The sequence below is a fragment of the Ruditapes philippinarum genome, unplaced genomic scaffold (assembly GCF_026571515.1).
Source record: "Ruditapes philippinarum isolate M1 unplaced genomic scaffold, ASM2657151v2 ctg2291_1_1_1_1, whole genome shotgun sequence".
NCBI classification, from domain to species: Eukaryota; Metazoa; Mollusca; class Bivalvia; order Venerida; family Veneridae; genus Ruditapes; species Ruditapes philippinarum.
Window position 1 is genome coordinate 104,988 of NW_026859584.1, and position 132,389 is coordinate 237,376.

At 32.3% G+C, this 132,389-nt stretch overlaps 7 protein-coding genes across 16 annotated transcripts; 4 read left to right on the forward strand and 3 right to left on the reverse strand.

Annotated features, from left to right (window-relative positions):
- Positions 1-9,044: 9,044 nt before the first annotated feature.
- LOC132757158 (steryl-sulfatase-like) lies at positions 9,045-20,048 on the forward strand. 2 transcript variants are annotated; one of them, XM_060748351.1, is made up of 7 exons: positions 9,045-9,196; positions 9,697-9,961; positions 11,640-11,762; positions 16,844-17,545; positions 17,978-18,177; positions 18,409-18,493; positions 18,751-20,048. In XM_060748351.1, the coding sequence occupies exons 1-7, from the start codon at positions 9,173-9,175 to the stop codon at positions 19,116-19,118; spliced, it is 1,767 nt and encodes a 588-aa protein (XP_060604334.1). In that variant the 5' UTR covers positions 9,045-9,172; the 3' UTR covers positions 19,119-20,048. The 2 variants fall into 2 exon arrangements, with proteins under 2 accessions (XP_060604334.1, XP_060604335.1); XM_060748352.1 differs by having other exon boundaries at positions 9,058-9,196; positions 9,708-9,961.
- A 6,330-nt stretch (positions 20,049-26,378) lies between these two features.
- On the reverse strand, positions 26,379-27,644 carry LOC132757171 (acetylcholine receptor subunit alpha-like). The gene has a single exon (XM_060748377.1). It carries the CDS (start codon positions 27,642-27,644, stop codon positions 26,379-26,381), a length of 1,266 nt encoding a protein of 421 aa, XP_060604360.1.
- A 3,632-nt stretch (positions 27,645-31,276) lies between these two features.
- LOC132757159 (kelch-like protein 41) lies at positions 31,277-35,718 on the forward strand. 2 transcript variants are annotated; one of them, XM_060748353.1, is made up of 3 exons: positions 31,277-31,493; positions 32,720-32,886; positions 33,195-35,718. In XM_060748353.1, the coding sequence occupies exons 1-3, from the start codon at positions 31,485-31,487 to the stop codon at positions 34,852-34,854; spliced, it is 1,836 nt and encodes a 611-aa protein (XP_060604336.1). In that variant the 5' UTR covers positions 31,277-31,484; the 3' UTR covers positions 34,855-35,718. The 2 variants fall into 2 exon arrangements, with proteins under 2 accessions (XP_060604336.1, XP_060604337.1); XM_060748354.1 differs by lacking the exon at positions 31,277-31,493 and adding an exon at positions 31,712-32,111.
- A 1,280-nt stretch (positions 35,719-36,998) lies between these two features.
- On the reverse strand, positions 36,999-54,815 carry LOC132757160 (sodium-dependent glucose transporter 1A-like). Of its 3 annotated transcripts, none has more exons than XM_060748356.1 (7): positions 54,729-54,815; positions 47,047-47,127; positions 46,488-46,630; positions 46,010-46,139; positions 44,449-44,604; positions 41,053-41,211; positions 36,999-40,375 (listed from the first exon to the last, which is right to left on the reverse strand). In XM_060748356.1, the coding sequence occupies exons 2-7, from the start codon at positions 47,114-47,116 to the stop codon at positions 39,453-39,455; spliced, it is 1,581 nt and encodes a 526-aa protein (XP_060604339.1). In that variant the 5' UTR covers positions 47,117-47,127; positions 54,729-54,815; the 3' UTR covers positions 36,999-39,452. The 3 variants fall into 3 exon arrangements, with proteins under 3 accessions (XP_060604339.1, XP_060604341.1, XP_060604340.1); XM_060748358.1 differs by lacking the exon at positions 54,729-54,815 and adding an exon at positions 48,711-49,151; XM_060748357.1 differs by lacking the exon at positions 54,729-54,815 and adding an exon at positions 47,340-47,452.
- Positions 54,816-56,349: 1,534 nt separating this feature from the next.
- Positions 56,350-69,119, reverse strand: LOC132757162 (esterase OVCA2-like). 5 transcript variants are annotated; one of them, XM_060748364.1, is made up of 9 exons: positions 69,057-69,119; positions 65,802-65,844; positions 65,542-65,564; positions 65,114-65,190; positions 64,837-64,905; positions 63,216-63,334; positions 61,082-61,163; positions 59,290-59,427; positions 56,350-56,644 (listed from the first exon to the last, which is right to left on the reverse strand). In XM_060748364.1, exons 2-9 carry the CDS (start codon positions 65,832-65,834, stop codon positions 56,496-56,498), a joined length of 690 nt encoding a protein of 229 aa, XP_060604347.1. In that variant the 5' UTR covers positions 65,835-65,844; positions 69,057-69,119; the 3' UTR covers positions 56,350-56,495. The 5 variants fall into 5 exon arrangements, with proteins under 5 accessions (XP_060604347.1, XP_060604349.1, XP_060604346.1 ...); XM_060748366.1 differs by lacking the exon at positions 69,057-69,119 and adding an exon at positions 68,806-68,862; XM_060748363.1 differs by lacking the exon at positions 69,057-69,119 and adding an exon at positions 67,789-68,073.
- Positions 69,120-70,646: 1,527 nt separating this feature from the next.
- On the forward strand, positions 70,647-89,319 carry LOC132757161 (actin-related protein 3). Of its 2 annotated transcripts, none has more exons than XM_060748360.1 (11): positions 70,647-70,804; positions 78,060-78,240; positions 78,714-78,824; positions 79,193-79,288; positions 79,823-79,930; positions 80,460-80,603; positions 81,724-81,897; positions 82,673-82,765; positions 84,642-84,767; positions 86,489-86,572; positions 86,917-89,319. In XM_060748360.1, exons 1-11 carry the CDS (start codon positions 70,761-70,763, stop codon positions 87,010-87,012), a joined length of 1,257 nt encoding a protein of 418 aa, XP_060604343.1. In that variant the 5' UTR covers positions 70,647-70,760; the 3' UTR covers positions 87,013-89,319. The 2 variants fall into 2 exon arrangements, with proteins under 2 accessions (XP_060604343.1, XP_060604342.1); XM_060748359.1 differs by lacking the exon at positions 70,647-70,804 and adding an exon at positions 71,605-71,776.
- A 7,951-nt stretch (positions 89,320-97,270) lies between these two features.
- LOC132757167 (uncharacterized) lies at positions 97,271-102,512 on the forward strand. The gene is made up of 9 exons (XM_060748372.1): positions 97,271-97,384; positions 97,673-97,709; positions 97,964-98,067; positions 99,461-99,580; positions 99,974-100,051; positions 100,324-100,395; positions 100,722-100,831; positions 101,185-101,370; positions 102,251-102,512. The coding sequence occupies exons 2-9, from the start codon at positions 97,673-97,675 to the stop codon at positions 102,408-102,410; spliced, it is 867 nt and encodes a 288-aa protein (XP_060604355.1). The 5' UTR covers positions 97,271-97,384; the 3' UTR covers positions 102,411-102,512.
- The last annotated feature ends 29,877 nt before the right edge of the window (positions 102,513-132,389 follow it).

Consider the following 132,389-nt stretch of genomic DNA (forward strand, 5'->3'; position numbering starts at 1 on the left):
CTGCAAAACGTTAGTCCTTTATGTTTAGGAAACGTTTATAAAAGTAAATGACCAATGAACCTATTTTCCTGTTGGTAAAATGCGTTTGAAAAAATAAACAATGTTACAGTATAGAGCGAGGTAATTTGTGCAGGGTTACAGCATAGACCTAGCGATTTGTATCCGATTTCGTTACAGTTTATACCCAGATTTCGGTTACAGTTTAGACTTCTATATTTTCTATATAATACTAGGTAAAATGTGTGAACGTACATAGACTTTTAAATCTCTGTGAGCTTATTGGCACGATGGCTATTCGTCCGTCTGTCGTACACATGTGTGTGCAATCTCATCCGCTCAGTATAAGTACTTGACTAAATGTGATGAAATTTACATGACTTTCTACCAATTAAGTTGTTCAAATTAATGGTTTCGGTTGCAATCGGGGATACGAAAACCCAAAACATAGATTTTGAAAAAAGGCAGTGTTTAAAGACCCGGCCTTCTCATCTCGAACCAAAAGCATTCAAATCAAATCTTGATCATGGCGTCATTTCGAATATGCTTCTTTGTTGAGGTTACGATATTTTGTCATTATTAAATTAAAAGTCGTTTTTTTATTTCAGACATCCTTAAAGCAGTTTTCATGTTTCTGAAAAGGAAATAATATTGAAAGTTATAGAGTATAAATTTAGGTCAGACAATAACAATATCTTCTCTAGTGAGCCTGATGAGGTACATAATAGTGGCAGAGTCGGGGATAAGGCCATCGACTTCAAATCATCTTTCATTTACTGCTGTAGTTGAAATCCAATCATGACTTTTGGATTCTTTGTATGTGAGGAATCTATCAAGCTAATTTACGGAAGGTCGGTGGTTCCTAGTCAGGCGCTCGTGTCTAAAATGTTTCACAAAGGTATCTGGGTCTTTCTTTACACTAAAGCAGGAATGTTTTCACATGACCTCAGTGTCGTTGAAACTTAAAATCCATAAGAAAGCCAAACGTAACAAAATAGAGTTAAACAGAATCCCTAAAGAAATTCCAACACAACAAAATTGAAAATGTTCATAAACCCTTTTAAAATACTTACAAAAATACCATTATGGTAGATGAAATTCCAACTTAAAATATAATTTAAGGTTGCAGTACTCACTTAAATACTGTTTAATCATTCTTAGGGTATCGCCTGATTGTTAATTGTGTCTTTTGACAGCTTATCTATAGTATGCAGGCTTCATAACCTCCGATCCACTCTCCAAAATTTCATTTTTGTTTAGTTTCACTCATTGTATTCTCGTTTATGGCAACACGCAATTTTTTAACTGGGGGTAATATGCCGCTTTTCATAAAATGGCAATATTGTGTCACATTGAAGGTCCATGATAACCGCCATATGTACACATCCTAAAGATGTTAAAAATCTAAAGTGTAACCAGTTCATGTTTAATGTGAATTCTGCTGAAGCCGGGGCTAGGAGGCGTGAACGGGTAGCTTGCAGTTACCACTACCGTCCATGAACACGGTTAAGTCAAAACTGAGGCCTGCAACATTTTCATGTTTTCCGTGTTGGACTTCTGTTAAGGATTTTTTTCTCTATTTTATTACTAATAGGCATTATTATAAGTGTAATGAAATCAAGCAGATAATCTTTTCTTCTCTCACTTACAATTTCGATAAAAGTTACTGTTGTTGTCGTGAAAACAGTCCTTACTTAGGACATGAACTTATTTGCAAAAAATTCTCAATCTGAAACTTAAAGTAAGAAATATAGCAAACTAAAACTTTTCTGCTGAAGAAAAAAGTAATACAACCTTTCAAGAAATGTATTAAATAGAAAGGTATGAGTTATTTCGTAAAAATAATGGATACACGAAACTTGGTTTGAAATTGCAGGTATCTAAACTGTAACCGAAAATCTGGGTATAAACTGGTAGCAAAATTGGATCAAGGTCGCGTAGGTCCTATGCTGTAACCATTCAAAAATTAACCTCGCTCTATACTGTAACAATGGTTTTATTTTTTCAAACGCATTTTACCAACAGGAAAATAGGTTTAACTGTGGTCATTTACTTTATATAACGTTTCTAAAACATAAAGGACTAACGTTTTGTAGATTTACTTTATCTAGGCATGCTTAAATAATGTTCGGAATGGGAGAAAAAATACGTTGGTCTCTCGATTCAAAATTTTTAAACCGTAAAATCTGCAAATTTATGAGACAATATAGAGAATAAATCTGCGGTGCAGGGTCTGAAGAATATATGACTAGAATACGGATTCTGTTCCTTACAAGCAAAGCACAAAAATAACATCTTTTTAGAAACTACACTTCTAGTAGTATGGACCTGAATAAAAATCACCTACCTCTCTTCCCATAAATAATCGTCCATCTTGAAAATTCTATACTGTAACCGAAAAACGCGATACTGTAACACGTTCCCTACGGTGATAGAGGGGATTGTGGGGTAGCCATCTCCCCCCCCCCCCCGATGGTTAAAAATAACGTTGTAAAGGCCCATTATGCTTTTACTTGTTTTTCTTAAAAGCTTTTTTATTTTGATGTTCTTCTATATTTTCCAAAACATACACATTGGCCAATTACCTGAACCATCTTTTTCATCTGTTGCTTTTTGGCAATGATAAGTATAGTGTAAACGTATGTCAGGATGGATAAAATAAATACAATTCTTATACAGTTTTCTAAGTTTATAACAAGTATTTCGGCAACAACAGTGTCTAGTGAGTTACTAATATTGGATTTAATACCTACAAACTTACAAGTTTGGATAACAATGTCGTATGTAAGATGTTTACTGTTATTGAACTTTGGCGGTTTTTAAAACTTTATTTGCATTACTTGGAGTCAAGACCGAAGTGACAACATTTTGGATTCCGACTTTATAAGGTTCGATGTTTGAAATCCACCAATGAAACAACAGAAATCCGGAAATCCACCAATGGACAGACAGCCCGATTTTCTGAAATCTGAAATCTTGGATTTCACTGGCGGCCATATTGAAATCTCATATAAAATCTACATACGAAAATCATTAATATACAAAAACATGTAGTGAATACTTATGGATTTCTGACCTTAATCAATTATAAACTTTACATAAATTATGTTCTTGAATTGAATTTGACTGCAATTGACATTAACAATAAGAAATCTTCAATATAAAGTATGAAGTGACAGATTTCAAAGATGTCTGTCATTGGACGTCTGCCTACACACAGAAAATCGTAAAGAGAAATCTGTTTTCTGCTATACAATAAGGTAAGTTTAACATTTCTATCAGCTAAATTGCAAAGTCAATAAGTGTCAATACAGTGTTCCTTCAGATCAATCAGGTAAGTGAATCTTGTTATTGTAGAAGTCAACAATATATGAAGCTATAGGATATCACAATGTCACTTGGATTTCATTATAAGTTCTGTTGTAAGTACATTTCAGAATTATGCTAGAATGTCATATCCTTACAATAGTTATAGTGAATTAGTATTTATATGGAAGTCAAATACTACATTGTTTTGACTACTTATATGACAAATAATTTCACATTTATCGCTACTTTATTCAGGTAACAAGCATCTTACATTTCTCTGATACCATTATTTTAACATTATAAAATTCATGTTTGCTCTTTCTTACGAAGTATGTAAGATTTCCCATTAAAAAAAGCCTCTTGCGAACGGTTGTTACGGAGCTTACAAAAACCCTTAAGTTTGTTGATAAGCTTAATAATGTATTTGTAAAAATCACTTTTTATAGTCCGATCGAAAAACTTGATGTTTCACCAGGACATTGCAATAGAGTATATTTATAGGAAAAAAAAATTAACTGCATTTTATTTCATTCCCAACATATTTAAAATGGGGCTCAATATGGCACCAAAGTTATCAAGTAAATGATTGACAGAACGGGACATTTTTCGCAGCATCTTTTTATTTTAGGACTACACAATTTCTGTACTAGAGTATTTTGAACGGTGGCATAAAAGTGACATTATTTTGCATGTTTTTTTACTTTCTTTTTTTTTCGTACATATTTTTTGTTTGTTTTTCGTACATTTTTTTCAGTTTTGCATATATTTTTTTTTTAATTTTGCATACATATTTTATTTTAGTTTTTTGTACATATTTTATTTTTTTACCTTTTCGTTCATATTTTTACATGACACAATTTGCAAAGTAGAGGCCATTTGTAAAACACCATTTTTAAACACTTTGCCATCTGTAAATTATACTATACCCCATTTGCAAATGCCATTTGCAAATACCAACATTTTCATTTTTGAGGTATCAAAGAAATAACAACACTTTTAGTATATATATAGTCCGCAGTAACCCAAAGGAAGATTCTGCATTTTGTCTCGATTAGGTTAACATTTTACACAAAGTGCCTGAAAATCCTTCAAGGGGTTTCGGAGATAAGGAGCGGACATGAAACCCAACTCACAATTCTTTTGACCTGTAGGTGTGACCCGACCTTGAGCCGGCACACCTGGTATATAAGTTATGCACATTATCTGGATGTGCTAAAGAATTGACCCAATTTTCATAAAAATCCTTCAAAGCTTGGCTTTAAGCATTTTTTCTAAATCATTGGAATATAAGGACCTTTTTAGATCTTTTGTTGTGCATTATTGTAATACACCAGTCATTTCTAATCAGCTCTCTTGCCCCCGGGGGAGTGCGGGTTAAAAAAGAATCGTTTTTTGATGTTGGCGCTGTTCCGGAGTATAAGGAATGTTGTTATCCGAGTATCCCCCCGTTTACCAGTGGTCGGCTTGGTTAAAGTCAATGCCCCCCGCTATTCTCAGGGGATGGGGTTGAGTGGTGCATATTCATAATAATAACTGATCACCAATCTTCAGCCCTTTCCAAATATACACTAATATATTGGTTTTATAATAATAAAAAAATGTGCCGAAAAGGGTCGGCCGAAACCAGACTTGCCCGGCTGAAATGACTGGGCCGATTCCAAATAATGGGCCGAAATGTGACCAAACAACTGTGCTAGTTTTATACTCAACTATGGGCTGTTATGAGGTGTGAAGGCCGTTTTGATTGGCTAAAATATGTACGAAAAAAAAAACAACAAAGATTAAATATGTACGAAAAACTAAAATAAGATATGAATGCAAAACTAAAAATAATGCAAATGTCACTTTTATGCCACCGTAATTTTGTTATATGAACACAATTTTTAGATATTTTAAGTGGTAAAATTAATGAAATTTTTAATCACTTAAGCATCATCAAAGTAATTACCGCCATCTTGAACCCCACCTCAAATATTTCAATGTCGCAGATCGAAAATAAGTCAGTACTCTGTATTATGCAGAACTCAGCCCTTAAGATCTCTGGAACCCAAAGTGCGTTGATATGTAGCATATTAACGCACTTTGGGGTCAATTTCTCGTTTTTGACCCAAAAGTGCGTTTGACCCCAAAGTGCGGTGCGAAGTTTAACGCACTTTGGGGTTGAACCCCAAAGTGCGTTTGACCCCAAAGTGCGGTGTTACAAGGTGTTACATAGCATCATGAACATGGTTCTTAAAGCATTATTTGTTGATGTTCGTAAAAGTTTTATGCATTTTGCAATGGTTTCACAGAGAGGACGTGATATAAACCCAGGGGTTGATGAAGGCGACTTTATAACCGGACAAAGCATGGGTCCTCCTACGTCCCTGCTGGTTTGTTGTATTTTTATACAATATGTAATTCTTCCAGATTGCGCAGCCCGCTCGCGGTTAACCTGGTTTGTTTGCATAGTGTGATTGTCTGGCATATGTTTTTCATGATGGTAATTGTGGAAATGGTAATTTTTGTCAAAAAAAATGTATGAGTTTGATAAAACTCAACCATTGTTAAATATAATGGAGCGCTTATACTATACAAGTATTTGTTAATACATAATTATATTATGTATACATGTTTATGTTTGTATCATGCATATAATTTGCTTATGTCAGCCTTCTCCATGCTGTTTCTCTCAATAATCAATTCTCGGAATGCACAACTCTGTTGTTGTTTTATGATAAGGTAGAGATGAGACCTATAAATGTTACAAGTTTTCGTTAAAAATTGTAATGTCCAGATTATTTTTTCACGCATTATTAAGGATTAATTTATCAGTTTTTAATTTAAGATAAACATTGACCTTTCCGTGATGCGTATTAATATGTGATTTGTAAATACACATAGAATTAACCGTTGCGAATGTTTTTATAGCACATATTCAAACATCATATTACTTCACTAAAATACTTAATAGTTACACTGCAATAATCATATAAACTTAAATATTTTTTTTTCTAATAAAAAAAAAAGCATCAACATCAAATGTGTGCGTTAAGTAAATAAGTTATATATTTCACTACAAAGTGAGAAAGAAAATCCAATTTTCTCTTGCAGAAAACAGTTCTGAGACGTGCAAAACAAACAAATTATATCCTTAATACATTTTCAACATCAAACAGCTATATGATGGACCACAAGGGATTCTCTCGATTTTTTTTAAACACATTACAACTATTGAGAGAAACCCATGTGCATGTGATGGATGGCTGATGGTAAAAAATTCGAATTGCTCATGTCCTAATTGTCCGTAGATAACCATACGAAGTTCCAGTTCTTGAATGTTTTGCGGTCATCGATTTCATTGTCTGATGAAAGACAGTTCATTTTGATAAATATTCCCGAAACGCCTTCTAATTGAAGAATTCTTAAACGTAAGTTTAAGAAATAAAAACAACAACTTACAAACGTTTTGTCAAACAAAAACGGAAACGTAAAGTTACGATACTCACAAAAATTTACGACATGTAAGTAAAACAGGCAAACGTTTTAGTAAGCTAGTTGATCATTTAATGTTAAAATAATCAACCAAGTTACTTGAATTTAATATACCGGCTTCAATGTTGCTGTTTTTTTCCATTAGATTCTACTTGATTTTAAAGTATCAGTTTCAGTCTCATAAATAGCTAGATCTCTAAAGAGCCACATGGTTCCTTTATGATTTTAATGAATAAATCACGTGAAAAAAATACTAACAGGATTTTTTTTTCGTTTGCGTGAAATATGGAATATATTTTCACGAAACATGATAAAATTACATTGTGACGTCATGTAAACAACTCTTTAAACGTCTGTACAGCGTTAATTACTGAATTAAAAATATTGTTGTTCGGATTAATTTTCTTAGTCAGACCATTTTCTATCATAATAGTTTTCAAAACAAAACGGCGAAAGAAGTCCCTTAAAATAAATATGAGTTTTGACTCCGCCCACTTTCGTATTTATATTTCATATTTATTTTTAAAAAATATGAAATATATTTGACTGATATAGCACCATATTTCATGGGTAAAATTAACTAAAAAACTGTAATAAATAGCAAAATGTTATTCTTTATATAACAAGGCAGTCTGAAAGAGAGCTAAATCCCCTTCCGCAGTGAACATGAATGTGTATTTCTTGATCTTCTGCCAACCATGACCTTGACGTTGAGCAATGAATATCATAAGAACATACTCTCACGATGGTGATTATTTGTGCCAAGTTATTTCAAAACCTCCTCAAAGTCAAAAAAGTTATGAAGAACATATAGCCTTGACCTTGGGGGAAGCAACCTGGATGGTGAGCTCTGCAGATTGTGTCATGGTGGGGATCATTTGTGCTAAGTAATTTTAAAACCTTTGAACTGTCAATAAATTATAGAGCGGACATGAAAAAAAGATATTTTTACATTGGACCTTTGAGTGTGACTCTGACTTTCAGGGTTGTGACTTGAATATTGTGCTCTGCCAATGGTGTCATAATGGTGATCATTTCTGCCGAGTTATCTGAAAAACATTACAGCGGTTTAAATGTTATGGACAGACACGTAGACTTTCTAACATTTGACCTGTAAGTGTGACCTTGACCTTGTGGGTAGCATTCAATTATTGCGCTTTGCATGTTATTTAAGAAAAAAATCCAGTGGTTTAAAAGTTATGGAACGGGCACGAAGTGTAGACTTTTTATTATAAAATGAAGACTTTTTTACATTTTACCTTTAAGTGCGACCTTGACCTTTGGGGTAGCAACACAATTAATGCGCTCTGCACATCGTCTCATTATAATGATCACTTGTGCCAAGTTATTTCCAAAAAAATCAGAGGTTTAAAAGTTATGGAGCGGACGGACAGACGGACTGACAAAGGGATAAACAAAATGAAATCAAAATCGTCTGCTATTTTACATGCATCGACTTAATACATTTTACCTACTTCATTCCTTTATTTACCATTCGTATGTAATTACTTGACATTACCTCAAATAATCATTAATGTCATTTTAATGAAATAATATTAATGACCCCAAAGTGCGGACGTTTCTCTGATTTTGAAAATTGCATATGTAACTGTGTAACGCACTATATATGGGGTTGGACCCTAAAGTGCGTCGTTATGTCTCGTTGGTCTATGGTGGAAAAGCCATAGACAAAAAACACATTTAAAGAATATCTTAACTGATTCTGATGACGCTTTGATTTTGAATATTTTTTTTCAATCAAGAGACGTAACTAGTGATGCAATACCATATGCAATAATCACTTTGACAAAGAAATGAACTATTTTAGAAAATAGTTTCTATGTTTTGTTATATAAATTTGCGGGACGTCCGTGACCGAGTGATTGAAGTCGTTGACTTCAGAACACTTGCGCCTCACCTCTATGAGTTCGGATCCCGACAGGAACTTTGGGTTACTTCATGTGATGAAGCTATCCAGCTAGCTAATTTCTGCACAGGGGTCCTGAGGTCTTCCTCCACCAGTAACAGCATATATGACATATACTGTATTGGTGCTACGTACAAGCCCCCCCCCCCCTCCCTTACAAAAACACAAAACAGAAAACCCATAGATTTACAAATCGTCGAGAAAAATCCAACTTTGTATTCCAAGTTTTAACCTTAAATTAAAGGGGGAACGTTCTCAATAATGAACTTCTGCGTTTATTTACATCCGATTAACGTTAAAAGCTAGGTCTTTTCTTATCTATAAGTGATGTTGATTTTGTTATAGACAGCAAACAATTTATGATTGTCATCTGTATATTTCATGTAAACAGTGACGTTTAATAATCTTTCCGGAGTTTTTAATATATGAAAGTTTTGTGAACGATACGTAAAGATTAATGCAGCTATGATGAGAGAGTGGCATTATATAGTAAGTAAATTATTTCATAATAAATATGTCAGATGTCATTTATCATTATAGCAACTATCTTGTATTTTTATTGTACAAACTTACTTCACTAGTTTCTGTCAAAATCTCTTGAAATATTAAATGAAACATATAGAATCTAGTGACTTTACCTTAGATGTGCCTAAATAATTTTATATTCTATGAGCGTATATCCATTGAAAGATTTTAAGTTAAAAATTCATTTATTTATTTATTTATACTCATTTATTAAGAATGAAAGAAAGAAAGAAAACGTGTACTGATTTATTACATTCCTGTTCTTGTTTTGAAGATACAACATATCTCACCCATTTGGTTTCCTCAGTGTCTGGAGAATCTGAACATTACATACGTTTATATAATTATTATAGTTACCTCCACACCTTCATTTACTGTATCTATTAAACAAATTATAAAACACACCGTGTACGTTTTGTAGGAATCATATAAAATGTTACATGTATTTATGAATTGACTGTTAGATCTTTTTCAGGGCAACTATCGTCGGCTTGATTCTCGTATCGTCTCGCCAAACATCGCCCAATTCTCGTCCAAATATTGTTCTATTTGTTGCCGATGACCTAGGCATTGGTGATGTCGGTTGCTATGGAAACACAACTATTCGAACCCCTAATATTGATAATATGGCGAATGAGGGTGTCCGTCTGACGCAGCATATAGCTACAGCTAGTATGTGTACCCCCAGCAGAGCAGCGTTCCTGACTGGGAGATACCAGGCCAGATCAGGTCATGCTACTTCATTTCATGTATTAATATTTCTTTATATTCATGTACAATTAATGTTTGGCTATCTCTGGCCGTTTGATAGTACAAGTCCTTTGTAAAAAGAATGTGTGTGCCATTTCCTATATGTTCTTCTTTGTTCTTGCCTAAAATTACGTATAGGGGCCTACGTACAATAACAACAACAAACATATTCAATGTCTTAATGATATAAGTATATTTTTTGATAGTATATTGTAACCTGTATTAAACTTTTGCATATATAAACTATTTCAAAGTAAAACCGATGTGAATTGTGCCCTTCATTGCAAAGAATATGCTATCATGTCTTACCATGCAGGCAAAAAAAACAATTTTAATTAAGATGTACAACCGTATTGCCGACCTAAAGGAATGACAGATTGACAGAAATCTTAAATTTAAAGTTTTAAATTTGGTTGGTACATTTATATTACGCAACTAAGGTCAAATTCATTGCTGTATACTTTCTGTCCATTGACTAGTCTTCCAATTTCATAAAATATTATGAGCGGATTAAAATGATACTTAGTAGCCTCGGGAAATTCCGTTAACATGGTCGTTTTTTTCCAAAATATCTCAAACTTGAAATAACTAAATGGATTTTAGGCTTTACACACTTACAATCATCACACATGAACACGCATGCAAAATATCAAACCAGCGTGAGAAAGTTACAGTCGTCCAAACAGCTGGTCGAAGTGAAAATGCTGCCGTGCCTGAATGATATAAAGATCTATGTTTTTGAGGGTCCATCCGCCCATTAAAGCACAAAATGCAGTTTTTGCTGTTGAGTCCGAACCCTGCACCAGTCTTATAGGGTTAATTTTGAAGCTCAAAGTTTACCTCCATGCAATTTCAACGGAGTATTAGCCAAAATATTAATTTTGAGTCTAAAGAAGGCCATTTTACAGTGGTCAATGAGAATCTTAAGCCCTGAAAAGGGCTGTTATGCCAGCTCAGGACCCACCTTTCAAGCCGTTACTCTCTGTGATCGCGGCTCGCGCTTCAAGCACACTTTCCTTGTAGCCCATGTCTACTTTGCAGAGCCTGTCACATTGGCTTAAGTCAGGACATCGGCAGCTGAGTCGTAGCTTTACTCCTTCGCGGCCGCGGGGTGACAGTCACAAAAAACCTATATGCACAACAACAACGCTATAACGTGTCCTCGGTGAGGAATCAGCCCAGGTGCAAATTTTCTGCCGATGAAATAAGTGTGCATTTTCTATGACATGTACGCACCTAGGGGAAGAGAGAAATGCTGCGGTTGTAGGCTAAAGCTGTCGATAATGACAGAAACGCTCTGAGAGTAGCTAACATTCTGACCACTCTTTTTATTAATTTCTTCCCGTTATTCGTATCGTACCTTTACTTTAAAATATCATTTGTAATGTTTTATCAATGACAGAACAGATATGTGATAGGTGTATTGGAAAGGGTTTTTTTTATGTACATGCAGTTACAGGACATCTATAAATAGATCAATTACCATGAAAACATTAAATATTATAATACACAATGTATAATCACGCCTGTTATCTGATGTTATCGTCAATGGACAGCAAATGATAATAAATAACCAGTTATCTTAGATGTATGTCACCAATGGCGCCGGCAAATGGTTTTGCGAAAGTAATTTAATTTCTGCTATTTGTTTCTTTAGGTATGTCGACAACAGGTTCATTTAGGGTGACATTTTGGCAGGCTAGTACCTCCGGACTTCCTGAAGAAGAAGTAACATTTGCCGAATTAGCAAAACAAGCTGGTTACAAAACAGCATTGCTCGGTAATGAAACTTATCTTTATATGTTCTTTATTTTATCTTAAAATTTTAAATGCCAAGAAATGCTTTATTTTTATTTCTCAAGATCTATTTATTTTTGGTGTTCGGTATTAATTTCTGTGCGTTTCTAATTGCAATAATCTGAACATGTTTTTGCTTCCGATGTATTTTAGGAGGTAATTAGTTCAGTTATTTGTCATGTTGTTACTTTAATGACAAACAATACTTATTCAGCGCTTCTTTGCACTGACACAGTTACATGTTAACTGTCAAATTGCTCGTAAAATAGTCCCTATCACGCAATTTATCTTTTATGGATTTGTGAACTTTCAATCTGGACAAAACTAGCTATGTTAATAAATTATTTTTAGGAAAAAAATGTATCAATATATGATATGTGACTGAATAGCAAACTGAGATATATATTAGGCAAAATCACCTGTTTACTTGTAACGAATCTTGCATAATCCGGGATCCTCTTAGTCAAAACACACGAAACAAGTAGACTATTTTGATGACAACAATGTTTACTATGGAACAGAATTAATGCATTTATTCTATCTTGCTTGATGATATTTGAACTTGCATTATGCTTAATTCCATCTTGCTTGATGACATTGGAACTTGCATTATGCTTGATTCCATCCTGCTTGATGACATTGGAACTTGCTTTATGTTTAATTATATCTTGCTACATGACATTAGAACTTGCATTATGCTTGATTACATCTTGCTTTATGATATTTAAACTTTGCATTATGCTGAATTTCATTTTTCATTATTTCATTCAAACATTTTGCAGTGACCAAGTCTTTCATTGAGTGATAACTATTAAACTGGAACAAGCCATTTGGAATACTAAAATGTTAACGTCATATACCTTTATGTATAAGCTACCTTTCTTCATGCTCTCTACAAACCATTTACGGTTTAGTTTTATTTTGTATTACTTTTATGTAGAAGTCATTTAAAATTGACAATTTTTTGTTCCCTGATAGATTTTGTTAAAATGTGACTTATTTGATTTATAGCTCGCATGGCGTGATTACTATTAGCTTTCGCTTATAACCATTATTCAGTGTTTATGCTTAATAAAGCTCGGTGTCTGAGGCTTTGTGGATTATGTTTGATCATCTTACATTATGATAAACAATTTAAACTATGTCTAGCGATTTGTGAACTGTTAAGGGGCGAGAACTCTGTTATCGATATTCAACGGAATTTTTCCACGATTCGCCTATCATCGGAATTTTCCGTATAGATACTGCGTACATGCATATATAAATACGTACTAAGCGCTTAAAATACATAAATTGCAGTTGAAAGAATATAAATACAAGTATTAAAGGATTATGCAATATAATTTTATATATGTATACAGTCTAATAGACAAAATATGCTCGTAAACAGTTATTCAATGGGGCAGTTACACGTTACACAGTGGCGGATTCAGGTCCTGGCTTAAGGGCTGCACTTACCTCCAAATATACGTTCATGAGCTGGGATGGAATATATACGTGTCAGTTTCATGCAATAGTCTTCTTAGTGTACTCCCTTACCAAAACATATAATGCTGTAATCCAGTTGTTAAGCACCTGCCTATAGGTACTGCGAAGGTCATTATCTAATGACTTGGACATTAAAAAGCAAACATTATTGGCCTTTTAACTTAATAAATGTCTCAGAGTCACTAATAGTGGCGAATAGGTATGTAACATATTAAGATATACATGTATAATAAGGAAAGAAGGAAGTTGTTTATTTTTGTAACATGTGCATAGTCAATTACAAATGAGCCGCGTCACGACAAAACCAACATAATGGGTTTGCGACCAGCATGGATCTAGACCAGCGCAGTCTGATCAGGATCCATGCTGTTCGCTATCGGTTTCTCTACTGGTAAAAGCGTTGGAAAGCGAACAGCATGGATCCTGGTCAAACTGTGCGGACGCGCAGGCTGGTCTGGATCCAAGCTGGTCGCAAACCCATTATGTTGGTTTTGTCGTGACGCGGCTCAAATGTTGGGCATATGTGTGTCTGATTATAGATCAGACATCCCGCACACACCACCACATTCACATACATTTGTGCTTAATGATATACTATGCACATCTTTCAGTAACATATTTTTATCACAGAAATTTATCGAAATCTATAAAATTCTTACTAAATATGTTTTATTTAAATAAAAACACATACACATAATGTATAGGAATCTGCTTTCCTTATTACGGGTCAAGTAAAGTTGTGTCTGTCTTTAAAAGAAACTTCCATATATTTTTTGTAATAACACTATACATGTATATTCATACTGCCCACTTACAATGAAAAGGATTTAAAGCACAACATTTGTGTGAAGCCCAATTATTTTTATTTTATCATACAGAAAAAAAATCAAGTTTGTACTGTACTAAGTCGTGGCCACGAGTTACTAAGTCGTTTAAGTCGTGGGAACGAGATAACTATGTCGTGCAGACGAGATAATTGAATCAGATTACACCATGATTTTCTAAACTTAGAAAATTTCTGTTTAAAGATTTGTAAACGTGCAACATTAATCTTTGAAAATACTGAAGTGTTCACTTTGAACTTGATACATGATACATAAGGCCCATTAATCAGACATTAATTTTGACTAAGTTAAAGTCCTTTATTGGGACAATTCTGTGATAGAATTGGTCATTTTGTACGTACAACGGCCTGTTAACAATGTTTATACCATAACTTGTGAGGGACTTAGTCCTGGTTTATTTTATTGGGTAGGGACATTGCCCATGGACAGTATATATCCTATAAGTATGTTTGAGGTCACGGGTCAGATAAACATGACACTTCATGTAAAATCCTCGTCTTATGAATGATTTAGAAGAATAAGCCGTAGTTTATATAACCTAAAAAGATCAGTAGATGACACCTTATAATTTTTAGGCAATTTGGTCAGAAATCAGGGTCACAATGACGCTTAATCTTTGACCAATCAATAACTTGTATAAATGGCACTTTTACGGACAGAAGAAGTAGGGGCATCCTTGTTGAAAATTCATATAAAAATTCATCACAACCAATAAATGTGTTGATTGGTTATTAATTCGTTCGCACGACTTAACTTTCTCGTGGCCACGACTAAATTTTCTCGTGGCCACGACATAGTGACTTGTTCCAACGACTTATTAATCTCGTGGCCACGACTTAGTAACTCGTGGCAACGACTTAGTCATCTCGTTCCCACGACTTAATTATCTCGTGGCCACGACTTAGTAACTCGTGGCCACAACATAGTATCTCGTTCCCACGACTTAAGTATCTCATGGCCACGACTTAGTAACCCTTGGCCACGACACAGTATCTCGTGCGCACGAGATAAATAAAAACACACGCATGTCACCTTTGTGCCACCGTAAGTTTGAGCAGAGTATATCTTAAAATTCAATTTCACTATTGCTTATACGACTATCACGAAGTGTAAACAATTGTATAAGAGGTGAGTTGCCACTTGTAGGATGAGTTTTTAGAGAAATCTATAACATTTTTTTCCACATGCTGGCGGAATCTTCAAAAACACGCACTTTTCGTCTGTCGCATCGTGTTCTCTTATTTTCAGTTAATTTTCCCTTTACATGCCAGTCTCCAACTAACACTGTTCTGTATACGCCCCTGTATAAAAAGGACGTAACTTTGTTTACTCCACGTGGCAAAGTACGGGATCATCCGGAAAATAACCGGATGTACCGAAAAAGCGACACCTGCTGTCATAATATGAACACACATTTTTGCAACTCCCATTATGCTTACTGCCAACTGCTTAGTGCGTACTGTCACATGCGACTATAATATCGCTATCGTTGTCATCTTCGTTCGATGCGCAGTGATCATGTATTGCATTATATTTGTAATCAGTGAATATATTGAAGCATATGAATGCTAAGACACATCAAATTCGCCAATTATTGATCAAAATTAATAATTTATTGTGACATAATGTCGACAATATAAGTGGCAGATTTATAGCAAATTAAAGGTACTGACAGAAACTTACCATGTTACATATAATTATATCAAGAACAAGCAAATAATGTTATCTTAAACACCAAACATAATACGTTGTCCATAATAGAAAATGCAATTAAACATATAGCATATTAAAATATGTGAGTTTGATGGTTTAGTAGGGAACACATAAGGTTGCAATTACATGAAAGTGCATTCAGTAATCATAAGGCATGATTGAATTCAGCAAAACGCAGGTTTTCATTGTCATAAAGAAGTATAGAAGCAAGCATAATGTAAGTCCCGATATCATAAAGCAAGATGGAATAAATGCATTAATTCTGTTCCATAGTTTTCGATAAACATTTTTATGAACCGCCACGCGAGGAATAACAAACTATCAAATTGTGTTTAATGGCCATACCATATTATAAGGTATGGCCTCTGTTTATTGTTTTAACCAACAATACTTAAACATGTGCAAAGAATAGTACATACATCACTATTATGCAAATTAATACAATATAGAAAATACACATGTAGGAATAATAATTAATCGAGTTCTACTATAATAGTAAGAAATGTGAGGGTTTCGTAAGAAAAACGCCATAAAAGCTAGAATTAGACTAGCTTTTCCCCTATATAATCATGCGATAATTTCCCCCAAGGACCTACAATAAACCTGACATGTGGCTAAATGTATGAATGATTAACATAAAACAGACTTTTTAGCGTGTTCTTTCCACGTCTTATATAAGTGAATGTACGGAACTCCTATGAGAATAACTTAGTCTGAAAGCTAAACTATACTTAAAGAGTAGGGCGGGTATAGAACAGTAATTACTCGATACAGTGCTTACAAGGACATACTTATAAGTCATTCATCAAAAGAATAAATTACATGCGCATGTATACTACTCGATAAGCCAACATGTAAATATATATAGAATGTATATACATGTGTAATCGAACTTGCATTGTTAACGGCCAAGTGGTTCAAAGACTGAAACCCTTTCAACCCGGCTACGGACTCCCGATAGAAGTCGTGTCGAAAAAATAATTGAAATCCTACTGTAACATGTATATTTTTTCTTCAGGAAAATGGCACCTGGGCGAACATTCTTCCTTTTGGTCACGTGATTACAAAAAACATCCCTTGAATCAAGGTTATGACCAATTTTACGGTCCACCACTTGGAAACTACAAAGATTTTGGTGAGGAGGGTGACAGTACATTTGGTAGTGCAGCACCTCATCTCTTTACAGCTCTCCGTGTCGCGATCATCATTGTTCTTTTAACGTTAATCATTGCAAAAAAGAAAGGACTAATTAAAATGAAAATGTGCGCGCTTTTATGTTTCATTACCTTCATTCCATTACTATACATATACTTCATAACGGCTCATTTCAAAATAGTGAATAGTTTCATACTTCGTGATAAAGAAGTAGTAGAACAGCCAGTCCGATTAAACGGTCTGACAGGACGAATTGTAAACGAGGCTGTTGAATTTCTGCGCAATAGGTCAGTTGACGAAGAGCCATTCTTGCTTCATGTAGCTTGGTTACATGTTCACACTTTTCTTGACCCTTCTCAAAAGTTCAAAGGTCGTTCACGACATGGTCGTTATGGAGATTGTGTTGAAGAAATGGACTGGGGGACAGGAAAGATTTTAGAGGCTCTAGATAAATATGGTTTCAGCAACAACACTGTTGTGTATTTTACCTCTGACCACGGTGCTCATTTAGAGGAATTTGGAATGAAAGGACAAGTTGATGGTGGAAGTAATGGTATTTATAAAGGTAACTGATGATGAAAATAATGGTTGGAGAGACGTTTATTGATTACGTTTATTTAAGTATTTTTTCTCAGATGACATGCTTGTTATTAGTTTAAACGTCGGCAGTAGTCTTGAAAAATTAATATTTGTATAGTGTCTTTTTAAGGGCTGACATCAACATAACACACATGTCCTACTTTAAAAACCGTTAATTTTTTTTGTTGTTACCATGGTTTCACTATAATTCAAGCTAACATGTGTAACAACTTGTTCGAGGCGACTGAACGTATTTTCTAATTTATCAAAAACCAAATTTGTGAGATACAGTTCAAAACATTCTGGAGTTATTTATACAATGCTTCAAAAACATTTGATATAGCAATTGGTTTTTATCATTGGTCTATTGTTTACAACTACACGTATAAATTAAAAAATAAGATATTATTTTCTACAGGTGGTAAAACACACGGAACTTTTGACGGTGGTATTAGAGTCCCTGGAATCATTAAATGGCCAAAGAACATTAAAGCTGGGACCACTGTTGATGAAATGACATCACATATGGATATTTATTATTTAATTGCCATGGTAACTGGGACACAAGTTTCTGCAGACAGACAGATCGATGGGAAAAATATTTTAAAACTTATCAAAGTATACAGTTACATATTTGCATTTTATTTGGTTTCATATAGGTGTTTGAGATAGCTATATTAATAACATAATTTCTGTTTCGTATACAATTACATGCTGTTGTTTTTTTTTACTTTATAAAATTGTTTTGGTTTTTTTTTTTCGTTTCTTTTCTTGAACATAGCAAGACGCTATTTTGATGATTAACGCATATAATTTTACGTATTATATAGGTATAATTATTAATTTTAGGGTGAGGAATCAATATCACCCCATGAATTCCTATTTCACTATTGTACGGATGAGATCCATGCTGTCAGATACCGTCCACGAACAGGTACATGTATCATATATTATATATATTACATAATATTATGAAATTGTATATATTTTTCAAATACAAACTCTTTTAAAAGTTATATTTATTATTCTTAAAAGTTTTATCATCTCTAATAAATACATTATCTGCCAGTATCAGTTGTGCTCCATTTTGTGGATTGGATAATTTACGCTCTTCTGTTATTCACAAACATTCAGTTTGAATAAACTATTGTTCAATGCATAAGATTTGTTTATTATATTCATTTATTGTAGGATCAATAACGTGGAAATTAGCATTTAGAGAGCCAGACTATCTCGAAAACAAGACACGATGTCGCTTTAGTTGCTCGTGTGACCATGCACGTCTATTAGACCCACCCGTCCTGTATAATCTGATAATGGACCCACAAGAGAATCAACCGATAAGATCAGATCTTAATGAAGAAACGAAACAGATAACTGATAAAATAATTACATCAGTAGCTAATCATTTAAAATCAATAGAACCAGTTGAAAATCAATTTTCTGTAAAGAACGCAATGTGGTTACCTCAGTTACAAGAATGCTGCAATTTCCCATACTGCACTTGTATTGACAGGAAGTATGCAGATCCTGAAAGTCACATGGACATGGATGTATAGTTTAATTTAGAATTATTTTAGAATTATTGCAATTACAAGTGAGCAAAGTTTATACTTTTCAAGCGAAACGGCAAAAGGGAATGAACGATAAATTGTTGAATTGAGATATTAAAGTATCCTTACCACAGAATAACACATTTCTTACCTTTGGAATTATATATAAGCTATGCCGAATTATAGAATCCTATAACCTGATAATACTGTATAAAACGCCTTGTTAAAGTTTGACATCAGATTGAATGTTTGTATATGTGAAACAAGAAAAGAGAATTTGTTTCGTCTTATGCATTTGTATTTTGGGCTACGCCACACTTGAAAACGTTCTACTGATTCTCACTTAATATCTACCACTGATTCTCACTCAATATCTACCACTGATTATCACTCAATATCTACCAACTCTTCATCTCGTACTGATACAAATAAATGTCCCCTTTGTATAAAGTTTGTACGTATTAGGCTCTTCTTGTTCTTTGGCTGTCAAAAACGGATGAACATCGACATTCATGCATCCACGAAAAACTATATTTGACCCATGAAAAAAGCTTCAGATGTAATCAAAATATTTCAATGTACAAAGTTGTTCTGGGTCGGCGTCTTAGAGGGTAGATATTGCCCATACATAAAAATACATAAAATAGCATAATATACTCATCAGCCCTTAGTACAAGAACAGTTTGTTAGACAACCCTGCATAACTTTTCACAACAAGAAATAACAGTTCTGTCATTATAACACCATTAAACAGCCACGGCAAAAGTCATTTTTTTTCACGAATACAAAAATCAGAAATAATTTTTACAGATAAATGCAGATTAATCTCGGCCAAGTATCTTTTATAAAGATACTTCTTGTTGAAAGTTATTCTGTATTAATGACAAACTATTGATTAAAGCTTTACATGCAAGTTGTGAGATTTTTTTGTGATTTTTTTCCCTTACAGAACAAAAAATAGAAAAAGAAATAAAGGCAGGCAGAGTTGCCGGTCCTTTTAATTACCTCCCTTTAATTAACCTTAAAGTTTCGCCGATCGGAATTGTTCCCAAGAAAACAATAGGGGACTTTCGATTGATTCATCATTTATCCTATCCGGAAGGTTCGTCTGTTAATGACTTCATCGATCCAAAATTAAATACACGGAATTTGATGAGGCAATACACATGGTTCAAGATCTAGGTCAAAATTGTTACTTATTTAAAATGGATATTAAAAATGCGTTCAGACTGCTTCCTGTTCATCCAGACGATTTTGAACTACTGGGCTTTATGTTTAACGGCAGTTATTATTTTGACAAATGCTTACCCTTCGGCTGATTACCCTTTCTTAATTATATTTCCAGAACTAATTTTATTTTTTATTGATAATATATCTGAAAGCCGGTCTGCTTTCAGTTTGACTTAGGAAAGAACTTAATATAAGATAAGTTTTATAGGTCATTTTAAAATTACAAAATGAAATCTGGTATTCTTATTGGCCAAAATGTAAAAGATATTGCTCTTGTCTTTTTAAGATAGTTCTAAACTAAAATGTATAGGATAGTTCTTGCCATTATGAAATAAAATGTAAAGGATTTGTGTACAGCATATTTCTTTAATTTTCTAGCTTATTTGATCAGATATTTTAGTTCTGTTTAACAATACTTCTTTCATTCAAATTTAATTACATTTTCTAGCGAACAATTTTTTTACGTAAGAACTGACCGAGTTTATTTTACATAAGTTCTGAGTTTTAAATTTTGTCCAAAATAACGAGAGTAATACCAGAATTTATCAGGTACCCTTAGTTTATGACGTTAAATAAGTGTCTAATATAGTATGATTATTGACGTGTTCAATTGAAATTATGTTTATGTATTTTTGCATATTATTAAATCAAGTATTTACAAGTTAGCGACTGCGTAGATGTTGGTATAGAAATTGAGTTCACTTATCGAAACACGACAGGTTTGTTTAGAAACATACATCTTAATTAAAGTGTTGCATTTATCAAGATTAATAACCCTGCAATAAATTATTATGTCTTTGTTAAACATTTTTATCTGACTTTGCACAAACATATGCAAGCTTACCAGTTTTACTTCGGCCGAGTATCTTTTTTTGTAAAGATACTTCTTGTTTATACCTCTTGTATACTTAAGGAGTCTTAAGTCACTGACTTCATGTTGACAAAGGTCATATTTCTAGCACCTTTTTGCATTAGGCAAAACTTGTTTGAAAAATTTTGTTACTTTTTTTCTTACAATCTTTCTGACCAAAATGCCGGATCATTGTTATTGATTGTAATTCTTGAATATTGATTGTTCAGCTTTATCGATTGTTTTATAAGTAAAGAATCTTAGTGGACCTGACTTGACTTCTTTACTCGCCCTGTTACTACATTCGAGTGTATCATGTTTTCTTTTGTGTATTTCATTGCCCTTTAACATATTTCTTTTTAAAAAAGGAAAATGTATTAATAAAACATAACACGAAGGAATGAAATTCTATTTTAAGTTTATTTCATAAAACACACTTTGCATTTCAAACAAATACACTCCCTTGTGTTGTATGTTCATAAAGTTGATGAAACTTAATAGTATAAAAACATGCATTCTGTATGATTATGTAAACAAAACTTAATATGAATGAGCAATGCGGGGCACATTTTCACCATTACAAATATCTATTTGAAAAAGAAAGTAAGACACAATTACAAAGACCTAAACATGCATATAGCGGGAAAACATTATCAACGACACGCTCGTATAACTTTCATAACATATTTCGAACATGTTATCATTTGTAAAGCACCGGTGGTGACATTTCAACTTTTTGAATTCTCAGGTTCATCTAAAGGAATTTTACAATTTCAACATACAGATTTCAGGAATTTACGAGTTCAACTTCACGAATTCACGAGTTCAACTTCGTGAAGACAAAATCTTTATTTCGTGAAGATGAAATCGTATTGTTCTTAACACGGATTCATGAAGTTGAATTCATGAATTTGAAATGGTGAATTCATGAAGTTGAAATCGTGAAATCATAAGGTTGAAGACGTGAATTCATAAAGTTTAAATTGTAAATTCACGAAGATGAAATCAGGAATTCAAGAAGTTAAAATGTCCCCACCGGTCTTTACTATTCTTCAAATTTCAGAATATGTTATATCTTTAAAAAAAAACGTTGCTTTTGGGTCTGTTTTAAACCACAAATGGCCACTGCTGTTTGATTATCAAAGTTATTATGAAAAAAAAAGAAAAGAATTTGTTATAATCCATTTTGTGTCGCCCTTGACACTGGTATAATTATGATTCTGGTATGACTAATTATAATAACATAATATCATGTGAGAAGTTTTATACTGTCTATGTCCATATCAACTTATTGTATAGAGGATATTTGTTTAGTTCAGTGTAAGATCGGAATATATTTCACCGAGTGAGCACCAAAAGATAGATTTCACGAGTGTCGCAGCCACGAGTGAAATATGAACTTTTGGTGTTCACAAGGTGAAATATATTTCCATCTTACACTAAACTAAACAAATTTTCTTTTTATTATATGTAAAGTAACGTTTTAAAAAGACATTTAACCTAATACTTAATGAAAAGTTTTAAACAGTGAAATTATCAGTTTTATATCACTGATATATTTCTATAAACCACCGAAAAGCATGTAATTAATAATTATATTTGAATCAATCAATCAATCAATCAATCAATCAATCAATCAATCAATCAATCAATCAATCAATCAATTCCCTACAATTTTCTAACAATCTAGTTTGGAAAAGTATGAAATATACAATATAATGAAAAAATCAACAGGTGACACAAAACTATGTAACAAATTCTAAGTGAAATAAAAAACAAACAAATAAAAAAAATCAAGGTCACTTCAACAACAATAACAATTAGCACAAATAACAAAAGGACATGTAAAATAGGGAAAACTACAATTCTTACAAAGTGAAAAAGTGCACACATTTTATCCATAAAAAATAGAATAAAAGAATATTGTGCCGAAATGAAAATAGGTAATAAAAAGGAAAAAAATATCGTATATAAGATGTTCGTGAAGTTGGCAGCCTAGCAGCCTAGCAGCCTAGCAGCCCAGCAGCCTGAAGTTGGCAGCTTAGCAGCCTAGCAGCCTAAAGAAAACTAAGATAGTACAAACAAGAAATCGTCGGATATAAATCGGAAGCACATACTAAGAACATTGCACGTCTTATTTCAGTATCGCGATCTTTATTTTTTTAAATATTGAACTTTGTTTTTTTTTTATTTTGACGCTTCGAAATTTGTGAAGTTAGCAGCCTAGCAGCGTGGCAACCTTAAGAAAACTAAGGAAAATACAAACATGTAAACCGTCGGAAATGAGTCGATAGCACATACTTAGACTATTCCACGTCTTTTTTCAGTACCGCGAACTTAATTTTTTTAAATATTGAACTTTGTTTGTTTTTTTGTGTGTTTTTTTGACACTTCGAAATTTGTGAAGTTAGCAGCCTAGCAGCCTGGCAGCCTAGCAGCCTAGCAGCCTAAAGAAAACTAAGGACAATACAAACATGTAAACCGTCGGAAATGAGTCTGTAGCACATACTTAGACTATTTCACGTCTTTTTTCAGTATCGCGAACTTTTTTTTTTTCAATATTGAACTTTTTTTCTTTTTTTTTGACACTTCGAAATTTGTGAAGTTAGCAGCCTAGCAGCCTAGCAGCCTGGCAGCCTAACAGCCTGGCAGCCTAGCAGCCTAAAGAAAACTAAGGACAATACAAACATGTAAACCGTCGGAAATGAGTCGGTAGCACATACTTAGACTATTCCACGTCTTTTTTTCAGTATCGCGAACTTTAATTTCTTTAATATTGAACTTTGTTTTTTTTTACTCTTCGAAATTTGTGAAGTGAGCATCCTGGCAGCCTGGAGCCTAGCAGCCTAGCAGCCTAAAGAAAACTAAGGATAATACAAACGAAATGAGTCGGTAGCACATAATTATACCATTCCACGTTTTATTTCAGTATCGCGATCTTTATTTTTTGAAATATTGAATTTTGTTTTATTTTTCATTCTGACGCTTCAAAATTTGCGGGATTAAACATGTTTTCGAATAACGTAGGATGTAGTCTTAATCTTAACATTTTCGCGGCTAATAATGTCGCTGTCTATGGACAATAAGCGACGTCATGTGACTTATTTATGATATGCTATTTTGTATGTATATGTTTATAATGAAGTTGACGATGTTCAACGCATATTTATTTTAGGTCTGTAAAGATAAATCGGTTGATTTGTAAAGAGATATACAATGCATATGTTTAAACGAACACATTAATGAACATAAAGATTATCTGAACTTAAGAACAATACCCATTTGATCAATAGCCGCGATACTGAAAAAAGACGTGGAATAGTCTAAGTATGTGCTACCGACTAATTTCCGACGGTTTTCATGTTTGTATTATCCTTTGTTTTCTTTAGGCTGTTTAGGCTACTAGGCTGCCAGGCTGCTAGGCTGCTAACTTCACAAATTTCGAAGAGTAAAAAAAAAACAAAGTTCAATATTAAAAAAAAAATAAAGTTCGCGATACTGAAAAAAGACGTAGAATAGTCTAAAGAATGTGCTACCGATTCATTTCCGACGGTAATCATAATTGTACTATCCTAAGTTTTCTTTAGGCTGTTAGGCTGTCAGGCTGCTAGGCTGCTAGGCTGCCAGGCTGCTAGGCTGCCAGGCTGCTAGACTGCTAACTTCACAAATTTCGAAGAGTAAAAAAAACAAAGTTCAATATTAAAAAAAAATAAAGTTCGCAATACTAAAAAAAGACGTAGAATAGTCTAAGAATGTGCTACCGACTCATTTCCGACTTTTACATGTTTGTATTGTCCTAAGTTTTCTTTAGGCTGCTAGGCTGCCAGGCTACTAGGCTGCTAGGCTGCTAGGCTGCCAGGCTGCTAGGCTGCTAAGTGTAAAAAACAACAACAAAAAACAAACAAAGTTCAATATTGAAAAAAAATAAAGTTCGCGATACTGAAAAAAGACGTGGAATAGTCTAAGTATGTGCTACCGACTCATTTCCGACGGTTTACATGTTTGTATTTTCCTTAGTTTTCTTTAGGCTGCTAGGCTGCCAGGCTGCTAGGCTGCTAACTTCACAAATTTCGAAGCGTCAAAATAAAAAAAAAACAAAGTTCAATATTTAAAAAAATAAAGATCGCGATACTGAAATAAGACGTGCAATGTTCTTAGTATGTGCTTCCGATTCATATCCGACGATTTCATGTTTGTACTATTCTTAGTTTTCTTTAGGCTTCTAGGCTGCTAGGCTGCTAGGCTGCCAGGCTGCTAGGCTGCCAACTTCAGGCTGCTGGGCTGCTAGGCTGCTAGGCTGCCAACTTCACGAACATGTATATAAGCTGATTTGAATAACCTGACCTGACACTACGATCGTGGTTTCATATAAAAAGCTCGAGAGCATCTATATATTTATGTTGTTTTTTGTTTTTTTCTTAAATTAATGATTAGCCAATTTTTGTATGTAAAAACAAACAAAAAAAAAAACAAAAAAAAACGTGCAAGCGTTTCAAAATAGAAAAAAATGATGACTGATAAATACAAATATAATTCCAATAAGCTGATATACTGTGTGTTATCCTTTCCAAAGTTTTAAAGCTTTCTTTCCGCAAGAAACCTCTTAAAGGAATCAGCTAGGGTACTCAAAACAAAAAAGATATGTAAAAGGTTATAAAGAAATAATTAAAAATTAACTGAAAAACATATTTTGTGCTGTTCTAAGCTCAGTTTTGGTTAATTTTCACAATTTAGAATAATCATTCTAGAAAAAACTGAGTAAGAAAATGATCTGAAATATTGCACAAACATATTGGTCTAGACCTACATCAAATAGATCATTCGAGTGTAAATGAAGAGTGCATAGGTAAAACTCGAATCACAAACTTTATATTTTGTTATAATTGTGTTTAATTTTATATAAATAATCAATATTCCACGTGCCCCTCAGACATTTTATATGTAACGGAAGCGTTATGGTTGGGACAGTCTTATTTTTATATAGATTTAGGTTGTCTTTATATTTTACCCAAAACTTTTTAATTATCAGTTGTGGGTCAGTCACCATTATAAAAGTAAATCTTGTGAAATATATAACTTTTTCTGCTGAGCTTGACAGCGAAAAAAAAAGAGAGAAAAAAGCAAGACGTCACTGAAATATCGCAAAAATATTTCCAGTCCCGTCATGTCATAAATCTTCGGTGGATTTAACCTTTAATGTAACCGGAAGCTGCTGCTGTGTAAATAAGAATAATGATAGATGGAATGTAAGTGACAACTACGAAGAGGACAAACATTATTTTGTCCACCGCTTCACTTACATCTTTCCATCCAATATCTTCGTCTGCTATCTCATCGCCGAAATCTGGGAATTTTTTCTTGCTTTTGACATTTATTCTAACCACAGAAGTTTTACGCGGTGGGTCATCTCTAATTTTACGTTTACACCATTTCCTCCGTGTGAATCTTACCGTCGATTTGTAAATTTCTGCCATATCATCTTTTTCAGTCCTGTTAAAGAGTATCCAATTTAAAATGACGAAAAGAAGCCCTATGATACAGATTGCTAGGTTAAAGAGAATATACACAGTTATGATTGGTAGAGGCTCGGAGTTTTTCGGCAATTCCTCGGCAGTTACCGTCAGAAACACGGCAAGGGATAACATAATTGTTATAGAGTAGCCCACCCGTTCACCTGACTCAGTAGGCAGAAGAAATACCAAACATGTCAACATTCCGATACCGTTGATAGGTAAAATGACAGTAAGCAAATAAAATGCCGACAATCGTGCAATTTTAAAACTGTACGCTATTTCATTCATGCCGAAGACAGTGCCTAGTTCGTAGTTAAACGAGTCCTTATCCAGAAACCATTCACCGTTTTCTGAATAGATACTAGTGTCAACCACAGTTCCCGGTACAGAAAAGCTCACTTCGTTCACCATGTAACCATAGGGAAATAAATTTAAGGTACAAATATGCTTATCAAAAGGCCAAAACTTCATATTAAACGAACAAGAAAACTGTATAATTCCGCCAACAGTGTACATTACTTTACCACTAGACATTATTTTCGTCTGCATCCATGACGAATCCAAGAGCGTAAACGTGATTGGATTGGACACTGTTAGTGGCGGAGTCCAAATATTCCCAGATTTCATTGAAATGATCATGGTGCCGCTATGGTCAGATGGTGTCCAGGTTAATCTTTCGTCGTACCATTCCTGGGTCACCATTACACCCATTGTAATGGCGCCCTGTACTGGATTAACTTCCGGCATCGTAAATACCATCATTGATAAATTAATGTTTAACGAACCAGACTGGTCATCTAATGGAAGAATGTCAGCATCATATGACGTCAGTAAAGTTGTTCGAAGGTTATATACATCTTCATAAGTCCCGCCTTGGATGGTACCCATCATCATTCCTAATATTAGGACTACATATCCAACAACGTTTATATTTGTCATCATGTCTTTTACTTTAAACACTTTCCCCTAAAATAACTCCTGTTTTTAATGTACTTGAAATTAAATTCAATTTTAAAGAGTTTTGAATATCTGGAAGATATTACACGAATTAAATTGATTTTGATTATCAGCAATATTTATTTTGCTAAACGTGTATGTAATAAATAAATATTCAAAGACGAAATCATATATAAAATCCAATTAAAATGTATAACCCTTAACGTAAATTAACTACATTGTATTTGAATGTAGACGCAATTAGTCTTTTAAAACATATCGATATTTCGTAACATAATAAAGAACGTAACAATCTTTTTATCTCAACATATATGGTGGATATAAAATGCCAAAAATCCAGTCTTAGCCAGACGTTTGGTAATTCATATCCCGGTTTTACTTAACAGATACAAGTTAGTAACCATGAAGAGGAAGATCTCATTCAAATGGATCCATGTTCTTCAATAGAGAACTTTGGTTATGACCCTGAATACATGTTTGGAGTTTCAAGTGAATATATTCAATATTTTACATGTTAATGATCTTCCTTCAGATGAAAATACAATCGCATGTTTCAATGGCGAGCATTATATTTGTTTTATTCAGAGAGCATTTTTTTATTCAACGAGTTCAATAAATTCAGTAATGTTCCTACACGAATGTGATATTCTATTTATCACATACCCAAAATAAAGACTGTTTACTGTCAGAAAACTAACTTTTCAACTCAGATCGAAAATAAAAAGTGACAACGATTGGCCTCCATACTAAATACTAAGCTGTAAACGTATATTTTACTTTTGATTTCATGAATATGATACTATAAATTGGAGAACTTACATTAAGTTAACATTGAAATATGTACTGATTTGATCATTCATGTGAAATTAACCGAGAATTATTGTTTTCAATTATTTTCATTGTTCAAATTGTCATCGTTCTTGGTGTGATATAATACAAAGGATCGGTATTGTTTCTAGTTTAAACTTAAAGAACTCCACTCGGGCACAAAAAGCAAAAAATACATAAAATTCGAATATCTTGTATAAAATAACGTCGGCATTTGAAACGGAAAGGTATACAAAATATCGTAGAGATGTCCATTGAATATCGTATTTTTGTGCTATTTTAGCCTGATTTTAGTTAAAAGCGTTTAAACCCTTTTCATTTTGGGGTCATTTTCCACAATTACAATAATAAGTATAGGGAAAAACAGAGTAAACGAATGATCTGGAATTTTGTACAAAAGTTTTTGAATCCAGACCAAAATCAAATGGTATATAAATCTCGAAAAATATTTCAAGTCCCATCATGTCAAATAAAAAAATAACATAAAAACAATATATCAAATTCTGGAAAAAAAAGGTGATCCCTCGGAAGCATTAATCACAACAAAATAACTTAAGAATTGCAGACTCGGTTTGATTGAGTCTGTACATGAAGGATAATGAATAAGTGCAACATCCCTCAGACCCCCTAGCACCGGCTTGAGCGGTACTCAATTCTCAACATTTTATAGTGTTGGCATCAATGATCCCGAAGGACCAGAAAATATAACAACACTGAAGTGAAGTAAGGGGCAACTTTTTACGGCTGCCACACGGCACTTGACACCTGCTGTTGTGAATTACAAAATTCTGGAAACAAAGTGATCCCTCGGAAGCTTAATCACAACAAAATAACATAAGAATTGCAGACTCGGTTTGATTGAGTCTGTACATGAGGGATAATGAATAAGTGCAACATCCCCACGCCCCCTAGCACCGGCTTCAGCGGTACTCATTTCTCAACACTTTATAGTGTTGGCATCAATAAACCAGGGTTTATTCAAATAAGACACTTAAAGAGTTGTTTTTCTTTAAAAAAAATATCATAAACAATGTATTTGTTTGTTGAAATAAGACAAAATAGACGTAGAGTGGCCAAATTGTAGCCAAATTTCGGCATAAATGCAACTTTTCTAAATACATTTTTACTTTCGCTTCTGATAGTTATCTATATAAAAACTTCATATACCAATTCGACAAATTGATATAAACTTGAGATAAAATAAGTTATATATTCTTTGGAAAGTATTCAATATACCCAGAAGATTTGTTTCTCTTTGGAAAATTATAAAATAATTTAACAGTATCATAAGAGTTATCTACCTTGAATCGATTATTGCTCGAGCAAATTTGATAACCATGTAATCAAAATTGAAATCTTACTGCATTCCGTATACTGACGATGTATAATGTCAGGCGTTTGTTATTTTATTAATTATATAACCCGTGTAAAGCGACCCTCTGTAGAGCAATTACCTCTTTACAACAACAGTAATATATATTCTTCCCACTAGATCACATCTATGAAGCGACCAAATTTTTGTCTTTAAAGGGCCCGTCTACACCTATCCAAGTCTTGAATGCAAGTATCATATTCTTTTGTATTGGATAGTGTAGACACCCTACTTGAATGTTTTTTAAAGAGAAATTATGTAACATCCATGAAGATAATTTCTTGCAAGAAAATTAGAACAGGTTCTATTTTTCTACAAGTTTTTGGCTGTCAAGACACTGATAACACCAGTTTGACACAAAACATGTGCCCGCAGGTTTGATAGTGCTGTTATTTTTTTTTTTTCTGACTTTTTGTTGTAAATTCAGTGTACATGCCCCTTGAATTTCAGTAAATGTTTACAATGTCTTGGTCAAAGGAACAAATCAACACGCTGATACAAAGAAGAGCAAAAAAAAAATAAATAAAAAAAAAATAAATACATTGTAAAATAAATAACAAGAGCTCTTTTTCAAGTAGAGTCAAAATGGATTTAAAATGATCTTGTTCAGTTAGTGAATAACTTTCATCAAATGAAGAATTTGCATCAAAAAAAAATTTGTCACATTTTTTTCAATTTTCAAAGGAATGTACGCATTTCATTTACTCCATTCTTTTAGTTAATTGCATCATTGTCCCGCTTTTTTTCACATGTTTTACAGAAACATGATAGTCTTACAAAGACATAGGTATAAACCCTGGGATATCTTAATGAGACATTTCAGTAAAAATTGTACCTGAAAAAATCTTGAAAGGGCCATTTATTTAGCTTATCTAAATGTGACATGTAAGAAACTTGAATAGGTGTAGACACGGCCTTAACTTAACACAGTCTGTACTGATAGTTTCAGTCACAAGGCAAGTTTGAAAATTATAGTACATATATATGTATTATCAGTTAAAAGTTAGATATAATAAATTTCATATCATGTTTACAAGAGAAGCTTGAATTGCTTTTATTTCGACAATGTACAAGTAAAAGTTAATTCTGCACAAATTTTGTGTGTAATTATTTATTAATTAATAATCACTCTGCAATTTAATACAGTCCAGAAAAAGTTATAAAATGTAGTTACAAAGGAATTATGAAAAGTAAATTTTACAACAAATCTTAATCCACCTATAAAATAGCAGGTTAACTAGAGTCAAGTAAAGGATTTTTTACAATAAACGTACATAATAAGGTCACATTATTAACCAAAAAGATTAACAAGCTTGTCAAAGAATTATGAAACACATATTTCAATGTTGACCTATTAAAATGACCGGCCATCTGCTACATGTTAAAACACGTCTTAGGCAGAATATACACAAGATATGACAAGCGAAAACTTTTATTGTAAATTAAACACTCTTAAATATGCATTACGTACACGGATACAATGTGACCACTTGGGTAAATAATAGTTATTGTACTACAGGGAATGAAGGTAAACAAATTGGATTTCCACCTATATAATTGTTACTATCTCTCTGACTGAGTATACATTAAATAGACGTGAAATAAAAGATCGCTGAATAAGTATGACTGTGGTAAGTTTTCTTAGTTTATTTTGAACTTTTATTCAGTATTTATAAAGTTATTTTAGTTAATAACATTGTTCTAATTAATTAACATATCATCAATATCAAGAACAGGCACTGCGACACAAAATGTTCTCTATATGTAGCTTTTTGTATCATTCAGTTTGACTAAGCCTCGACAATTTTGCACGATTACCTTTTCTTCATATTTTAAATCAATATCGATCTTTAAATATTGAAGAATTGTAATTGTGCAAGAAATGTAATGCTTAAACATTGTTTTGTAAACATACACATGTATAATATAGCAACACACATGTATAATGTTAATCAAATGGCATCCAAGCTATAATTACAGAAAATGTGTCTGATAATAAATTATATCACTGAAACACAGTACGTAATCATCTACCACATAAACATGCTATATAATAATGGTAGACCGTCAGTTATAGTACCTGTACATCTTTACATATATACGTTACATATGTCTATGGTAACCAAGGCAACGAGAGGTTAGCATAGTAAACACCTATACATTTATATATTAATACCTCGAAACAAATACTAATATACAGGGAAAGTAGTATGGAAGTTAATCAAGATTGAGAACTTACAAGTTACAAGGTAAGCTGAAATATTATATTTTCGATGCATTCATTCATTTAACTAGGACTAAAATAAACATTTAATAATTTAATATAAGTAATTTCACTCCAAGATGAAAAAAAATCTAAAACAGAGCTGTAGATAAACAATGTAGCACAAAAGGTGAAACAAAACTTAACATGCTATATAGATATAGAGGGTATTGTTCAATAACGAGTTGAATATGAAATTATATTACTCAAGCGAGCATAATACAATTTTATAAAACGAGTTCAATAAATTTAGTAATGAAGCTACACGAATACAATATTCTATTTATCACATATCCAAATTAAGAAAATGAAACACTTTTTTCATGGACGCGCCTATAGTGTAACGCTTACATTTAGCGCAACTTTACACTATGTTTAACGCAAATGACGTCACTTAAAAATATATGCTCGGCCGTGCAATACCATTTTTACGACGTCGCAAAAGCAGCACAGGTATGTGATAATATGAATCATTAAACGACAGAAACACTTAACTTATAACCTGTGTAAACACTCGAAAAGTGTATACTAATTTGTCAAAAATCATATATCAAAATTAAATAAATTTATACCGGCAAACGTTTATATTTTCAGGGAATAAGAAGACAAGAGGAAACAATGGATGACTACCGCGATTATCTGCTAGAGAACTTAAAGAAGATGTTTGAGGGTCAAGTCCTTACTGACGTCACACTTCAGGTCGGTGAGGTCAGAATTGACTGCCATAGAAACGTTCTAGCAGCTGCAAGCCCATACTTTAGGTATTATACAATACTTCTCGAAGTGTAGTTTTGATTTTCACAGAAATCTATTGAATAAATCCGCTTAAATATTTAGGGAAAGAAAGTTGCTAAGTATTTTTCTTTCTTATAAGTAAAACAGCTTTTATCTTATTCAAAACCTATTGTTCCTGTACTACAAGATACGTTCATTTTGACATCACATATTATAAAAAAGAACAAAGGGCAATAACTCAAAAATTGTATAGGGAAGAGTTATCATTCTTGTGCACAGCATTCCTCCTCAATATTGTTGCTGTAAATACATGTTGTTACTTGTTTGTTTTCAGAGCGATGTTTATAAATCCAGTAATAGAGAGAGAAGCAGACATCATAGAGATACACAACATACCATCACACATCCTTAACCCTGTGGTTACATATATATACAGTGGTAATATAACATTAAACAATGAAAACGTTCAAGATTTTTTAATGACAGCCACCATGTTAGAGCTGACATATTTAATTGAATGTTGTGCGAATTACATGATGCGGGAGGTCTGCAAAGAAAACTGTGTTGAAATGTTTACATTTGCATCTCATTTTGCCTGCTCGAAATTAAAACAACATACTAAGAAATTTATCCTTGATAAATTTTCGGATATTTTCCCAGATGAAAATCTTTTTGAGTTGGAAATTGACGATTTTGAGGAACTTATTGCAAGTGACGACATCTCAGTGGAACATGAAGAAATAATTTTCGATGCAATAAAGAAATGGAGAGATCGGAAAGACTCTCGCTTTTGCCTTTTCCCACGTTTGTTTAAACATGTAAGATTACCGCTAGTAAGTGACGAGTATTTCAAAACAAACATTGAACAAGAAAATTTTATTGTGAATGACCCAGTGTGTGCGGACATTTTATCGAAGTTCAGAAAATTCAACCTAACTGATTCAAGTGTGTCATCTCAAACCAAACAAGATTACTTTGGGATCAACGCAAAACCTCGCCATGGAATGTTTAATAGAAATATGATAATTTTCTCCGGTGGTACTGTCGATAAAAATGGACGTTCATTAACTGCATTTGATCCCATTACTCTTAAGAATTATATTGGTATCAAACCCCATCCAACTTTTGACTTTAAGTACAAGATTGACTTTTACCAACTGGTTACAACAGCCGATAATAGCCTGTATTTTATTGGTGGAATATTTTATGACGATCACCATTTTGAAGATGCAGGACAAGCACTCAGTGAGGTATATAAATATGATTCTAAAGTCGTATGTTGGGAACGTAAAACTGACATGAGTAAACCTCGGTGTTGTCTCTCGGCAGCCGTGCTAGATAATACGGTGTTTGTAATTGGTGGAAAGTCTAAGTATCCAAGAGGTCCACCATTAGATTCAGTAGAATTCTATGACGTCGAGAATGATATCTGGAATAGTCTTTCATCGGTACCTATAGGCATTTACAACCATGCTTCTGCTGTCGTTGATGGTGCTATTTTAGTTTTTGGTGGCAGAGACGAGGATGAAGATTATTTAGATACAGTTTTAAGGTATGATATTCAAAAGGACTTTTGGACGCTTGTGTCAACGCAAATGAATAAGCCGCGCGCACAATTATGTGCTTTTCCTTATAAATCACGCATTTACCTTGTTGGCGGCATTACTATGCATGAAAATATTCTTACTACAGCAATTTATGATCCAAGTATGAACAAATGGACATATGGGGAAAACTTCCCTGAAGAAAGGAAAATAACTTCAGCAGGGTCACACGACGGAATTATTTACGTGTGCGGGGGTGTACGCCATCTTGGATTGAGTGGACGTCGCAGTCGTCTGGTAGAATCACGTGATTTGTACAAATATGATATAGAGAAGAATAAATGGTCGAAAGTTGTGAAACTTGTACAATACTCAAATACACAATCTATCGCATGTTGTGTGTTAAACACGAAATATCTCGACGAAAGCGAATATGTAAGTTCACCATAGAACTACATGTAGCTTGTTATAAGAACAATTATTGGCCATAAAATTTACTAAAATTGTAATGAAATGAAATTAATAAAAATAGAATAAATCATCAAATGCAAAAACAAGTGTAGTGCAAAAATTTAACTTTAAATGAAGTTTTTGCCGTGATATTTTACTGATATCTATTTGACAGCTGTGTGAACTCATAGTTTCCGCCATGTTAGAATTAGTTTAAACATAATTTTATTGAAAAATGTAAGCCTACAAAGTAAACAACGATATAGTTGTAATAGCCTTTGTCTAAAAACAAAAACTTATAAAAGGCATCATCTATGTTAGAATTTACAAATGTGATCGAATTTGTGATTTATTTAAAACATAACTGTGTAAAAAAAATCTGCATAATAATGACAACTTACAGGGTCATAAATTGATACATCTACTCATAATTCTCCCGACAATTACCTGTAAATATTGCAAATAAATTCATTCTTAGTCTGTGAGTGATTTGTCAATATAGTGTTATTTAATTGGTGTCAATAAATTCATTCTTAGTCTGTGAGTGATTTGTCAATATAGTGTTATTTAATTGGTGTCATTTCAGCAGCATGTGAAGTTCAGATCAATACTTGTTGTCAATTAATATTTGAATTTCCATCATATTTTAAGATCGGTATCTGAAAGGTATCAATATTATCTTCACCTTTTCTTCTTTTTCTTTAAAAAAACAATCTAGTTTAAAGGTAAAAAAACATAAAAAATTGTATTTTTTACAAAGATCAGTTTAGAAACTTTAAAAAACAGAAAGATATGCAAAAATAGTTAATAAATATATTCAGAAATAAATTGAAAATCGTATTTGTTAGAAAGATATGTAAAAATAGTTAAGGAATATATTCAGAAATAAATTGAAAATCGTATTTGTTCTATTATAATCCCGATGTTAGTGAAAAAGCACTGCAACGCTTTTCAATTTGAGTTCTTTTGTTGCAGTTAGAATAATAATTATGGAAAAAGTGAAGTGAGTTAATGACCTGATATATTACACACAAGTTATTATAAGTCTAGATCTACATCAAATTGAACATTGATCTCGAGAAATTATTCCAAGTCTTGTCATGTCAAAAACCCTCAGAGTAGTCCCTTTAAAATCGGAATTATTCTCGGAGTTTAAATATACAGAATGTAATAAGTGTTATAATATGGTAATCATCAGAAGTATAACATAAATTAGTAAGTTATAACCAGTGCCTGAAGCTCACTTTTCAAGTCACTTGGTTTTTACACGTCATATTGTCTGACACATATTAAATGTTTACAATATATTTTCAGCACAAGTACTGAATTACATTTCCGATCAATGTGGTCAATGCCATTTTATAACACTCAGAAAAAATTGGATATTTAAATTGATATCATGTTTGTCATACTCTATCGGCAAAGTAATGGCAAGGTGAGTTTTATAATTACATAAAGTAACGTACGTTACAGAAACGTGTGTTACTTTTAGACTTAGAAGTAGGTAGAAAATAAAGTAAAAGTGTATATACAACATTAAGTCCTGAAAATAAATTAGAAATATGTCAATATAACTTTCTCATACTGATTACATTGGCGACATTTGAAAAGCCATTATAGCAATTTGTATAAATCCAGTACATAACCTTTTACAGAGCACCGTGCAATCACTAATTGTAAAAGTTTCCTGTATTTGTATCTACAACACATCTTAAACGTTGAAAATTCTAGGTGCTAACAGTAATGTACGTTACATTAATACAATAAAAAGATATAAGCTAAATGCGACAAGGGCTGACTATTAGACAATTTCAAAATAAAAAAAAACAGTTTCGTCTATGAGCTATTATGAGGTTTTCTCCGAAACATCACAATGGCATCATTTATTGATAATTATTGCAACTTTATCAATAAAGTCATTTTGGGTGTTCTTTAGGGCTTTTGTTTGTGTGTGCAAAAATTGCTTAATGTTTAAAAAAAGATATCAATTTTAATTATAGAAATCCGGGATATATAGTGTACAATGTAATTGGGACATCACATAATTAGCATACATAATTCAAAACTTGGAAAACAACAATTTTCTAACAGTAAACAACTGAATTAGTTGTTTGAAACAAGCTGGCACCAAACAAACAAACATAAACAATCATCAATATTTTTATTAAATTATTCACCAATTAACAAAAATCATAGACAAACTACATGTAGCTAGCTACTATTACATAAATATAAAGTAACTACATCTTCATTGTTTGGAATTTAATATTTTGTCAAATTTTCCAAACTCCAAAAGAAAAAAACAAGAGAGCCATGATGGCCCTGAATCGCTCACCTGTATATAGGCCCCAGGGGCAGGCCAATTTTAACCCAAGGGCTTTAATTTGAACAAACTTGGTAGACACCCATTAGAAGATGTTTCATGATAAATATCTAAGCTCTAGCTCTTTGGTGTTTTTAAAAGAAGATTTTTTAAGTTTATACTAAACACATATAGGGAAAAAGTATGACTCCCCCAGACGGGGCCAATTTTGACCCCAGGGCCCTTATTTGGATAAACTTGGTAGACACCCATTAGAAGATGTGTCATGCTAAATATCTTAGCTCTAGCTCTTTGGGTTTTTCAAAAGAAGACTTTTTAAGTTTTTACTATATACATGAAGGGAAAAACAATGACCCCCTGGCACGTGGCCAATTTTGACCCCAGGGCTTTTATTTGAACAAACTTGGTAGACACCCACTAGAAGATGTATCATGATTTATATCTAAGCTCTAGCTTTTTGGGGTTTTTCTAAAGAAGATTTTTAAAAAGAAGATGTTTTTACTATATACAAATAAGAAAAATCAATGACCCCCCCACCCCGGGCCAGGCCAATTTTGACCGCAGGGCTTTTATTTGAACACACTTGGTAGACACTGACTAGACGATGTTTCATGTCAAAGGTTTAAGCTCTAGCTCTTTCGGTTTTGTAAAAGAAGATTTTTTAAGTTTTTTCTTCTTTCAGTTAACATGGCAACCAGAGTTCTGCATGGAATTAAATTCTTTGAACAATCTTTAAAGTTGACTACCAAAGGAACATTCCTGTGAAGTTTGGATGAAATTGGCTCAGCAGTTTATGAGGAGATGTCGTTTAAACTTAAAGTTTAAGGACCGACGAAAAGCCACCACAAAAGCTCACCTTGTCACTTTGTGACAGGTGAGCTAAAAACAAAGAAAAATATTGAAAAATACATGGACTTTTAAGTCAAAGGAAATTTAAAAGTGACAACAATATACATGTGATATGCAATGATTGATTTTGCTGTATGTATCACCATAAGTCAACTGCATTACGAACACAGTAATTTTTTTAGATTCTAAGTGCCGCATGCTGCTTTAATTCCGCTACACTAAGCAATGTGCCTAACATCAGGACACACCCATTACAATGTGAAGGAAGATTAGTGAAATTTTTCTTCTGAAATCTACAATTAGCTCCTGTGAGGAAGATTATGCAACAGGACAAAACTATTGTTGTTTTTTTTCAAACAGCTTGAATAATGAAATGTATGAGGTAAGGTTTATGAAGAAATCCCATTTAAAGATCTTTTGAACAATCAGGGACAGGGGAGAGCCTTTGATCATACTGTGTGATCATATGAACTAGAAGTTAACATAAAATATATAAATTAATTATGATATGATGATAAACACTTCAAAATGTCATGTTTTCTTTACTGTCAAAGTAAATAATATATGAACAATCTTTAAAAAAATCAACACCAAAAAACAATAATAAACAAAGTAAAATATGACATGGCACATAAACAAATACAACATATTTGACTTTAAAAGAGGACATAATCCTCAAGAAAATATAACTGATACCTCCCAATATCTCATTCTAATTAATTTCAATTTACTGTATGTACATGTACTTCATATAATATATACAAAATACCAATGTCATTGACTTTGTCATGTAATATAAAACAAAAAATTTAAAATGTTTTATCTTCACTACTAGAAACCATCACATAAAGAGACCATCTATATCGGAACAACAATTATAAAGCATGGGTGTCATTAATGTAGAATTTTGTAACTAGTACAAGTATATAACTATAAAAAACCAAATATCAATAATAATATTGAATAAAATAGCTAGCCCCTTAGAAACTATTCAAAAATTGTTATAACTTGTCATCATGATTTATGCACATCACAAATATGTAACATACAGGTACTAAAAGAGAATAAGTTTCCATGTTATTATTTCACTGACCTCTTAAAATTAATATAGGAGTTCAAACTATCCAAGGATAAAAGTAACATCTCCCTTCAGCCAAATCAGAGATATTATCACAAGACATGGAGAATGGGTTTTATATTGAATCAATATTCAAAATTTTTAATCGATATTTCATCACATGTTGAATACTAGTGATATATGTATGAATAGTGCAATGTTTCAGGACAGTCCCAACTAATCCCTTGTTTTCAACAAACTGTCAATGGATAAAATCAAGATCAGTATATATACATGTTGAGATAAAAATATTTGAAAAATTGTAAAAATAGTAAACATACTCTACAGTTATAAACTTTAAGTCCACTTTCACTCTTCTTTCTTCTCACTTAATGGTACCATCTCCTGCTCAGAAATGACTATTTCTATGTCTAATGGTTTAGGAAGACTAGTAAAATTAATATACTTCCTGACTAGAATAAACACTGTTAGAAACAGTGAAAAGCATACAACACTTTGAATCAGTAGAAGGTAAACAAACCATATGGGAGAAAAGTTGTCCATCAGATAGCCTAGTAATAATGGATTTAGCATTAACCCACCAGATGCAGCTATAAGAAACATGGAAGAAATCTTTCCAGTCACTTTAAGTATACTTTCCTCAGTCCATGTAAAAATACAAGGAAATATGATAGACATGGAAAATCCAGCCAATGCTATAAACATCCATACTAGTTCTGTAGTAAATGTTAAAGCAACAATCAACAAACCAACAAAAGCTGACATTAAAGCTAAACAATACACCCATAAAAGCTGTACAGGTTTAAACACTTTTATAAGAAATATTCCAGAAAACCGCCCAAAAGAAAATGATGCCCAGTAAGTACTTGTTGCAAAGCTACTAGTTCCTTTAGACCAGCCTAAATAATTGATACAAAATGTGGCTAAAAACCCAGCAAATGTGTCCTCAACAGCACAGTAAGTCATCATGAACCCAAACAAAAGAATTAAGAAAACAACTTTCAGTTTGAATGGAAGTTTATCAGGACGAGGAATTTCACTTTTATCAGCTGCCATATGACGTGTCTTATTTCTGCATACCATTTTCAGGTACATGATAAAAAATGGCATTGAACTTGAGAGCAGAATGAAAAATGAAATAAGGTAAGAATAATGAATGTAAGTTTCCCCATATACTTCCTCACATGTGCTGGTGGATATCTTCGTTGCATCGGTTGTCATGGCAACACTTTCATTTATAATCCCAGGGAGTGTATGATCTGATAAAATACCTGAAGATAATGTATTCTATGTAATGACATAATCACTTAAAGGTACTCCACAGAGGTCCAAAAGTCAAAGATATAATATTTTAATTTCTTTCATGAATCCGGTTGAAAATCCTATTTTTGTGCTATTCATAGTCTGATTTGTGTGAAAAGTTTTCAATGTTCAGTCATGTTTCACAATTTGAATAATTATTCTGGAAAAACGAAGTGAACAAACAATATGATATTTTTTTGTTATTGGTCTAGATCTACATTCAATGGAATGTTAATCTTGAAAAATTATTTCCAGTCCCGTTATGCCAATAAAACCTCAGAGGTATCCCTTTAAATTCTACTTTGACTATTCTTTACCTTCAGAAAATTTCATTCAAAATAAATCTGTGAAATGTCTCTTTTATATAAATTTGTTGTCAAGGTTTTTCAAACAAATACAATATTTTCCTGTTGACAGTACAATATTAATATACCAAAATATGAGAGTATGGAATGTTACATTTTCTTTACAATGTAGAATTTATCTTCTTCTTAAGTTGTACTAATGTTTTATTTTTAATGTAACAACTTTGTATGGAACAATTTTTAAACTTCTACAGTCCATGTATGCACAAAATAAATCTCAATATTTTGAAATGTTGAGGTTTTACTGAATAATGAAAAGCTTTATTAATGTTGACAAATACCTGTTCTGTTTCTATCAACATCCAAACATTCTTTTTGTGCCAGAAAAGGCTCTGTCACTAATGGTGATATAATCCCACCAAAACCAAAGCAAAAATGTAATGCCTGCATATAAGGTCTTCCTTCTTCATCCCACAGTGACACAAGATCAGCATTTCCTCCTGTTTGTAGAAAAAGCATGATTTTTTGTGATAAAACGTTCTAATTTAAAACAAATATGTTTAAGCACCTCCGCTCTATTTAAACATGATTACTATTATCTGGATATGTACCGGTATTAAACCACTGAAACCATATATAATAATACTCTTTATTATTTTAAACAACACAATATCTACCATATATAATAATACTCTACACACTATCTACTCATCATAAAAGAGGCAACTAAACAAGATATCACTTTAACTTTATTTTTATTCAACAAGTAATTTCTTTATACATGTACTTTTAAAACAAAATTGCTTTTTTTGAAACTATAAATGATATAAGATACATTGTTTTTGTGTCCAAAGAAGCAAGGTTATGATACCAAACCCTTTATGTTTGAACAATTTCACTCTTACAAATATTATCAAAGTTTTAACTAAATTTATAAGTGTAAAAAGATGTGTAGAGTTTATTCGTAAAAATAAAATAGATAAACAAATCAAATGACATGGTAAACTAGTATTTGTGTGAAGTTTTAAGCAACATGATGGATATGCACTGGCCTACATGTTAACAATGTCACCGTAGGGAACGTGTTACAGTATCGCGTTTTTCGGTTACAGTATAGAATTTTCAAGATGGAGGATTATTTATGGGAAGAGAGGTAGGTGATTTTTATTCAGGTCCATACTACTAGTAGTTTAGTTTCTAAAAGATGTTTTTGTGCTTTGCTTGTAAGGAACAGAATCCGGTATCTAGTCATATATTTCTTCAGACCCTGCACGCAGATTTATCGCTATATTGTCTCATAAATAGGCAGATTTGACAGATTGAAAATTTGAATCGAGAGACCAACGCATTTTCCTGCAATTTCGACATTATTTATGCATGCCTAGAAAAAGTAAATCTGCAAAACGTTAGTCCTTTATGTTAGGAAACGTTTATAAAAGTTAAATGACCAGTTGAACCTATTTTCCTGTTCGTTAAATGCGTTTGAAAAAAAAAACAATGTTACAGTATAGAGCCAGGTATTTGTGCAGGGTTAACAGCATAGACCTAGAGATTTGTATCCGATTTTGTTACAGTTTTTTATACCCAGATTTCGGTTACAGTTTAGACTTCGATATTTTCTATATATAACTAGGTAAAATGTATGAATGTTTACATAGACTTTTAAATCTCTGTGAGTTTATTGCCCGATGGCTATTCGTCCTTCTGACGTACACAAGTGTGTGCAATCCCATCCGCTCAGTAACTACTTGACTAAATGTGATGAAATTTACATGACTTTCTACCAATTAAGTTGTTCAAATGGTTTTGGTTTGCAATCGGGATACGAAAACCCAAAACATATATTTTGAAAAAAGGCAATGTTTAAAGACCCTTCTCATCTCGAACCAAAAGCATTCAAATCAAATCATGGTCATGGCGTCATTTTCAAATGCTTCTTTGTTGAGTTACGATTATTTTGTCATTATTAAAAGTAAAGTTGTTTTTCCATTTCAGACATCCTGTATAGCAGTTTTCATGTTTCTGAAAAAGAAAATAATATTGAAAGTTATAGAGTATAAATTAAGGTCAGACAATTACAAATATCTTTGATCTCTAGTGAGCCTGATGGAGGTTCATAATAGTGGGCAGAGTCGGATAAGGCCGCCGACTTCAAATCATCTTTCATTTACTGCTGTAGTTGAAATCCAATCATACTTTGGTTTTTTTTTAATGTGAGGAATCTATCAAGCAATTTAGGAAATCGGGGGGTTCTTCAGGTCCCGCTGGTCTGAAAAGTTTACAAGGTTTTGGGTCTTTTTAAAACTAAACAGGGAAAATTTTTACATACTAGTGCGTTAAACTTAAATCCAAAAAGCCAAAAAGTAACAAATAGACTTAAAAAGAATTTTTAAAAATTCCCCAACCCCAAAAAAATTAAAAATTTTAAACCCCTTTTAAATACTTAAAAATAATTATGGTAAAAGGGAAAATTCCCCAAATTAAAAAAAAATTTAAGGGGTTTCAAATATTTCCACTTAAAAAACGTTTATCATTCGGGATTTCCCGCTTTTTAATTGGTCTTTTTTACAGCTTATCTAGGTATGAGGTTAACCCCTTAAAAATTTTTTTTTTTAGTTTCCTCATTGTATTTCGTTTAGGAAAGCAAATTTTTTACCTGGGGGGAAATGCGTTTTCATAGATTTAAAACGTGTCAATGAAGTTAAAACCTTAAAACATAAATGTTTAAAAAATTTGTAATTCTGTTTTGTGAAATTTGCTGAACCGGGGGTGGAGGCTGGGCGGTACTTGCATTCAAATACCCCAGAAAAGGGGTTTAATCAAAATGAGCCTGCAAATTTTTTAGTTTTTTTTGGGTTCTGTTAAAAATTCTTTTTTTTTTATTTTTTTTACTATTAGGCATTATTATAATGTGTAATGAAATCAAGCAATAATCTTTCTTCTCTCAATACAATTCGATAAAAGTTACTGTTGTTGTCGTGAAAACAGTCCTTACTTAGGACATTACTTATACTGCAAAAAGTCTCAATCTGAAACTTAAAGTAAGAAAAATAGGAAACTATAACTTTTCTGATGAAGAAAAAAAGTAATAACCTTTCAAGAATGTATTAAATAGAAAGGTATGAGTTATTTCATAAAAATAATGGATACACAAACTTTGTTTGAAATTTGGCAAGTATCTAAACTGTAACAGAAATCTGGGTATAAACTGTAACAAAATTGGATCAAAGTCGCTAGGTCTATGCTGTAACCCTACAAAATTAACCTCGCTCTATACTGTAACATTGTTTATTTTTTCAAACGCATTTTACCAACAGGAAAATAGGTTCAACTGGTCATTTACTTTTATAAACGTTTCTTAACATAAAGGACTAACGTTTTGTAGATTACTTTATCTAGGCATGCTTAAATAATGTCGGAATGGGAGAAAAATGCGTTGGTCTCTCGATTCAAATTTTTAAACCGTCAAATCTGCACATTTATGAGACAATATAGAGATAAATCTGCGGTGCAGGGTCTGAAGAAATATATGACTAGATACCGGATTCTGTTCCTTACAAGCAAAGCACAAAAACATTTTTTAGAAACTAAACTACTAGTAGCATGGACCTGAATAAAAATCACCTACCTCTCTTCCCATAAATAATCCTCCATCTTGAAAATTCTATACTGTAACCGAAAAACGCGATACTGTAACACATTCCCTACGGTGAATGTTGTAAGATTGTTTTAAGTACCTGTATCAAGACCTCCGGCACCTATACCAGATATAAACCTCACCACCATCATAAGAGGAAACCATTTACACCATGGTAAAACTCCTGTTGTTACAGCCATGATCAACGTGGAAAATGCTATCAATAGCAACTTGTTAAATCTATCATACAGTATACCTACAAGAAATATTTGAAACCTGTTTAAACATATATGTAAGTTTACAACAGTCATTTATAAATTTAAAGATGTTATATTTCCTAGCTTACTAATTGGTACTTTACAAACCTTTAGCAAACTTAAATTCTCATGTCTCAGCCTCTTAGGATGCATAATATATTTGAAATATGTTATGATTTATATACCATGATCTACATGTTTATGTCTGTTAATAGCTCACAATGAATTACATTTTTCACTGACTCTTATATACATGTATGCAAATATATATATAAACATCTTCTATTCAGACAGCTTACAGAACATCATTGGTTCTACTCAGGTGCCGTTTGTGTCTGCAATAATACATGTATGAGGGGTTATCCAAAAGTTTGTGGACTTTCTTTGTTGCGTAAAATATATTTGAGATATTGATTTGAAATTCTTACACTACTTAGAAGAATAAATAACAAATAAACACAGAAAAATTCATGCTAGTAGCTTCTTATATTACAGCAATATTTTATTTGACAGAAACACATGTCGGCGACAGCGGCGCACTCTAAAATGTTATTGACGTCAACGTCATAATATTTAACGTACTACTTATGCTTCAACGTTACGCAGTCAATAACCATTACTGCTTCTCAAAGTTATGTCCATCACTAAATATTTTTAAACCACTTAAACACTTATGATAGTAAAATTTTATTTTCTCTGTTTTTGTTGGTGTCATTCCCAAAATTTCAACAAAATCTTATGATCACGCTATTTTCTAATATCTGCGTGTCCGTCACTTTCCCGTTGTAAACAATAACGTCGTCTGGCGTTTCTGGCGATTTCAACAAAAATTTACGGAAATGACGTTCATAATTTTAATGAATTACTTAAATGACATCATAGAAGAAATATGCAATGTTTAGCAGGTTTTCCTATGTCAATTAGTAGTTTTTTAGCAAAAAAATATATGATGACTAACTGCGTTTTTCTACCGTGTGACGGGTGGTATGTATGTGCTTATTTAAAAGCAATATAAAACCATTATTTTTGGATAACCCCTTGTACATAAAGAAACACCAGACGTCTTCCTCCACCACTAAAGCTGAAAGTTGCCATATGATCTTTAGTTTGGTGTTATATAAAACCCAACCGAAAAGAAATATATAAACATTTTAGAATGTAATTGTATTATACAAATAAGCTTTTATATATTTGTTAATTTAAACATGGAGTGATATTAACAGAATCTATTCAGAACAAATAATTTGGTTATATATAATTCATCATTTTGTTAAAAGAATAGATCAAACAATTTGTGTTACTTATTTTTAACTTCTGTACAAAAAGATTAGTTTAATCTGTACAATATTGACTTAAAACAGATGAAGATGTCAAATGTGAGTTATAATTTATACTGATGTTTACCTCCAAAAAAAGAACCAATCAAATATCCAATTGAAAAGATAGTAAAAAGCCAAGATGCTGTATCAAGTTCTTGATTCACAATTAGCCTTAGGTCTGGAAATGATGGGCCCATTAGTCCAACCATCCAACCCTTTGTGAAGACAACAAAATAATATTACCAATTAAAACTGAACTTCTATTACATTTCATTTACTTAATGGCTTTGTTAAGGATTACTGTCAGCAGCAATGAGACAAATTGTCGTATGAGTGCATTTTCAGTAAGCACATGTAAAAGGTATGAATTTATTTTAAATGACAATACTAAAACTATTTTATTTTTAAAGTAACTACTTGACACAGAGTCCCTTTATCTTATTATAATGATAACTGGCTTCACTAACGGACTGACAGTTATTGTAAACTGCATTAACATTGTGATACCTCTAGTAAAGAAGTCCAAAGATAATCATTGCTTATTGGACATGCACATCACTTACCAAGCCAACAAATGCCCAAAATAACCACACTGTATGGATGAATCTTCTTCTAAATGGATGATCTACCTTTAGTCTTTTACACAAACTGTAGTTTTTATAATTGACAGATTCCATCTTTTCATCAGGCCCTTTCATTTCCCCATCTAGGTAATAAGTAAGCAAATCTTGAAAGTCAGAAGAATAAAATAATGATATAAAAGTCAATGATGATAACATCATTCTTGACCTAACATATATCTTCTTTTAATTTAATTTCACACATTTATGCATTTAACAAATCTGATGAGTTTGGTGGTACCTGAAAAGTCAACATTGCAAAAAAATAATGTCAGTGATACTACCACATATGCCGACACTGGCTGTTTATCACAGATGTGACATGAATTGTACGTAATTTTGTGGTATATTTGCTCATTCTTGAACAATATAGTAATGCTAGTAACTGGGCAATGGTTTAAGGATGCAAGTGTTTAAAGATAAGCCACTTTAATAGATGTTCATGCATGATGGCCTGACATTAATTAGTCTAGAGCTATGGAAACACTATTAAAAAACAAACCATCATTGCGCAGAACTAAATCCTTAGTGTCCTCGTCATTTTGATTCGCTTGATCATCTGGTTTTGTCATGGTTTAGCAAACTGAAAATACAAATCAAATTAAGGTTAATTATATGACAAAGCCTAATATTGTTTTATCAAAAGGGAATAAACATTTGTATCCTATATGTGTACATTTTTTTTATTAAATACTGGGCTGTTTTCCTTCTACTGCCAGAGCCTTCAAGGGCTGATTTCCCTCAGAAAATTCTCCAAAATCATGCAGTTTTCCACACACAAAAAAATCAATTTACCTCAACATTTTTTCTCTATCTTTTGCAAAAACTCCACAATCATATTCCCCATTTTTTAGTAAATGGCCCCTTCCCCTACCTGGTAAAAAGAAAACAACACCTTGAATAAGAGATAATGATAACAGAATTAACAGTTGAAAATTTTATAACCCTCCCCCTCCCCCTGAACAATTTATTTGTTTAACCACCATAATAAATGTATTACATATCATGTCTGAAATAACATTTATCTTTAATATTGATACTTTCTATAGTTTGATTTCAGCATGTGAACCATATGCCCATGACTAGCTCTGGATTTGAAGTTAGTTAAGGGTCAATGAAATTACTGAAATAGATCTGTTTCAGTATCTGAATATGGGGTTGTTTTGAAAATTCGTGAGAAATACTTGATTTTGATATAATTTGACACTGTTTATTCTAAAATCATAATGAGAAAAGGTAACCTACTGGTATCCTGGAATTATAATTAGCTTTCATAACACCTTTAAATGTTCAATTATTTCATTTCATTGAAGACCTTTTGTTTGATTGAGTTACGTTGCACTGGCACAGTATAGGTCACATGGTGACTTTCCAGCTTTACTGGTGGAGGAAAACCTCAGGTAACCTTCCGTCTTGACCATCATCACAGATAATATATATATTTAGCTCAGTGCTATCATATTCCAAGCCAGTAACATCTGATATATTGGACTACCGTGCATTATTTCATGCATGTTTTGAACGGGCACCTGAGTAGAACCACCAACTACATTTAGCTTCCTCACATTATAGAATCCAAAGTCCCTATTGTGATTCGAACCCATAATTAACAGTGAGGGGCATGTGGTTTTAAGTCAACAACTGTACTTCACTTCAGTGTTGTTATAGTTTTCTGGTCCTTCGTGATCATTGATTCCAGCACTTTTAAGTGTTGAAAATTAAGTACAGTTCTTGCATGAAAGCCGGTGCTTGGGGTGTGAGGGATGCTTTTGTACAGACTCAATCACAGCGCGTCTGCAATTTTCATGTAATTTTGTTGGGTTTAATGCCTCCGAGAGATCACACTTTTTTCAGATTTTTAACCACTAGGTTACGGCCGCCCCTCGAGTAACACATCAATAAGGGATACAAGTAAAAAATTGCTGGGAAATGCAGCAATATGATTGTCACGGCGAAAAACAAAAAAAAAACCAACCCCCACACAAAAAAAAAAACAACAAAAAACCTGTTAAATATATTGATAAGGTATCTCCAAATAGCATTGTTTTGAATTGACATGTTAACTTGTTTAGAAGGTTTTAAAATATCATAATCATGTAACTTGTTACAAGAGCCATGTTAATATGTAGTAGAGCAGAATAATTATCATTCTTGTGTACTACATACCTCTCGAGTGAGATTTATCCACCTATGAAGGTTCATGTTGATATCTCAAAGGCCTTTGTAGTTATGCTCTGGACAAAATTAAGTATGAAAAATAACAAAGGGCAATAACTGAAAAATAATGCACGGTAGGTTAAATGTCTTGTGTGCTGCACTCCTCCTCAATGAGATCTATCCACCTAATAAGTTTCAAGTTGATACCTCTAACACCTTTTTGAGATTATTATTATTATTATTATTATTATTATTATTATTATTATTATTATATACCACATTTCTATAGCACTCTTTTCATAAATAATAAATGTTTAAGAGTGCTTTACATAAATCCGATAAAACATAATCATATATATATAAGACATAATGAACAACATTAATTAAGTAAACCTATTAAACAATAATGATAATCTAAAACCAGTAAAGGATGGTAAGAAATACAGACACATTTAGTTTAAAATCAAGGCTCAATTAATAATAATTTACAACAAGAGCTGTCGGTAGGACAGCAACGCTCGACTATTCTTAGTGCTTGATAGTAAAAAAAATGCTTGATACAGTTACCTCCTCCTGTTTACAGGTTGGGGTCATGATGGTGAACAAGTGTGCAAAGTTTCAAAGCCATATGTCTATGGACTTTGAAAATATTTGAACTATTACAAAAACTTTAACGTAAATTCTAAGTCGAAAAAGGGGCATAATTCTGTCAAAATGCTTGATAGAGTTACCTTCTCCTGTCTACAGGTTGGGGTCATGATGGTGAACAAGTGTGCAAAGTTTCAAAGCCATATGTCTATGGACTTTGAAAATATTTGAACTATTACAAAAACTTTAACGTAAATTCTAAGTCGAAAAAGGGCATAATTCTGTCAAAATGCTTGATAGAGTTACCTCCTCCTGTCTACAGGTTGGGGTCATGATGGTGAACAAGTGTGCAAAGTTTCAAAGCCATATGTTTATCGACTTTGAAAATATTTGAACTATTACAAAAACTTTAACGTAAATTCTAACTCAAAAAAGGGGCATAATTCTGTCAAAATGCTTGATACAGTTACCTCCTCCTGCCTACAGGTTGGGGTCATGATGGTGAACAAGTGTGCAAAGTTTCAAAAGCCATATGTCAATGGACTTTGAAAATATTTGAACTATTACAAAAACTTTAACGTAAATTCTAAGTCGAAAAAGGGGCATAATTCTGTCAAAATGCTTGATACAGTTACCTTCTCCTGTCTACAGGTTGGGGTCATGATGGTGAACAAGTGTGCAAAGTTTCAAAGCCATATGTCAATGGACTTTGAAAATATTTGAACTATTACAAAAACTTTAACATAAGTGGTTACGCCGACGCGGACGCGGACGCTCGGGTGACTGCAATAGCTCTACTTATTCTTATCGAATAGTCGAGCTAAAAAGTATGAAAAATAACAAATGGCAATAACTAACAAAATATAAAGGGTATTATTCTTGGGCACAACATTCCTCCCCAATAAGATCTATCCACCTATAACGTTTCATGTTGACATTTCAAATACTTTTTCAGAGATATGCTCCACTCAGGTGAAAAATTTAGTATGGAAAATAACAAAGGGCAATAACTCAAAAATTATGAAGGGTAGAGTTATCACTATTTTGCACTGCATACCTCCTGAGTAAGATCTATCCATCTATGAAGTTTCATGTTGAAATCTCAAATGCTTTTGTAGTTATACCCTGGACAAAAATAAAGTATGAAAAATAACAAAGTGCAATAACTGAAAAAACAATGCACGGTATGTTATCATTCTAGTGTGCTGCAATGCTCCCCAATAAGATCTATCCACCTATGAAGTTTCAAGTTGTTACCTCTAACATTTTTTTAGATAAGCTCCGGACAAAAAGTTTGAAAAATAACAAATGGCAATAACTCAAACATTATAAAGGATAGAGTTATCATTCTTGCGCACAACATTCCTCCTAAAAAAGATCTATCCACCTATGAAGTTTCATGTTGACATTTCAAAGACTTTTTCAGAGATATGCTCCACTGAGGTGAAAAAATTAGTATGAAAAATAACAAAGGGCTATAACTAAAAATTATGAAGGGTAGAGTTATCACTCTTTTGCACTGCATATCTCCTGAGTGAGATCTGTCCACCTTTGAAGGTTCATGTAGATATCTTAAAGGCTTTTGTAGTTATACCCTGGACAAAATTAAGTATGAAAAATAACAAAGGGCAATAACTGAAAAATAATGCACGGTTAGTTATCATTCTAGTGTGCTGCACTTCTCATCAAAAAGAGCTATCCACCTATGAAGTTTCAAGTTGTTACCTCTACCACTTTTTTAGATATTCTCCGGACAAAAAGTAAGAAAATAACAAATGTCAATAACTCAAAAATTATAAAGGTTAGAGTTATCATTCTTTCGAACAACATTCATCCTCAAAAAGATCTATCTACCTATGAAGATTACATTGACATCTCAAAGTTTGTTTTTTTAGTTAATTTATGCTCCACTCAGGTGAAAAATTAAGTATGAAACATAACAAAGAGCAATAACTCAAAATTAAGAAATGGTACAGTTATCACTCTTGCATTGCACACCTCCTGAGTGAGATCTATCCACATGAAGTTTCATGTTGATATCTCAAAGGCTTTTTGCTGTAGACAAAAATTGAGTTTGAAGAAAAACAAAGGGCAACAATGAAAAAAATATGCAGCGTAGAGTTATCATTCTTGTGCACTGCACTTTTCCTAAATATGATTTATCCACAAATGAAGTTTCAAGTTGATACCTCCACCTATGAAGTTTCAAATTGATACTTTTTGAGATATGCTCCGGACAAAAATGTAGAGTGACGGACGGAAGGACAGACGGACGGATGGAGACTAATTCTGTATCCGTCTTTTCGGCGGGGGTAATAAACATTTTCTTGCTCATATCTAAAGGAAACTCAGAATTTTGCTCACAATAACGTGACATGAATTCTGAATGAAGTTTGATGTTGTGGTAAAAACTGATTTAAGGACCAAATTAAGTTATTTTACAACCTGGTATGGTGAATGTTAATTGTGAAACGCATATAGAAAAACCAAGTCTCATTTTAGAGAATTGCGCAAGAAAAATGAAATTATTAAACAAGAGGGCCATGATGGCCCTGAGTCGCTCACCAGAAACAACTGTTTTTCAGTGTTGGAAATTATTTTTCAAAAGAACTTGCTGAAAGGCAAGTCCAGCTCTTTCGGCAGTTCAGCTCGATCAACTTTAACTTGCCCCTTTAGTAATATACTTTCACAACACTGATTGTTTTAGCTTTTTTTCTTCATAATAAACAATAGGACCACTAAGATGGCCCTAGATGACTCATCTAACCCATCATTTCATTATTCACTATAAAAATTGTAATATTTTGCCCTAATATTTTGGAAAGGATTTGTTAAAATATGTATGTTGCAAGTGTGTTCCTATGAGACTATGTAGAATAAATGCAGAACAACTGACCACTAGAGCAGGATTAATTTTGATTGGACAATTTTTTTTAAAACTTTTTTTGAATGAAAACACAAAATGTCACATGCAAAACATGTAAGGTGTAGATGTTTGAAGTTCACAGTTTGGGACAAAATTTTTTTTATACATTCTGTATGGTAACATAACTGTACCTCAAAAAAAGACAATAGGTCAAACATTGTAAAAAATATGAAAAGTAGGCCAGTTAATATCAAAATTCAATTCAGCATCAGAAATTACACCCCTAGTCCAAATTTCAAGTCTGTATGTCAAGAACACAAGAATGAAAGTCAAATTATATCAAAAATATCAAAAGTAGGTCAGTTGATATCAAAATTCATTTCGGCATCAGAATTTACAAACCTGGTCAACATTTAAAATCTGAATGTCAAAATACAAGACAGTAGGTCAAATGATGTCAGTAATACCTAAAGTAGGTCAGCTGGTATCAAAATTGAATTCAACATCAAAAATTACACAAATTACACCCATAGTCCAAATTTCAAGTCTGTACATAAAAGACAAAAAAGTAGGTAAAGCGATATCAAATATATCAAAAGTAAGCCAGTTCATATCAAAATTCAATTCAGAAACAGAAATTAAACCCCTTGTCCCTTGTTAATTCAACAACAAAAAATGAAAAAATTACAATTTTTTACAAAATTCAATAAGAGAATTGAGCAGATAAACTCATCTTTGATAGTAAAGTACAGGAGAAACAAATTTTATGTTTCTTTAGGCCTATTTTTTTCCTGGTTAATGACCTACAACTGACCTTTCAATGATGCAATAGTCCGAATTCCAGAGCTGAAATATATTTACACATCATAAACATGTCATGACCCAAGCCAATGAAATTTATGAAATTCTTGCTGAAAATGTCTTATTTGGATAAAAGAATGAATATACTATGTACAGGAAACTGCATATGCTATTACAGGCAATGTAAAGATGGTCTTTTCTATAAAAAAAAAAAGAAAAAGAAGTTTTTGTAATGACACTATCATTATATTTATACTGTGACCACGAATAGTGTTAAGAGTTTAAAACATAACATATCTACTTTGTGTGAAGTCAAAGGAGACTGTGTATCCATTGTCAATATTTTTTTTATATTAAAATTAGAGCTTAGAATATCTTTAAACTTTAATTTAAAGAAATGCTAGGGCATTTAAGCTTTAGCTTTAACAGGACCAATCAAACTAATATGAGCAAACTTGATTAAAGACTACCCAAGAATGCTACAGACAAAGTTTGGTGATCATCCGTCAATTGGTTCTGTAGAAGAAAATGTCTAAAGGTTTTCTATTTTAAGCCCTAGTGACCCCTAAAAGGAGCCAATCAAATTAATATGAGCAAACTTGATAAAAGACTACCTAAGGATGCTATAGACAAAGTTAGGTGATCATCCATCAATTAGCTCTGTAGAAGAAGACGTTTAAAGGTATTTCTATTTTTAGCTATAGCAGCCCCTACAAGGGGCCAATCAAATTAATATGAGCAAACTTGATAAAAGACTACCCAAGAATGCTACAGACAAAGTTTGGTGATCATCCATCAATTGGTTCTGTAGAAGAAGATGTCTAAAGGTTTTTCTATTTTTAGCCCTAGTGCCAATCAAATTAATATGAGCAAACTTGATAAAAGACTACCTAAGGATGCTACAGACAAAGTTTGGTGATCATCCATCCATTAGTTCTGTAGTAGAAGATGTTTAAAGGTTTTTCTATTTTTAGCTCTGCTGAACCCTAAAAGGGGCCAATTGAAATGACATGAGCAAATTTAAGTGTGACTATCACAAGGATGCTACAGACCAAATTTTAGTTAAATCTGCCCAGCAGTTTCAGAGAAGAAGATGATTGTTGACGCATGACGACGGACGACGGAGTATCCCCCTTTGTTACTAATAGCTCACCCTGAGCCTTCGGCTCTGGTGAGCTAAAAAAAGAAGACAATTTAAGTTCTTAATTGCAAATATAGAAACTTAGGAATGTAATGTTCAAAGACATTTTACACGTGAAAAGATTCACTCCGAGAGAGACATAGATCCGACATGAGAACACATTAGTCAAAATATGTCGTCCCTTCGTGTTTTCGCATTTTGAGGCGAAGACGCGAAAATATTTGGATGGCGTTAATCAGCCACCATACATAATCCATTCAAGGCGAATTTCTCAAGCATGTCGAAAGGATGTCCGGAAATGTGTTAATATAAAACGCTGATATTTCGTGTGTTGATAAAAATACTGTTTAGATTCTATATGGTTTTGAAAAAAAAACTGTTTCTATGTAACTTTTCACGGAAATGGGCTGTACAATGATTACGTAAAAACAATAAAATGTCGGCTGTAGAAATCGAAAGGCATTTTGTCACGTGACTTTGCCCATGCTACCGAAAACTACCCATCACAATATCACGGCGTTGAGACGCCGTGAAATAAGTGCTTTACATTTCACAGTGTTCATTTAAATGAACATATCTTTTCTGTGCGAACTTCACGGGACTGCTTTAAAAATGTTTCAAGAAAGCTTACATATTATAATGATACGGGGGAAACTGAAAATACACCCTTTTCCAATTCACGTTGCCCTAATCTGAAGTTCAATTTTACATAAAAGGGAAGTAACTATCTAACTATTTCACAACTATCCATTACCGACAAATGGTGTAGAATTATGTAGTAAACCGATAAATCTTGGCTTTTCTTTAGTAATTCGTATTTGATAAATTTTAAATATCCTGCATACTGTATTTGTTTTATTTTTGAATCTAATATGATTAGATTTTCCTATTTAGGCTATTTGTAAATAATATTTTTGTTAGATAAGCTATAATACGTACAGTACCTATCTGTTCTCGAAATATGTCAAATTAGATCTATGTCGTCTGCAGACATAGAAAATCACATGATCACATACACCAGAGCTTCAAGTTGTAGATGTCTACGTCTCTTGTCATACTCACACGCCTCGTTTTATGGTTTAAATGAAGTCTTGTAATTTACCATTTATGATTTTAGAAACAAGAATTTAAGCTAGGTGCCAAGTGCACACGACACATGATTTTTGTCTTTTTGATTTTCACTACTGCTTTAATTAGAATTTAAGCCCTGTTTGAAAAAAAATCGTAATTTCATTTGATAACGTAAATTAATCTAAAAGATTTGCACATCGACATGCATTACATTCATATTGGACTGACTAGTGTGAATGTCGCAACTTCGATTTTCTCTCATGAACAGGTCTACACATTTCCAGATATGTCCCTCTATGTAATAGAAAGAGCATCGAAACACGAGGCTATCTGATTTCGAGTACTAATCAGTTTGCCAAGTGTTTTGATGTTCTTTCTCTTTTGTATCATAGTCAAACATAAAAACACGTTCCCTGTTGTCACAATATGAAACCCCGGAGAAAAGTAACCAATGAACGAGCATCTGAATATGACATTTCTGTCGCTTTCACTTTCTCTGCCGTCACAATAAGTAAACACCAGCAAAAATGTGACAATGCTTTCCAGCTGGCTTACAGGATGTCCGTTGCTCTACTTAGGTGCCTGAAATGGCACACAGAGGGGACAGAGGGTCTTCTTCTGTTAGAGATGCATATATATAGTTGCCTCTATGTCTGTTCAAACTTCGTCTTATAGGGCCTTGTTTTGGTCCAATGATTTTTTTACAGAATATTAACTGTCCTTTTGCAGCTTTATTTTTGTTCTGACTAAAAAGGCAGTAATTGTTGTTACCATCTTCTATATGGTTTAATTCATGTGATGAAGTGATTTAGGTTGTGGTGAAATGTATCTTAATTCAAACTATGAAACTGTTTGAATTACTGAGAGTTCTTTTTAAAAAAAAATGCCATATAGAAAAATTAAAATATTGCTATTTTTGAACAATTTTGTTCTTTCACTCCCCTACTAATAGATTTTAATGACAAATTTTTATGACAAATTCCCTGAGCCTTATTTCTCCAATCATGTACATTTCTGCCAAATTTCAAGAAATTGGGCAAACAAAATATATCTAGGCAATGCAGTTTCAATTTTGGGCTTCCAATGTTATCAGCATAAGAAACAAAAACAATCTTTCAGGGAAAATAATGTTGATATTCATGATGAAAATATTTTCTTTCAAATAAAAAACAAAAACAAAGAACATTTTTTTCCTTTTTTTTCCCTTTCTTTTCAATTTTATGTGTATAGAACATAAAATATGTGTCATATTTTTAGAACATTTAATAAATATTTCAAGTCATACTGCAGTAATACAATTTAAAATACTAGAACATTTTGAAAGTCGTTAAGATTTTTTTTCTTGACTGTCCAACATGCGTTGAAGAAATTCAGTATAAACTTTTTTCTGTGGGGCACTAGCAGGTATAAAATGTCCACCTTCATGTTGTAAAATATTTGGCTCCACAAAATACTGCAACAGATCTTCACTCATTTCTACAAAACACAAATAAAATCAAAACTTTATTACATGTTTCTGAGAACGACAATAAGCAGTTTCTGTTAAAACAAGTCTTGATGTGAAGTATAAATCCAAACACAGTATTCTCTCAAAATGAATATATAATACATGTATACCTTAGTATATAATTTAATTAAATTAATTTGCATTTACTAAACCTTTACCCTGTTAAATAGAAATCAGGAGATGTAAATATCTTTTGTTTCAAATAAGCATTGCAGATAACATGTTAACATTATCACAGAGAAGAAGACGCTATGACGTCATTCATCAGTATCAGGCATTGACTATCCTGCAAGTGCATATCTTCCTGAGATTTTCCGTGACAATATATGTTTGACATGACAAAAAAGAAATTGCAAAAATGTAAAACAAAAAGCAGTACAAATTAAAAAGATGTAAATTGATACTGAACATTCCCTTAAGTAAAACATTGAGATGGCCGAAATTTATCAACTTGAAGGACCAGTTAATCTTGTGCAAGGGACTGTGTGTCTGGATAGGAATATTTTCTATTTTTAGAGCTTCTAAACCATCTGTTATATAAGTCTCTTACATTATTAGTCGCCGGCGACAATATTTGTAACAGTTTAATATTATACCTATGGTAGGAGAAGGCATTAATTTCTGTAAATAAAAGCATAACAATTACTGAAAAAGTAAAGACTACAATTGTTTTCTGTAATCTCAAAATTTCAAACATACAATAATGTTGCTCAATGAAATGAAATATTCAAATATTGACATCATAAAAAGCAACATTACAATTTTTATAAAATGAGTTAATGACGTATCCCTATGGACCAGTCATTGAATTTAGGGATGATTTCACTTTTTTTAAAGTGTCAAGCATTGCTATTTTATGATAAATAAATCATGCATGATATTTGAAATCACAGTTTTAAATTATCTGGTTGTTTGTATCTTATGAGACATATTCTATTTTATTTATCTTATTTATTATAAACAGTTACTCCCAGAATCACGTGACTACACGTTGTATGTTATTGTTGTAAAATCTATTAATAGTAACAAATGGCTGATAAGACAGACATACAGGTAACTTGTGAATGGTTGGCAGCTGATAAAGTGCAAATCAAAGTAATTTTGTATGAAAAATCTCGGTATAACAGTAGGGGCCGGAATCGTATTGGATACAAAGAGAAAACTAATAAACCATCTTTGTGTTGATAGTTTATCGCACTGAAAGGCAATTAAACGTTAACTTTATCGTATGTAACGACAGGAATATTGATTTCAGCTAAATAATATATTTTTTCGATAGTGCATAAGAATATTTTTTTCATGCAGACACCACTTTTACAGTAGATTTGCATGTTTTATGCAATAATTAAGCATATATATTTTCATAGTTACTTTGCAAATATTCGATGATCGGTAATAATTTGTCGGTAATTATCGGATGCTGAAGAAAACCATACGGATTACAACGGTATATGTATAAAGTAGAATTACAAGTAGAATCATAACCATATCACTCGCTTTACAAGCCTCGATGACAAGGTGTTAGATTTTAAGTTAGTTTCAAATTGAAGACTGTATATAGGTTCGATAAAGTGATTTTTTATGTTTTCTTTTATAATACTTTTTGTATTTTGCAAAACTTGAAACACACGATTTATCAACTTATGTTTTATAAAGTTAAAAGATATAATAAAAATCAATTTATGAAAACAACAAGCAGGATTTGTCCGAAATTCGAACTTGCGCCTACTACATGTAGGTTACAACTTCGTCATACTTACCATTAGGCCATCGAGCAGTATTAATTGATATAATTATACATGTAGTTATACTTACAATAAAATCGTTAACATTAATCATAATAAGTTATGTAAGCCAACGAAACAGCTCCCAAAAATTATCGAGTCTCGGGTAAATATTGCCAAACAATGCTTCCTTATTTAATAATAATAACAGTTTCTTGACAAAATTGCTAGGCAAGTTTGCTTCAAATATGATGTTTTATTATAACATAACATAAATTTATTGCATAAAACTCTCAGCAAGAAAGATATAATTGTGGCAAGTAAATGAAAATGTGTTTATGAATAAACATTACTCAACTTATTGTTCCTCTTTTCTTTATACTCAAACCATTAAACTGACATTTTTTTTATTTATGATAATACAATCATATTTCTATCCGGCGACTTGATGCTTTAGCATCAAAATCTCTACTTGTATCCATTTGCATTAATTAACTGGATTGTACTGAAATTTTTAATGGGCCTCATATATGATTGCTGGAACAATACCAGGTAATTATACATTGTTCATTCTGATAAGAATAACCCTAACATGCTGGCAGCAACAGAATACACCTAAGCAACAAGTGCAGACCAAATTCAGCCAGCACATCTGTGCCATCTGATCATTGTATGCACTGTATGCTATTCAGTCAATACATATTTTAAAATTTTATCCTGAAAATAGACAAATGGTTTTGTCCAGATGAAAAAAATGGACAAGACCATTTCAGATATACATTGTGGTAAGGGTTGATTAAACTGACCTTATACATAACCACAACTGCTTTACTAATATTACAATACCTAAATACTTGTCATTATTGAATGAAAGATCCTGTAGCATTTACCTTTTGGTATAACTTTGTCAGTATCTCCATATACATGTAATGTTGGTATAGAAATAGGTGTACTGTAAAAATTTTGGTGTGACGACTGCCTGCTTTTATAGCCTGCTACCAATATGGCAAAGTCAAACTGGAATAATTCTAAAATACAAATGATACTGAAGTTTTAAGTAAAATACCAGAAAAACTGACAAAGACATATACAAAATACTTTTTAGCAAATGACAGACATAAAAACAGAACTTTGGAATTCATTCCATTTGGTGATAATGTATCCCAGTGATATATCCAGGAAGTCTCTTTTAAAAGTTTTTCCCTAGGATGTGTTACTTTATCAATAGGAATAAAGTTTTAGAAATAAATAACACTTATTTTTCTAGAAAAACAAGCAATTATCATAGTATTGCAAGCAATCCATAAGTCCCCTACCGGTAAGAGCCCAAGCAACATTCTGAAGGGCCATTGGCCATTCACTTATGTTTCTATTTTAAGTGATCACAGTGAACAGTTTTTATGTACAGACAAACAGACAGACTGAATGACACTCTAAAGTTATGTTTTAAACATCCCTGTTATCAAAATATAACATTTTTAAAGCAAAATTTAAAAAAAAGGAGATAACGATGTCATACATGATGTGAGTGTAACAAAGAACAATTAGTAATGAAGGTATGAATATTGAATGTTTATTTTGAATTTGAAGTAAATGAAAGTTAAAAGAACGAATAGGAAAAATAAAAAGTTAAAGGAGGAGATAATTTTGGAAATATGGATGCTAGATTTATAAACCTTGTCATATTATTGTCATATTATTATGATGTGGGAGTTTGAAGAAAATCCTATCATAATTAAAGAAAATTACCAATTTCTCAAAAAAAGTCAAGTTCAAAAGGGGCATAATTCTGGAAATAGTCTTGCTAGAGTATTGAACACTCACAAATGTTGAGTGATAATAAGAAACATTTATATGAAGTTTGAAGTAGATACGTTCAGAAAAAAAGAAGTTATTAAAAAAAACAATGTTTTTTTCATGAAAATTTTAAGTTCCAGGGAGGTAATTCTGATAAATTTTGTGCAAGAGTTGTAAACTTTGTCACATATGACGTGGTTGATGACTAGCAACTTATATTTAAAGTTTGAAGAAAATACCTTAAGAAATAAAGAACTTATAGTGAAAAAACTGAAAAACTAGAATCAGAAATCTTGAAATTCAGTCTATTTGTTGCCATAGCAACCAGAATTTTCAATACAGGAAGATAAGAAAAGAATGTGCATAATTTCCATACTGCCATCTACCAATATGTCAAGTTTCATAAAAATATTTTCAGTAATTTTTGCGTTATCACTGGATCCAGGTTATGTGTAAAATTTGCCATATTTTCAGCCTATTTGTTGCCATAGCAACTAGAATTTTCAGCATAGGAAAAAAAGAAAAAGACGTGCATAATCTCCATACTGCCATCTATCCATATATCAAGTTTCATTAAAATATTTTCAGTACTTTTTGCGTTATCGCGGGATCCAGTTTTGTGGACGGACGGACGGACAGACAGACGGACAGACGGATGGAAGTAAACCTAAAGTCCCCTCCGGTAAACCGGTAGGGGACTAAAAAAATGAAATAATTATTTGAACATGTCGAAATATTTACATACTTACATACAAGAACTGAACATATTTTGTGATTTTTTAAAAATATGATCTATATTAAAATCTCATTGATTACAATTTTAATATTATTTTCTTGAAAACTGATTAATACTAATAAAGGATAATCATAAATGAAAGCAACTACCTGGATTCTGTTCTTTCATTCCACACAACAATGAAGCAAATGCTGCACCTTGACTAAAACTTAAAATTCCATCAAATGGTCCCTGAAACCAGGTAAACTACAAATGTTCAACTTAATACAATAACAAAGTGTTTGAAATATAGCAAAAATAACTAGAACTGCCACTATCATGGCGTGAATACCCCCGCATACCACTTTGTCAGAATAAACAGTGGCCATTTAGAGCTCAAGGACAACCTCCCTGCCAAATCTGAGGTTACTAAGCCAGTGCATTGCTAAGTTATGTATTCTACATGCTTCAAATGTGAAAATGTCAAAATCAATACATTGCGGACAGGACATACTTTAGCAATTGAGAAGAAAAGCATTTTTTTTGTCAAGGTCCCTGTGACCTTTGACCCAGTGACCTCAAAATCAATAGGGGTCACCTTATAGTCATGACCAACATCCATGCCAAATATGAAGACTGTGGGTCAAAGGAATCTAAAGTTATTGGGCAGACAAACTTTTTGAAGTCAAAGTCCCTGTGACCATGACCTTTGACCTGGTGACCTCAAAATAAATAGGGGTCATCTACTAATCATGACTAACTTTCATTCCAAATATGAAGACTGTGGGTCAAAGGAATCTTAAGTTATTGGGCGGACAAGCTTTTTGAAGTCAAGGCCCCTGTGACCTTGACCTTTGACCTGGTGACCTCAAAATCAATAGGGGTCATCTACTAATCATGACTAACCTCCATGCCAAATATGAAGACTGTGGGTCAAAGGAATCTTAAGTTATTGGGCGGACAAGCTTTTTGAAGTCAAGGCCCCTGTGACCTTGACCTTCAACATGGTGACCTCAAAATCAATAGGGGTCATCTGCTAATCATGACTAACCTCAATGCCAAATATGAAGACTATGGGTCAAAGGAATCTTAAGTTATTGGGCGGACAAGCTTTTTGAAGTCAAGGCCCCTATGACCTTGACCTTTGACCTGGTGACCTCAAAATCAATAGGGGTCATCTACTAATCATGACTAACCTCCATGCCAAATATGAAGACTGTGGGTCAAAGGAATCTTAAGTTATTGGGCGGACAAGCTTTTTGAAGTCAAGGCCCCTGTGACCTTGACCTTTGACATAGTGACCTCAAAATCAATAGGGGTCATCTACTAATCATGACTAACCTCCATGCCAAATATGAAGACTGTGGGTCAAAGGAATCTTAAGTTATTGGGCGGACAAGCTTTTTGAAGTCAAGGCCCCTGTGACCTTGACCTTTGACCTGGTGACCTCAAAATCAATAGGGGTCATCTACTAATCATGACTAACCTCCATGGCAAATATGAAGACTGTGGGTCAAAGGAATCTTAAGTTATTGGGCGGACAAGCTTTTTGAAGTCAAGGCCCCTGTGACCTTGACCTTTGACCTAGTGACCTCAAAATCAATAGGGGTCATCTACTAATCATGACTAACCTCCATGCCAAATATGAAGACTAAGGGTCAAAGGAATCTTAAGTTATTGGGCGGACAAGAAAAAACCGCCGGACAGCCGGACGGACGGACGTCCGGCCGGACAAGCTGATTCCAGTACACCCCCCTTACAACTTTGTTGTGCGAGGGTATAAAAAGAATACTTTTAATACAATGTATATCAAAAACAATTCCTTGGATTTAATCAACTATGCATTAGTTTAAAACTTACATGAAAAGTCTGTTTTCAAAATTCAAAACTAGTTACATATCTATAAACCAAACAGTTCAAAGTTTGATGCCTTGTTTTTCTTCCACATTTAAATAACAACTTGTAATTCTATTACACATGGAAGTAGTCTGGTGAATTATTGGTCTATTTATAAATTTATGAATATTTTATGCTGACCATATATTTGACCAATTGGGTCCTGACATTCGGGCAATTGACATTAACATTAAATTTGCAACTTTTGGTTTAGGTGGATAGTGTACGAGATCAAATGCACAGTGTGTTTAAATTTACAAATCTGATTTTCAAACCATTGTATGTATTACTAATATATCTTTCATGGTCATACTGACATAAAATGATACTTAGGCCAGTATTATGAGTATTCCACAAATTTCAAAGATCTAGTTGGGGCTTTTGCAAGTATATGATCGAATAAAATACCTGTTCCAAAAATGTTTTCTTCACAAGTTCAATCGATTCATCAAAACCATTACAACAGTCAGTATAATCTTGAGCCATATATGATTTATCTTGTTTAGAAAACCACCAACCTCTCTCATCTACAATATAATACAGAGATATTTTACCAACAGCTGGCTAAACATGATACAAGGGAACAAGTTGACTTAAATCAACCGTATCAGTTTAAAGGAATATTCAAATGTCAGTAAGTTAAAGAATTAAAGAAATATCTAACATATCTTATAATTTTATAAACAATTGACTAAAGTGTGCTTCCATTAAGGCCTCAGATTAATAAATGTATGACAGTCTTGAGCAAGGCTATTATGAAAACTCTTACATGTAACTATTAACATTATAATATTTATCAAGTTCTGTGATGATCCGGCCATCGGTTCATGACTTAAAACTTTATTTTTCTTTTAATAGCTCTACGGTTTATAGATAATTTGAAGGCCAGTGAAATAAAACATTTAAATGATAACCATAGACAGATACTATACATGTATAGTAATTTGAAGTACATATGAGGTACAGTGTGAAGGGAATTGATAAACATTTGAGCCAGAGACCTAATATTTAAAGCCGCCTTCAGCTTTTTTTTTTTGTGGGAAAACAATTCTGTGTTGTTTCAAACAAAGTTTAGTAATTTTAACTTGGAAAAGTGCACCATATCACTGTTAAGCCTTCTTCAAAACAGCATCCTGAGAGCTATTTATAACGTGTCATTGATGTTTGTGTCTAAAAATAGAAGATCCAGACACAAATCGTCTGCTATACTAATTAAAATATATAGAGCAGATCGGTATATTAGAAGTACCTTATTGTTTATATATATTATCGTCTCAAGTTTTCATTTTCCATCCTAATTCTTTTGATTTGACAATTTATCTAAAGAAAATCTATTTAATCTTAGAAAAGCTGCAGGCCGCTTTAACCTTAACCCTTTACCTCATGAGCATATTGGGATAAATGGCCGTTTTCACTGAAATGCCTCCTGTTACAAGTTCAAACTGCTATGAAACTATGACAAATGCTTTAATACTGATGAAACTTGGCACAAATGTTGACTGAACCATAGCCTCTGTAACAGCATGCTCAATCTTAAATTTCCTGTTACCATGGCAATGGGGGGACATCTCAAAATTGCCAATTGTCACTATTTTGCATGTTTTTTCCACGTCTCAATGGATTGAGTTGGAGTAAAAGGCTTTTCAGCGTCGGTTACATGTTACCTTACGTTCGACCTGAGGCCATTTTTAGCCTGTCACATGTCCAAATTTTCTTTGTAATGAGGGGGGCTGCTGCCCCCTTCAAAACCCCCAAAACAGGAGGGGGCACATCCCCCTTCTGGCAACCCCCTGATGTACCTTTTTAAAAGGGGGCGGAGCCCAAAAAGTGATCACATTTTTAACAACATTTCCCAAATGAAAAACAGTGTTTGGGGCCTAAATAGAGTAATTTTTCACCTTTTGAGGCCTCAAAAAGGGGGGGGCATCGAAAGGCCTTGAAAAGGCCGTCTATATGAGGTAAAGGGTTAAACCTGTATATCTAACAAGTTCAAAGTATAACTGAAGAAATCATTAATATTTCTAGATACCTGCATCTGACGTTGATTCATCCCCTTCCACTGGCAAACTTGGAACTCTATTCGGAGCAGTGATGAAAACTAAATGAAAGAATTCAATTATTCATACATTTCTGTCCTGTTTAAGCTATCAATTCTAATGAAGTATTCTTTTATTTGTTTTCATAATTATACTGAAATAATCAATATTTGTATTAAAAAAATATCTCATAAAGATATGGAAAAATTAAATTCTTTCTTAAATTAAGTCCTGCAAATAAGGCATGTAAATAGAAGAAAAAAATGTTACCTAATTCTGTGTGCTTCTTAATAATCGGTATTTTTCTAAATGCCCCCGTTCTTTCCCTAAAACTTTGTGAATTTTGTCTGGAAAACAAAAAAAAGCTACAAGTTTTGATACAGAAACCAAATAAACAGTATTCACATTATACTTAATTCCCAATTAAATGTTTGAATATCATGTTTGCAAACTGACTGATGAATGTTTTTCTCATCACTCTTAATACTGAATTAAGTTTAAAAGTACATGTATATTATTATAAATTATATATTCATCAGATAAATATTTAATTCTTATACTTATATTCTTAGAACAGTATGCTATATATATATTTAGATGAGTTAAGCTCCTTTAACAATTTCATAATCAGGAGAGCTTCAATTTTCTGGTTTATAGGAAAATATTGATTAGAACATGACAAAATGTTTGTAACTCACCTGTATCCATGAATACAGAGAATCTGAAGTAGAAATGATAAAGAAAAATTAGCATGTACATGTACTAGTAATATCTAACATAATGACCAACAGGAGCAACTGATGAGCTGGGGCCACCCTCAACTTTTGTTTATTTCCAAAGGCAAACACATCAGGAAAAGAAAGGGTTATCAATAAAACATAATTTATGTACAGAACTGCAAAATTTTAATTCTCTAAGTGTATTATTTAAAGATTTTAATTTTTAAAAATATTTTTACCTTTAGTTTTCTTTTATCATCTCCAGATGCCATACTGTCAACCCTGAGTAAATAAAAAATGTGCAAGTAAAAATCAACTAAGTCATCTATCTAAGTCAGGTACATGTGTATCTTAGTTATTCTCACATAGACAATGAAGATTTGAAATACATAAATGCATGAAATAACATTTATAAATGTAATATCTCAATATTTAATAATAATTTGTTTACATAATTTATGTAACACTCAAAATGCCATAAAACAAATCAACTCAAAATTTAGAAAGCATAACTCTATTCAAGACATGCAATATCATCGACACAAGTAAGTTCTTGTATGTACAGAAGTAACAGGACCAGCCATCTACACATTTAGAGGGATAAGCAACCAAGATCTTAAGTCAATAGAAATTTCTATGCTCACACTCAGATCACAGGTACTTAAGTATGATTAGTCAGAAACCAACACTGAATGTGCATTGACCAACAGATCTTTTAGTTTAAACAATATATTTTACAATTTGTACAGCATAAATTTATACAAAACTGTAAGCATACACTGACAGATTTTGTAAAATTCCTTTCCACATAAGGTACTTGCAATAGAAAAAATATGCATATTGGTTGGAATAATTCAAAAAGGAAATCAGATTATAATAATTTAAATGGATAAATTTGTTAGGAATATTGTTGCCTAGAGTAGGAGAATAGAAAATTTCTGTTTCACTAATATTTTATAATATTGAGAATAAAATATTTCTTTATATAAAAAAATCTTTAATTAAAAAAAAAATTAAAGAAAGTGTTATACCTTTGCAGGGTCATAGGACAGGGCGGACCGTACCTGGGCGGAACCTTATGTATGGACAGGGCGGACCATATTTTGGGACAGGGCAGACCGTGACTAGAGACAAGGCGGACCATGCTTAATTTCAAGCTTAATATTGCTATTTCATTTATCTTTTTATCTTTTGATATCAATGTCATCCGAAACATGTCCTATATTTAAGCATTTTCAAATTGAACAGATTATTATTGACATTAAGCCATGCAATTAGTAGAATAAAATAGGTAGTGTAAGATTGTGGGAATGGATTAATTTTTTTATGTAAAACATATTAAAATATATATTGTGCTAATATTAAAAAAAACTTCACAGAATTACCTTAATATATATATACAATTCATAACATTTAATCTGTATAGAGGAATAATGATAATTTATATTAGTTAATTCGTTACTATATGAAAGCCAAGAAATGTATAAATGTATATCAACTTGCTAAACAGACAGCATCTTAATGAAGACAAAGCAAAAAAATCATTTCTTATGTAAACTAACTCGTCAAAAGAATCAAAATTGAGGAGAAGTCAACCAGGAGCATGCAGTCAAAATTGATGACATTATAGATAGAATAATATTCCAACAAGACACTTTCCACCAAAACATTTCTTGAAAGTTGCGCAAGTCTTAATGGCCGCCATGTATATAATTGTGCATTTTATTAAGTGTATACATGTATATGAATATGTTAAAATGTAAATCAATTGATATACATGTACATGTGTGTTTAAAGTTTTGTACACGTATATATGTTTGTCTGACTTAGTCATTATCTTTTAGTATACCTGTAAAGTAAATAAGTCATCTTTTCCGTGTACGCTGTAAATTTTGTCTAACTTTTGTTTACTTTTCAAGTTTTGTAATGTCACTCATCATTATTTTATGCTATTGTTTTGTATTGTGTTTCAAATGTGAGACGTGATTAACAAGCCTTTTCTGTATCATATTGTTATATAAAATTTTACCCTCTTATTATTTAACAAACAATGACATGTAATATCCCAATAATTGGTCAATTATCACCTGCATAATGTCCAACTTGATGCTGTTTATAATAATTTCATTAAACAAATTTATTCTAAATTAATGAACTGCATTAATATATGTATATATGTTTATAATGATATTAAAAGAAATGGCAAGATTTAAATATTTTTATTACATTAAATCACGGTCTGCCTCGTCTCGAGTCACGGTCCGCCCTGTCCTAAATTATGGTCCGCCCCGTCTCAAGGTCCGCCTTGTCCGTAATTCCTTTGCAGCATGATATTAATATTTCATGAATTTTCAGCTGTCATCACTGGTAAGATGTGTACTTTCAACATAACACCATTTTAATTTTATTTTTGTTAAAACATAGTTACTTAATTGTGCTTCAATCATAGTTAAACACAGAAATGTTAAATACTTTTCTATACTGGTCGGGGACCATCAACCGGACACTTTTTGAACATTTTTCCGTACAAATTTCATAATTTTTAACCTACTGTAGAGACCAACAAATTTGACACAGTTCAGCTAGGTTCTTCTCCTAACTAACAAACTAGTCTGTTCATTTCTGATTGTATAGACACTTATATCTGAGGCTTGACAAGGAGGGTATCAAAATTACCTAAATTGTCTACACTACAGTACCATGTGTCCGGACAGATATGTACAGTACATGATGTGATTTAATTCAGATAAAAGCTTTGGTGTTTTGATTTTTAACAAATGCTGAAGTTTTGGAAATTCTATTGTTAACTCTGCAAATGATAATAGCTGGTATATTGCTTTTTTGACCACAAATCTCAACGTCAACATTCTTGAAATAGACATTTTAAATATTATATATATATCATCTACGGAGGTTGAAATAAATTTATTTAATTTATTTTAGAAGAAACATGTTTTTACTGTTGATAAAAAAGGGACTGACAACCACTGAAGAAAGAAATGACTAAATTAAGCATTTTCGGGGCCGTCCGGGTTTGCATGGTGGTTGTCCGGTTTTGATGGTCTCCAACCAGTACAGTATTAAACAGTTCAATAGTTAATTTCACTAAAAATATTTTGAGACAAAAAACTGGGCTTTTTAATTAAGTCTGAGTGTGAAACATTGTATGAAGGAATAAAAGTACAAAATAACAGACCTTCAGCACATTCAAGATTAGTTATATAGGCCTACATGTGCATTTACCCCTACAATATAGTAAAAAAAGTAGCCGAAAAGACCAGGGCCGAAACGTCTAGACTCTAGGCCGAGTTGAACAGTTAAAAAGACGAAGACCGAAAAGTCGGATATCAATGCTGAATAGCATTTATAATAGAACGCACATGACCAGGAACTAACTTAAAATCAATTGAAAGGAATGACATTATAAAATGGAAATATTTTACAAATTTTAAACCATAAAAATATCTAAAACTGATAAATCATTGAAAACTCACCAAACGAAAGTAGACTTCAGACTGGTTGAAATTTCAAAAAGGGCAAAGAAGTACTTTGTACAACGAAGTAGTCAACACTTGTAAATTTTGTGTGAAAATCCAAAATCCAGGCATTATATAAAAAAGTTTACTTAATGGAATGTCTTTTATAATATAGTTGTTCAGACCGGAACATCTGTTAATGACACGATGCTAAGTTGTGCCATTTATGCCATTTTGGTGATCGTTTTGCCTGTTGGTAGTTAGTTAGTATATATATAGTTACTCGATCTGAATTGAAATAATGCAAACTTATATTATTCGAATAGATACGGGGCACGTTTCAAGCATAGGTCTATGCAGAGTGACTAGACATACATTTATATTTTTGTATAGTCATGTAATAACAATATCACATAAATGGGAGATGAATATATTAAACCAAATGGTTCTGCATCATAAATAAAATATTCTACCATCATGGGACATACTAATAAAAAGATAGAGAAAAACAGAATCCCTAAAGAATGTCCTAAACGACATAATTGAAAATATTGCAGGCTCGGTTTGATTGAGCCTAGTCAGGAATGGTACGTACTGGGAACAAATTAATTATTTCCATGCCCATCTAAAGGTGATACGTATACTGATTATCTTTTTAAAAAATCTTATTTGTTTATATTTATGATTTATTTATCACGTCTTAAATTAAGTAGATTACGATTTTAGGCCTAACTAAATTACTTCTCTTTTTCTTTGACTTGACAGCTAGACAATAAATTTATTATTACAGACTCGAATGACTAGAAGTACAATCGTGGGGCGACCATCATCTAAAAATAAACGACCAAACAGAAAACAGTTCACCAAAGTCACGGTTTACTCGAAATAATTAGTTATTTTAGATCTAAAATATATCTATAAAGCCGTGATTATATGTATCTTTAATCAGACATATTAAAATAGCACCGACTGTAACTATTATAATTATAAATGATAACATTTTAATGAGTGTAACCTGAATCATTTTAGCTGGCAGCTATAAGTTATTTGAAAAATAAAATACACGTACATCGTGAAGTATATATCTATGTCTAATTTTTGGGGATACATTTCAGAAATTTAGTAAACAAGTAATGCCAATCTGCAAGCAACTCACTTTGTTACTCAAAATTAAAGTACACGTACGCATGTGACCATTTCGTGAAAATTGAATTCCGTGAACTTTACATGCACGTGACCATTACATGAAAAGTATATGCATGCACGTGCCTATTAAATTTATTATATGCATTTGTAGCAGGGATCCACCGGGGCAGTGGCTTAGGGACAAAAGTAGGTACAGTTATTTTAAGGTTGTTTTCAGAAACAATAAATTTCCCTTAATTTTTGTGTACTGAAAGTAGTCCCAGTGAAAATACAAAAATATGTTTCACTGTAGTAAAAAAATTAATGTTTACAGTTAAATATGGAAAATGAAAATACGCATTTGTTATCAATATTTTTCAATATTTCATAAATAAGTATATAATAAATATATATCTGTTCCTTAACTTTCAAGTTTCTTTCTTTATGTTTTTGTTACTTAGCTTCATTACGAATTCATTGAAAGTAACCAGTCTCCAACCCTCCCATGCGCCATTTTGCGAGTTGCCGATGACTGATTCATTTCCTGGTTGTGAATTGCGGAAGTTTGCACTTATTTATTGTTGAAGTAGCTGAAACATGGCTGGGCGACTACCAGCTGTAGTCATTGATAATGGAACGGGGTATGGTCAGCGACACAATCGTTCATGACAAGAAAATAATTAGTCATATTTTCCTAAGAAAATTTACCCCTCCCACCCTTTGCTAAAAACTTATTATTTCTGATTGCCTCTCTTACAAATAAAGGAAAACTTATTTAATGTCATTCACAAATTTATATATAACTACTTGATATATGTAGCAGGCTCAGATTACGATTGGTGCATTGAAAAAGACTAAAAATAACAAAAAGAAATTTATTTAGTCGGCCCTTTAGTTTTTACATACTGGGGTGTATAATCTGTTTGGAAGTCCACTTGAACGATATCAATAATATTATACATTAGTTATTGTGTACTGTAATATATTCCCAGTTATGTTTTGGTTTCTTTATGTACTTCCCTGGTGTAATGAGATGCATATATATATAAACCTGTTGTTCATTGTAAGAACTGCCCAGTCTAAAGACAATTTGCCAAAAAAAGCATACATATCTCAATATATCCATGTTTTAATGACAGGTTAATAAATTTGCAGTGTTTATATGTTATTTTTGTAATTTGAAGTCTGTATATTTTGGCAGAATAATAATATGCATCAATTACTCTTTGAAAAGAATTATGATTTAAGTTTAACCCAACTGTACAAAATATTGAAGAGGAAAACAGTTTAGTTTTCTTATGAAATGATAATATTCTCACAACTTCAAATATAATTCTTAAGGTTAATCTTTACTTATTATTTATATAAACTGTTTGCTTCACTTGTCACTGTAAAGTGACAACTTTTAAGCTGGTAAATACAGTCTCATGTTTCACCAGGAAGTGAAGCTTAAGTACCTTGCACAAAATAATCATCTCACATATTTCTGTTGATGGCTGAAAAAGTTTGTGTTTAATGAAATATTTTTGAATTCATTGATCTGGATTTTAACGTTTATATTTTCTCAAAATGCCTTTCATGAAACATGCAGTTATTATTGACAATGGAACAGGGTATGTTTATTCACTGTTAATTACTGTCTTATTTCCAAAAACTTTATATTTAGCAAAACAAGGAAGTGATGTTTTTGTTAGCCTAAATTTGCTTTTCCGTGAAGGAGCTCTTACTGGGGTTTTCATACTTGAATTGTTGTTTACATATTATTATAGCATATAAAATTATATGTTTTTTATCCTGACTGAGCACAAGTTAGCTGAACATGATAACTTGTTTTGACAATGTGATTTTATAGGTCATTTTTAATTATGGATATTCATCTCTGCATTTGGTTAAAATGTATACTTTGACTTGTTTTTTTTTTCCAATATATAAGTCCCACCCACCCTTGCAATTCCATAATGCCAGCTTCATAACTGAAAGAAATGTCACATCCACAATTGAAAGTTTTGCTTCGAAATATCAAAGCTTCAGTTGGGAAAGTCACCTACTACCCTAAATCATTGCAAGTTTCTAAGATACTGGCAGTTTTGCTGAAATAGCTCATTTAAATGTTTTCAAATTGTTTTATCACATATAAATGAAAATGCCATTTGTAAGTTGTTTTTTTTCTTTTTCACAAATTATGTCAATATCACACTGGTTACCTCTTTCACAACATTAAGGAAAATCATGCTAACATTTCATGATTTTAAGAAAAATCATACCTGCATATATATATAAGGATGGCCTAGGCCGCTTCACAATGCCAGCCACAAAATTATCTTTATTTCCCTCCCCCCTGCAATGTAAAATGTTTTTATTTAACATTTCAATTATCCTCTTGAGTTTCATGGATTTCAATAAAAAATAGTGAATGTTTCTCATCTGTTCAAAGTTTAGTACGTAAGTTTTATTCTATGTATATCCCAGTTTGTATACTAACAATGCAAAAACATGGGCCAGATTTAGAGATGTGATTTTCATTGTCAGAGATGTAAAGTATAACATTTTTTTATTGGCTCGACTATTCGAAGAATATGAGAGCTATTGTAGTCGCCCTGGCGTCAGCGTCCGCGTTGGTTAAAGTTTTTTGTAAAGTCAAATATCTCAATTATTGCTTGAGATATTCAATTGAAACTTACAATACTTATTAATAGTAATAAGGTACATCAGATTGACAAGTTGGATAACTCTGCCTACAATTTTGACAGAATTATGCCCCTTTTTAACTTAGAAATTTTGGTTAAAGTTTTTTGTAAAGTCAAATATCTCAATTATTGCTTGAGATATTCAATGAGGGACAGTAGTGGATTATCTTCCCTTCATAAAAACCTAGGTTAACCAAAATGTAAGTAGGTCCAAATATTTGGAATCCTTTGCTTTTATCATTAAGTTTTATGTAAGACAGGTTGGTATGTCTTAATGAATTATTTCCACATGCAACTACAAATATGTAACCCTTAAGAAAAATATGTTTCATTTATGTCAACAGATTCTACATCTTATCTCAAATTCTAATCTGAATATTACAAATGATCATAATTAGCCCTAATTAATTTAGTCTGCTACAAAGAAATAGGCGATAAAGTCCGAGTAATCCAATAGCTTAGGACCTATATATTTATAGGGATTACTCAGGGGAGGTTATTCACTACTGTCCCTCATTGAAACTTACAATACTTATTTATAGTAACAGGGTACATCGGATTGACAAGTTGGATAACTCTGTCTACAATTTTGACAGAATTATGCCCCTTTTTAACTTAGAAATTTTGGTTAAAGTTTTTTGTAAAGTCAAATATCTCAATTATTGCTTGAGATATTCAATTGAAACTTACAATACTTATTTATAGTAACAAGGTACATCAGTTTGACAAGTTGGATAACTCTGCCTACAATATTGACAGAATTATGACCCTTTGGAACTTAGAAATTTTGGTTGAAGTTTTTTTGTAAAGTCAAATATCTCAATTATTGCTTGAGATATTCAATTGAAATTTAAAATACTTTTTTATAGTAACAATGTACATCAGTTTGCAAAATTGCATAACTCTGCCTGTAATATTTGCAGAATTATTTGCCCCTTTGAAACTTAGAAATTTTGGTTAAAGGTCTTCAAAGATATTTACATGAAACTTTACACATGTACTTACGGTCATACTTTAAGGGTCATAATTGTATGTCACTGTGACTGACCAAGTTCCATAACTCTATCCTGCATTAAGGCTGATTCATATCCCCTTTTCTACTTAGTCTCTAGGTTAATGTTTACATGCAAGTTATACATATCTCAATAACTATTAAAGATATTTATTTAAATTTTAAAACTTCACATTATGCATTTAGGGTCATAATTGTAGGTCACTGACAAAGATCCATAATTCAATCTTGCATTTAGGCTGATTTTTCTCCCCTTTTCAACTAAGAAATACATGGTAAAGTTTTGCTTGTAAGCTGTTATCTCCATAATTACTGAAGGGTCTGTGCCTTTTTTGGGACAATTTTATGCATTCATAATAATAAAGCTGTGATTTACTTGATAAAACATCTTAATAACAAGCCTTTGTACATTTTCTGTCAATTTTATGTATTCATAGGTAATTAGTATTATTTTACTCAATAAAACACCCTTGTGACATTACCTTCCGAATAGTCAAGCCAATACTGTATAATTAGACTCTCTCTAAGGCCTATAACATGAATTTATAAAAAAAATTAGCCCTTTTGTGAACTTAGAAAATTTAACATTATCAAAGCTCTAAATTTAACATTATCAAGGCTCTTTTAATATCAAGCACTAAGAATAGTCAAGCGTGCTGTCCTACCAACAGCTCTTGTTTGTTTGGCAATGAAAAATTAGGGGTTGTAGTGTATGGTTAAAAAGCATAAGAGAAACAGTTATTTTATTTTAGACCCAATTAAGGGAAAATACTGCTTACTTTATAGATATTTCGTGACTAAATGATTAATTGATTAAGAGTAAAGAAAACTTAACTACAGTAGGCAATAGCATACAGCTTGAGCTTTGTAACAAATTGTTATGAATGTACACTTGTACAATGAACTGTTTTGGCATAATTGAGAAAACTGGTATGGAAAACATCATATAGAAAGTGTTTTATAAGGAAAGAAGAACTTGACAACTTTGAACACCTTGGTTGATTTAATGTTAGTTGTTGACAGTTGAGTTCCGTGCAAAACTATAGATTTGTACCAGTACATACTAAAGGAATTTGCTTTGTACTTGTCCCCAAATCCCGAGGCTTTATGTTCACAATGAAAGTCAGGATTATGATAAAATGATCCTGATTTTGTTCTCTGCTGTATGAAACCTACATTGATAATTTATATTGGACTAAAATAATATGGTACATAGATAAAATGTAAGAAATTTTGCTGATTTGCTGTTTGTTTGTTTGATTGGATTTTACGTCACACCAACACAGTATAGGTCATATGGCCACGTTCCAGCTTTACTGGTGGAGGAAGACCTTGGGTGCCTTTTCTTGTATTATTTCAGGCACGCACGGATTTGCTATTATGCTGATTTGCAAACAAACAAACTTATTTTGGAATATAATTCTGGAATAATATAATACATATGATACAAATTTTTGTGCCCCCACTTTTGTGGCTGGCATTTAGATTTACCCTTGTCTGTCCATCCTTCCTTCCGTCCATCCGTCCGTTCTCTTTTGTGTCGCACGTAACTCAAAAGTATTGACCTACAGTCATAAAACTTTACAGGAATGTTGATCAGCATGTGTAGTTGTGCACCTTGGTATTTTTGTCTGGATTTATTTAGTATTTTTAGAGTTATTGCCCTTGACTTAGTAAAATTTTGCAATTTTCAACATGTGTCGCATGTAACTCTTAAAAGTATTTGACCTAGAGTCATGAAACTTTACAGGACTGTTGATCAGCATGTGTAGTTGTGCACCTGTGTATTTTTGTCTGGAATTATTATGCTCCCCGAAAAATTTCGGGGGAGCATATAGTCGGCGCCTTGTCCGTCTGTCCGTCCGTCCGTCTGTCCGTCCGTTTTCTTGTCCGGAGCATAACTTGAAAACCCTTGGAGATAATTTGTTTAAACTTCATACAGTGGTAGAGGGCATTGAGGGGGAATGCAGTGTCAAAGAACCATAACTCTATTTTGCCTGGTTTTTGAATTATCTCCCCTTATAGAAAAATCTTGTCCGGGGTATAACTCTAAAACTATAAGAGATATCAACATGAAACTTTGTAGGTGAATAGATCTCAATGGGTAGATGTGCAGTGCATAAGAACAATAACTCTTTTTGTCCTAATTTAGGAGTTATTGCCCTTTGTTAATTTTGACACTGAACTTTGTCTGGAACATAACTCTAAAATTATAAGAGATATCAAGATGAAACATTGTAGGTAGATAGATCTCATTGAAAAGAAGTGCAGTGCAAAAGAAACATAACTCTGTTAAGCCTCATTTTTGAATTATCTCCCCTTTTAGAAAAATCTTGTACTGGACATAGCTGTAAAACTATAAGAGATATTAACATGAAACTTTGTAGGTAGATGTATCTCAATGGGTTGAAGTGCAGTGCATGAGAATCATAACTCTGCCTTGCCTAATTCTGGAGTTATTGCCCTTTTTTGGTGTTTTTATACTTTTTGAAGTTGTCCGGAACATAACTCGGAAACCATAAGAGATATCAACAAGAAACTTTGTAAGTTGATAGATAACAGTGATTAGAAGTGCAGTGCAAAGAATGGTAACTCTGCCTTTCCTAATTTTGGAATTATTGCACTTTGAACTTTTTCCAGGGACATAACTCTGAAACTACAAGAGGTGTACTTTCCTGTGTCCAAAACCTAATCGGGGAGCATCACCCGGCTCAAACCGGGCTCTTGTTTAGTATTTTTAGAGTTATTGCCCTTGACTTAGTAAAATTTTGCAATTTTCAACTTGTGTCGCATGTAACTCAAAAATATTTGACCTACAGTCATGAAACTTTACAGGAATGTTGATCAGCATGTGTAGTTGTGCACCTGGGTATTTTCATCAGGATTTATTTAGTTTTTTTAGAGTTATTGCCCTTGACTTAGTTAGTAAAATTTTGCGATTTTCAACTTGTGTCGCATGTAACTCAAAGAATTTGACCTAGAGTCATGAAACTTAAAAGGAATGTTGATCAGCATGTGTTGTTGTGCACCTGGATATACTCGTCTAGATTTATTTAGTATTTTTAGAGTTATTGCCCTTGACTTAGTAAAATTTTGCAATTTTCAAATTGTTTCGCATGTAACTCAAAAAAGATTTGACATAGAGTCATGAAACTTTACAGGAATGTTGATCAGCATGTGTTGTTGTGCACCTGGGTATTTTCGTCTGGATTTATTTAGTATTTTTAGAGTTATTGCCCTTGACTTAGAAAATTTTTGCAATTTTTAACTTGTGTCGCATGTAACTCAAAAAGGATTTGACATAGAGTCGTTAAACCTTACGGGAAGGTTGCTCAGCATATTTAGTTTTGCACCTGGGGTTTCGCTTGTGGATTTATCCAGTATTTGTAGAGTTATTTCTTTTGACTTAGTAATGTTATTATGTTGTTATTTGTTCCTGTGTGCTTGAGTTAGAATCAACCAACTTTACAGGAGTAATGATCAACATCACTAAATTACAGGAATAATGATTCACATCAGTGTGAAGCTATGCACCTGGGACTTTGCATGTGGATTTTTTTCAGTTTTGTTAGAGTTATTGCCCTTGACTTACAGTAGTATAAATTTGCAATTTTCAACTTGTTCATGCGTAGCTCAAAAAGTATTTCACTTGTAGGCCTGAAAGTTTACAAGAATGTTGGTCAGCATGTGTACTTCTGCACCTGGGGGTTTGCTTGTGAATTTATTCAGTATTTGTAAAGTTCTTGCCCTTTAATTAGTAAAAGATTTTTAGTTTTCAAAAAACATTTGACCTAGAGTCATAAGATTGACAGAACAGTGGCGGGGTGGGGACACCCGTGTCCTATGGACACATTTATAGTTGAAAATAACTTTATCAAAATAAGGATCAAGATCGATATTTCCCTAAAATTTCATTAACATTTTCCATTTCAAGATCATTTTTAAGTTACTATTGAGAATTAAATCAATAAAAATAATCAGTGTAATACAATGTTGAAAATTTTGACCCTAATCCATAAATCTTTGTGAGTGGAATAATGCAAAATTGAGATCTAAACTAAACAAACAAATAGGTTTTTTATGGCATCAAAGGTAAAAATGAATAGTTTTTAGTCTTTGTTTACAAAGGTGCCATGTTTTGTCGTCTTTTATTTGGTAGTATATTTATCTTACCTATCATGGTTGATATAACAACAGGTACACTAAGATGGGATATGCTGGCAACACAGAGCCACAGTTTATTATACCATCTGCTATTGCTGTAAAAGAAACTGCCTCTGTAGGTAATAAGTCCATCTCACGTTTAGGTAAAGGAGTGGAAGATTTGGACTTCTTCATTGGTGACGAGGCTCTAAATGCAACTTCATATGCTGTAAAGGTAAGTTTAAATCGATGTTTAGCTCACCTTAACACTAGGCGACTTTTTGTGATAGGAAATGCCTAATGTTGACAATTTCTTTAAGCAATATCCCAAAGTAATTTCTATAAGATGAAATGAACAAGTAAACACTAGATCAGAAAAATTTGAATTAAAAGAGCTGGGTGGATGTGTTCATGAAGAGTTTAAATAAACAGGACAACTTTAAACTTGCATGAAGTGTGATGAAATTGAATAACAAGGAAGATATTTTGTAGATTTTGCTGGGTTTTTTTTTTTTTGTTAAGATTTCAACAAGGAAGAAAAATATTATTTAATCTTTTGATGATTTAAAAAGAAGGTCTAATATTAAATTTCTTCATATCAAACAATTGGGTTATGTATTCATAAAGATTGTTATATTTCAATGACCCTTTTTTGTTGATTTTTGTATTTTTATAGTATATTCTTGAAAAGTATGATAATTATTTCAGTGGCCAATTCGACATGGTATAGTTGATGACTGGGATTTGATGGAGAGGTTCTGGGAACAGGCCATCTTTAAATACCTCAGATCAGAGCCAGAAGATCATTATTTCTTACTGGTAATCTATTACATCATATCTATACTCATCTTCATTGAAATTTAATTTTAATCAAGGAGTTTAATATAGCTGTTTCATATTGCCCAGCTGCCTCCACTTATGGATGAAAATATGTATGTATGAATTATTAAATAAGAGGATTACTGAGTCACGCTCAGTTCAAGTTGTTGATATATAATCTGCTTTCATGAAAGGAAACAGGAATTTTGAAAAGCATGGTGGAAATACATTTTACTTTGCTGACTGTGTTTGAAATGTATGATTTTATACTTCATTTATCTTGCAAGTTACAATAACAGGTAAATTCCTTATATTTCAGTAAGAATTTTGAATTATTTAAATGCATAGCTTATATTGAACTTTTTCAGACAGAGCCTCCTTTGAACACACCTGAGAACAGGGAATACACGGCTGAAATCATGTTTGAGTCTTTCAATGTACCAGGTCTATATATAGCAGTACAGGTAAAATCATATTGCTGGTGATTAACACTATAAGTTAATATGTTATTTGTATATCCCTTGTACTAACATTGTACAGGTATTAATATGTCACTGATGTTTTATGTCACCTGTCAATCAGTTGTCAATATTAGTGTGTGGTATTGATGTATTACTGACTTACCTTCATTGACTTGTTTACAAATGTTCATTTAATCTTCATAAATCTTATTTTTCATACTTGTTATGTTATGTCATTTAGAGCAAACACCAGAACACAACACTCAGAAGTCTGACCAGGCTCTATACTGTTGACCAACATTAAAATTTCATCTCTCAGAAATTTATCTTGAACAGTTTCAAAGAAAGAAAGCTGTACAAGTGAATTTATGTAATTAAGTAGGTTTCAGGTTAAACTATAAATCAGTTGTTCCAAGTTGAAAGTAGGGAAAGTCTATAAGTGTAAATGTAGCTCGAATTGCATTGAAACCTGCTTTAAGTGTAAGACAATTTTCTGTTTGATTCTTCATTTGTACATAATACTTGTTAATACTTCAGGCTGTGTTAGCATTGGCAGCATCTTGGACATCAAGGCAAGTAGGGGAAAGAACTCTTACAGGAACTGTGATAGACTCTGGTGATGGAGTTACCCATGTCATTCCAGTAGTAAGTTACTTTGGACTTTCAGTATTTGAAAATGAGAGTTTGGTCATGTGACCAATTATGTCATATTACAGCAAATAAGTGCTTTTATGTGCTATAAGTCAGATTATCATTGATCTATTTTTATTATACTACTGAATGTGTATATAGGCAAAACTGTTGAATTAAATAAAGAGAAGCTGAACCTATTCCTGAAATTATATTTGTTCAGTATAATAAACAGACCATCAGATGGGGAATCTGGCAGTGTGTGTGACATTGATAATGTTAATCCAGGGGTGACATTTGGTACTCTTGTTGACAATATCTTAATGTGACATATGGTTCCATATGATATGTATACATGTATATTATGGTATAGAATTATGATGTAGATATAGTATAACAGTTATTACTTATACAGCTAGTTTATGACTCAGATTTGTTCAGTTTTATTTCACTAATTGTTTTTGGTACTGTATTACATTGCATTTTCAAAAAATTTTCATCTTAAGTTGATACCAGTGTCATAGCAATTTTTCGTTTCATTTAGGCTGAGGGCTATGTAATTGGAAGCTGTATAAAACATATCCCAATAGCTGGTAGAGATATTACCTATTTCATACAACAATTGTTACGAGAACGAGAGGTGGGAATTCCTCCTGAACAGTCTCTTGAAACTGCTAAAGCTATCAAGGTAAGAACTTTGTTATACATAGGCTCTTGTTTGATTGTTTGCGATATATTTGTGTAATGGAAGAAACCAGTCTTTATCATAAGTATAATTTAATTAATTAATTTTCCTGCTTAGTCACTTTTAAACATGCTGTGAAAGGGTTTAAACCAGTTTATACAAGTTGTCTTGTCAACTTTAGTCAACTTTTATCTTGTAGTATGTCATTATAATCATCTCAAAATCCATATGTCTTCAGATTGATTTCTTTTGAAACTATTGTATTGAACTTTGTAAGGCATCTCCCACTAGTATAATACAATGTAGTCTGATTAATATTTTGCCCCATCGTAAGGAAAGGCAGGGTTCCCACGCTGTCCGGGAAAACGGGAAATGTCCGTGAATTTGAAAACAGGAGCTCCCGGCCTTGAAAAGTCCGGGAATTAGTGTTGATACATAAAAAAGTCCGGGAAGGTACGGGAGTTAGTCTGGAAAAGGGGAGGTGAATCAAACAACCAAAATGGCGGTCTTAGCACAGTTTATTGACTTCCTATTGACTTTTCGATTTACAAGTGTTTTGGGAGGCCAAGTTTGACATTTATGAGATTTAACATTTATTTTCTGGTTACTATGGCGTTTTTTTTTTTTTTGGAAAATCTAATAAGACAGTCACAAATCGACCTCGAAGTATGCTTGATTGGCCCGTGCTAAGATGGAAGCTCACAGGTCTGGTTGTTTCCTTGGGCAATTTTTTTTTATCCTAATTGCTCACAACCATGCTAAAAGCCAAAGGTAAATCAATATAAAATAAACAATAGTATTACATACATGAACTATTGTCAAGGCAGAGCACAGCCTATTGACCACTCCATATTTGGGTAGCACGAAATACCCAAATACATTGTATAGCCAAAATATACTAAAAATGAATGTGTTATACTAAAAAATGTGCTATTTTAATCATGAATACAATATACACTTACATGAATATCTAAGTGTGGGAACCCTGGAAAGGAGCCTTACTGAATGTTGAATGGTTTTCTCTAATCAATGGGGTAATGCATGTGAGACTGCGTTAGTGATATTCATCATGTTATTACCTATAACATATAATGTCATTCATGTTTTATTAAATTGTTTACAGGAAAGATTTAGTTATGTATGTCCAGACATAGCAAAAGAGTTTGCAAAATATGACCAAGACCCCTCAAAGTGGATGAAAAAATTTGAGGGTATGAATTCTATAAACAAACAAAAATTTGCGGTAGATGTAGGCTACGAAAGATTCTTAGGGCCAGAAATCTTCTTCCATCCTGAGGTATACCTTGTTTATTTATTTTTTTGTTTATTTATCATTGCAAATTAAAAGATTGTTGATTCTGTGTTAGCACTTAATGTTCACCTGAGATCTTCCTCCACCAGTAAAGCTGGAAAGGCGTCATATGACCTATGCTATGTTGGTGCAACAACCGAACAAAAAAATGAAAAGATGTTCACATCAAGTAATTTATGCTTTTTAATAATAATAAATGTTTTCTTTGGCCAGCAAGAATTGTTGTGATGAAAATGGTAAACATTTAAAAATTTAGAATTCTTTTTTATATTTTAGAAAGTTTATGAGTGTGACACAGTTCTCACACTGATAGTTTGATGAGTTAGTGTTATGTCATTAAAAAGATAAACAATTTAACACAGATTATTGGATGAGACATATCAAGCTTAATTAAGAAGCTTTTGTAGTTGACTTAATAGCATAATTATGATACTATGTTATTTTTAGCAACAAGTGTTCACCATGATCAACATTGCATATGTAAGAACCATCTAGATTTATGGTTAAGGTTAAATGGCAAAGTTTGGAATAAAAGAAGTTATTGGGACCATTTCTCTTTGATTAGATTTGGTACCATAAAATAACAAGATACCAATGTTTGTTTAGGACATAAGAACTAATTGTATCACTCTACATTCAAAGTCATTCTGGTGAGGTTTACTGAACAATAAAAACTAAATTTTAAAGTTAATTGTTTTCTTAAACAAAATTTATAATTAAATGGTAAAATAATGGCACATGTATTGTTTGTAATTTTCAGTTTTCAAACCCTGATTTTACAACACCAATATCAGAAGTAGTTGACACTGTGATCCAACAAAGTCCTATAGATGTTAGAAGAGGACTGTATAAGGTACTTACATGTTACAATGCTGTCCTATCTCTCTTAAATAGATTGTTTGAAAAGTTCCTAAATCTCATGATGTTTGGATATTTATTATACCCCCAAAAACGAAGTTTGGGGGGGGGGGGGGTATATAGGAGTCACCCGGTGGTCGGTCGGTCCAGACGTCCGTCCGGAGCATAACTTCAAGACTAATGGTTGGAATTCAATATAACTACATACAATGGTCAAGCACATTGAGAGGAAGTGCAGTGAACAAGAACCATAACTTTATCTTGACTAATTACAGAGTTATTGCCCTTTGTTACTTTTCCTTGTCCGGGGCATAACTTGAAAACTACTGGTTGGAATTCAAAACAACTTCATACAATTGTCAAACACAATAAGGGGAGGTGCAGTGCACAAGAACCATAACTCTATCTAAAGTAATTACAGAGTTATTGCCCTTTGTTACTTTTCCATTGCTTTCTTTTGTCCGGGCCATAACTTGAAGACTAATGGTTGGAATTCAATATAACAAGATACAATGGTCAAGCACATTGAGGGGAAGTGCAGTGCACAAGAACCATGACTCTATCTTGACTAATTACAGAGTTATTGCCCTTTGTTACTTTTCCTTGTCCGGGGCATAACTTGAAAACTACTGGTTGGAATTCAAAACAACTTCATACAATTGTCAAACACAATAAGGGGAAGTGCAGTGCACAAGAACCATAACTCTATCTAAAGTAATTACAGAGTTATTGCCCTTTGTTACTTTTCCATTGCTTTCTTTTGTCCGGACCATAACTTGAAGACTAATTGTTGGAATTCATTATAACTTCATACAATGGTCAAGCACATTGAGAGGAAGTGCAGTGCACAAGAACCATAACTCCATCTTGACTAACTACAGAGTTAATGCCCTTTGTTATTTTTCCTTGTCCAGAGCATAACTTGAAAACTACTGTTTGTAATTCAATACAACTTCATACAGTTGTCAAGGACATTAAAAGGAAGTGCAGTGCACAAGAGCCATAACTCCATTTTGACAAAGTACAGAGTTACTGATACTTTTCCTTGTCCGGAGCATAACTTAAAACGTACTGGTTGGAATTCAAAACAACTTCATACAATGGTCAAGCACAATAAGAGGAAGTGCAGTGCACAAGAACTATAACTCCATCTTCAGTATTTATAGAGTTATTGCCCTTTGTTCCTTTTCTTTGTCTTTCTGGACTTATTACAGAGTAATTCAGTAAAACTTCATCAATGGCCAACCACATTGAAAGGAATTGCAACATACAAGAACCACAACTATCTTTAATTGCCCACAACCATAACTCTTAATTTCAATTCTTTTACAAGGTATTCTGTTACTAGTAACATCGTCATTTCTGAAGCAGTCTTATGGGGGTATTAATCACATTTAGTGATAGTTCTAGTTTTTGAAAGCAGCAAGCAAAGATAACTACACTTAAAAATACATACATATTTTCTTAGAGTTCTAACTGAACTGTTTAATATGTAAAGATAATTTAAATAAATAGTTTCATCTTCTTTATAGAAATAATTAAAACATATGCCATTAACTTCCTATTGTCATACATGTAGTTCAGAAAATGTTTATGAAAAATTAATAAATGGCAATACCTCAAATACCTTTGACAGAATTTACTAAAACGTTACAAAGTAAATCAGATTTTGGTAAAATAATTTTTGAATTGTGTTTTTTTTTTGGTAATATAAAGATATGTGGAATGCTGTAAATGTTCACTTCTTTAGAAGGCCCTCTCTGCTCTGTGATCTGCCAATCATTGTCCTAAGATGCTTATGATATGTATTAATGGTGTTACATTGAATTTTAGAAGTGTTATATTATAAAATTTTACATGATTTATTTCAGAATATTGTGCTATCAGGGGGTTCTACAATGTTTAAAGATTTTGGAAGGAAGTTGCAGAGAGATGTAAAAAGAGTGGTTGACGGTAGATTAAAAGTCAGTGAAGAACTTAGTGGTGGTAGAATAAAGGTATACACTGTTTAAACTACTTTTACTACTTTGTTTTATGTCTGAAATATGTGAGAAAAAGTTTTGTACAATTTTACTTTTGCGAAAGGGATGTGGACAGTATTTTGGGACAAAGTTTACTTTTATAAAGGTGAGCAGGGTTTTTAAGCTCAACTTTTTTTTTTTTGAAAAAAAAAGTAGAGATATTGTTATAGTCGCGGCGGCGTTGCTGTTGCCGTCCGCAAACTTGTACCTGGATCATAACTTTTTTATTTCTTGGTGTATTGTCTTCATACTTGGCCACAACAAGCCTTTGGACAAGACCTTTCAGTAGACCACACTAACCTTGACCTTCATCCATAAATGACCTTGACCTTCAAGGTTAAAAGTCCAAATTTTCCTTGTTCATGCTGTTATTGGCTGAAACTTTGTTATTTTTGAATGGATTTTCTCAAACTTGAACATAATAATCTTCAAGGATATCCCTTAAAAATAACCAGACAGACCTTGACCTTCACTCATAAATGACCTTGACTTTGAAGGTCAAATTATTGAAAATTTCATTGTTTTGGTCCACCACGTGACTCCACCACCACGTGACTACCACATGACTTTGCCACGTGACTTCACCACGTGACTTCACCACGTGACTCCACCACATGACTTTACCACGTGACTCCACCACGTGACTTTACCACATGACTCCACCACGTGACACCACCACGTGACTCCACCACGTGACTTCACCACGTGACTTCACCACATGACTTCACCACGTGACTCCACCACGTGACTTTACCACGTGTCTCCACCGTGTGACACCACCACGTGACACGACCACGTGAGTCCACCACTTGACTCTACCACGTGTATCTGTTTATAGAATTTTCTATTTATAGAATTGCGTGTTTCTATTTATAGAATTGCGTGTTTCTATTGATAGAATTTTCTATTTATAGAATTGATTTATAGAATTGCGTGTTTGTATTTATATATATAATTTGGTATATTTATATATACAAAATATATAGACAAAACTTATGTGACAAGACAGACCGATTAATTTTATAAAAAGGAAACGTTAAGATTTTGTTCAAACATTTCTTTGTTTGCTTTTAGAGAAAGTAAAAAGTCGAGCGTTGCTCCCGCCCGGCGGTGGCTCTTGTTGTCTCTATATTTTGAAGAGGCCTTAGACTTATATTTTACTGTTGTAAAAGGGGATGGAAGCCATCAAAACCCAATTACTGTAGAAGATACTTAATTATGTAAGGTGGTATTTGGGGTGCTGGTGTCCAAATGATTCAGTTAGCTGACCCTGGCCTTATACAGCAAGTTTGAATCCCACCAGTGTCCTGCATTTGAGGAAGTAATGCTACAGGTCATTGGTTATATTCAATACCCTTTACTGACTGAAATGATTTCTCTGTATTTGTTATGAACATGTAATATTTAATGTCTGAGTATGATATTACAGTCAAAAAATAAGATCTAGATTTAAATAAAGTTTTAAATGAGTAAAATGTTATATGTATGTTTGTATATCTTAGTGGATATGTAGATATAATATTTGTAACTTCAAGTTGACAGCCTGAAATAGATTCTATTGGTCATAAAAGTGAACAAACCATAATATGATGTTCAAAATACTCAAAACAAATATTGAATTAAATGATTAGTCTCCGAAGATAGGTTAGTTTTCTAGATGAGACTTGTATTTAGTGTAAAGTTTGTACTTGTTTCAGCCAAAACCAATTGATGTACAAGTAATTACACATCATATGCAACGATATGCTGTATGGTTTGGAGGTTCAATGTTAGCATCAACAGTAAGTTATTGTCTGTGTTTACCTCATTACTTTATACTTATATTATAAATAGAGTACATAATTATTTAGGATTTTATAGATGACTATAAAATGACTACCGAAGACAGGGTCATGTAATGTTTTTTTAGATGGCAGTTAGATTTGTGTTTGTTTGTAAAGCATGCTCAAAAAGAATTTAATGTTTTCATATAAATTTCACTATCTCTAAAATGTTCATATTGATTATATGATATTTCTAGCGAGACAGTATAAAAATTTACTTTGGTTCATTCTGAGACAGTTTCTCAATATTTGATGTATGATTTTATGAAGGTAGTGATGAACAATATGATGATTATTTTCAGCCGGAGTTTTACCAAGTGTGCCACACGAAGGCGGACTATGACGAGCATGGACCTAGTATATGTAGACATAATCCAGTGTTTGGTACCATGTCATAGAATTAGTTGCTGACTTCATATAACTTGTTGAATCATTAGTTATCCAGGACAATAAAATTCCTTAAACAACGTAAACAAATCATGCAAACATGTTATATCTAAGACATAGTGATTTTATTGTTGGTATTTACTGTACAAGATATTAGACCCTCTATCCTGTAAAATTACAATATAAGTAACATTCCCTATACACAAACACAAAATTGTATGTATCATAAATTCCTATTGTTAGGTTGATGACTGTATGGCATGGAAAGAATTTCTAGGCCTGCTGTACCACATTTTACACCACAATCTTTGTGTATAGGTGGAGCTTAAGCAGTTTATAAGTAGATGAAATTTAAAAACAAAACTAAACGATTCCCAAGTATTTTCATTTTATATCATTTAAGGTAGAATAAGAACACGATATACATGTTATGACAAGCCTATATTATAAACTTTTATTTCATTTTTTATGGGTATGTACTACTTAAATGATTATAATTTAACATAAAAATTGTAAGATCAAAATTGTGTTATTTTTTTATTTAAAGGTTTTATAAACTGGAATGATATTAACTGTAAGCAAAAGTTTTCCATTGTATATGATCAACAATTTGTTACTGTGCTAATGATAACTATTATAATTATTATATCCTAAGGGAAGCATTTTTATATAGCTGACAGAAGTGTGATCTTTGAAAGAGAGTATTAATGGTATATTTTATTGAATGAACTGAATGAAAAGTTTGAAACCCCTTTCTTTCTTTGATTTATTAAGAAATGGATAGTTTTAGTTTTGTTCAACTGTAACCTTGGAATTAACTTGGCAAATGTAAACATTTATGTTGATGTTCATTATGTACGAGGGATAAAACCATTTACCATTACTGTATTGGTATTCTTTATTAGCCGTTAACCTGCTATAACCAGAAGTGATTGGTCTTTGTCACCAGTATAGAGCCAGGCCAGCCTGGTGTTTGTCACCAGTATAGAGCCAGGCCAGCCTGCACATCTGTGCTGTTGGTGACTCAGTTTTTGATTAGATTTTGAAATCCCTTGTAAATTACAAGTTCAAAGCAGGATAAATATGAGATGCATCATGACAAAACCAACATAGTGCGTTTGCGACCAGCATGGATCCTGATCAGACTGCGCGGATGCGCAGGCTGGTCTGGATCCATGCTGGTCGCAAACCCATTATGTTGGTTTTGTCGTGACGCGGCTCATATATTACTGAAGTTCAGCAGGTAAATGGTGATTAGAGTAGACTTATCATGTAATCTATCCAGCTAGCTTAATAGGCTACTTGTTCTACATGGGTGCTAGTTTAGATGATATACGAAAAGATGTTTACCTGAAAGCTGTTATAATATTAGGTTTGAACTTGAAACAAAAGATTGGTGCATACCATAACTACATCAATTTATAAAGCAATATGTACAACTAGAAAGTATTTACAGGGAATATTAGTGTTTATATACTTGTTTTATTTTTCCTGCAGATAATGCAGTTGTTTACATTGACCTATGACCTATAGTATGTGATTGTTTATGAACAAATGTTATTTTCCAAGATATGATTGTGGGCATTGTTATACTGACTGTACTATAAGTAAAACAACAATATTTCTTACCATGATTTGTCTACTGAATTCAATTGGTAAATAAAATTTTCATTTCATAGAAATTTTATATTTCTTATGACAATGGCATGTTAAGAAATTCTACACTTAGAACAAAAAACAAAACTTTGCTTTTATACTATTGACTGTTTTGCATGCATGAAATTATTGTAGAACAAGATTTGATATTACATAATGTTTATAGAACCATTGTCTTACTGTGATTTACATTATACACATGTATGAACACTTTTATACTGTTGATGGACAGTTGTGAGTGCTGAAGAAAGCTTCAAGCTTGTTTAATGGATATTGTTATATATTGATAACCTTAAGACACCTTAGTTTATTTTACACTGATTCACGATATATCATGTGATGATGATAAAATGTTTCCAGTCTTGTTGATAAAGAACATAGTTAAGTTGATATTAATTTATTTGAGAATTAAACGATATTTTTAATATTCTGCATACACGTGATGTCATTTAATTTTCTGACTAATATTATTGAACACCTATTGTTTAGTACAACAGATAGATGTTATAGTGAGTTAACATTGACATGATAGAGAATTGTTCTCGAAGTTGTTTAAGATAGTGCACAGTCAGTCGTACTGCTGATCAGTTATTGTATATATAGCATACAGCTTCACTTCTACACTTGCTCTATTTTTCCTCACCCATAGCATATCTTGGACAGAGTGTTTTTGTCAGTTTGAAGGTAAGAATAATATTAAGAAAAGTGTGAACGTTGTGGTGATAGTATTTTTTATATTCATTGAACTGTATTAGTATGTTGGTTTGATTTAGTATGATCACTATATATAACTGTTTGTTATACCTAACTGGTAATGGCAATATCTTATATCTTTAGTTTGGAAAAGTGCTATATGTAGTTCTTCATTTAATTATTTCTTTTCCCAGATTTCAAAGATTGTTTGAACTTTTTAGTACTTTAAGAAATGCCAACAACCATTAAAAACATGACTTATACACAGAATTAGAAAAACCATAGAACTTATGGTCCACATTATTTTTTTTTCCTCAAAAACTTTTAACATGTTTATATAAAGTTGACTTTAAAATGTGGATGAACATTTTTGTGTGTGTTTAGTATTGAATTTATCATATACTGTTATTTAAGGTATTTGACAGCCTTACTTGAGTTTATTTATGCTGTTTACTATACATGTATACATGTATATCAGTTTTTTGTAATAAAGGCTACCGTTATTGTGCTGTTTATTTCTTGTCATACAAAACTGTACTCACCAGAATGAAATGGTCATGGTAAATTTAAGTATGTATGGAGTTTTGGGGGTCATCATGTTCATTTTAATATAATTTCTACTCGGAGAAACTTAAGCTTAACCTGTCACATCTTTCACTTGACTTGCTAAGGATGGGTAATATTTATACATGTATGTTAGATTGAGCCAAGAGTATTAAATGTAGAATTTCTTTTCAACAACTGTAATGTTTTTGAACTGCGTTTTGTAAACAAATGAAATGATTTTGAAAAATAATGAAGCAAATATGCTCCGGCTCTTTAAATTGTGACTGAAATATGTAAAACCTTTAATACCAAATGATTTCACTTCATTTAACATTGAATATTGTCTTGTTTGGGCCCAATTTTTTACCTCGTGTTAAAATAATTTTTTCCAAAAAATAAATTTTTTGAAAAAAATAAAAAATTTTTGTTTAATTTTTCTTTTTTAATCCAACATTTGATTAAGTTTCCCAAAGGAGGGCCCCATTTTTTTTTATGTTCCCTTTATCTTGGGACAATTGACCATTTATTCTGGTGAGTCATTATGACCCTCTTGTTTATGGACTTGTAGTTAATATATTATTTGTTTATGTTTCCTGTCTCTATATCTTTATATAAGGTAGTACTGTGTAAGCTGTTATATGTATGATGTATACTACAGCGATCAGTTGTTAGCCTGGAAAATATACACAGCTTTGTAGAAGCTTTTTTTTAATTGTGATTTTGACTTCTAGAATACAGTAATTAAAATGAGATGGTCAAGTTTTTTTTTGCCATGTCATGATTGTGGTTTTACCATTATTGATGCCATTGACATAAATATGCAAATTGTTAGTTCAGTAAGTTCCATACTTTTTTTAAACCTTTTGCCATTTCTTTTTTCATTTCATATGGGGTTTTAAAGGTTTTTGAAAGGGACGTTTGGAGGGGGTTTATGTACTCTGTTATAACTTACTTTTAAAAATGGCTCAAAAATTTTACTATTATAATTAAAACTGTGGGAAATTGGGTACAAAACTTTCTACAGTAATAGCAAATTTAATTAATAAATTATGTATACTAAAACATGTTTGTTTTATTTTGTCAAAACCCATCTAATGGGTGTCCCTTTTTACCCTATACAAATAAGGATAAAAACCCCAAGATTAAAAAAGGGCCCCAAAAGAAATTTTGGGCAGGGGCCCCGGGTTTTACATATGCCAAGAGGTTCCCAATGGCAGCCTTTTTTTGGTTAAGGGGGCCCGCCATTACAGGGAAATTTATCAGTAGAGGCTATTTTTCCCCCAATTATATTTTGGAAATTCCCCCCATTTTAAAATTAAAACCAGAGATGTTGTATTTTAATAATCAAAGATACTAGTTTAAAAAATTTATAATGCTTTAAATTTTTTTTCTTTTTTTTTGGGTTCCAATTTTACAAAATTAAAACATTTCTATTTCAGTTTTTTGAAATTTTTTTTTGATTTTTTCCCCTTTTAATTAAAATTATTTGTTTGAAACCCTAAGTAGACGATCAATGTCAAATAACTATAAGATATAATGCCTTAAAATGCTTTATGTGTAGACTGTGAGCATTTTTACCAATATAAGAAGTAATCAAATTGTTATGTCTGAATTTACATAATTTACAAACAGAATAGGATGTCTTAACATATTCCATTCCTGTAAATGCAAGGAAGGCTGGAAGTAGTTATATTTCCTTCAGCTTAATCAACAATATTTGCTAGCACCAAATATTACCTAAAATTCATGTTAAACAAATCTTATGATACTATGAAAATGAAAGAACAAAAACGTATGTATCCAAGGTGCTATATAGTGACCCTCATTAGGCATAGAATACACAAACGGTCCTGTAGGCAATGATCTCTCAGATCTATTAAATGTAACACAACTTTCATGTTGGATTATTCATAATTCAATTTGAGAGTGATTGCAACCTTAAAGATATAACCCAAATATTTATTTTCATGTTTTTGAAGGGAAAACAGGCAACATTTTCATTTCTTCGTTTTAAATTTTTCATTCATTAATCTGTAACTGTCCTCAAAATATATACACTTGACAGTCATCGGTGATTCTATCGGGGTCTAAATTTCGTCTGTATTTACGCTTCAAACTCAAAATAAATAGAATTGATAACAAAATTCATGCTTTGACTTTTACAAATGTCATCTTAGCGTGATTTAAGTACATCAGATAATTTTAGTATTGTAATTAATTTGCCTGCATATTCCTTTAAAGGATTTTTTTAAAATTTCATCATTTACGTTCAATATTAAATCTTAGTTACGAGGATATTTAAAGAGTGTGTAGTTTTGCGCTTTGCAAGCTCTATGCATATTGAAATTCTACGGGTGATGCTGAGTGTCCTATTTCATGTATTATAATAATATCAAGTAAGTATCTCTCTATTTGACGGATTTTAGTCTATCGGAGGTAAGACTTTCATCTGATTTTTATGTTAAACATAGTCCTGAAAGGATTGACAGCCTTAGACAGAGATTTGATAACAATAACAACCGTGACTAAACATGCTTAATCAATCACAGGAATCTCAAAATATGAACACAACAGAGACCAGCGTTCATGGAATGCAGCCCTGAAAATGTTAAGTCATATAAATTTGTTAATCAGGTTTCAACGAAGACCGGTAATTGTTATGCCGAAGTCGGCAGGCGGGCAGATGAGCGGACGTCAACTTTTGGTTTCCGCTCAACTTGAGTCTGCTTTTGCCTATAGGCACCAAACTTTGTGTGTATGGGTAGCCTATATCAAGGCAGCTTGGGATTGCTCCCCAGGTGTATGTGACCAAGGTCACTGCTGCTAAAAATAGAAATTCAGTTTTTGCTCAATAATTCGAGTTTGCTTTGGCCTATTGACAACAAATTTGGTGTATGGTTAGCTTTATCAAGAGGCATCTTGGGGTTGCTACCTTGATCTCTGTGATTAAGGTCAGGGTCACTGTTGCACAAAAAGAGAAATTCAGTTTCCGCTCAATCACTTGAGTTTGCTTCGGCCGATTGACATCAAATTTAGTATGTGGGTAGCTTATATCAAGATGACACTTGGTATTGCTACCAAGGTGTGTGTGCACAAGGTCAAGATCACTGTCGCTAAAAAAAGAAACTCAGTTTTCACATAATAATTTGAGTTTGCTTTCACCTATTGACTCTAAACTTGTTGTGTGGGTAGCTTATACATGTATTTAGATGCAGCTTTGGATTGCTATTTAGATATCTTGGAGCAAGGTCAATGTCACTTTTTCTGTTCTAGAACAAAATTACAAAACTGGGATTGGTAGCAAAGAGCCTTTGTTAGGATATTTGCTCTTTATCTTTGTAAAGTTGCTCTTTGGGAAATTTCTAACTGCAAACAAGATAACCATTTTGTTTATCCTATTTGAGCTTCAAAACTGTCCTACATCTTAACCATCATTCTCATTCTATTGAATTGTTTGTAATTACGTCACATATCATAAATACATTATAAATTGTAGAATTGCACATGCCAGATCAAATCTGTCACAAAGGAACAAAACCTGCTTTTATAGCCTATTTTTGAATTTACGTTCTTGATCTTGATGATGAAAATCAATATCTTTTACTCTTGTCTTGTTTAAGCATGTCAACGAAAATTTGGAATTTGTTGTCAAGTCATGAAACTGCTGAGCTATAACAACGAAATCCAGCACAAAATACTGACTGAGACTCTCAATAATAACATACAACACATTCATCACAAAGTCTGTTCAAGAGCTGTCAGAATTAAGAGAAAAATACCCCAGGTATCTGATGTTTTATGGGCAGCAAGGCGTACTTATATTATTTTCAATGTCCCATAGACTTGGTGACGTATCTTGAATCTTACAAACATGAGGCCCTCAGAAGAAAAACAGTGCCAAGATATGGCAAATTATTTAGCACGTTTGTCCATTGTTTTCCTTGATCTGATGTTAGCGCGGAAATGCCGAGTCTTCATATAAAGGGCTGTTGACTTTGTAATGTCTAAAATAAAAACTTGTAAGAATTAACATGCCTTTTGGAATTTTGTTATAAAATATGAGAAAACATGATTGCAAACAGAGGTCAAAAGTCATGAAACCCAGCAACTAAATATAATATTTTGTTGCACAGGGCACCCTTAGGGACACCAAAATGGAATTTGACATATAATTAAGGGTGGTGGTAGCATTAAAGAAGGAAGAGGGGTATTATATAAATTTTTGATACATCCCGAAGGTAAAGAAAGGTTGAAGTTATTTACAATAATGATTTAGTGTAACTTCTAACTAGATTAGTCTTGAAAGTTGGTGTCAAGTTAGCAGATAATCAATCGAAAACCAATGTGTAGTGTTTAAAAGCAATTATTTCATCAAAGGCGTGTCAAAATCTGAGTCTGTAAACAGCAAATTTTACAAAATTATCATTTCATTTTTATACAACAAATGGACAGTCATGTACTTTCACATGAAGAAAAGGGATAGTTAAGAATGAATTTATTTTCTGTAACGCATTCTTTGACCAGAGACATAGATAACATCTACATCTCTGCTTTGACAAAATGTAAATTATATATGTCTGCCAGGTTTTCGTTTTTTTCTTTCACATATTCTATAAAATGGACTTTTATAAAGTTTCATATTTTTATGATATGACAATTCAAATATCAAATGACAGTTAAAATTTAACACATGTTAGCTTATAATTCTGTTATTCACACCTTCTTTGCTTAATCCCTTTCACAGCGATCAGCAAGATAAAATTGCAAGGCGTACACCTGACTTGACGGGCAGATATTTATTATTTAATTTCCGTTTGCTAGAGTTATGCTAGAATTTTTAAAATACTTTTGTTTAATCTGTTTGATAGTATTTCCTTGTGATAAATTAACATTGTAAACAAAAAGGAATGTTGTAAAAAAATGAAGTCTTATTATCTTTAGAAGACAGCGATGACAGACCTCTACAATATTTTCTTTCATCTGATTTCCAGGGTCGTGAAAACTAATGACAAACAGAAATTATAAAATATGTTAAGTGTAATAGCTTTAAAAAGACAAAGCAATGTTTAAATACTAATAACAACTATTTTTCTGATTACAATGCCCTAATATGCAGCAATCCATCAAGTTCTCTTAGTAAAAACAAGCGTTTTTGAATTTTTAAAAACGTATGGCGGCCATTTGAATTTTCCCGCCATATTGGATTTTAAAAAATGCTCAATGTTTCTGATATATATCAAAGTTCATTTGTACTAAGTTTGGTGCTCTTCCCATTTTCTGAAGTATTTTTTCACAAATTGACTGGACTATCAATACCACCTAATGTCTATAGGTTCTGAACCCCTAAAATTTAAGTTACAAATAAAGATACGAAAGCGAGATAACTGTACGTGAATCTTGTAAAATAGTCGAGAAATTGTGACTGGTTGCAGTAAAAAATGACGCAGCTTGTTTTGTTACTAAATTAGGCGCCATAACTTAATTGTGCTTTGGATGTGTACGTCTCATAAATACATGGTTACTGGTACGAGGGGAATATTTAATTCGATTTAACCATGATTTGCACGTGTAAGTGCATGATTAATAATACCGTTGGATAGATTTATTTTTCTAACCAATAGTCTATTTTCGCACGATTTTCACGTGCAATTAAATTTGAGCAGGTCATTTACATGTGGCTTTGTATACTGGTTGTAAACATGACTGAGTTGCATTGTGATGTGAGAGAGGAGCAAATACCGGTAGCTTTTTGCAAAATTCATGGGTTACTGGGGAAATGCGTGTCAGAAATAAAAACGGATCTAGATTTAGTTTATGGAGAAAATGCCCTTCCATATGGTACAATTGCCAGGTGGGTGTCAATGTTTAAGGTGATTCCGCTTTGTCAGCAAAAAGTAGCTTTTGTAGACACTAAAACAGACTTTAAAAAGGATTTTGCCATTCATGAAATGTGCATAAAACTTTGCAACAGAATGTTTTTGGTCTTCAGAAATGTAGCACATTCAAGGTAATTTTTCTTATTGTTATCATTTTTATTTTTGTTTAAAATAGTCTTTAAAACATAGAACTGGAAGTGTACTTGCAAATGGCTCATCATATAACATTGTGAGCTTTGTTGTTATATGAATTTTGGCCTACTTTCACTTTGGACCCACATAGTGAAAACAAACATGGCTGACAAAGCGGAATCACCTTAAGGACGGTAGAACTAATGTAAAGGATGATCCCGGCATTATCAACGCCATAGCGGATGAAGATGCAAGATATACCGTGGAGGTACCGGAGATAAGTGACATATCGGGCCTTAGTGCGTCATAATGTGTTTCCCATCTTGAAAGAATAGTTCAAGTTAAGGAAAATGTGCGCCCGTTGGATCCCGCATTTGCTATCTTCTGACAAGAAAAGGGTGCCTCGGCCTTATTGACTAGGTTTAAAGATCGAGGCCCTAGACGTCTGAGAGAAATTGTAACAGGGGATGAAAAGTGGCTTTATTTTTTAGCCCGCCAATAAACAAAGTAACAAGATGTGGGTAGGTGAAACAGCGATCGTTCAGTTGTTGCTCGACGTAGCAGGAGCGCTAAAAGAGTTCTGTACGCTTTTTTTGACACTGATTGAATAGTGGCCCGTGTCGCTGTGCCTGAGAGGAAGGGGTCACAGGAACATTTTACCGTGACTATGTTCTCACTGTTGTAGTTAATCAGTGGATTACAAAGAACCCAATGTCCGCGGTGCGCAATATCAATTTACTCCATGATAATGCACCTATCCACCGGCCAGCCTTGGTTCAAGCTTATTTAGAGGAGCAGAGAAAGGAGGTTTTGCTACATCCCGCTTATAGTCCTGGCCTCTCTCCTTGAGACATTTTGTTAAATCCATACACCAGATCTTGTCTATGCGGTCGCTGGTTCGAAACCCGTAGTGCCGTCGGAAGAGCCATCTACCAAGTGTATGAACAGAATACCCAAAGAACAGTTGAAAAGTTTGTACAGGTCCATGGTGAATATTTTGAAGGACTTAACTGATCATTTTTCTCAGGTATGATTACGTGTGTTTATAACAACGCGCTGCTGTTGCAACAAATTAAAATATACCCCACTTAAACACATTTTAACAATAACGAATGAAACGTTATATAAATGTAATTGTCCTGTTACATCTACATATGAGTTATAAAGAAAAATCTGTATAAAAATGAGGAAACGTTTATCAAAATGTTAATTATACAGACGATCATTATTATGACTCGGTAAATGCAAAAGTTTGTTAAAGCGTATATTGATTATGTTGTTTGCTAAGTTTTGGAGTCCAATTTGTTTCCACAATACAAATTCATTATTTAAAGAATAGGTCTGCAATTAATTATTCATAATTTTAAACTTTTCTTTGTATCTCCCATGTAAGCAAATAAACCTGTAGTGAATATATAAATACTCTGATGCTACTTTAAATTTGTCAGTCATTTTAGAAAGGACTATATAAAAAGGAAAGGTAACGTACTTGAAAACAATATATAAAATTTATGAATTTGTTGTGTTTTCTTGTTCATGCTGTTGTTGTGCTTGTATTGAACAAATAATTATTTTTCTATACATATTAAAAACAACGAAAATGTTTTTATTGCAAATTATATGAAACTGCAAAGAATCCAATGAAATTTTTGTTTGAGATGTATACATGAATCTTATCAAAATTGTCTGTAACAGTTAATATGTATGTTATGAAATTGCAAATCTTTCAAAATAAAAGAGAAAACCATATGTATCTATATATTGACAGATGAGTCTAAAATCTCCGGAAAAACCAACAGGATTCAGTGAGTATCATACTGCATGGTTCTTTTGTTTGTATTTATTGGGGGAAAAACAACAACTAAACTTGTAGCACATAAACGTTTTCAACTATAAAAACCATTTATCGATGAATGATAATTTATTATAATAGTGAATATTATAGATAAACAACACACACAAATGCAAATTATAATGTTTCATCGACAGATATATTGAACAATTGAGGTAAGTATTGGATATACCAACAATGTTGTTTTAATGTCTATTTTCACATTAGAACCGCCACTTTTTACTATACACGGACGTCATGGCACCGACATGCGAAAGCTATCTACGACGAAACAATACTACAGGACACCGTTTCCTTCGCAGAAGAAAAAGGTAAGTTAATATAATAACACGTAACTATATTTTTCTTCTCTTTCAAAAGTTAAATAACGTCAAGAGAGCTAAATCATTTTTTTGAGTTTAAAACTATTCACTCTGTCTGCTTGCACGATTCTGAATTATTAAAATTTTTGTTCACGTCACCATATACATAATGGCAAAAATTCCCATTATGTATTCCCATTATATGGTAAACTAATTCGTATTATTATAAAGTGATAATATATTAACAAAATTACTCATGGTTAATTGTTGTTTGGATACAAACAGAAAACAATCAGTCATTATATAACAAACAGAAGAGAGCCTTCTGTATATGTACCCTCGCAAATGAAAAATAAATGTCTGAACTTTGCGTGTCTGAACCGGCCTTCTACGTATATATGAAAATCAAAATAAGATGATTTAGTGTTCCATAGCTTGCAAAATAAATGATGGAAAATAGCGGAATGACGCATTTATTTCTGAGACATTTCTAATGGGTTTATGATAGTCCACTTGTTATACTGTATTCATAAAACCATTATAAACCGATCAAAATTTACCTACTGAGACTCTAAGACTGACAACATTGTGATACCAAACAAAAATAATGTTTTTAGTTCTTTGATTTGATAAAATTAAGATTCTGGCACAAAATACCCATTAAAATTGATAATATATTTGTAAGAAAATTTATAGTAATAGTAAGTCGTTTTACAAATGGAATTCCGCCCAAAACTTTGGATTCTTTCATGTAAGGAATCTACCCGCTCGTACCTTGTACTTGAAATGGCAAATGAAGGGGATTGGGCAAATGTTAAGATTTTGGTACCCAGTGTCTAGCTGTAAGTCACCATATTTTGTTGGTGCGACTTATCTAACCTGTTTATACATTTGCAACTGATACTTGAATTAATTGCCGTGATTCCGGAATAGTATGATGAATTAATTTATACAGAATATAGTAATGCTGCATACACTGAATTAATTAATTGATAGTTTGTTTGATTTTGCAAGCCTTCGTCAGGTATGTGTAGCTGACATTTGATAGAAAAGAAATCAAAACATATTTGTTTAGATTTGTGGTAAGTGTATACAAATCAACTTTGATAAACCTAACATTAATCACAAGTTTAAGTTAACTCAAGCAAAGTCAAATGATATAGGAACGCAGTTGGTAAACTTTGATCAAATTGATTTCTCTAAGTTTAAGGATTAACCAAATATTTTACTTACTTTAGGGAAATTGAAATAGAAATGTGAGTATTTTTGTCTTATAGTGTAAAATAGTATGTGTATATTTTATTTCGACATTGATTATAGTAAAAACATTTTATAAACGTTTCTCACATTAATCATTAAACCATTATAATTATATGCTATGTATTGCTATCTTACATTTTAGCCGCCTCCACATTATAAATTTCACTACGACAGTGAAGTCAAAGGTTGGAGGGAAAGCCAAAAGGTCACTGCTTCACATCGCTGGACTAAAGCTAAAGACGCTGTCAGAGTAGGAAATTATGTAAGCAATGTATTGTGTATCAGAATTTAAAGATTGAATTTTAAGTACCTAAAAGTAGACCGACTCTATTTTATAACAAGTACAATTATCTCGACCAACATTTGAAGTTTTTTTAGTTAGCAATCATTAAATCTTTCCACGCTAAAATCTTACATGGTTTTTGTACATCTTTTAATCTGGACAAAACCATTCATTATTTTTAGAGAGAATTTCAAAATATGAACTTACTGAATAATGAACAGTCGACAATGTTCGCACTGGTAGGAAGAAATACTGAGAACAAGTAAATTATAATTAAGATGTACCGCTATATGTTTATGGTATTAGATACTTTTGTTGTATGCTATGTATGTACATTAAAAATTAAATTGTTTCCATTTTTATGTCTTACAGTTTATTGGAATCAGAAAGAAGCCTGACACTTTTTTGAACATTGATGTGAAGAAACTTGTGAATGCCACGAAAATAAATGTAATTTCTCTACTATTATAATTTTCTGTTTGTTTAAATTTATTAACTGCATTTAAACTTGGTATTTTTTTATAATTAAGCGATTAAAGCCGAGCCTATTGTAAATATTTAGATACATTCTTTTTTGTTGTTGTTGGCGTTGTTGAGTTCAGTGGTCAACAACAATATTACAGTAAGGTGTCCGTCTTAAACAACTAAATTAAACTAAATCAATGTTGTTTGTTAAGTAAAAATATATTCGCTATAGTAACGATTTATTCATACCGTTTCAGCGCACAGCCCAGTCAGCAAGAACAATGCCAGATCCTGATCTAACAGACGACACGGAACAGGAGCAGCTCGAGGTATCATTGTTTGTTACATTGGCAGTACTAAAATATGATAAATATCTCTGTGATTAAAGATATATAAATTAGGGAGTTTATGATGAACGTTTCAATCACGATGAAACTAAAGTACATTAATAATCAAACAGATGTTATTTTCATTAAAATGATTCCTGGAGACAAACTTCTAACATGTAATTTCTGTTTCTTAGACTATGAACATGTAAGAAACCAAATAATGACATTATGTTCATAGTTTTCCTTTACAATTAAGTTATAAATAAAGATTTAATTGCTCAGATAATGAATGTTTAAGTGCGACATTGAATATGGTCTGTTTTCAGAGAACACTGACGGAGCCTACTCTCCTTCTAAAACCATTTGAGAAGAACAAAGAGGAACCTAACGATGGTGTCTGGATATGTCCTGTCTCTATACGTGCCTCCGCTGAAAGGTATGAAATTAATTCTTTATCTAACGAAACATTTTGTTCAATCTTTCTATAAAAACCCCACAGAACTTGAAACAATAATAATTGGCCTTAGAACACGTTATCAGTTTCCAGAATGATTATTTAAAAACATGATCTTCAAACAGTTAAATTTTGCTTCTGAATAAGCCATATGCTTCTGTAATCAAAATGTAGCTTTAAACGTTCACTTAATCATGTACGCGTTTTAAGGTCTTATTAATTATCCCCTTATCCAATTCGTAAAATAGAATGAAATGCTTGTTTGGAGTTCGAAGAAGCAACGTGAACTGTTCTTAAAAATCGGTGTCTTGTAAATAACCAGTGTTTTTTTCCAGAATTAAAAGATTTAATTGGGAGCGACCAAAGACTGAAAGAAAAGTGTTGGTAGAATCAGCCTCCAAGTATCAGGCGATATATCTGCAGAAACTGTTGAAAGAGAAAGACAAGGAGATGAAGCTGATTACAAACCAACTCATCAAATCAAACAAGGAAAACGTTGCTTTACTGAAGGAATTAGAAGGGTATGTAAAATACAAGCGCTTTAGATATATCAAAAATGATAAAACAACGACACGAAATAAACGAGTTCTAAATCAAACGTTTTATTACAATAGATTGAATGTGTCATCAATGTGGAATTCTACTTAGCTTTAATAGTTATTCTTTTATTCAAACTTTGATCAGAATTAGTTTAATATTTCAATTAAGATCTATGCATAACCTCGAGTAACTAATTCTCTTGTTTAAACAGCAAATCAGATATCTGGTATTCAGGGAGAATGAATCCATTTGGTTGCATGTGCCATTCATAACTTTGAACATAATATTTTATCTCAATAGTATATTTTATTTTTGATTCATTTATTATTACTTTCATTTAGCAAACGACTTATTTTAGTTGTTTCAATGCAGTTTATACAGAATTTATTTTAGTTCGATAGTGTAGAGGGTTATAAGAAAAGAGACACAATCTCAAACCCGTTCTTAAAACTAACCAGTGCTAACTACTGAGTGTATAAGAAACAACGACTTGCCCCTGATGGGACTTGAACCTACGCCGCCTACAGTCCTTATCTCTTTGGTCTTATGGCACAACGACATAATCTAGACCATATGGCGCCGAAACAGGAAAGATAATTCTGGTTAACCTCGGATTTTACAAACTTACAGCAAAACCAGGGATCAAAACCACCTCACCTGCTGGAGCCCTCTTAAAAACAGTCAGGGATCAACGGTGGCTGCAATTCTGATACCTCAACTCTTAAAATCAACCCCTTAGCCACAACAGGGCCTGCAGTCCTTAGATTACTAGATTAATTTCGACGCTAGGCTACAAGACCGACGTACTAGCCACACACGGACACGCTGTTACACTTATTATATTTATTATTGTCTTTTCAGGTATAGAGGAAAGAATTATGATGAACTTTATGCAGAAAACATCACATTAAAGGATCAGATATCACGTGCATGTAGAGAGAATGCATTACTTGCTGGACAAGTGAGGAAGGAAAACAATAAAACATTACAAAAGTGGAATGCAACCAGAACAGTGACATAACAGTTTTTCTTTAAACACAACCACGTGACAAAAACGCTTTTCTATGTAAATAATCATGTAAACAATTGTAATTCTTCGAAATGAAATAAATAACAAATAATTGTCGGGGTGATAATGGATTTTGTAAAACCGAACACTTGTATTATCTCGAGGCACACTATATCCACTTTCACTCCGACAATAATCTGGGTATTCATTTATAAAGAATAATTACACATTTTAAATGTTAAAGTCATGTAAGAGAAATATGCCCAAAGGTGCCCAAGAAATATCTCCCGGGGGAACATTCCCTATGATGGTGATACATGTACATTATTTGATTAAAACAACTCATATAAGTCTATAGGGATTTCATATTGAAGGATATATTGAGGTATAACAAAATAATATATAACCTAACGTGATATAAACAGATTCTATGATTAGAAAATGTATCCGGCTTAACAAAACAGTTACAGTTCCATTAAACAACTACACAAAATAATGCGACGGTTTTATTTGTCCACCTCATTTACATACATTGTTTATCTTAATTTCTATGTAGTTGTACTGTTTTATTTTTTTATAAGGACTTGGCATTTGAATTCACTGTATTTCATACGATAATAATATAATTATCTTCTTATATCCAACTTGTGTATATCATAATATACTCCTCACACGCTACACTCTTGTTTTTTTCTGTGTTCACACGTCTTTCTATCATAGAATCACAGAGGTTTCCTCTTTTGCTTACTGATATTAAACCATGGTAATTTGGAACCTAACTGAATTGACATTTCTCAAGTGTAAGAGTAAATGCCTGGTAAGAAGTAACTTGAACTGATCAAACAAAGGGAGCTAACTGTATAGATACTGTGAAAATGTGCTACTGGGACATTGGGACATTTCCTTGATTGACATTCTTCGTTAAATCAAACTTAATTATTGGGACTGCGGTTTAAACAGTATGCATCCGTATTATTTTTTATGGAAATTTAGAAATTGTTTTATTAGTTAAACTATTGTCAACTAAACAAACTCACATTTCGCATAAATTATGATCTAAACTGTGTAAAGGTATTCGAACACTTCGGTAGAGACATAGTGATATGGTGATAGAAATAGTTATTTCGGTGATGTGATATTTGTTTACAACAAGTAAAATATGTGGAATACGTAAATATTTGTTAATTACGAATATTCACAAATGCTCATGGAAAGAAAACGAACAAAAAGAATTCCTTGCCTTTTGAAAATAAAAATAAAAATGATAGAGCAACAAGAACAACAGTCACTTTAATTGTAAAGATTAACAGAACATGCTTCTTAAATATGAAAAACAATCTCAGTTTTGAATGTCACTGTGTTATATTACCATACTGAGAACACCAATTCAGTACATGGTCGCTTAGGGTTAAATAGATAAAAAGAATGAAAAAGTTCATGTGCAGAAAATGAGATGGATGACCCTAAGTGTTTTGGCTTTAAATGTTTATCATATTCTAACATCATGCCACGTTTCAAGAATACATGTCGAACATCTTTAATTTTGCCTATATGTCTACTACGTTTGTTTCGTCGTTCAGTATTATAATATAAGTTGTAAAGATTTTTGACAGGTTAAATGACCGGTTTTTTTTGACATGTTATATGGCCGTTTGTTGCCGAACGGCTTAGCTAAGGTTATGTTGCAGTCGTTTATATACGGCCATATAACCCGTAAAAATATTCATAACAAATTTATAATACAGCAAGCATCTTTTATATAGAAAGAAAATTGTTTTTTCATAAATTGACAGCATCCGTGTATAATATTAGTTATAAAGATTGTTGACAGGTTATATGGCCCTATATAACGGCTATTTGTAAATATAACCCGAGCCGTTAGGCGAGGGTTATATTGCAAAATGCCGTTTATATACGGGTATATAACCTGTCAGCAATCTTTATAACGAATTTATAATACTGCAAGCATCATTTTTTAGAGAAAAAAGTAAGATTTCCTTATGAATCGACAACAGCCGTGTATATAAAACTATATAAACGTCACGATTATCTAATGAAAAGCGACGTACAAAACGTGCAGTATTATAAAAAGCTATATAACTGTTATGATTATCCAATGAAAAGCGACGTTACAAACGTGCAATATTATAAAGTTTGTTTCTTGCATATCAGACAAGATTATCTACCACCGTGTTCTTTTTTTGCAACCCCAAAGGTAAACCCCCCAAGGGCCCTTTGGGATTTTTATGTTTTTTTTAAAATTTCTCAAGTAGGGACCGGGGCAAAAAAAAGTTTGGGGAATTTTTTTACATTAAAATGTAAAAAAACCGGGAAAAAAAAGGGGGTCCTTTTTCGTTTTGGGAAAGGGTTTTTAATTAAAAATAAAGTTGTAATTTCATACGCTACTTATTGAAATATCTCTTTCTATTGTTGTTTGGTTGAACTTAATGTTAAGTCGGAAAGAAAGTTAAAGTGTAGGTTTTGTAAAGTATGTTTATAAATACATGTAAGTCACATTTTGTGGGTTGAATAGACATTTTGTGTCTATTATAAAGTAATAGTATTTTGTGTTGTTTTCTGTTTCTTTTATTATAAATGTGACATTAGTGAGAACGTAATGTTTTGTAAGTAAAAAAAAAATTTTTTTTCATATAGGTATAAATTTTTCGTATATATATACTGGTGGTCTCTGACACTGTTATGTTAGTAAAAGTTTTCGTGTATATATAAGTTTTTTCATGATACATACTGGTAATCAGTGACACTAATGATGGTAAAGAATAAGTAGCCTTTTTGGTTGATAAATCTTTCAAGGCATACTGTACTTTAGTGTACATATTAAATAACTTTTTCTTATCTACATTGTAGGTATTGTAACTGTTTTGTTGTTTTTTTTTGTTTTTTATTGTGGAGTATTGTTGATTATTATTCTTTTAGATAATATAATGCCATTTATGAGTAGAAGCAGCATTAACATTGGATGTTTGAATATAAATGGGTTAAAAGAAAAGTACAATGACATGTCTCTCATAAATTGTATAAAATCATATGATATTTTATGTTTGCAAGAAGCAAAAATGTGCTGATTTAAGTAAAATAGTTATACCTGAATATTTCACCTACTTGATAAATAGACCAAAAGAAGATAATTTTCCTCTGTCAGGGGGCATGCTTATATTTGTTTAAAAAGTCTATTAAATCTGGTGTGTCTATACTTGATAACAAAAGTAGTGAAATTCAGTGGTTGAAGTTGTTGTAAAGTTTAAAAAAGAGTATTTATATTTGTTTTACGTACTTGGCTCCACCTTATTCCTCTTATGTACTACGGCATAATTTGGATATAATAGTTCTACTTGAAAAAGATATTGAATACTACAGTGAGCTTGGGATATAATCATTAAGGGTGACATGAATGCCAGAATTGGTACTGAAACAAATTTTGTAGATAATGGAAACAAATATGTGGATGTTCCTCATTACATTTGTCAAAATAAAGTTTGTCGTCAAAGTTATGACAATAGTTGCAATGCGCGAGGAAAAGAATTATTAGATCTTTGTATTTCTTCTAATCTAAGTATACTTAATTAACGGACAAACATTTGGTGATTATTTGGGTAAATATACCTGTTTTCAATATAATGGATATAGTGTTGTTGACTACTGTTTGGTATCTGACAGCTTGGTTCATAATATATTATACTTTCATGTACATGATTAAGTGACCATGCCAGAATAAGCACAAAATTGTATGCTTCATTTTTTGAGGAATTAGATAATTCTGAATGTATACCATTACCTGCATCATACTGCTGGAGAACGGAATCTCGTTTTTTGTTCACAAGAGCACTTGAAAGCAACACTGTGCAAGAGAGAGTTAAAACATTTTGTAAAGAGTTACAGTTCTAAATGAGGATTCATATAATGATAATAATATTGATAAATTATTTCAAGAATTTAATGACATTATTTATAGTGCATGTGAAAAGTCATTAAAGAAGGTCAAAATAAGTAAAAATAAAAAAGAAAGGTAAATAAGAAAAATGGTTTGATACAGATATTAATAAAATGTATCAACAATTAAAGCAAAAAAAGTTTAGCATATTCAAAACATCCCACTGATCCTCAAATTAGAGGAAGTTTTTATAGATATAGGAAACTTTATAGTAAATACTGTAAAAAGAAAAAAAGACAGTTCCAACATAAAATTTTAACACAATTGGAAAATTTGTCTGAAAATGATCCCAAACAATATTGGAATCTTGTAAATGAATTAAAAGAATCTAATTCTGATTCTACTGATCCATCCTTAAATATTTCTCCTGAAAAATGGACAGAATATTTTTCAGAGTTATTTTTGTCCTAAACAAAGATTTGAAGAAATTGACAAGAATTTCCAGTCCTTAATTAAGGATTCTGAAAAATTAAAAACTTTTACAAACTTAGATTTCAGAATTGATCAGAAGGAAATTAAAGAGGCTATATGTAAACTTAAGAATAAAAAGGCTGTGGTTTAGATTGTATCGCAAATAAAATGATGAAAACAGGTTATCAGGTTCTTATGCCCTGTATACAAAAAAATGTTTAATACTATTTTGTCATCAGGAAAATACCCAAATCTCTGGAAAGTAGGATATATAAAACCTCTACACAAGAGTGATAGTCCAAATGACCCCTCAAATTATAGAGGAATTTCCATTATGCCATGCCTCTCGAAGATTTTTAATAGTATTCTAAATAATAGACTACAAAAATGTTTTGATGATAATAAGGTGATAAAACAGGAGCAAATTGGCTTTCAACCAAAAGCCAGAACTTCAGATCACATGTTTGTGTTAAGAACACTGGTAGAGAAATATCTGAACAATGGTAGGAAAATACATGCATGTTTTGTTGATTATTCTAAAGCTTTTGACAGTGTGATGCATTCTGTACTTTTTTATAAACTAAATGAGTGTGGCATTTCGGGGCAATTTTATACAATTATCAAGAGCATGTATCATAAGAATAAAATTCATGTTCGTCTGGGAAACTCACTCAGTCATCATTTTACTCCAGAAATCGGTTTGGGACAAGGCGATAACCTGAGTCAAAACCTGTTTAAATTGGTTATCAATGATTTAACATCCTGCTTTGGTAATGAAGATGATCCAGTTATGCTTGGTGCCATTCCCCTTAATTGCTTACTATATGCAGATGATGTAGTTCTTTTGTCTAGCAGTGAGAAAGGTCTACAGAGTCTGTAAACCTAAAGAAGACTAATATATTGACATTTAGCAAAAGTGGAAGGCTATCCAGTTTTAAGTATATATATAATAATGTAGAGGTTAATCATGTTTCGAAATATAAATATCTTGGAATACTATTTTCATCTTCGGGTAGTTTTACTGAGTGCAAAAAAGATTTGTATAAAAGGGCATTAAAAGCAAATTTTAAATTAGGCAAAGCTTTCAGTAATTTGAATACTAATGTTCATACCTCATTGCATTTGTTTGACCATAGTGTTAAACCTGTACTACTTTATGCTAGTGAATTCTGGGGTACTTTGAGATACAACAACCAGTCGAGTTAATAAAGAGGGTTTTTGTCTGTTTTAATGCTTTAATGACATGCCATGTGAAAAATTACATACAAAATTCCTAAAACATGTGTTAGGGGTTCACAAAAAAGCATGCAATTATGCTGTTTTAGGTGAATTAGGGAGATTTCCTTTATATTTTGATTGCATAATCAGTTGTATTAAGTATTATACAAGGTTAACCAAATCTCCAATTAGTGAACTTTTAAAAAATGCTTATGTTGAAAGTGAAAATTTGTACAATTGTAAAAAAAAACAGTTGGTTGTCCAATGTATTCTTCATACTAAAATATTTTAAAATACCTGAAAGTCAATATAGTGATAAGAATCTGTATGTTGTTGTTCGAAAACAACTGTTGAGCACTTTTAAAATTCGATTTATGGATAAATCAAAAAATGCTGTTGATAATGATGGAAAACTACGTACTTACGCACTGTTTAAAACAAATTTGTGTAGGGAACCTTATTTAGCAGTAATCAAAGATAAAAATATTAGAGCTTGTTTTACAAAGTTAAGGATAAGTTCTCACAAATTACAAATAGAGATTGGGAGATATAAAAAAATCAAGTCTGATAAAAGATTTTGCGAAGTTTGCAACTCAAATGAAGTTGAAGACGAGCTACATTTTGTTACTGCTTGCAATGCTTTTACTAGTCAACGCAGCATTTTATATAATGAAATAAAGGATAAGAATTTAAACTTAGAAAAAATGTCTGAAATAAGCAAATTCATTTGGTTAATGAGCAACGAAGATTAAAAAATCATAAAACAATTTGTAGATTTTATTTTTACTTGTTTTAAACTCAGAAATGATAAAGAGAAAACATAAATTAATTTAACTTGGTATATACGGTATATATATATATATATATATATATATATATATATATATATATATATATTTTATATATATATATATATATTATTTTTTTTTTTTTTGAGAGAGACATGTGTATTGTACAGTTTTGTTACAAAACAGGTATACGCTATCTGTTTGTGTAAATTAAATGTTATTCGAAGAATAAAAACAAAATGTAATTTTCAATTCATATAGATCTATATATATAGTTATGATGTTTAATTATAGTTCGCGAACCCTGTCATTTGCTGTGTTTGTTTGTTTTGTTTTTGTTTTTTCTCTAAGTTTATTGTTGTTACTATATTACGAATCAAGTTTTAGTTTCTTAAACGTCATTATTATTATTGTGATGCACATGTCATTTAACATGACCCTTGATTGGAAATAAAAGTTATTCTATTCTATCCTATTCTATTCTACGCTACTATAAGAAAAAGTGCGTTATGAGATTATAAATTTTCGTGATTTCTGTTCTGAAAATAATTGATATGTAAAATGCAAGAAAAATAAAACACTGGCTGTCGGTACAGCCGGGAATATCTTGCTCTCGGGTATCGGTTTAGCGGCAATTCGGGAGAGCCTCCCTCGAGCTAGACATTCCGGTCTGTACCGGCAGCCAGTGTAAGCTTCTTATAATATATAATCATATTGTTTTAAACACTAACAGAAAGCGTTTCTCTGATGTCAACGTAAGAAAATGGTTGTTCTAAATTGAAAAATGCGTTATGTCAAGTTAAACCCTCACAATAGACATTAATGACATCGGGACCACCGCACTGCGGTGCAATTGAATCCACTGCCGTCTGCGTTGTAATCAATTTTTGTCAATTCTTTTATAAAAAGCCAATAACAATTTTCAAAAATTCCAAATTATGGTTGTTTTGTGCAAATACATGTATTATACATATGATGTAATGCTGGTGCATTAAGGTGCCGTTTTGCACACATGTGTACGTGTTTTAACCTAAAATAGGCAAAAGTGGCGTCCCCATGTCAAACTTTACGTAAGTGTTACCACAAATGGCAATAAAAAATTCAGTATTCATGTAATTTAAATTTTTTTGTTCACATTTATTACAATGTCACGAATGTGTTTCCTATTCTAATTAAAGTCTGGGACCAAAAATATATTATTGTTCCAGTTAAAATATACAAACCAGGGTATGAATTTTTTAAAACTAACGCAGAGATATAGACAAATCTACATCTCTAATAAACGTTATTGCTATGACGAAACTGGTAATATCTTTTTCGAGATTTATATACTATTTGATGCACGTCTGAACCATAGGCCTAACTTGTGTGCAAGATTTCAGATTATTCGCTCACTCCATTTTTCCAGTATAGGTGCAAATGACCCAAAAATGAAAATTAACCCAAATCGGACAAGAATTACACAAAATCGCGGATTTATATAATTATTACATTGTAATTAAGATCCGTGACAAAATAGAATTAATATCTAAATCAAATCTGAGTATATATATTTATTATATACCTATATATACCTATAAATGAAATATTGAGAAATATTTTCACGGTAAAAAGTGAAACATATTTTCCGTGTTTTCACTGGTGTCTTGCCGGACGACTTTCTTTAAAATTCTGCCAGTACACAACATTTAAGGAATAGTCTTCCAAATTGTAATTTAAAAATAGAGACAAATGTATATTATAAACAGAAAATTCAAGATTTTTTCTATAAATAAATGATTTATTTTCATCTTGTGGCATGAAAATTATCACATTTCACTCGTGGCTACCGCCACTCATGAAATATTTATTTTCATACCACTTGATGAAAATAAATCATGTATTCACAGAAAAAACTTGAATATACCCTATATATTCTTAACATCTTTTGCATATGTGTCCGTTTTAAATGTCCATGCAGTTTATCTATGTACGAATTTATTTTTTATGTGTTTAGGTTTTAGGACCTCAGTGGAGATTAAATACCTTAACAAACTTATATATTATAAACCGTTTTTAACTTTAAGGTCCCAGCTTCTTTCAATATTTCATTTTGATACCACTTCCAATGGTTCTTGCGTCTTAATGCTCGAATGACGAATAAAAACTGTTTCGCGCATGCAACGTGATGGTGTGCCAACCACGTTAACTTTTTGATCCTTCCGAATAATCCAGGCGGGGAACAATAGTTTTATATAAATACATAGCAAATTGAATCGTGTGCCTGAAAAGAGATCGAAAAATGCTTTGCTGGCGTCTTTAACGGATTTGTTTAGTAAAGTTTTTTTAGTGAGAATCAATCAGTGGTTAAACATACAAGATTGTCCCCGAGCGCTCAAGATCCATGGTCGAGTGATTTTCCATGCACTTTACTGTTAGCTACATTTGCGTGAAGTTTGTGAGAGGGATGTGACGGAGACGAAAGTATGGGAGGTTTGGAATTGTTTCTGTCGGAGAACAAAAGTATCAATCAAAAATGTAAGTTATTTTATATTTTATTTAAACTATATAGCCGAAACGTAATATTATTACACATGAAAATCGGGAAAGCGTTACTGTTTTTTGAAAGGAAAAAATGTAAATATTTCACAGAAAATCCGGGTAATGTTATTGTATCTCATAAAATTTGTAAATTATCAAATATTTTTCGTAGGTACAATTTGTTTGACAAAAAGTTAGATTTTCCATGAATAAGGACTTTAATAATAAATTAGCATTAGTCATAAGGATTATACATGTTAAACTTTTAACTTTTCATGTGACGTTTCGATCATAGTTAACGGTATTTTTGACCATTATGATTATTATTCATATTTACTTACCATTGTAGTCATCTAATCAAGACCACCTGATACTTAGTGTGATGGGGTGGGGGGTTTCAAGTTTGTAGGATTAAAGTTAAATTTCTATCAATTGTTGTAGTGTTGTCGTAGTCTCAGTGTCGATGAACTGTCGTATTCGACCAAATGTCACATTCGACAAACTGTTGTATTCGAGATATATACGCAATACTGAAAATGTTTTGGAAAGGTAAGAATTATTTGTTTTATAGATACTTAGATGGCAAAAATGTTTTAAGTTGATATAAAATGCTGTATCACTAAATGCCATTTTACTGAATGTGTATAATGGTTTTGTCCAGCATTGCATTGGAACATTCCATTCGAAGTTAAAGGGATTTCGAAACCAAAAGCTTACACCAGTATTAGAGTCTGATGCGCGTGTATGATGTCCTGGCTCTATACTAAAGTGGTATCAAAGGGCAGATTACTGGTTTCAGCAGTGTAGGAGTTAAATCGTAACGCAGTATTACAATATGTTGTGTTTTTTTAACTGTGGCATTATTTTATCAGTTTATTTATTATTGTAAATAATTAGTACATGTACATTGTGATGATTCACTTACTGTAGGCCTACAATTCCTGATTGTTTTCTGTTTTAAAGGATGGTAATAACAATAATTTTATTTATTTCCTTCTATACTCAAAAGTCACATGTTGAAAAAAACCCAGATTATACAATAGCTATAGTTATTACATATGATTTTTTAACAAAACATTGTCATAGATTATTGGCTTATGATATAAAACAAAATACAGGTATGAATAATTGATAGTTGGCATATGAGGTCTAACAAAGTATTGACACGGATGATTGACGTGTGATATGTAAAAATGATGGCCATGCTGATGACAATGTTGTTGTTTATGGTAATGTTGATGAGGACGTCCATGGGTGTAACAATGATGATGAAATGACGTTGTTCAAGGTAGTGAGCATCAGGTAAATCTAGTTATTTATAGAAACTAGCTTTTTTTTTAAAAACTAGTTATTTTTAGACAATTGAGTTTTAACTTTTCTTCGTAAGTTGTATCAGTTTCAGATGATGAAATTTCAAAAGGAACCAATGAACTTGCAAGTAATCATACTATATCGGGCCATGCTTGTGGAACAAGGACAACACACATTATGCAACGTAAAAACAGCATACTTATTTAATTCAATTTACATTTGGAAAATCTGACATTGACAAGAAAATTGATATACATATATACATGTAAATGGTATTATGTCAGTAACTGAAATTGCGTAAAATTACAAAATTTTATTTTAGAAATGGAAGATTTTTTTTGGTTAAAATTGAAAACTATGTTTTATGTTATGTATATTGACGATATTTTGTGTGCATTGTTTATATCGATTTTGGTTGTTTTGGTTTCTTTCTCAAATTTTTGGAGTTGGTATGTGATTGGGGTTATTCGATTTGAGTTCGGTGTTTTAGTTTGTCTCTTTGTGGGAGTTGTTTGTGTGTTATGGTAGTTTTTCTTTGTCTTTGTTGGAGTTGTTTATGTCATTTGTGTGTTATGGTAGTTTTTCTTTGTCGAAAATTCAGGCCTTATTTCTGAATAGTTTGGGAATTGGTGGTCGATAAGACAGTTGATTCTGTGCTGATACAAAAAATCATATTTCAACTTCTATAATAATACTTATAGACGTTGAAATATGATTTTTTTCCAAAACGGCTTATATTAAGTTTTTTTGATATTTTTGATCAGTACATGTGCTGGGATTGACAAATATATATTTTATTTGGATTTTAAAGGCGTTTTAAGCTCCACACCCCAAGTGTCTGTGATGTCAAGGATATGCCGACTGATTTTGGTCTGCACTGGTCGCACGGGTACATGTATATTATGTTTGCACTAGAAGGCTGAGAGTTAATCAACATATTGTACCACACAAAATAACCAGAAAGTACTGATTACAGTTCATTAATAATGACAACTTTTAATTTGGTACAATGTTTGTATTTTGAAAGCATGTTAATTTCAGATATAAAATATGACTTTTTAGCTCGACTTTTCTATGAAAAGGGGAGCTATCCTACTCGCCCCGGCGTCGGCGTCGGCGTTGGCGTCACACCTTGGTTAAGTTTTTCGTACCACCCCACTTTATTTCAGAAGTATTACAAGTATGGCTTTGAAACTTACCATACTTGTTCACCATCATAACCTCCATCTACAGACAAGAGTACATAACTCTGTCAAGGTTTTTGACAGAATTATGGCCCTTTTTTGACTTAGAAAGTGTATTGAGCTTGGTTAAGTTTTTTGTACCACCTCACTTTATTTCAAAACCATTGGAGGTATTGCTTTGAAACTGACCATACTTGTTTACCATCACGACCTTCATCAACAGACAAGAGGACATAACTCTGTCAAGGTTTTTGACAGAATTATGCCCCTTTTTGACTTAGAAAATACATTGAATATGGGTAAAATCCACTTATTGCCTTAACCCTTTGAGATATTGCTTTTGACTTAAACATTTCAAACTTTGCTGCAGTGTTCAAGGGTATCACACAATTCAGTAAAATAATTCTTCACTAAATATCTTAATGCTCATGGCCATTGTTCACTTTAAAAATACAGAGATTCTTGTATTGCCTTTTACTGCAAAAACTTTTTTTATTGGCAAGCAATAAAAAAGTCGAGCGCGCTGTCTTACGGACAGCTCTTGTTGTAATTATTGTTGCTTTTCTAGAAAAAAAAAATGAACTGAACATAATATAAATAATTATTCTTTCCGAGATCACTCGCTTCCTTAAAGTATTACAATCTAAATAGACAAAAATATACATTTAATAACTTAATTCACGAATAGGTCAAAAATACCGGCACTACATTAGTGATTGTGCCGAAGGAAGGGAGATAATTATGAATGTATTACAAATAAGGGAGATATATCTCTTATTATAATTATACTATAAAATATCATAATTATTTCTAATGCATAATGTGTATTTTGTAATGAACTGGTGACTTTGATTTTGGCACTCCGATAACATCTTAATTTTTAATCTATAAATAGATAATTTTTTTAACCTATATTTCAGTTTCAAGATTAGAAATTAGGAAAGAACGAAAGATATGAAATGAGTTCCGGCAGACTGATCTTGGCATGTTACATCCTTATCACAGAACTGGAACCTACTGATTAAGATGAGGTAATAGTAGGTTTTATGAATATATGTATAGATTTGTTTCTTAGCCTGCTGAAAGCGAAAGTTATTAGTCTTTGCCTCCAGAATAGAGCCAGGCCAGCCTGCACTTTTGTGCAGTTTGACCAGCCTCTTTTACTGTTTGCTAACTTCCAATTTTCATTTTCATGTTATAATTAGTTATAATAATTTATAATGGACTGTTCCTTAAATAAAATGTGGAAAAGTCCATTTAATAATTTCCGCAGGTTAAAGCAGTATGCCTCCAGATTCATGCTCATTCTTCATGTAAATTTTGAAAATGTATCTAAAAGAAAAATTGACGAGTAGTGTAGTGAACAAGGAAAGTAATTTACACATTACAAACAGCATTTACAGTCTACTTAAATTACCAAAAAAGGCCAAAATATACAATAATAGCCATTACTGCGTTAGTCACGCAGTAGAAATATGGTAATAAGTACTGCGACTTCGGTCGTTAAAGACATGTAGCACATAAATAATTACTTGAATCTTAAATCTTTTTACTTCTCTTAAAATCTGAGTACATTTTTCTTAAGTTTGTTTTTCTTGAAATATTTTTGGTTCATCTGGAGGCGTGCAGCTTTAAGGCTTGTTTATAGCTCTTGAATGAGACCTGTTTTCATTTGGTCCTGAAACAGTACGGCATTGTGAAAATTGTTTCATGTTCGGGTTTGATAAAATATTTTTTTTTTTGAGTTACCTTTGTTGGTGTTATTCAGTCATGAACTGCTTTGGCTAAGTAAATACATGTACACCTACACTGGTATCGAACATTTTTCTTCATTATTCAAATTTGATAAAACTTTTGTAAGTTTTAGTTATAATAAAGGGCGCCCGTTACCGAGTGGTTGAATGAATTCATTGACTTCAAATCAATTTCACCCCCTTTCTTTCACTATTATGGGCAGCGACTTTGAATTCATGAACAGTTTCATGTGCAGAGGGGATCCACAGCTAGCTTAATTGGCAGAGAAAATTGGTGGTTCTACTCGAGTGCCCCACCATGTCTAAAATTATTTATAGAGGGCTATTTTGGACCTTCTTCCGCCAGTAAAGCTGAAAAATTATTATTGTTTCTTGATAAGTACCGTCGAGACTGTAACCATTCACCTACTAAATTAGTGTAATGGATCTGCCCTGCATTAAATTTGGAACAGTCCATTTGAAGTTTATGGGATTTCAATAACAAAATAAAAATTTGAGCAGACGATAATATTATAGCCTGGGCACGGAGTGCACGGACCAATAGGTAAAGGGTTAAACCCAACCAGAATAATTGAACCATTGCAGTTAAGAATATACTAGAAATAATAAGAGAATCGTTTAATGACATCAAGTGAATAAAAGTTATATGACCACTATTTGAGTAAGGCGTAATTATTTGTTTGTTGTATTCCTGAATTCTATTATGTGCATTTTTGAATAAGAGTAATGATAACATTGTTTTTTTTTTTAATTTGGTGGTTTAACCCGTGCGTCTGCTGTCTTTTGCAAGTGAAACGCAAAGCGTTACAAGTAATGTGAATATTTTATACATTATACAAGTTAAATGTTGATGCTGCACATCAAAGACGCCGCAAAATGATGTGAACAGTCAATCAGCATTGAAAATCGTTCTCTGTTACAGTTGAATATCCGAAGCACAAATCAATTTTTTCTTTATGTCCTTGGTATGTGTTCGTTGTTTAATAATTAAGTTGCATATTTTTGTGAAAAAGTAGAACCTAATGCATAAATTTACAAGGTAATGCCATGTCTGAAATTCTGAAATGTTTGTCTGTTGCGACAAAATTGAAACGTCTGGTCAAAGCAAAATAAATTGGATATTTATCTGAATAATCTTTTGCTTTTTGAAAACAGTTTTAGTGATTTTAGTATTTTGTGTGGAAGTTAAAATACTACTGTGTTTACATTTTGCGACCTTTAAAACAAATATTTTCACATTCAACTATACTTTATTTTGCTAATAAGCATCTAACATGCTTTAAAGCATTATTGAAGATTATAATACTCATAATACTCATTTATGTTTGCACTGCCTAATGTAGGAAAAAAATATTAATTTCTGAGGCATAATGTGCCTTTAAGGAAAAACAGTTGACTTTTAAGTTGAATACAATTTTTACAATGCAGGTGTATCAGTGACTTTTACATTTCAGAAATACGAAACATGGTAAATTGAGCAGGTGAAGGAATGAAGAAAACAAAACCCTCTTTACAGTCAGCAAAATAACTATGCTTCCGGTTTGGAACTACTGCATACCGTTACAACATATGTGACAAAGCTGATACGATTTGGTATCTTTCTGACAATGTCATGTTCAACTTCTGAATGGTGTTTTTTTTTCTGCCAAGTTTAAGAAATATATTACCATGTAACTGTCTAATATTTATGGCAATTATGAAGTTATGAGTTTTTGGCGTAGTAATAAAAACCATATGAAGTGTTTGCTTGATTGGGTTTTCTAAATGAGCTTGAAAAAATAACGCCTTCATAAATGCCGTGATGTGAACAGGATAGAAGGGATATTTTATTTGCTTTTTACATTGTACAGATCTATTTACCAACACACTGTACCGTCAATGTATTGTAATGGCAATAATGAATATAATTGCAATAATGAATAATGCACTTTTTTGCAATGTATATTTCAAGTGGAGTAATAAGTAAAATTTGATCAGGAATGTACATTTATTAAGACTTAATATATGTGCAAACATACTGTACCGTTTACATAATGGCAATAGTAAAATTGCGGAAATAAATGATGCGCATTTTTTACAATGTATATTTCAAGAAGTGTGATAAGTAACTTTTAATAGTTAATAAATACATACTAGGCCGTACAATGAGAAATAATGATAATTTAACAACGTCATGATAGAAACATCCATTTGAAATTTCTTAAGATTTAGATAATAATAACACCACCAAGAATATCACCACTACCACCAAAAACAACATCAATGAAACATAATGAAAACTCCAACGATTTAAAAACATGCAATGATGAGAAAATGAAATAAAATATTTAAATAATTGTAATAACGACCAGAAGAACAATAATGAAATAAATGAATGAAATAACAATATGAATGAAATAAAATAAAAACAACAAAATGAAATAAAATAAACAATAATGAAATAAAATGAAAACAAATATAATAAAATAAGATAAAATAACAACAATAAAATAAAAAAAATAAAAAAAATGAAAATGAAAACAAATTGAAATAAGGTAACAAGAAATGGAATGAAAGAATAATATTGTCACAAGTGACCATTTAGTAGTTTACCTAAAACATGCTTGATCTTAAAATGACCAGCCTTTGCCACCAGTATGCAGCCAGGCCAACCTGCACGTCCGTTCAGATTGACCAGGCTCTAAACCGTTGGCTGACCAATTTCAAATTTGATTTTATTCAAGTTATATTCCCTAAATTGAGAATGAACGTATTCAGAAACGGAAGCTGGACAAGTCCGATTCCGATAATATTTTCAACCATATACATGATATAATGTGTTCCTTTATATTTTGAAGTATCATTTGTTTCATTTTCTTTCAAAGGAGTCACAAAGGGTAACTTTATCATTTTCATTTCCAAGCATATCCTCGTGCGTTTCATCGCCGGATAGCCACTGATACCCACTGCCTAACCATTAACATTTATCTTGATTACATGTTAATCAACCGTGGGTATCCAACGATGCATGCGTTAATGCTTGTTTTTTGTTGTTGATTTTTTTATTGTTGTTGTTTTCAATTTTTATATGATCTGACAAAAAGCTAAAAAAAGGGGATGGGGGCTAGCATCATTTAGCTTTTTTTGTTCGCTTTTGATAGGTTATGCTGTCAATTTTTTAACTTTACTTGCCTGTTTAAATTTTTTAAAGTTTTTTTTTTAAATTTATTTATTTACTTATCTTTATTTATTTATTTATTTTTCATTTATTTATTTATTTATATTTATCTATTTATTTATTTATTTATTTATTTATTGTTTTGCAAATAACATCAAGCGAAAAGGGAGGCTACTTGTTATAAAATACAGATTGATCTCCCCTGAAATTCAAATGATAAGAACGGACCAAAGGAGACTTCTCTTCATTAAAACAAGTTTAAAATGATAAAAATAGTCATTTTCCCGTCAGTTTACACTCCATTACCACTTGTTATTTTTTTCTAACTGATAACTCTCACACATCTTCGGTACTAACATTAACTTTTGGGGAAAATGACTTTCATATAATGCTACTGTAAAACTTCCAACAAATATCAATCAAAAGCAATAACATTTGGCCACAAAAGGCATAATGCTTAATTATCAATAGGGAGAGTAGTCGCCCTTTGGTCTTTGACGTCATTTCAATTATTAAATGCATGAGTGGTCTCCCTTTGGTCATACTTGCTTTTACAAATTCTTCTTTAACATCAAAAACAATTTAAAGGAACACACTGTAGTCAAAATTGGATACTTCCTTTTTTACAAATATACAGAACTTGAAATATTTCAACAAGTTTTAGGGTAGATTTAATGATTAATGCTTTGTTTAGAATCTTTTCACTTAGTACATATAAAAATATGAAAATACTATAGACCTAGTATCTTTACTTATAGAATCACGATATTTTTAAGTATTATTTAAAATAGTTGGCTATAATTTGTGTCACGGGTAAACAGAGGGTAAACCATTAAAATTTTGTATACTAGTTTATATATATCTTGAATATTTTAAAGAACAACATTTGACATTTTAAATCTATCTTGTATCTTGGAAACTTCTTTGCGTTTGTAAATATTTCTTTAAACAGATTTTAAAAATCGATTTCAGTGCTGGACAATATTTAAAATATCTCAATAGACTTAAAATTCTAGATTTTTGTTAATTTTTGGGAAAAAAATTGAAATTAACTTGTGTCTGGGATCTAAACGTACATAAATAAAAAAAAAACTTAGTTTTAATGAAGACAACTACTTGAAATAATTTAACTTGTGTCTGGAAAATCACTTGAAATATCTAAACTTAGTTTGAGCCTGGAACAAAACTTAAAATATCTTAACATAAGTTGAGTTATGAAGAATAATTGAAATATCTTAACCTAATTGTGTCTTGAGCAATACTAGTAACTAAAATATCCTAACAAAGTTTGTGTTTTGAACAATACTTGAAATATCTTAACTTAGTTTGAGTTTAGAACAATAATTGAAATACCTAAAATCTAAAATTAGCTTAAGTCTGGAAAATTACTTGAAATATCTTATCTAAGCTTGAGTCTTGAACAACACTCGAAATATCTTAACTTAATTTGAGTCTGGGACAATACTTGAAATATCTTAACTTAGTTTGAGTCTGAATCAATATTTGAAATATTGTCTGGAACAACGCTTGAACTATCTTAACTTACTTTGAGTCTTAAAGAATACATGAAATATCATAACTTTACTTAGTTTGAGTCTGGAACATCACTTGAAATATCTAAACTTAGTTTGAGTCTGGAACAATACATGAAATATCTTAACTTAGTTTCAGTCTTGAACAATACTTGAAATATCTTTACTTAGTTTAAGTCTGGAACAAAACTTGAAATATCTTAACTGAGTTTGAGTCTGGGACAACACTTGAAACTTCTTAACTCAGCTTGTCTAGAACAATACTTGAAACTGAGTTTTGAGTTTGGAACAATATTTGAAATATCTTAACTAAGCTTGAGTCTGGAACAATACTTAAAATGTTTTTAACTGAGTTTGAGTCTGGAACAACATTTGAAATTTCTTAACTTAGCTTGTATCTGGAACAACACTTAAAATATCTTTACTTAATTTGAGTCTTAACTTACTTTAAGTCTGGAATAATAATTGAAATATCTAAACTTAGTTTGAGCCTGGAACAACACTTGAAATATCTTAACTAAGTTTGAGTATTGAATAATACTTGAAACATCTTAACTGAGTTAGAGTCTAGGACAACACATCTTAACTTAGTTTGAATCTTAAAGAATACTTAAAATATCATAACTTTGAGTTTGAGTTTGGAACAATAATTTAAATAACTTAGTTTGAGGCTTGAACCATACTTGAAATATCTTAACTTAGTTTGGGTCTTGAAGAATACTTGAAACATCTTAACTTAGTTTGAGTCTTAGAGAATACTTGAAATATCATAACTTTACTTAGTTTGATTTTTGAACAATAATTTATATATCTTAGTTTGCGTCTGGAACAATACTTGAAATATCTTACCCTAGTTTGAGTCTGAAACAACACTTGAAATATCTTAACTTAGTTTGAGTCTGGAACCACACTTGAAATATCTTAACTTGGTTTGAGTCTTGAAGAATACTTGAAACATCTTAAGTTAGTTTGAGTCTTAGAGAATACTTGAAATATCATAACTTTACTTAGTTTGATTTTTGAACAATAATTTTATATATCTTAGTTTATGTCTGGAAAAATACTTGAAGTATCTTAACTTAGTTTGAGTCTGTAACCACACTTGGAATAACTTAACTTGGTTTGAGTCTTGAAGAATACTTGAAACATCTTAACTTAGTTTGAGTCTTAGAGAATACTTAAAATATCATAACTTCACTTAGTTTGATTTTTGAACAATAATTTACATATCTTAGTTTGAGTCTGGAAAAATACTTGAACTATCTTAACTTAGTTTGAGTCTTGAACAATAATTGAAATATCTTAACTAATTTTGAGTCTGGAACAATACTTGAAATATCTTTACTTAGTTTGAGTCTTGAAGAATAGTTGAAATATCATAGCTTAGTTTGAGTCTGGAACAATAATTGAAATATCATAACTTAGTTTGAGTCTGAAATATCTCAACTTAGTTTGAGTCTGGAACATCAACCAAGAAAGATCTGGTTTACATGTACACTAAACATGTTATGCTAATATCATAATTCATAAGAACTTTCCGCGCCATAGGTAGCACCTAACTTCATATTAAATATTGTATCATGCAACAGTTTTGTTTTTAATGCAGTTGATTGATATCATTGATTTTGTAAACAAAAACAATAACAAGTATTTTTGTATGCAAATTATTTTGAAAAACGATGAAATAGTACTGGAATTAAAAAGGATTTTTTCTGAACGTGTTAAATTATCTTTCCATAAGATACATATCTAATATTTGTCAGATAGAGAAACCTCCCCCCGAAAAAAAAACAAAGGGAAATCACTCTTATCTTAAATAATTGATCCAGATAGAGTAACCTCCCCTGAAGAAAACAAAGGGAAATCACTCTTTCATTAATAAGCCAGATAGAGTAACCTCCCCTGAAAAAAACAAAGGGAAATCACTCTTACCTTTCATTAAGTCAAAGTAACCTCCCCTGTTGAAAAAAAGGGAAATCACTCTAACCTTAAAATATTAAGAGTAACCTCCCCTAAAAAAAACAAAGGGAAATCACTCTTAACTAAAATTATTAAGCCAGATATAGTAACCTCCCCTGAAGGGAACAAAGGGAAATCACTCTTACCTTTCTTTATTAAGCCAGATAGAGTAACCTCCCCTGAAGAAAACAAAGGGAAATCACTCTTAACTAAAAATTTTAAGCCAGATAGAGTAACCTCCCCTGAAGTGAACAAAGGGAAATCACTCTTACCTTTCTTTATTAAGCCAGATATAGTAACCTCCCCTGAAGTGAACAAAGGGAAATCACTTTTACCTTTCTTTATTAAGCCAAGATAGAGTAACCTCCCCTGAAGAAAACAAAGGGAAATCACTCTTAACTAAAATTTTTAAGCCAGATAGAGTAACCTCCCCTGAAGGGAACAAAGGGAAATCACTCTTACCTTTCTTTATTAAGCCAGATATAGTAACCTCCCCTGAAGTGAACAAAGGGAAATCACTTTTACCTTTCTTTATTAAGCCAGATAGAGTAACCTCCCCTGAAGAAAACAAAGGGAAATCACTCTTAACTAAAATTTTTAAGCCAGATAGAGTAACCTCCCCTGAAGGGAACAAAGGGAAATCACTCTTACCTTTCTTTATTAAGCCAGATATAGTAACCTCCCCTGAAGAAAACAAAGGGAAATCACTCTTACCTTAAATTATAAAGCCAGATAGAGTAACCTCCCCTGAAAAAAACAAAGGGAAATCACTCTTACCTTTCTTTATTTAGCCAGATAGAGTAACCTCCCCTGAAGAAAACAAAGGGAAATCACTCATCTTAAATTATTAATCCAGATAGAGTAACCTCCCCTGAAGAAAACAAAGGGAAATCACTCTTACCTAAAATTATTAAGCCAGATAGAGTAACCTCCCCTGAAAGGAACAAAGGGAAATCACTCTTACCTAAAGATAAGGTAACCGCCCCTGAAGAAAACAAAGGGAAATCAGTCAACTAAAAATTTTAAGCCAATAGAGTAACCTCCCCTGAAGGGACCAAAGAAAAATCACTCTTACCTTTCTTTATTAAGCCAGATAGAGTAACCTCCCATGAAAAAAACAAAGGGAAATCACTCTAACCTAAAATTATTAAGCCAGATAGAGTAATCTCCCCTTGCAGAATATATTTACATTGATATAATATCTGAAAAATATATTATTCATAAAACAACTGTAAATTATGATTCTGCTTTTATATTAATTGTTTTCCCCAAAACTTTGCAAATGTTTTTATAGATATATTTTTTGTACAGGCGTCTCATAATTTTTAAGTGTCCAATTCGGTACTTCGGACGAAAGTTTTCAAAACCATCACTTAGCAGGCACTCGCGTTACCGTAAAGCTCGCTTTGCGAGCAGGCCCTTCGGGCCAGCTCGTCGAGCTCGCTATTAATTGTTTTCAAAAAAACTTTGCAAATGTTTTTATAGATATATTTTTTGTACAGGCGTCTCATAATTTTTATTTAAAAAATTGTACATGTATATACAAGAAAATATTAACTTACAGGTCTCATTATCGGGACAAAACATACTGTTTATGTGGTGTTATAATAAATAGGTGTATTTTGTTTTTCGTTTTCATTGTAAATAAAAAAAGTTCTTTAAAAATAAAATATCATAATTTTCCTGTTATTTTGTTTATGTTTAGCTACCCGGAAAACACAATTTTGACAAATAAAATGATAAGTATACATTACTGTTAAATGCAAATTATACACACATGATGGTTATATATATATATATGTTAACCATAAAGCAGAGTATGTTTGTTGAATGTTGTAAAGCCCCGGTCACATATTCACGGATAATGCCACGGAAGAGCTACGGTCTAATCGTTCACGGATTACTACGGAAATGTGAAATTCCGTAGTCCGCTACGGTTCCAGTACGGACACACAACGGTATGAGTACGGAGTCAGACGGATTTACAACCAAAAGCCCCCGGAGAGACACGGATTGTTACGGACCGACACGGTTTGATACGGACCGACACGAATCAGGACGGGCGCACTACGGATACACTACGGTCTGCTACGGTATAAGCACGGGTCAGTACGAATAAGTACGGTCTTATACGGAGAAGAACGAATTGATACGGAGGAGAACGAATTACCATGGATCTATACGGACCTAATTCATCCGTCCACCACCTCTTGCATGCTTATATTCAAACTGCCTCACAAGAAAAGAACACCTAGAAAACGAATTGCAGAGTTCAACGATTTTGGCGGAGAGGATTCGGCCTAATCGCGTCCGACCCCCGAGACACATCAGGTCCGATTAAAGTGAATTTCTTGAATAACAAGTTCGGACATAAGAGCCTCATACTAAACATGAAGCGGTCTTCGTAAAAGCCCATCTAGTCCACCATCTCGTCTGTCTTCTCTTACCTGATTAGATATGGACTAGTAATCAATTATGAAAAATGTTAATCAATACTGCTTCTCTTTCAATTTTAACGTTTGCTAACTACATTAATTATCGTGAATGTTAATGTTTTAAAATATGTAAAAAGCTTGTTAATTAATCTTATTATCACTCAAGGGCCAGCGTCCGAGGCTTATGAGACACTTCGTTTTATGTACATATTTACTCCAATTTCACGATCTAATGTTTGTAAAATATGTAACATTAAATGGTATTCTATTACTTATAAATTCTAGTACGATATTAATATATTTTGACCTCTATGCATGTCATCAAGCAGCTCGACCACTGCCACCGCATTCTGAGTCATTTCAATAAAAACTTGCAGGCAGTAATTGGCAATTATCATTTATTGAATGGTCACGCAAATATGTTTGTTTTTAACAAGAAGGGAGTATTCATACCCTTGAAAAAGTATATGATACTTAATTTATCCGTACTAAACAGTGGTGGACCGTACCATTTCGTACCGTTCCGTGTTGCAACGCAATGAACCGTATAAGACCGTGCTAATCCCTGCCTCTCCGTAGTACAACGTATTACGATCGTGGCTTTCCGTGACAATGCCGTATTAATCCGTATTAAAACCGTAGCTTATACGTAGGGTAACCGTAAAAATACGTAGTTCTCCGTACCAAACCGTGGATATCCGTGACAAGTTGGTGGACTACGAATCAGTACGGACTAGTACGGTTTTCGTACGGACCAGTACGCATCAGTACGGTTTAATACGGACTAGCAGGGATACGCTACGGTTGATTTTTCCGTAGCAAATTTTTGTGCATGTTCAAAAATTGTCAAGGATCGCTACGGATATACAATTTTTAAGGACTACTACGATTGATTACGGTTACAATACGGAGAGCTACTGACCAGTACGGGTAGCTACGGACGATGCCGGAATTAATCCGTGGCTCTTCCGTGGGCGTATTCCGCGAATATGTGACCGGGGTATAACATGGCCATGTAAGTAACAATATTCAACATTTAAAAAGTGTCTTAGTCTATCAATTCTAAATTCATGAGATCGTGAAAAGTATGTATTAGGAAGATGAAGATTATGTAATATTAGTTCCATAAGAAATCTTTGAAAGTACATCTGAAGCTCCAATATCTGGCAAGTTAACTGAATATTTTTCTTCAAAACAACTTTACAAGTTAACCTGAACACTCTTCTCTTAAGACAATGAAATAAAAAGACGGACCTCCAGCAATATATCAATATATTGATTAGTCTGTTTTCTTATCCTGTTGTTTTAATGCCCTTTTAACCGGTTTTAAATCAGAATACATGTAATAACATGTAATATAGGCAATACTGCAAACACTTAGACATTACATGCGGAAGGCATTACATGGACTCAAATTCGGGATACCGCAGTCCATCAAATCATTGAACAGATACTAACATTACTTTGCACAAATAATACCCACGAAACTCAAAGATTTTCAATGATTTTTTTCATCGACTACCAAATTATAGCACAAACATTAACATGTTAGTCATCATGCTCCTGTCGAAGAAGTTTTTTTAACATCTACTATAGTAACATTTTCCTGAGTCAAATCTCAGGCTTTGTAGAATTAAGGTATTAATGTACGGTTTACCATCACCAGAACAAGCATCAACTTTTTTTTAGATTGAACTAAACGGTTCCCTGTATGATTTGGAAAATGAAGTGTGTATACTCTCCCAGAACGTTTATCAGAGTTCCAGGACGTAACTGCTATATATGATTTTGTCTGAAAATCAACGGATATATTATGCATTTATATCCATTTTCAAAGTCTTAGATATACATCTATGTTTTGAGCACCATGATCTAGATTAATTTTGAAAAAAGCTTTTAAGCATTATTTTCAAAATGCTGACATAAAATGGACCGTTGTGAACAACGACGTTGATGGCATTACAACGCCTCCGGTAAAAAAAAACAAACAAAAAAACCCCAAAAAACAACAACAACAACAAACAAACAAACATTAAGGTTATATTTAGAGGGTAGGATCATTATCATTTAAGAAACAAATATTATAATATACATCTTACCCTGATACGTGATGCATCCTCTACTTTAGAGCATGAAGATGGAAATAATTCAATCATCGAATCTCAACACATATTTGTGACACAAAATCCCGATGAAACAACTCTCATCCTCATCGTAAATGACCTTGAAGATGTTTTTATGCATGGTAATATGACTGGCTTAGATGTAAATATTTTTAAAATATTTTTATTACTATACGCAGACGATATTGTTATATTCGCAAATTCACCCGAAGAACTCCCAAAAAAGTATTGATTTATTATACAATTATTGTGAGCTGTGGAAAATGAAGGTGAATGTCTCTAAAACAAAAATTATGATTTTTAAAAAAGGTGGAACATTACCAGGAAATTTAGAATTTTTATACAATGAACAGTCTATTCAGATTGTGAACAATTTTTGTTATTTAGGCGTTGTTTTTACAAGTGGAGGTTCATTAAGTACCGCCCACAATACTATAGCAGGTCAAGCGCAAAAAGCAGTTTTTAAGCTGAATAAATATTTATACAAATTTACCTATTTACAACCAAAACATGAATTAGAATTATTTGATAAACTCTTATCTCCGATTTTAAATTATTGCAGCGAAGTGTGTGAAACAAGTATGTCTTCATTATTTACTCTTTGTTAAAAGATGATTTTGAACAGTATGAAAATAGGCAAAATTGGTGTTCCATGTTAAAAAATTTGTTATGTTTATTAGGTTTTGTTGACGCATGGTTATATCAAGGTGTAGGTGATGATAAGATATTTTTGTCCTTAGTTAAACAAAGATTAATTGACCAATTTATACAGAACTGGAACTCAAGATTATCAAATTCTAGTAGAGCTTTTTTATAGTAACAATGTAAACCAGTTTTCAAAGTTACATAACTCTGCCTGCAATATTTGCAGAATTATGCCCTTTGCAACTTAGTTCTTTAGACCTTTAACCAAAATTTCTATCAAAGATATTTACTTGAAACTTAACACATGTACTTGAAGGTCACATCTCAAGATCCATTACTCTTCCATGTATTTTGACTGAATTATGCTGCCTTTTACACTAAAAAAATCACCTTTTCTTGGTTAAGTTTTACATGCAAGTTTTGTATTTCTCTGAAACTATTAATTATACAAACTTGAAACTTCATATGTATATTTGTGGTCATAAATAATGATCACTGAACAGCACTTATATCTGTGTCAAGTATTAAGGATGATTTATCTCTCCCTTTTTTACTTAATCTCTCGGTAAATGTTTACATGTAAGTTGTGTTTTACATATCTCAATAACTATCAGAGACTTTGATTTGAAACTTCACATATGCATGAGGGGTCATAATTGTATGTCACTGACCAAGTTCCATAACTCTATCTTTCATGTAGGCTGATTTATCACCCCTTTTCTACTTAGTCTCTTGGTTAGTGTTTACATGCAAGTTTTACAATATCTAAATAACTATTTAAGATATTTATTTAAAACTTCACATGCATTAAGGGTCATAATTGTAGGTCACTGACCAAGATCCATAATTCTATCTTGCATTTAGGCTTATTTTTTCTCCCCTTTTGAACTTTATAATTTTTTTCCATTTATTTAATTACATAACCTTTTGAGATATAGCCATGATACTTACATTACTTGTTAACAATAATGATCAAATGTTTATTTGCTTTTATGATATTCAGATTCTAATTGGTAACTTAAGCTTATGACAGCATCTTTCATTTTGTATATTCATAAATACTAATAAAAAGTACCAGTTGTTTCATATATAACTGCATCTTTTTGAATAAAAATTTTAATTTTTGCAATACTTCAAACATCTTTTCAAAAGTCATGTTCATAATAATATTCTGATAAATATAAAATGCATTACCACTAAACCAGTTGGGCTAGCGCACAGGTAGAGTGCTGTCTGTCAAAAGGTAGACCTGTATTCAATCCCTGTCCTTTCCATTAGTCCAATGCCATTATTTTGATAACTGTTCTAATTGTCAAGCATGCTGTCATTGAACAGCTCTAATGTGCTTATTTCCAAATTTATGCCCCTTTTTATACTCAATGAAACTCATGGTTAATATTTTGCTTGTGAGCTGGTATCTCCCGAACTACTGAAGGGAATGGAATGAAACTTGATATACATTTTCACTGTGATTTTTTAGCATGATTGGCACAGGCCCCATTTTATACTCAATGAAACATCCTTGTGACAACTCTATCAAATAGTCGAGCATTGCTGTCCTCCGACAACCATTGTTATCAGTGCAATTTCAACATTATTATATCACTGTTTTTTAGCTGACCAAAAAAAACAACACAATTTTGCCGCTGAACATAGTGGGAAAAAAAAAGAAAAACTTGATTTATACTGAAAGAATAAATAACATCAAAAAAGAAAACCCACTTCTTATATGCTTGTCTTGATTTTAGCATGAAGTAATTAATGTTTGAGAATGCATTTTAAAATTGAGTGTATCTCGATATAAGTCACTGGCATATATGAGCCGCGTCACGACAAAACCAACATAGTGCGTTTGCGACCAGCATGGATCCAGACCAGCCTGCGCATCCTCGCAGTCTGATCAGGATCCATGCTGTTTGCTAACAAACCCTATTACAAGTAGAGAAACTGATAGCGAACAGCATGGATTCTGATTAGACTGCGCGGATGCGCAGGCTGGTCTGGATCCATGCTGGTCGCAAACACACTATGTTGGTTTTGTCGTGACACGGCTCATATATAATGTACCTGTTTACAATAAAATCTCTGGTTGTTACAGTAACTAGTGTATAGTGTATATACAAGAGACCATACTTCAACAGTAAACCATATTACCAACCAAGATACAAAAACATTTTCACCAAAATGCTATCAATTTTATTTCTCAAATCCTTTTTAGCTCGACTATACGACGTATATGGAGAGCTGTCCTACTCGCCCCTGTGTCCGCGTCCAGATTTCAGATTAAAGTTTTGGTGCAGTAAAACATGTTTCACTGTAACTTTTCATTTCTTAAGGTATCAACTTCAAATATATGTTCCTCATCATCAACCACATCTTATGTGACAAGGTTCATAACTTTAGCACCAATATTTTCAAATTTACCACCTCTTGAACTTAGAATTTTCCATAAAAATATTTGTTACTGTTACTTCTTTATTTCTTAAGGGATCAATTTAATACTTCAAATATATGTTCCTTATCATTAACCACATCTTATGTGAATATGTTTTATTTGAATAAAATAATGAATAAACTGTATGGGAAACTGCATTTCCTATTACGGGTCAAGTTAAGTTGGTCTTTTCTTATAAAAACTGCCAGTTTTTTTAGTGACACAATATATTCATATTGCGACCACCCAAAGTGTGTAGAGTTCAAAACATAACAAATCTACTTTAAATGAAGTCGAAACATGTTTATTTTATACATACAAAGAGACCGTATAGCAATAATTAACATTTTTTAAAAATTAAATTTGAGCATAGTATATCTTTAAATACAGCATATTTAAACAATTTACATACAAACTTCTTTTAAATGTACCCAACTTATTCTTAGAATTTCTAGTATATAATACAATATTTAGATGACAACAAGGCAGGCTTGTTCACAGTGATTGGCTTATCTGTTTAGTTCTTATCCTACTATTAACAGAGAATTCTACAATAATGTAAGCTAGCATGTATAAACATGCATTTTATAATTGTGACTGTATGACTGAGTTTATTGTAGTATTGACTGAGTTAATAGTCACTTAATCTATAATGGGTGAAAAAAAATAGCCGTGTCACGACAAACCAACATAATGGGTTTGCGACCAGCATGGATTCAGACCAGCCTGCGCAGTCTGATCAGGATCCAAACTGTTTGCTTACAAACCCTATTACAAGTAGAGAAACTGATAGCGAACAGCATGGATCCTGATCAGATTGTGCGGATGCGCAGGCTGGTCTGGATCCATGCTGGTCGCAAACCCATTATGTTGGTTTTGTCATGGCGCGGCTTAAATGTTTGATCAAAAGCTGCTGCAGATGCCGAATTATTTTTTATCTAATGATATCATTAAGCAATTAAATGGGTACATTAGTGGCTCAACTCTGGCCCTGCATGTGTTCACAAAGATCCTGTTTTTATTTTCATTGGTAATAGTACAACTAAAATTGATTGTATTTTGCTAGAATTGAATGGTAAATAATTATAATGTAAAAGTTTGCATACTTGCAAAGGAACAATTCTATTTTCGAATAAAATGTTTGTCGAATATTCAAACATACAAAAGTAATCAGATCCAAATAAGGATCATTTTTAGATTACTTGTGTATCACAATTCTTTATAGATCTTGATAACAATATTACTTTATACATAATGACAAATTGGAAAATCATATGAAAGTAAGCGGGGGCATAAGTCGCCATATCAATGCAAAAAAAAGTACAAAAAAAAAACAACAGGATGTGGTATCTTTCCCAAGTCTGGTGTAAATAAGGGAGGTAAATCCCCACTGCATTTCATACTTTGTAATAAGGTATGTTGAGTTGTCTCCCTTATAAGTTAAACACTATGCGGACAATGCTTATATAAGATATAATAAACAAGTAAAAAATTGCTGGCAAATGCAGCAATGTGATTGTCACGGCGGAAAACTAAAATGAAAGAGAAAAAACAACTCCGACAAAAAACAAAAAACACAACAGTTAAGTGTAATGATAAGGTATCTCCAAATAGCATTGCGCTGAATTGACTTGTTAACTTGTTGAGAAGGTTTTTAAGTATTATAATGTAACTTGTTACAAGAGCAATGTATATGTAGTAAAGCAGTTATTATTTATCATTCTTTTTTACTGCACACCTCTTGAGTGAGATTTATCCAAGAAGTTTAATGTTGATATCTCAAAGGCTTTATTAGTTATGACCTGGACAAAAATTAAGTATGAAAAATAAAATAGGACAATAACTGAAAAAAAGGCACGATTGGTTATCATTCTTATATGCTGCTTTCCACCTAAATGAGATCTATCCATCTGAAGTTTCAAGTTGTAACCTCGAACACTTTTTGAGATAAGCTCCAGACAAAACGTATAAAACATAGCAAAAGGCAATAACTCAAAAATTATAACGGATAGAGTTCTCATTCTTGTGCACATCATTCTTTCTTAATCAGATCTATTCACCTATAAAGTTTCATGTTGACATCTCAAAGACTTTTTGACTTATGCTCCACTCAGGTGAAAAAATAATTATGAAAATTAACAAAGGGCAATAACTAAAAAATTATGAAGTGTGGAGTTATCACTCTTGCGCACTGCAACTTCCTGAGTAAGATCTATCTACCTATGAAGGTTCATGTTGATATCTCAAAGACTTTTGTAGTTATACTCTGGACAAAATTTAAGTATGAAAAATAACAAAAGGCAATTACTGAAAAATAATGCACGGTTTGTTATTATTTTTATGTGCTGCGCACTCCTCCTCAATGAGATCTATCCGCCTATGAAGTTTCAAGTTGTTACCTCTTACACTTTTTCAGATATGCTCCGGACACAAAGTATGAAAAATAACAAATGGCAGTAACTTAGAAATTAAAAAGGGTAGAGTTATCATTCTTTCGCACAACAGTCCTCCTCACAAAGTCTATCCTCCTATGAAGTTTCATATTGACATCTCAATTTTTTTGACTTT

Bases quoted from the DNA above. Each gene is read 5' to 3' on its own strand.
- LOC132757158 (XM_060748351.1), top strand. From the start codon at position 9,173: ATGATGAGAGAGTGGCATTATATA. The intron at 11,763-16,843 runs GTAATGAAACTT...TTTTTTCTTCAG, and splicing joins TTACAAAACAGCATTGCTCG to GAAAATGGCACCTGGGCGAA. The intron at 17,546-17,977 runs GTAACTGATGAT...TATTTTCTACAG, and splicing joins AAGTAATGGTATTTATAAAG to GTGGTAAAACACACGGAACT.
- LOC132757171 (XM_060748377.1), bottom strand. From the start codon at position 27,644: ATGACAAATATAAACGTTGTTGGATATGTAGTCCTAATATTAGGAATG.
- LOC132757159 (XM_060748353.1), top strand. The intron at 32,887-33,194 runs GTATTATACAAT...GTTTGTTTTCAG, and splicing joins GCTGCAAGCCCATACTTTAG to AGCGATGTTTATAAATCCAG.
- LOC132757160 (XM_060748356.1), bottom strand. From the start codon at position 47,116: ATGACAAAACCAGATGATCAAGCGAATCAAAATGACGAGGACACTAAG. The intron at 41,212-44,448 runs GTACTTAAAACA...TTCTACAAACAG, and splicing joins TGCCGGAGGTCTTGATACAG to GAGGAAATGCTGATCTTGTG. The intron at 40,376-41,052 runs GTATTTGTCAAC...CATTATCTTCAG, and splicing joins TGTTGATAGAAACAGAACAG to GTATTTTATCAGATCATACA.
- LOC132757162 (XM_060748361.1), bottom strand. From the start codon at position 66,778: ATGTTTCGGATGACATTGATATCAAAAGATAAAAAGATAAATGAAATA. The intron at 65,845-66,593 runs GTATAACACTTT...TTATTTACTCAG, and splicing joins TGTCCTATGACCCTGCAAAG to GGTTGACAGTATGGCATCTG. The intron at 59,428-61,081 runs GTAGTTGCTTTC...TTTGTATTTTAG, and splicing joins AATGAAAGAACAGAATCCAG to AATTATTCCAGTTTGACTTT.
- LOC132757161 (XM_060748360.1), top strand. From the start codon at position 70,761: ATGGCTGGGCGACTACCAGCTGTAGTCATTGATAATGGAACGGG. The intron at 78,825-79,192 runs GTAATCTATTAC...GAACTTTTTCAG, and splicing joins AAGATCATTATTTCTTACTG to ACAGAGCCTCCTTTGAACAC. The intron at 84,768-86,488 runs GTATACACTGTT...TACTTGTTTCAG, and splicing joins TTAGTGGTGGTAGAATAAAG to CCAAAACCAATTGATGTACA.
- LOC132757167 (XM_060748372.1), top strand. From the start codon at position 97,673: ATGAGTCTAAAATCTCCGGAAAAACCAACAGGATTCA. The intron at 97,710-97,963 runs GTGAGTATCATA...TTTTCACATTAG, and splicing joins GGAAAAACCAACAGGATTCA to AACCGCCACTTTTTACTATA. The intron at 101,371-102,250 runs GTATGTAAAATA...TTGTCTTTTCAG, and splicing joins TTACTGAAGGAATTAGAAGG to GTATAGAGGAAAGAATTATG.